Consider the following 144,179-nt stretch of genomic DNA (forward strand, 5'->3'; position numbering starts at 1 on the left):
TCATAAATATTCATATTCCTCTGAACTATATAAAAGTAACTATTGCTTCAGAGCCTTGCTTATTTTGAATGCATCCCAGGTACAAGTATTTATTTGAATTATTTTTGTTCTTTTGATTTTTTTTAAAATTCTTTAAGTATTTTCTATTAAGTTGCTCATCATCTGGGCAAAGCAATGCATTTTATAATTCTAGCATTCAGGAGGAGGAGTCAGGAGAATCATGAGTTCAAGGCTAGCCAGGGCTAAATAGCAATGCTGAGGACAGTCTGGGTTACAAATGTTTTCGTTATTAAGTAACTATTTTTGTTCTAATACTGTTTAAAGTGCTTCTGTGTAGAAGCTCTATCAGCTTAGTCAAAAAGATTGACATGAACTTTGAAAGCTTTCCCCACCTATTATCCAGCAAATAATATAACAATATTCATTTTGATAAAGAAATTTAGAGTGCATCAATACCAGAAATGGTATCCTATGACGAAATGACTGCTATGAATTTAGTCATGTCTCATCCAGATTCACGTGTTCAGCCTTACCCCTGATGTTGTGGTGTGTGGAAAAGAAACTTTGAAAGACAATATTTTAATAAGAAGGAGTTCGTCATCTTGGGATTAGTTCCTCTGTAAGAAGATTCTCATCTTGTTATGTGAAGATACAAGGAGTTGGCCATCTACATGCATGCCTAGAAAGCCATCCTCACTGCAAACCAACCATACGAGTACCTTAACATTGCATTTCCAGGCTTCAGAACAGTGAGGAAGCACATTTCTGTCTTTTAAGCATTCTAGTCTACAGTACTTGTTACAACATCTTGAACTGGCTAAGAGAGCGATAAACAAATTGAAAGAGTATGCTGCCTAAAAGAGCTAGCTAGTGGAGGGTGGTGGTACACTCTGGAAGCTGAGGCAGGAAGGTTACAGGAGGTTCCATCCTGGACTACATAATGAGACCCTGTCTCAGCAGGAAGAGGGGATGGGAAGACAAAGGCAGACAGAAAGGCACACAGAGACAGCAAGACACTCAGAGAGAGACTGAGACATCAAGATTGTTCAACTTTACTGGTTACTGATCACTGACACTTGGTCATTTCCTTTCATAACTATTGCTACGTTTTCCTATCCACGTGTTTGATGCCCGGGCTGGGATACCCCAAAAGCCAGGTGTAGCCAAAGCCATTGACTGTAGCTCCCACTCCTGTCTTCTTCAAGTGACAGAGTCTTTCTCATATCATTATAGCCTCTGGGAAGCTAAACTTTTACACAGTGGCTCAAGACTCCAGTTGAAAAAGTCTCAGTGAAGGAGGCAGAAACACAATGCCGCCTTCACCTCTGAGGTTAAACAGCATCACTTCCACCATGCTAAAGGGCGTGGATCCTACTAAACCCACACACATTGAAATGGAACAACATGCTCCCGCCTATCAATGGGAACAAAACTGAAGAATTTAGAGTAATATTTTAAAATTGGCACACTCCAATACATAAACAGAAGTAGATAGATATATGTATGTACGTGTGTGTGTGTATTAAATATGCCTTTAATTCCCTGTAATTATTACAGCAAACCAATCGCTAGGAAGCATGCTGTTAGGCAATTTTGGCTTGCCCAGGGTCACATAACTAGTAAGTAGCAGAGGCAGGATTCAAGTCCCTCGCAGCAACTCTCAGGCGACTCCTACTAAGCCACTTAAAAGGATACTCCATCTGTCTTGTTCTCATCACAATCATTTTGCGTTGTTATCAATATGTATGATTCCCTGGGGTGTGGAGAGACCCAGAAGAAATAGAATTGTGTTCCATTTAAATAAGCACGATTTATAAAACACCACCAGCCCAGGTAGAGTTCCAAATTGGAAGCAATCATGTTCAGGGATTGATCCATCCTGAGGCAGAGTTTGCTAGAAAAATAGGATGAAAACCCCTGGGTGGTTCTTTGTGGTTTTCTTCTGGGGCCACTTTTGTCACTGGCCTCGGCTGTCCAGCTCACTCTTCCTTCTCTGGAAGCAGCAGCTGATTCCAATTATCTGAGAAATTAGCTCTGTGTTCCGTGGCACACATAGAGACATGGTCAGACTAGGGCTTTTCGCTTCCCTCTCCTGTCTTCCAATCTGTACACATCACAACAGGCTTCTACCCCACACACAGCAACCCTCTCACGCCAAGGCTCATTTATGGAGAACACGGAAGAATAACTAATGCGCACCTTTGGACAAGTCAGCTTGAAAACACAACTTCCTGTCTGGTCTGTCAAGAGGTCATTTGAACCAGATCTCAAGGGTTGATAGCTGAATACAAATACAGAAGCATAATTACCAATTTAGGGAGAAAAATCTTATTAAAAGGCCATAAAAATCCATTACTATTTATAACTCCTATTTCACTTCTCCAAGTCACAAGGCCATCCCATTCATAAATGATAATGACCTTCTCAGGATGCCCTGCTAACCTACTTCACTGATATCCACTGAGTATGTCTGTAGGCAGCGCTTCTGAAAAGGAATGCAGCCAGCGATGTTTCTCAGGTATCTACCGACTAGAGTCACACACTGACAAAGTCTTACTGTAACTGTGTGAGGAGACAGAAATTGCAATAACAAGGAGGGTCAGATCCAGAAGGAGCCCCTCCAAAACAAATTTTCTTTCTTTCAAATAAACAACCTTTTTCAGATTCTAAATCCTTTCTGTGGTTTTAAAAGAGGGGCCAAAATAACTGCATAAATATGAAGTCCTGGAAAGCTGTAAACTTCATCATTAGCATCAGATCACTTATCACTGATATTCAAATGAGCAATTTCTAACAAACCGATTTGTCCCTTGGGCTACACATTATCACAAGAAAGACAGGATGTTATGTATTTGTGACAGGAGAAGCAATGTCATAAACATATTCTGTGCCACTTTATCAGAGAGAAAAGAATCAAAGAGAAAGAGAACAAGCAGAGAGGCACATGTGGGTGCCGGCGTGGGTGAGCTAGCAGGCCAAGGTAAGAAGCAAAGAACAGGACTGGGGAGAGGGTGCAACTTGAATCAGCCATTACAGTTCAACTAAGGAACATTTTATAATTCCATCTGAAAATGTTGTAGGCAATAGGGATAAATGAAAGCCAAATCTATTTAATGATCTAGCAAAACCCATAACCCTGTACAGAACATATATATGTATATATATGTATATGTGTATATACATATATACACATATATATACCATACAATTAATGGTATAACTACTATAATTAGATAGGATTTGGCAGCTCATATCGGTGAGCCAGCACTTGGGAGGCAGAGGCAGATAAGTTCTGGGTTAGCCGGGTTACATAATGAGATTTCCATCTCAAAATACAAGATAAATAAACTAAAACACCATGGGGTGAGTTTTAAGTTTAGATACTTCTTTTAAGGGTACCACTGATTTTGTAACCTTTCATCTGATAACTTTTTCTCCTGCAAAAGATCCAATTTGCTGAGCTGCTTGTGGTGATTCATACCTGTAATCCCAGTGCTCAGGAGGCTAAGGCAGGAGGATTGCTTTGAGTCTGAGGTCAGCCTGAGCTCACCCTCTCTTATCGAACAAAAATGAGCACAAACAAGATGTGCCAACGAGATGGCTCAGTGGATAGTGGCGCACACACTCATAAATATACACAATGTAAATATGTAAAATTGAAAATAAAACAAGACAAATACATTTGATAAAATGAAAGGGTTACAAGTTTGAAACAAAATATAATAAGAGATTTGTAGACGTACAGTCTCTAGTGGGTATTCCTAAACCCTGATTGCAGGCATCCCTATCACAGGGGCTAGAGCTTGTAGCTGAGTACCTCACATTGAAGAGGAATGTAAAATATTTCTTATGACCTATCTATTTGTATTCTTTTCTTCTGTGGGATATCAGTCCCTCAACAGATATTCTCCTACTATCGTGTCTGTCTTCCAGGCGCTCTAAGAAAACCACATTCTATTCAGAACTTAAATGTACCACGTGCCAACACTCTAAGTCTATAAGGAGTTTCTATATTATATTGGTCTTTATCTCCTGCTTGATTAAGACCAAAAGAATAGATTTATTGAGAGGTGTGCATTTGTGTGTGTGCGCGCTTGCGTACGTGCATTTTGTTTTGTTTTGTTTTGCGAATAGGGGAAAAACTCTTCACACATAATTTAACACTGACAGTTTCTTTACGAGGCAGGTAGGAAGGCATTTCATTATTATTATTCTATAGATGAGAAAATGAGATCAGCAGCTGAAGGAAGGTTGTCACACACACTCTGAATATATAATGGTGATCAGTATTGCATGGCTCCTTTATTTCTTATTTGGATTATAGTTTAAATAATGTCTGTAAGGAGACTAGACACACTGTAAAACACAAATGAGGAACTAGAGAGACGACTGGGTGAGTCAAGTGCCTGCCATGGGAGATGACCACCTGAGTCTGCATCCCCAGAATCCACAGAAAAAGCCAGGCACGATGTCATTATGGCTCATCTCAGGGCTGGAGAGGGAGAAACAGAAGTATGGGAGGTGGGTCTCTGGCTATCCAGACTAGCCAATTAGTGAGCTTCAGATTCAGTAAGAGACCCTGCTTCAAAAAGTAAGGTGAAAAAGCCAGCTGGTGGAACACACATTTAATCCCAGCCCTTTGGAGATCTTTTGTCTCTACAGCAAGCTCCAGCCAGCCAGGGTTACATGGTAAGATTCTACCACAAAATAATAATAATAAAACAAAACTGACAATGATGATATGGACAGAAACAAAGATGTGAGAGGTACATGTTGGGGTACTCTGGGATAGTGAGAGAGGGAGTTGGGGTAAATAATGATCAAGACACACTGTAGATATATATGAAATTGTCTAACAAAGTATTTCAACATCAATATTTAAGAAATAAGATAGACAATGACAGAAGAAGACAACTGAGGCCCGCCATCCCTGTGTGTACAGGCATACTCTACAGAGGGAATGGGGTGGGGGAGAGCAGACAGAATTTCTGATGTTCTCTGTAGTGCTGGGATAGTGCATTCGAAAGGAGAAAAAGTAGTGTCTTCGAGGCTTAAAGGAGATGTGATAAGAAAGGAGGGCCAGCATCTCTTATCAGATCTCAGAGCATAGGGTGTGATTGGAGTTGCTGCAATGGTTTCACGTGCTCAGAGGAATTTCACGATCCCGGCAATAGCCCCAGTGCCAGGTCACAGATGTTCGCTTTAGTTGTCTTCTTATTGAGCTTACGAAAAACCATTGCCTACCACACCCAGCCACTTCCACTGGGTGCTGAGGTAACGAGAATGAACAAGTGAGATTTTGTGATAAATAAAGGGAAGTGGGTTTATTAATTCAGCAAAACCAAGGATTATTTGTGCTATAAGAAATAGTCAGGGATATTTCCTTTCTGGAACCTCTTCTCTCTTTCTTACTCTTTCTTAATAAATCTATATTCTGTTTTGAGAAAGAAAAAAGGTAGGAAGGAAGGAAGGAAGGAAGGAAGGAAGGAAGGAAGGAAGGAAGGAAGGAAGAAGAGAGAGAAAGGGAGAAAGGGAGAGACAGAGAAACAGAGAGAGACAGAGTGTCTGGAATGATGGCTCGGTGGTTATGAGCACTTCTAGCAGACTCGAATTCAATTCCTGCATTGTGTGGCTCACAATCACATGTTGTTCCAGCTTCATGGGGGGGGGGGGAGAGAGAGCACAAAGAGATAAAAAGAAGAATTAAATATAAGTTGTCCCACCCTCAGGACAAGCAATGGCCCAACTGGCCTGTGCCAAGGGCAACCACCAACATCGTTCCTTTGAGGAAAACTTCTCTAGGCCTCACTTACCTCTTCCCCACCTTGCTCACCTGCAGATCAAAATGGAGCTAATGCTTATGTCCATATACGCAAACTGTCATAGCTACTGTCCTATTACTGTGAGAAGACACCACGACCAAGGCAAATCTTATAAAAGAGACATTTAATTGGGGGCTTGCTCATAGTTTCAGAGGGTGAGTCCACGGTCATCATGGCAGGAAATGTGGTGGGAGGTGGGCAGGTATGGCTCTGCGAAAGTAGCTGAGAGCTTTCCATCTTAATCCTCAAGCTGCGGACGGAGTGTGGGGGGGTGAGGAAGCAAGGGAGGGAAAGAGGGAAAGAGAGAATCTGGCATGGATTTTCGAAACCTCCAAGGCCACCCCCAGTGGCACACCTTCTCCAACAAGGTCGTAACTACTCCTACTCCAACAAGGTCACACCTTTTAATCCTTTCCAAGCAGTTCACCAACTCCCCAGGGAATAAGCATGCAACTGCACGAGCCTATGAAGATGATTCTCACTCAAACCACTAAATGTGCGCTTCTTGTGTGATGCAAAGCACGCGTCATTGCATTAGTAGAACCTTGCATAGGGCCCACAGTGACAGCATCTAGAGGTGACTTCTGGAGGACAGGGAGGATAGATTAGTCTTCACCTCCTTCCCTACAGTCTCTATGAGACATTCCTCTTCATCCCACGTCATTAGAGAGTCTACCAAAGACAAGCCTGTGTGGTAGAACAATAGGAAAGCAAAATGAGGGTCCCAGAACCTCCTTTTCCCTAGGTTGCTTAGAAAGTCCTTCCCATATATCACCCAGACTTGATAAATGTCTGTGAAAACACTTTTCGAGGAAGGGCAATGAAAGGACCATGAGAGAAGTTTGTGACCGACATTGAGATTCACTGAGGTAGAATTTACTATGAAAGCAATTATTTTTCTTTTCATAATGTATTTTAGTTCATGGTATGGTATGGTATGGTATGGTATGGTATGGTATGGTATGATATGGTATGGTAATCATTACCATAATCATGGTGCAGAATGTTTCTATCATCTCAAAATAATTCCCTTTGAACTCTCATGTTTTTAGAAGACCCTTTAAGGAAAACCATAGCCTGTTGATGCTGTAGATTACATAATGGATCCTTGGGTCTTGGCAACTTAATCCATATCTTATATCTCATAGATTTATATTCCAAAGAAATCCAGGCACCTCTCTGTCAATGAACTGGCATGTTTCCCTTTCCTTTAGAGACTGCCAGGTAAATGATCTAACAATGTGAGGGTTTTGTTGTTGCTGCTGTTGCTGCTGCTGTTTTGTTTTGATATTGTCTTGTGAATTCCAGGCTGCCCTCAAACTGTCTGAGGATGACCCTGAAGTTCTGATCTTCCTACCTCTTCCTTCCAACTGCTGGGATTCTAATCCCCTGTTGCCACCATGTCTGATTTATGTGGTGTTGACGATCAAACCTAGAGTGTCGTGCATGCTAGGCTAGCAGTCTATTAACAGTATTAAACCCTTAACCCTTAAAAGCATTTTACTAAGGCGGTGTCCGTTAGGTGCATCAAATTGGCACCGTGCCTTTCTCTTGTTATTAACGATATAGTTCCATTGTATTTCCTACTGGTGAGCACAATGCTGTATTTGGATTTGACCTTTGAAATTAATAGGATGAGACAGAAAACAAGTGACTGAGGAAATGAATGCGCAAATGAATGGTTATGTCCATCTCATAGACCAGGCAACATCTGGAAGGGGGATGTGAAGTGACTGAGGAAATGAATGCGCAAATGAATGGTTATGTCCATCTCATAGACCAGGCAACATCTGGGAGGGGGGTGTGAAGTGACTGAGGAAATGAATGCACAAATGAATGATTATGTCTATCTCATAGACCAGGCAACATCTGGAAGGGGGGGGGTGAAGTGACTGAAGCAATACCATACACTGATGGGGAAGCAGCCCCAAACCTATTTCTTCTGCTATAAACACACACACACACACACACACACACACACACACACATATATACACTCATAAACTATCAACATTAAAAAGTATAAGTGGAAATGAGCTACACATAATTAGATGTTTTGTTAAATGAATTTACTACGCAGAGGATAAAGTGTTTAAGAAAATAGATCTTCTTGCTTACCCCAACTTCCTTTGCATTAATAGATTCAGTCAGAATGTTTCCTAAAGATCTTTGTGAGGTTCTGCTTGTTTGTGGTGCTTACTTTGTTCCTGTTCATTGATTTTCTTTTATTGCCCGCTGTCTTTGACGAGAAGGACACAAATGCCTTCCCTGTCGTTCCCTATATTGTCACAGTGGAAGGAAAGATGTCAGAAAAGACCCTACAGACTAGGAGCCGGTCCATTGTTACACCTGTGCAGGCTCTTAACGATTTTATTTTTCGAGGTTTGCATAGGTCGGAAACGCGTTTGATGAGAATCCCAAGAACTTCATTGAGCATTACGTTATTGGGCCTGCGTTTTACAGGAAAGTCTGCTTGCCACGATCTTTGCAAAGAAAAACCTACTTGAGTGGCTCTTCCAAGGGAGTCAGCTGCTCTCCTGTGTTTTTTGTGTCTGCGGTCCCTTCCCTGTTCCGCTCACAGATGCCTGAATCCTTGTTTCTTCCAGCCTTGCTTTCTCTTTCCGTTTGCCTTTCTGCGAGGCTCTCCCTCCCTCTGGCTTCTGCTCTTTCTTACTCCTTTCCCTCAGCTGCTTAACTACACGGCTCCCACTGGAACCTACACAATCAAAAACAGCTCTGCTCCAGCAGCCTCCAGAAGCGCATCACCTGGAGCAGAGCGTCTCGCTCCCGGCACCGGACGCGCACTAGGTAGCTGGGGGCGGGGACGGTACCCTGATCCCGCCTAAGTGGCCGTCAGAACAGCTCCCCAGAGATTTGCTGTATCCGCCATCCGGTCCCCGGGGTCCTGTTGCGGTGATGCTTGTGTTTCGGAGCAATGATGGAAAGAGAAAAGCCACTGCCGGTGACATCTGAAAGTGGGGCGAGTTACTGCAGTAGCTGCTGCAGCAGAATGAGCGAGTGAAGAACTGAGCCCCGTTAGCCTCTCCATCCCGCTCTTCTTCATTCACCATCTCCGGGAAGGTGAACCGGGAACAGATGCAGTAACCAGGCGGGTGCCACTCCGGATCTATAGCTGTGAAGTCCCTACTGTGGAAGATGGTAAACAAAGACATGAATGGATTCCCAGTCAAGAAATGCTCAGCCTTCCAATTTTTTAAGAAGCGGGTAAGGACAGGTTATGTTTGCTGCTTTTGTTTTCTACGCGTCTCTCTGAAAAGCTTCTGCATGTTTGCCTAGGGTAAGCCTTGGGTTTTGTTACTCAGTCCTCTGTGAAAACAGAGTTACTGGTTATCAGTGGTCAAGGTGAACCCTGACCCTGCCTTGCCTCAGATTTATTTCGGGGGAGGGGGTGCTGATGGAAAGGAAGGGGCTCAGAGGAGTTACATTGGGAGGAGGGGGTTGGGATGAGATATCTTCAAATGGGTTAGACGCGAACTGAGATTTCTCAATCAAAGCCATGCCCAAGATTACAAGGCAGTTTCAAAGAAAGCTGGCCTGAGTTAATGGCAAGCAATTTAGTCTGGGCTAATTAAGTAGCTCCTTCTCTCTTATCTTTGAAGGGTTCAACTTTTCCACACCTTTCCTCTGAAGGGCTGCTGCTTTATCATTGTCGATTGTTCAAAGCAGCCTTGACTCCTCAAATTCATTCCGCCAATCATTTACTGTGTTTTTATCTCTGGTATGAATAGCAAAGGACCAGTGTGACCTTTTTTGCAGAAATGACGGATTCCAACGTTTCAAACCCTTGATTTCAAGTTTGTGCTTACCACATGTGCCCCCACCCTAAAGAACAGGAACTAGCCTGTTTTATAGCCTGAGTTATAATTCTGGGTTATGCCGCTGTATACATTTGTTTAAATTCCTTGTTCTTCCATTCATAGTATTAGTAATGTCACGGGACTGTAAATGAATAGACCTTTTGCTATGCTTCGCAAGATAAACGCAATTCATTGCAGTGGCCACACTGGAGGTCTGTGGTTCTGCAATTGTGTACATGAGTGGGGGGTAAGGAATGAATGGGTTGTTGGAAGACTGATGACTGACATTCTTAGGGAGAGTATTTCTTAAGCAATGGAAGGCTTCTCCAGCCCCCAATGGTCCCATGCTATTTAATACCCTAGGGAAGTTCTATCAAAATGCTTCTCTCCATTCATTGATCCTTCCCTTCATTCAGGCCTTTTTTGTGTGCCTTGCTTGGAATGGCAACAGAATGTAATGAATTGCAGGCTGGGCTGTATTGCCTCATAGCCCTGAAGGGTCGGGGTGGAAAGCCAGGTCTACAAGCAAGCGGTCTGTAAGGCCAGCCACGGTACCAGCAGAAGCTCCCACACATCCTGGCTTAGATCTCCATCAGTGGAGCAAATAGCTCCCAAAGTCCATAGCTAAAGGGAAAGCTCAGTAAAGCGAAACTCCTGGAGAGCCAGAAGAGGTCCTTCTCTAGTAAAGGCCGCAACAGAAGAAAGCAAGTCAGTAAGGCTTCATGCCCCTCCAAGTGCTACTTAGGTCTCCCCTACAAATAAAAGATGTCTTTTCAATGGAAGAGCTCTTCTATTCAGTACTTAAATTCTCCACTCCCTTCTAACTAACTAGACAAAGTTTGTTGTTTGTTTGTTTGCTTGCTTGCTTTTTTTTTTTTTTTTTTTTTTTTTTTTACGTTAGCTACATTGTCTTGGAAGCCTGGGTTGAAATGATCCTCCTTCCTCCTGACTATTGGAACAATAGGCATACGCCATCACATCTATCTTAATTAATTCATTTGGTGGTATCAAGGGCATCTTGTTTTACTTCTTTCTTTTACAATCCTGGGTCTCAAGCATGCAAATGTCCCGATGAGCTATATAGACTCCCAGCCATGGGTAGTTCAGAACCCTTTGAATCAGGTATTCTTAATCAACCAACTGTCTATGGCATACCTTTTTTTTAGTTTTAACTTTTATTTTGTAATAGTTTCTTATTTTCTTTGCCATCAAAATATACTACGAGAAGTACTAGTTTGCCATCTGGTTGCATTTTGCTTAAAAGCACAATCCACCAATGTGCTTCAGCGAGAGCTTCGGCAGACCTTGGATTTTGAAAGAGTGAGACAAAGTACAGATGTCTTCTCAAGTACTTGCAGAGAGAAAGAAAATTATACCACAAAATCCAGCAGGCAGTTTCCTGGGCTCATCCGAACTCTTGTCGGAGATCCAGTCAGAGGTTCCTCCTGCCATCCCTGGTCGTCCCGCTCCTCAAGGACAGCTAGCTGAGTAGAAGGTGACTTTGCACCAAGTCATTGGCAGCCTGGAGAAGAAATCCCTTGATTCCTGTCTACTTTGTTTTATTACACATCTGATTTATTCTGCATTCTAAAGGCCCACTGCTTATACTGTGATCTTTCTTGCCTTTGCCTTTCTTTACTTCGTGTTTTTGTTTGATTGATTGGAGACAGGGTCTCTCTCTTCTAACCCAGTTTGGACTCTAACAACTCTTTACATAGCTGAGGAGGACCTAGAAATCCCGGTCCTCCTGTCTCTGATACCTGTGTGTTGAGATCATAATCGTGCCTCATCATACCTAGTTTATTATTAATGTCATTATAATTATTCTTATTACCATTACATGGGTAATAAGAAAATAAATATGCAAAATTTGAAAACAGTAGAGAGAATTATCTCACATTTTCAGGAATCTTTCCTTCCCTCCTCAGGAATAACTGCTACCATATTGGTGTTGATGCTTGGCCGAGCTTTTCTATGTTCTGTACTTACAAATTCATAGTCTATAAAGTCTTTGTTTTCGGCCAAGAGGAATCCATTTCCTTATGCTCTATTGTTGAAGTTCCACACATTTCTGCATATTTTAGTTTTAGTCCAACTAGACAGTCCTACAAAGTAAACCTTTGTCTGGTGCCCACACTGAACTGTGAACAGAACTGGGTTCTTGTGGGTGGGGGTGGGGGACTCGTGCATTCGTTAAAAAAGAACAACTGAGTCTCCAAGCCAGTTTTTTGATTGCAAAACGCTAAAAGGCTGCTTCTTGCACCGCTCAGCCATCCGGAGGGAATCTAGGGAGCTGCTAGCAGGGAATATAGATGCTGTGACCCCCACCCCTGTGCTTACCTTCCAGTGGTCATGGGTCAGTTCTGACTGTGCTCTGAATTCTGTGGAACAAGTGTCTCCCATCGATTAGATCATTAATCCTCATAGCGACCCAACAGAAGAAAAATTCTTAACCATACAGTGTCATTTAGATTGAGCAGTTGCCCAAGGTCACACATGCTGTAAACAGTAGAGCTAAAATGTATGCCTTGTATGTGCAAAGATCAAGTCTGGTTGGTGTTCCTTGTTGCTGCTGCTGCTGAGACATGGTCAAATTCAGGCTGGCTGGCCCTCAAACACCAAGAGGCTGAGGCTGGCCTCCACTCACCACGAGGCTGAGGCTGACCTCCCCTCACCACAAGGCTGAGGCTGGCCTCCACTCACCACCAGGCCGAGGCTGGCCTGAAACTCCTGTCGTCAAGACTCCCACTCTCAAGTACTGAGATGATGGAGGGAGGGGGTACCTCCATGCCTGGTTTTAAGTCTGATACATTTTTAATCTCATACCATCCCCCCATCATCTTTCTTTCTTTTTTTTTTTTTTGTTTCATATCAGACTCCCTCCACCCCCAGGTGAAATAAGTTTGTCAGTACCCAATGTCCAAAGCCCAGCCTCAGGAGACTTTTCTCTTAGCTCCCCTGTCTCCCCGCAGTAGCAACAGTCACTAGAGACAGCTCGGCCGAGAGAAGGAGGAGCATCTGAGCTAAGTCAGGTCCCATGCTTTTCACCCTGGCGCTTAAAAAACTTGACTAAATCAGCTCCATTTCACTTGACTGACAATTGCTAAGCCAAATTAGGTAAGGCCTTCATTCTATGTGTTAATGACAAGTTAGGACTGGATGTGGGCAGGTTATATTTTATTCCGAGAACCTCCGAAATTTCAGTTAAGATGAATGGAAAAATACTCTTTTCAGTTTTCATGAGGAAATCCAAGAGCTCTAGGAGATATCAATTCTGATAAAGGTAATCCCTTCCCTCCAGCTTAAAGATTCCTCTCTGACATGGATTCCTGCAGAAATGACCCAGAAAACACAAATAAATGATATTGCCTTGAATTTGATAATCCTTAGTGGAAAAACACCAGGTATGTGGAAAAAAAAAAAAAAACCTGATATCAACCATGCTGCCGTTGCCTTTTGTCAAATTTCAAAGGCATTGCACAGATAGAATTTCAAATTTGCAGCTAGGAGCCACAGGGACAGTAGCTATACACCTAGTGTGTGCGGGGCTGAAGTGGTAGAATTGCCTTGGGTTATAAGAAAGCCCCGGCTATCAGAGTAAGACCCTGCCTCAAAGAAATTATACACACATACACAGACACACAGACACACACCAAGCTAAGCATGGGCCTCAGGCATTCTTTCACAAAAATTCCTGTATTAAAGATGAGAAAAGCAGCTGGGAGGACGTTAACTAACTACTCAGACTAGAATGGGGTTACACTAGCTTCACATTCAAAGCTTTCACTTGCAGACCTAGAAGACTTTCTTCTTCTTCTTCTTCTTCTTCTTCTTCTTCTTCTTCTTCTTCTTCTTCTTCTTCTTCTTCTTCTTCTTCTTCTTCTTCTTCTTCTTCTTCATTATGCTACAAAACTAGTCGTGTTTCATTCATCCCTTCTGCGACAGAGTAGGGACGAACATGGTTGTTGTTCCGCTGTTTTGTCTTTGCGGAGTCGGTTGCAGGCTGCTCATCAACTTTGGTGTTTTATGATTATGTGAGTTTGAGCAATTCCTCCTATTGTTTTGTAGTAACAATAGCTTCTGGAAAAGTTGCCTCTTAGGTGACACTGATCTTGTCAGAAGCAGTAGAAGAGGCTGGATGGTGCCTCCTCAGAAAGCAGCCTGAGGAGCTCTGGGCTGAGGCCTGTCTACAAGGGTGAGCCCCAGATTCCTGACTAAAAGGAGAAAAATGTGGAAAGGGGGTACCTTCAACAGGTCCTGCCAAGGTTTGCCCCCAAGAGAACGTGCCACACGCAACAGAATTAATGTGAGAGGTTATTGGGCAGAGAGGGAAAATGAGTAAAAGGCCATCTCAGAGTGGGGACATGAGAGAGGCAGACAGACAGACAGACAGACCAAGAGCAAGCGCAAGAGAGCAAGAGAAGACTGGTAGATGGTACTTTTTTGGGGGGTGGAGGCGTGTCACTCCGGCAGGAACTAACTTGACAACACAACAAAATGTAATTTTTTGATAAATCAGTGTGAAGCGAAGTTAAAGCTTATTTTTGTTAGTTTATTTTGTTTTTTTTTTTTTTTTTTTGGAGGGGTGTGTTTGTTTCTTTGCCTTGTTGAGATAAGATCTCACTGTAACCCCAGGATAAGCTGGGATTCACTGTGAAGCCCAGACTGGCTCAAACCACTTACCACAGCCTCCCAAACACTGAGAGCAAAGAGGTGACGTCACCATGGCTGAAAAAACTTTTTGTTTCTGCCGTCAAGGTACTAACCAGGTTCAACCCTGTTTATCATCCTATTAGACTGGGCACCTTCAGCGTGGTATGGCCGTAGTCTGAAGTTTCTTCAAAAGGCCCATCAGCAGAGCGTAATGGTAGATACCCTTGAGATCTCCATGGGTTTGAGGCCAGCATGTTCTGGATAGTTTCAGGCCAGCCAGAGCTTCAAAGTAGACTGTCTCCAGAAAGAAGAAGGAGGGAGAGAGAGAGAGAGAGAGAGAGAGAGAGAGAGAGAGAGAGAGAGAGAGAGAGAGAGAGAGAGTTTGTGGGGCATGGTGGGTGGCAGTGGGAAGATCTGGAAATCAGAGGCAGTTTGGGCTACATGGGACCATCTCTCAGAAACACAAACAAAGGAAAAGAAATTTAATGCAGATTGAAACACGAATGTTAAAAGAGGAAAACGAGCTTAGGAGATGCCCAGTTGTACACACATGAGAGGGGATATGGACGTCTCTAGGGGTCCCTTTTAAGTGGACCAGCAACAGCTCTAGAAACAATTTTGGTGACTTTTGAAGTTACTCTAAGGGGTTAAAGAATTAAGTAAAAATGTTGGGGTTACTTAGTTTTTTTCTGGAAAACATTTCTTTAGAAAATGAAATCATGAGGCCGCTTATGAGATACTTTCTGCAGTTCACTGCGGATGACAAACAGAGCCCAACACACAATAATACTGTTGCTCTAAGCCTCCATGCCAGGTTCATTTTTCTTGTCCTATCCCACCTCAGTCTTGCCGGGCACTGTTTCAAGAGTTCCGACCATTCCACATTTTTAAATTCTTACCTAAAAAAGCCCCAAGGAGGCTTATCTCGGTTTCTCAGGTTGAGAAAGTTGTTCCTTTACCCTGAGAAGTTCACGGCTACTTAATGAGAACGTCAAGATTTGAGACCAAGTTCTACTTTCCAGAGTCCAGGTCCTTCCCTTAAGACTTCAAACTGACTTCCTCTTTCCTCCAGGCTCCTGCTGGGAACAGGAACAAAGGAAAGGCCTAGCTAACTGGAGCTGGGCTGTCAAGAAGTGAAAATCAGCTCCTCTGAAATGGAAATATTTTACAATGGTCCCATAAAGGGCACCTTCTTATGTGTGATTTCCTTTCTCTAGTCTATTTCTCTATTCTGTTTGGAGACTTGAATCTTCCAAATCAAAACAACAAAGGTGCTCCCCTAACGGGAACCCTCAAAGTCCCCTTAAAGAGATAAGCTCTGCAGAGCCCTTACTGTGGGATGGGGCATATACAGAACACTTCAGACTCATTTTGCTGCCCAGGAAAGAATTGAGATGCACCCAGAGCTGGGAAGAGGTGTGGCTGGAATTGAGATTGAGCTGTCAGCTTTAACCCCGGCAAAAATCCTGAAGGGCATAGGTTAGAAGCTGGCACTGCCCTTATATCTGTCTCGTTGTAGCACCAGGCTTGCAACTAAGAGCCAACGATTTCCACCCCCTAGCTACGAAGAGGTATGTTTTCCATGGGGGTGGGGCGAGCAGGAGCGTGTTTCAGCCTGTCGCAAATCTGCCTGAGGTATTTGATCTTAGAGACCCTAATGGATTCCACTGAGCCTCTTCTAAAGTAGCTGAAGTGGGCATGGTGACACTTGCGTTTCATCGCAACACTGACCGATCTCCTGTAGAGGCAGGCAGAGCTCTACATGGATGAGACAGTCCACGCTACTTAGTGAGATTGTCCCATCCCCACCCTAACCCCCAAACACATGTATCTAAAACTTGAGCTGCTAGAAAACCTTCATTCCTACCTAGGACCCTCCTACAGCCCCATACAAGTCCTTGGCCCGGCCACCTGCTTAGCGTCTGAAGATGCTGCTCAGCAAGAAGGCATTTTACAAGGTGTGCTATCCCGCTGCGTGCATTGATCTAAGCACACGCATTGAGTGAATGGCTGAAGTGAATGAGTGAATTGCTGGTCCCTGACACTGGCTCTTTTTCTTCTGTACAGAAGTGAGTGACTTGGGATCCTAACACACCTTAGTTTCATGCTTGGCTATAGATTAGATGCAGTGGAACTGAAAAATAACTTAAACCGGCCCCAAAGCAAATTAGTGCCTCCCCTTAGCAGTCACTTGGGGAAATCTGACATCAGTCTCCTGGCCGACCCCATCTGCAGACTACAACTTCTATTCTGTGGTGTTTCCCGTCACTAAGACAAAGGCAGTCAAAACTGCCGCTCAGTAAAAAAGCGCTTGCCTAGCGTGAATCAACCTCTGGATGTGACCTCCGGCCTGACAGAAAAACAAAATCAGACACTGTAGTCTCTTCCATTTTACATTAATATAAATCACTGCCTTCAGCACTACAAAGTATGGACACTATGCAGTCTTCCACCTAGAACAGAAAAATAGTTTTCCGATTGTTACGGGAAATTATTTTCAAGCTGGGGATGGAACTCGAGTCCTCTGGTACATGTTTAATGCCCTGTCCTACCCGTCAGTGACTCTTCGAGACCTATTCCTCTCATGTTTTAATGTATCAGGAGCCTTGCTGTTTAGAAACGATTGAGCGCAAAGTGCGTTTTTCACAGCGACCACTAAGGCTTATAGTTTGGGCCTGGAAGTAGGCAGAGCAGAACTGACGGGTTTGGCTACGCCAGGCAATTAGCCCCGAGTACTCAGGCAGAATGTGGACAGTGAGTTGTGTTGATGACCTAGGGGTTCTCTCTTCCCACTAACTCTCAAGAAAGTCCCGAGACAGGCTTGTCCTATGCTGGGGAGCTTTAGGAATGCGGAGTGGCAGGCAGCTGAGCTCTATGGGACTCTACTACTGTATAACTGTGTTTCACACTTGGGGGGGGGGGAGACCTGAGCTCACTCCCTTTCTAAGTGCTTTTCAAGGTCAGAGAGTGGGAAGAGGAAGGGTGGAGGCAGGTTGTGAAAATTGAAAGTTCAAGGTCATCCTGGCTAGTAGTGAGACCGGCACAGATGAAAGTCTATCTGAAAAAATAAAATAAAATAAAATAAAATAAAGAAGTGATTACTACCAATTCCTTTGCACAATGATCAAAGTGTCCCAGGATTCAGAGAGAGTGAAAAAAAAGATATCAAATGGCAGCAATCTTGATCACGGACTATTATTCGTTTAGTCAGAAGATCTGGAGAGACGCTAGCTAAGCTAAACCTTTGTCCTGTATCATTTATTTTTTTTAAGATCTATTTTTATTATTTTAATTGTCTTTGTGTGCACATGCCCCAATATGTGGCCACAGAGTCCTGAGATGTCAAATCCCCTGGAGTTGGAGTTACAGTTGTGTGTGAGCTGCCTGACACGGGCACTGGGAGTCACAGCCTTCACTGCAGTCCACTCTGTCCCGTCTTTATACTTGACGGATTATTTTCCTATCACCCGTATAATTTCAAACAACAAAAAGGAGTCTGGAGAGATGGCTCAGCAGCTAAGCGCATACAGGACTTTTGCAGAGGGCCCAGGTTTCTTTCCTAACAACCACCTAGAACTTTAGCACCAGGGAATAATTTTTGCCTCCTTGAGAAACTGTGCTTGTGTGCACATACCTACACACACATACACACACAAGTAAGTAAATTTTTGTTTATTTTTGTTTTTAAGCTGGATATATAATTCCAGTACTCAGAAAGAACAGAAACTCAAGACTTATCTTCAGCTATCTAACAAGGAGGAGATCAGCCTGGTCTACCTGAGCCCCTGTTTTAAGAAAAGCTTAATTAACAACTTAGGATAAACCAAATTGTTAATTACTAATGAAATAGCTCATTAAAGCATATTTCGGTATGGTATTTTAAAGCACATATGAGTTAAACGCTCAAAACTTAGGCTGTAGATAACACTCATAACACCAGCAAAAGATTCTCCTGAATTTGAGTGGGATGTTATTTCCTGCCTGCTGGCAAAAGCCAGAATCCCTCACTTGTCAACATCCCTAGGTGTGGAGTCCTGGATTGCTTATGAGGATGACAGTGGCCTATTCCATGGGGTCTCATGAGATAATCAGTTTTCTGGCAGTGAAGTCATAGGTTCTGTGTCTCTAGAGATCCAATTCCCTCCAGTGTGGAATGCAGCCTGCTCAAACCTCAGGCCCAGTGTCCCCCTTCAGTCTAGAAATAAGGACACGGTGACCTTATTTGGGGGCCTGGGAGCAGGTGTAGTCAATAAGTGGCCAGGGCTGGCGGCAGACTGCACACACTCCATGACGCTGGCAAGTTCCTAAAGCATTACTTGTGGCAGGAGGAGGAGGAGAGAGAAAAGAGGAGGAAGGGATGGGGAAAGGAAAGGAGGAAGAACACAGAAGCAGCAGGCAGAAAGGCCCACGGGCTGCGTCTGGGTCTCCCGTGACTGGATATACAGTTGGAGAACTGATTGCCATGGAGTTTGTTTACTCACACCTATTTCTTTGCAGCATCCTAAAATGACTTCGGAAGTATTCAGTGGATGAATGAACTCAAGGGTGCAGAGAGCAGTAGGAGAGCCTAACGTTTCCTATTGCAAGCTGCCAAATATTCTAACCTCTGTCTGGAGCCTCCAGGGACATTGTTTCTGGGAAGAGCCCACTTCTGAGGTCACCTTGGTCTTTTTTCCCTATCTAGGTCAGGACATTCACAAATGGTTTTTAAAAAATGATTGCTCGCTTTCTCTCTCTTCCTCTCCCTCTCTGTCTGTCTCCCTTTCTCTCTCCTCCCACCCTCCTTTCCCCCCCCCTTCTTCTCCATCTCTCTCCCATCGCCTCTCCCCCAGCTCTCTCTCCCACCCCAATAGGATTAGCTTATAGCAAGGAAAGGGAGAGAAATCACAGAAGCGATGCTCCTAAACCAGGGCTCCAGAGAAACAGACAACAAGAATTTCTGAGCGAGGTCAGCAAGCATCGATGACCTTGATAACCAGAAGACTTTCGATTCTGGAAACAGCAAGATCACCAAATCAATTAAAATATGTCTAGAATCTAGTGTCTATACAGGACAGAAATTTGAAAGTGACTGGGGTCGGGGTGGGAGGAGGGGCTTAGGCGAAATTTAGCTGGGTGTGGTGGTGGTGGTGCATTCCTTTAACGTCAGCCCCAGGAAGGCAGAGGCAGAGACCAGACTGGTCTACATAGAGAATTCCAGGCCAGCCCAGGGCTACACAGTGAGATCCTGCTTCGCCCATAGACCTCCTAAATAACTGGGAGGGGAGGGGTTAAATGTGATACAATAAAGCTCATGGGTTGGATGGCTCAGAGGGTGCCTAACACTATGGCGGTTGAAAGCTTATAGTGAAATTAATTAGACCAAATGGTAAATGAAACAATATGATTGTTTTCCCTCGCAAGCACTTGACCTCAAAGATTAAATATTAGGCGGTAACAACTTCGGCCTGGCACTCACTGTACCCAGGGCTGTAGTTATCAGCTTCAACAAAGTGGCCATATCTAATTGACTGTCTGTTCAGTCCGCGTTGGTGCAAAAGGGCCCACCCCTTCTCTCCACTGATGAGGAAACCATGCCCAATAATCAGGCGTCAGGCACAAAATGACTGCGTTAAATTCAGTCACTTGAAGTTCAGAACTAATTTCAATGAGGTATAATTTGGGGCTGTAATTTTTTTCATGCTATACCCTTGCACTTACCTCTGATAATATATATTTTACTCATTCCACAAGTCAGAAGAATGGAAATTTCTTCTCTTCTTTCTCTCATCTAAGGATCAGACCTAGGCCTCCACACGCTAGCTGAATGCTAAGTTGTAGCCCTGGCCCAGAAATACACATTTATTTCTACCTGCTTTCCTTCCTCGGCTGGTGCCTCCCAAGATGCAGAATTTACTCAGGAAGTAAGGTTCAAATTTCCTCTCCTTTAAAAAATATTCTTAAATTTGACTTTTCTTCTTTCTGACATTCTCAGCAGCAGCCAACAGGAACACTGAATTTGTCAAGCATTCTAATAGGAGTAAAGATATAAGGAACTCCTAAGTGTCCTTCCTGTTCTTCCCCCAGTCCTCCCGCAACGCAGACTGTCTCCTCCTGTTGTATGTTCCTCAGAGCTCTGTGTATTTTTTATGGCACCTGCGTTTTATAATTACTATTGTTGAACATTTTATTTAAAAAATTTAAACGTATTTACTTTTTTGTGTTTGGCCTGAATCTATATAAATGCATCACACGTGTGTCTGGTGCCCATGGAACTGGAATCACAGAGGATTGTGAGCCACTCTGGGAGTGCTGAGAACCAAACCTGCGTCCTCCTCTGTAGGAACAAGCAAGTGCTCTTAGCCACCAAGCCCTGTCTCCTATCCCTGTGGTAGCTTTTTAACTGATGACCTCATCAGGAATTAACACCCTCCCCCCAAGACCGTAAATGTATCAGAGCAGGGATCTTGTTTCTCTTTCAATGATCACTATACCTTCGGGTTATATAGCTCTAGAAGATTTATCAATAAACATTTGTTGAAACAAAAAGAATAAGAAATGATGAAATTCTGTCATTAAGAAAGAAGAGAGTAGATCTAAAACCAATACAGAAATTAAAACTGGCTTGTGCTAAATTCTGTTTGTGGCACGTTTGCATCCTAAATAGCATCTCTTGGGAAGCCATGCTCCCAGAATTCAGCAGTAGCATAGCGGGCTTTCTTTTTTTGAAGAGAAGCACATTTAGCATGAAATCATCCCTTAGGCTTGCCCCAGTTGCCAGGAAACTCAAGACTGCCTGTAAAGGTTAAATCTCAGTGAACAAATTCGATGACTCTTTCCAAATAACTTTACAGTTGCTGATTTGATTGAACCTCAATTTTAAATTTTCATTCTCCAGTTACAGTCTCTCACTGTAGAACTTCCTCAGGGGCTACTGCAAGTAAAGGAGGGCGCATTTGATAAAAATACAAAAGCAATTATCAACCTTATTTCTTCTCACCTATCACCATAATGATAACTGACAACTGGCACGCACAGGTAAAACTTTAATATTTTTTCCCTTTTCCATTTTTACTTGAACTTGATCTTGTCTCTGATGAAGGCTGTTTGTTTCCACTGAGTCAGGGAGTGGAGTTGGCCTTGGCTGGGAAGGTTTATGAACTAGGGCCTGGCTATGGCAGTGGTCACATCTTGGTTGACTTGGGAGGAGAGAAAGAAGAAAGTCAAAGCTCAGAGATGCTGTTCTCTATTTTATTGTTCTGTTTTTTCTGTTGTTCTATTTTATTACTGGTTGTTGTTGTCCATCTTTTACTATGCCTAATGAATGGGTTAAACTTTATGGTGAGGGTGAATGTATAGGTAAAAACAGTGTCTAGGATTCACTACAATTCGTGACACTGAGCATCATTTGGAGATTGTAAGATAGATACTCTGCAGGTGTTGAAAGACTATTATACACAATACTTTTATCAAATTATAATAAACAAAAAATTAGGGCTATCCCAGAGTTGAAAGTGGGGGGAAATCCATATCTCGGTAAGAACAGTGGCACAGGAAAACTAGACAAAACTTCCTAGTTGGTCCACAAAAGAGAACAGCATTCACCACATTGCTATTCAACACTACTGAATGTATCTATGTTTTTAAATCCAAATATTTTATCTCCTTTCAAAAAGTTGAAGAAATACCCAAATATTTAAGGGGAATGGCTACCAAGAACTCCAGACATTAAACTCTTCACCTCAGCCTCCTAAGTGCTAGAATTAGGGAAATGTGCCAACATACCCTTTGAAATGTTTTCAAAGTCCCTCACTCCACTCTAGTGTGACTGCACCTGTGCCATCACTGGGGTACACGTGGACCTCCAACTCCTTCTCCCATGTTCTCATTTCTTTTTTTTCTTTTAACCTAAAAGCTATTGTTTTGCCTGTCACTTCTCCTCACCCCTGACTTAGCTACATTCTCCCCATTTTTCAGAGCCAGCTGTGATCCATTTCCCCAAGTGTGAGTGGTATAGACAGCCATTTAATTCCTCCTCAATGCTAAGTACTCATTCTCAGCGACAGCCACCCTCAGCTGATTAACTGTGGCATATTGGCACAGGGAGCATTTCCTCAGCCTTTAATTCATGAAGTCTTCAATGCATCTCCTTCCTTATGTTTCACAACCCAGAGCACAGGTTCCCTTAACTTTGCTCCAGCGGCAGAGAGGTTGAGCATCAGAACACTTGGTCACTTCCCCACGGTCACTAGATTCGTCATTAGACTCAAGTCGACTGACAACGGGGAGACATTTCATACATCAACAAAGCTGTTGTTGGCTTTGTTTTTAAGAAAGAGTATCACCTTGTAGTGCAGACTAGCCTCGAACTCACCGTGTGATGTAGGCTGGCCTCAAACTTGAAGCGATTTTCCTGACTCAGCTTCCTGACTGAGGGATTGGAGGGATGAGTCATGTGCCTTGCTTGGACATCTTTTACCTTAGGAACCTGAGAAAATTGAAATTGAAGTCTTTATTCTCTTGTCTGTATCATTAGATTCTTCTATCTAGGAGCAGAAATACAACCACTTCCGTCAGTCCTCCCTTCTAAGCAGCGTCTGGTCCTCCCTGTCACTTCTTGACAGCCTATACGGCCATTTCCCTGGATTATGACGCATGCGGTACATAAATGTACACGCAGGTAAAAACACTCATACACATAAAATAACAAAAATAATCTAAGAATAATTAAGAAGAAAGAAAAAGGAAAGACAGAGAGGGGGATACAGGTGGGGATAGGGATAGAGCCGAGGAGGTGCTATTTGACAAATGCAGTTTCAGTATGGGAAGGAGTGAGCAGTAAAAATGTTCACAGGATGATGTGCAGGTACTGAGTGCCATCCAACAGCACACTTTTAAAATGTTTAAAATGGTGGGGGGTGGGGATGGCACATGCCTTTAATCACAGCACAGAGGCAGGTGGATCTCTATGAGTGCAAGGTCAGCCTGGTCTACAAAGTGAGTTCCGGGACAGCCAGAACTGTTACACAGAGCAACCCTGTCTTGAAAAACAAACAAACAAACAAACAAACCAAAAAATGTTTAAAATATTGAGTTTTGGAGAGGTGTGCTGGTTTACATTTATAATCCCAGCACTTGAGAGGTGGAGACAGGAAAATCAGGGATTCAAAATCATCCTTGCCTGTGTTATATCCCATCTAAAACAAAAAAAAAAAATTAAATATTGTATATTAGAGTGAAATAAAAGGAAAATAAAAGCTGGAAGGAGGAGGAAGGAGGATGGAAATCTTAGAAGCCAGAGTAGATATTGCTGTTACCAGGTTTCTCAGCACTCCCATTGCTCAGGGGCGGAGCTACAGTAAATACAACCACATCCTCCAAAGAACCGGCAGGACATGAATCGGCATGGGATCATCGGTAGACAGCACAGCTTTTCTAACATGTTGTGTTCAACTGCTGGGACCCAGTTGCTGTTCATGTCCCTAGTCCTCCTAGACACACAGGGGAAAAACTCAAGAGAAACAATGGGGTTCTTCAAACTCGTACCCAGGCCTCGTTTTATCTTTCCATGGCCACATTTGGTTGAAGCATTTTTCTGTCATCCGGGAATTATGAGGCTGTGTGAGGAGGTACAATGGCCAGATTTTTATCAGATATCAGACCACGATAACTAATTTTATTTTCAGTGTCTCCAAGAATCACTTTAATATCTCTGTTTCCTCAAGCTCGGCTTTATTTAGTTTCTATTCATTCACAAAAGATAACTTATGTCGATTCCAAGACCAACGGCCGTATTTCATAAGTGATTTGGCTCCTGTTTTCTTTCGCAAGTTGAGTAGGAATTTTTGATTAAAGTGAACATTCTCGTGTCCACAGATTTTAAGGTTGGATATGCACAATAGCAAAATGGCTGACTCGGCTTGACAAGGTCAGCCACACGTGCAGCCCAATTGAATTTGGTTTTCAATACTTTGCCCAATAAGTAGAGATCTTATGGTCCTCCTGTTTGGCTCTAGCTCAAAGGTTTCACCATGCTGAGATACTGGCCTTCAGCAAAGCCACATGGAGCATCCATCCAGTCTAAAGGCCTTCTGCAGTGTCGTCTCAATTCAAGTAACATGGAAGGGGGTTTGGATGCTTAATTCCTCTTCAGTATAATAGTAAGACTTCTATAGCTCACTTGAAGCTGCCAAATTCTGAGCCATCTTCCACGTCTACCATGCTAAATATAGATTACCAGTCTAATTTTTCCGAATTAAAAACATTCTCTTCTGCTTAAATTCTTCTGAGGCACCCAGACAAAAACATGGTGCTTGGATAAAACCACAGCTGAGAAACGAGAGAATGATCCAACACTGAGGGTGAAGTGTGACTTGGAGACCATGCTCTCCCCACCCCCACGCTCCCCCCTCACGTCCCCCTACCCCGTCCCTGGTCCCCAGCTCTCCTGTCAAGTGGGAACCCTTTGACATCTTACCATTGTCAAGAGGTATTGGTAGCACTCCCCCCCCATTTTCTTTTTTTTTTTTTTTTTTTTAGGGGGAAAGAGTGGATCCAGGAATCACATGTAGCCAGAACTTGCAGTTATTAGCACTTCTAATTAAAAATAAAATTAAATTTTAATTAAAATATTTAAATAAATGCTTAACGCACAACACTTGAATGCATAAATAACCACCTTATGAATTTTAATGTTGGTCATATCCAGTGTCCAAACGTTTTACAGTCATTTTAAGATAATTATTTTTACATTTATTGTTTTTTTAGTGTGTGTGTGTGTGTGTGTGTGAGAGAGAGAGAGAGAGAGAGAGAGAGAGAGAGAGAGAGAGAGAGACAGAGAGGTTAGACAATCACTTACAGGAGCCTGTCCTCTCCTTCCACTGTGTGTGTCACAGAGATCAAACTCAGGTCTTTAGCCTTGGCAGCAAGCCCCTTTTACCCACTGAACTATCTCAATAGCCCTTTACAACCATTTAAAAAAATTCAAATACAATTTTTAAAAAAAATTTTGTTTAAAAATCTTCCTCTCACTTTTCTAAATTTACTTAATTTGACATTTGTGGAATTAGAACATGTAATTACCACCCCTCCCCCGAGGGGGCTTAATTTTCGTGGTGACATCCATTTGTGCAGAGTAACAAACTCACAAACTCTTTAAGGTTTTATTATTATTATATTATTATTATTGTTGCCATTATTATAATTATTAAAAGCAACTTTTCTGGGTCTCTGTCTACAAAGTGGCAAAAAGTCACCACTAAGACTGTATACTTTTTTTTTTTAATTTTCATTTTATTTTATTTATTTATTTTGTTAATTTTCTGAGACAGGTCTCCTGTATCTCCTGTATCTCAGGCTGGCCTGGAACCCACTCTGTAACATGACCTGATCCACTCCCTGGGACTGCAGGCTGGGCTTCAACACTCTGTTTTAAGTGGCACTGCAGATCAGGCCCAGGATTTCATGCACACTAGGTACGTGTCTAGCAACAGAGCCCCAAAGACTGCATAATTTCCACATAATTCTAACTGATGCCTGATTTATTCTCACCTGGACTTCCTCACGGGACTTATAGAAGAAGTCTGCTGCCTGCTTCAGTGACGCTCGCATGTAAGCTGCAGGCCAATATTTAATATGGAAGATGTAAATGTAGACTTGGCTCAGGATTCATTACAGATCCTTATCAGATACCCAGGATCCTCAGCAATGGGCTCACTGTCAGCTTTCTCCTCTTCTTCTTCCTCCCTGTAATAAATCATTCATTCATTCATTCATTCATTCATTCATTCATTCATTCAGACATACTCTATGTGTGGAGAACTACACATTCATTATCTGCTAGACGTTAGAACTAATAATGGCCAACCCAGATGGGTTCTTAGCAGGGTATGCTGTGTTCAGCCCCCGGTTGGGATGACATGAATAATGACCAGAAGGTGACCTAGAGATCTATGTAGCAGAAGCAGAGAGACCAAAAGTAGAGGCTACATTTGGAAAGCGAAGCAGAATGTAAACTGGATGTGATTTTGTAGGCTTCTGTACGAGATTCCGTATCTCTAGCACGGCGGGACACTTCATTGCCGGGCAGATCCATCACTCTGCATTCTGCCCAGCTGGCTGCTTGACTCTCACAACTCCTCGTTTGATTTGTAATGCTGAGGGTTGGACAGTGACTTGCTCATGGTGCACGTGTGTGTGTGTGTGTGTGTGTGTGTGTGTGTGTGTGTGTGTGTGTGTGTGTGTGGAGGGGGTGGGGGGGATAATGGGGGGTGGGGGGGATGGGAGGGTAGGCTGTATTAAAGGGTGCTCCACCACTGAGCTATGTCCATTTCCGGTGCTTTCTCTTTCATGGAAAATGCCCTCCTCTCCCTAAAACATGTGGAGCTGGTATTTGAGTCTATTACGTCATTTTCTCGTCTGCATACTAGAGCCATAAAGTCCGGGGTGACAGCCTCTAGCCATGTGTGGCCACTGAGCCCCTAAAGAGTAGCTAGTCTGACCTGGGGTGTGCTTTAATCCTAATATGGAAATCAGGCTTCAAAGATGCAGAACAAATAAAGTGAATAATGTATTTAGTACTATACTCTAAACTAGTAAAAAATAAATTAACATAAAATATCCATTAATAATTTTATCTGGGGTATATTTTAGAATGTTAATTTGGGGGGTATATTGGATTGAGTCAATTATTTTATTGAAATACATTACCTGTTGACCCTGATAGCCCACACCTTTATCCCGGTGCTCAGGAGGCAGGGACCGGCAGATCTCTGTGAATCTGAGGCCAGCCTGGTCTACACATCAAATTCTAGGCCACTGATTTTTAATTAATTATTTTGATTTTCCCTTTGGCTTTATTGGGGGAGAAATGTCTAAGATGACTTGAGAGCTTCGCATGTTATCTCCCTGAGAAGCATGCTTCTAGCTAGACTGTGCGCTTTCCAGTGGCCAAGGTGTGTGTGTTCCACTACCGTCCACGCGGCCCTCCAGACTGACTCCTCCTCTGTCTGTGGTAAAGACTGAGTGCTATTTGAATTCATTGACATTTTCTGAATGACCTTTGCAATTTTAATATGCTGCCCTCTTTCCCCCTCAAACACTGAAAATAAGACACAGAGACTAGTGGACTCCTCCCCAGGCCTGGGAAGGCTGAGGGACCGGGACATGTGGAGTGGTCAGACAGACGACAGGCAGGGTGTCTGTTTCCAAAACAAGAGCTCTTACTGCAGTGTGTTAAAGCAACCCCAGGACAAGAGGATCTTTGTGGCTTCCCAGGGGGTCTGTGGGAAGATTCAGAGGTTAAAGTTTAAATGACACTGACATTCAAAGGGCCTTTGTAGTCATTGTGGGTTCTGCTTCTTTAGCTAAGCTAACACTGACAGCAGGGTCTATGCGTGAGGAAGTAAAAGGTGGTTTTCTGACTAATTGAAACTTCATAGTGTTGGCTCGGTCTGCTTTCAGGATGAGACACCAAGACCAATGATTAAGAGTACAGAAAACAGGCTGGAGAGGTGGCTCAGAGGTTAAGAACACTAACTTCTCTTCTGGAAGATCTGGGTTCAATTCCCAGCACCCCACATGGCGGCTAATAACTGTCACTCCAAGACCTAACACCCTCACACAGACACATGCAGACAAAACATCAATGCACATAAAATAAATTATATTTGTATATACACACACACACACATATATACATTACATATAATGTGTATGTGTGTATACATTACAGAAAACAGGGCCAGAAAGATGGCTGAATGGGAAAAGCACTTGTACATTTGATGACCATAGCTCAGTCTCTCAATCTCACATGGGAAAGGAGAGAACCAACCCCTACGAGCTGTCTTCTGAACTCCACATGCACACTGTGTGTGTGTATGTGTGTGTGTACATACACACATGCATACGTGTGCATAAAATAAATAAACGAAAAAAATCAAGAATACAGAAAAAGACAAGATCTCCTGAGTAAATTAGGAGCATGGGGACCTTGGGAGAGGGTTGAAGGGGAGGGGAGCAGAGAAAAATGTAGAGCTCAATAAAAATAAAAAAAAAAACAATTAAAAAAAGAATACAGACATCATAGCTTAGAAAACAAAATTGGGTCCTGTGGACAGTGCCCAGTGCACCAAGCTTTTATGGTAGGAGAGAAAAAAAGATGCCTAGTGTCCCCAACAACCCCTCTGTCTTGTTGTGAGTTCCTTCCCTTTGAGTCTGGTGACGCCCTCGTGGTCCATTCAGCTACTCCCTCCCCCCTTTTTGGTAAGGGACTTTGAAGATGAACTTCCAAAGTTCTTACCACAAATGTTACCTGCATCTCTTTACCACTTGCAGAGCCTAATTTCAAGGCTCATAAGTTTTCCTCTGGAAAGAGTTGGGGTCTGGTTTTAGATGACTTTTCTCTCCAGGCCCATTTTCCACTCCTTTCTCACATGGCAACCTCTGCTTTCCCCAGTCCTGCTTGTCCCTGTCAGCCTCAGGGCTAACTACCAGCAGAGGGACCAGCTGAATGTCCGTTAGCCAAAATCCTCCCAAAGGGTCCTCAGAGGGCCCAAATTCCCTATCACATTACCTGATAACCAATAGACTTGGAGATTGCGCCTTTGAGAACAGCTGGACGGGTGGCTCTCAACCTCTCTAATTCTGTGACCCTTTAATACAGCCCCTCATGTTGTGCTGACACCAACCATAAAACTATTTCCTTGCTACTTCACAACTGTCCTTTTGTTACTGTTTTGTGTCCTGACGTAAATATCCTGTGTGCAGCCCGAGGGGTCATGACCCACAGGTTGAGAACCACCACGCTAGCGTATCCAAGAATGTCAAGCAGTCACCAGAAAGTCGGTTTGCACAGCAAGACAACAGGGGTGATGTTAGAGACCCAGAAGGGGTTAACTGGTGCCGCGTATGCATACACACCCATCTGGCATCTCTGGGGACAACAGGCAGGCAGGATTTGAACTGACCTTTCACCAGGTGGCATCTTAGTTCTGGGACACAGTCAGAGGAGTTAATCAGATTAGCACATAGTCATCTGACAAGGTAGCCCTGTGGGAAAGAAAGAAAAGAAGTTCAGCTGGAGAAAAGGATTATCAGAACTGAACAACAAAACAAAACAAAACAAAACTGGGTTTCAGTTGAGCAGGGAAGGGCCAAGACACAGACCGCCACAGGAACCAAGGAAAGACTACTTGTTGGCTTTCAAAGGTGTGGTCCCTTCCCCCAGGAAGTATCACAGAAATGAAGTTCTGAACTCTGACCCCACCTACCGAACTGGAGATTCTGGTGATGTGTCCAGCCCCAATTCAGCATGCTTGCCCCACAATTATGATGCAGGCTTAGCTGTTTCATTTTTCTACTAACCACGGTATTTTTAGAGAAGGCTTAATTTTGAGAAACAGTGACCTTGTAGATATTGAGAGCACTAAAGATGGTCTAGGAAGTGGTAAAAAGTCTGTCAGGGCTCTGTCCCTAGGACCAGGGCCACCAGTGTTTCTCTAGACTCTCTTTATATAATGCCTCCTTCTCTTTCCTCCTTATCCGTGTATGGCAGCATCTACCAATCTTATAAATCTTATATGAGGAGCCAAGACCATGCCACCCCAGCCATGGCCCCAGTAGATCATGTCTCCCCAAAGGTCGTTCTCCCAGTGTCCTTTGGGATTTCCCATTGTAACTGCCACAAGCCAGTTCCCAAGGCTATCATGCTAACCACGGATGCCATTTTGGGAGAGAGCTGGTGTGACAGATTGGGCCTTTGGCAATAGGTTGGAGCTGTGTGGCCATTAGGGGTCTCTATTGGTACTCCTGAATTTACCTGCAATATCATGGGCAAGTTAGGGTCCCACTTCCAATAGCTTCTGATTTGTCAAGGAAGAAGTACATTGCTTTTCTGATGTCTCCTAGTCTTTGAGTCTGGCTCTGTGGCCCATGCATTTATGTAATCTTAACGCTCTGGAGGTGGAGGCAGGAGGATTTGAGTTAGAGACTAATCTAGGCTACCTATCAAGACCCTGTCTCAAGAACAAATTCTATGAAAATTGACACCGCTACTCTGTAGAAAGAACAACTTGTATTTCCCTGCTTGCCTATTTGTATGTTCTAACATAGGTTGATCATTTTAGGGAAGAATCTTAAGATATGAAATCTTTTGTTTTAGACAAGAATCTTAAGATAGAAAACATTTTGTAGGCTATTCCATAGAAGATTATGGAACAAGGCCTGAAAACCCATGTTAACTAGATTAATGCCAGTGAGCTTATATTTTAGAATAAACACAACTTCTAAACCAATAAGCTTACCCTCTAATCAGCAGCTAAAAATATTTATACAACACCAGAGCTCAAGAAAATACTAAATAAGTTTGTTAAGAATGCCTTTATCTCCAGGCAGGTGGGAAAGAGCAGATAACTAAGAACGTTATGAAGATTTTTAAGAGCTGAGAAATGAAGAAAATATATTCAAACCCTGGCTTTATTAGCTCTCTTCAGAGGGATGCAAAATAGCACCTTTCCCTTTTTAGAAATCCATTTAAAAAACATTTAAAAGTCTGCACCTCACTGAGTTAATATAATTGTATATAATTTAATGAAATAAAAGAAAGTAGAACAAAATTATGTTAACTAGCACCAGAACACACACAATATATTTCAAGGTGACTAGACCTAGGGAGTTAAAACAGGCCTAATTTCCATCTAAGCTTTAATGATTCGAGTTAAAAGGTGTCTCATTTCAAATAAGGAAATCCATTATTTTCATCTCCAGTGGCAAGGGATTATTATTATGTTGTAATTATGTTTTATATTGGCTCCATATTTCACTCAGAGTTGCTGGAGAGGAGGAAAAAAACTGCAGCGAGTGGTCCTATGAAACTGTCACTCCAGAACACAAAGCTCAAAGGAGAGAAAAGCTCCTCCCCCAATCAAGCTGGGGTATAGGCTGCAGTATGCACAATATGCATTTTACAGAAATTCATCTCTCAGCTTTGAGGTTATTTTTCCTAAAATTCACTCAATGGTTTCCTAAGAGGAGAAGACAGTTAATACTCTTTTTAGATTTCACAGATGTTTAAATAAAATCTATTTTTCAAGATAGGGGTGATGGCCCTACAAACACATCAGCCAGTACTCAGAAGGCTGAGGCAAAGGATGACATATTCAAGGCCAGCGTGGAATGAGATTCCATCTCAGATAAAATTTCACACTGAACTTGATGGGCCAGGCCTGCAAACTCAGCACTAGGGAGGTGGGAGAAGGAGGGTCTTTCTCTGCTATACATCAATCAATTCCAACACCAGTTTTTGATACCAGAATCTCTGGGGCAGAGATCTCCCCATGTGATAAAGAATTTTCTTTTCTGGGTATCATTCTATAGGAAAAATCGTGAAACTGGTTCAGAACTAAAGGCATTCTCCTGAGTAAGACTGTGTCCGGTTTGGAAAGAAAAACATTGACAGAGGACTAAGGAGAGGGCTCAGTAGTTGAGAGCATATGATGCTCTCCCAGAGGACCCAGGTTCTATCCCCACCCCCACCGCATCAGTCCACAGCCATCTGTAATAGAGGAGTTGATGTCTTCTTCTGGCCTCTACAAGCACCCAGCACGCACGTGGTACACAGACATGCATGCAAGCAAAACATTAATACGCGTAAGCTTTTTTTTTAATTTTAAGAAAGAAAAACACTGGCAGAAAGTTTACAAACTTCTAACCATATCAAAGTCCTGATCTGCTATGGTGTGGCCAGACCCATACAGAAAAGCCTCAGCTTTATAGTTTATAGGATGAGAGCCCTGTGAGCAGCTGTACTGGCTGCACATGTGTCTAAGAACTTCCACAGACCATATTGGGTTATTATATTTTATCTTTATATAGGCCACAACAAAGTTTTGGGGAAAGGGTTATAAGAGCAAATAAAATCGAAAGAGCTATTAAAGGACTATAAGGAAGGGATTCAGTTAATGCCTGGAATCAAAACTGCATGACTTTGACACTTCAGAGAGCTGAGGATCGTCAGCAGTCCTCTTTGATGTGGGTTCTGCAAGGCAACTGCCTTTTTTACAAGAAGGCTCCCTTTAGCTTAGATATATGAAAAGATGACATATGTCTCCCTGTGCCCTCCATCCTCCACATCCTCCCCCTGTGTCCTCCATCCTCCACATCCTCCCCTGTGTCCTCCATCCTCCACATCCTCCCCGTGTGTCCTCCATCCTCCACATCCTCCCCCTGTATCCTCCATCCTCTACATCCCCCCCCTGTGTCCTCCATCCTCCACATCCTCCCCTGTGTTCTTCATCCTCCACATCCTCCCCCTGTATCCTCCATCCTCTACATCCCCCCCCTGTGTCCTCCATCCTCCACATCCTCCCCTGTGTTCTTCATCCTCCACATCCTCCCCCTGTATCCTCCATCCTCTACATCCCCCCCTGTGTCCTCCATCCTCCACATCCTCCCCTGTGTTCTTCATCCTCCACATCCTCCCCCTGTATCCTCCATCTTCCACATCCTCCCCCTGTGTCCTCCATCCTCCACATCCTCCCCTGTGTTCTTCATCCTCCACATCCTCCCCTGTGTCCTCCATCCTCTACATCCCCCCCCACCCCCGGTGCTCTCCATCCTCCACATCATTTTCAGAGCATGACTGATTAATACTGGAAAACTGTGGCCCTAGTCATTGTGACTTCCTTCTTACCTTTGCCCTTGTTTGATCTCTGTGTCCCTAGGGATTCTCTAGAGAAATGTAACTCTTAGGAGGTAGATATAAAGAGGGAATCTGGTCATGCCACTGGCAGAACATCAAATCTGGTATCTACAGGGCAGACTGGGTATTGATGCTCTGATATTGAGGAAGAATTCTTTCTCAAGGATATTCCAGTTTTAATTTTCAGCTCTTTCAAATGATAAAATGAACCCCACCCCGACAATTAAAGATAAGTGTGTCTAACATAAAATGGTTATAGATATTAAATACACCACAGAGCCCTTCTGTCTTAGTTATTGTTTGAATGCTATGAAGCAACACTGTGACAAAGGCAACTCTTATAAAAGAAAACATTTAACTGGGGATTGCTTACAGTGCCGGGGGTTAGACCATTATCATCATGGTGGGGAGCATAATGGCAGGCAGGTGGGCACTGGAACAGTAACTGAGAGCTGCATCATGATCCACATGCAGCTGCAGAGACAGACAGAAACTGGGCTGGTGCTGGCCTTTAAACTTTCAGAGCCCACCTCCAGTGACACATCTTCTCCAACAAAGCCACACCTTTTCCACTAAGGCCACACCCCCTAATCCTTCCCAAACAGTTCACTAATGGGGACTCAGCATGCAAAATTAGGAGTCTATGGAGCCATTCTCTCTTTTTTTTTTTTTTTTTTTTTTTTTTTTTGGTTTTTCGAGACAGGGTTTCTCTGTGGTTTTGGAGCCTGTCCTGGAACTAGCTCTTGTAGACCAGGCTGGTCTCGAACTCACAGAGATCCGCCTGCCTCTGCCTCCCGAGTGCTGGGATTAAAGGCTTGCGCCACCACCGCCCGGCTATGGAGCCATTCTCATTCAAACTACTACACCTTCCCAGCAATCCATAATCTTGGGAAATTACTACCCATTATAATCTTTCTTTAAGATGGGCATGGTGGTACACACCTGTGATTCCCATCACTCAGGATGTGGAGGCAGGAAGATCATGAGTTTGAGTCCAACTTGGGTTATATAGAGAGTTGGACACTAACCTGGACTTAGCACTCAGATATATCCCCTCAAAAATGTCAAGGACAAGGGCATATAGCTCACTGATAAAATATTTTCCTTACAAGTGCAAGGCCCTGAGTTCCACCTCCCCACTGCCAGTACTACCAAAATGACCAAATACATACATAAATACAATGGATCTGATTTACATTCAAGGAACATGGAAAACAGACCGCGACAAAATGAAATGCTAACCATGGATTATTTAGTAGACTAGGCAGTCTCTGAAGGTAAGAAGTCTTTGAAGTAAGAAGCAAGGAAGAAGTAACAGGATCAAAACTGTGTCCCGGGAAGGAAGATCTGGGAGCAGCATAGATTGTGGATTGGAAAGGGACAAAAGAAAAAGTGATCATGAAGGTCGCTGTCAAAGTGTTCAGCCATCACTTCGGATGATGCCCTTGAGCTCCCAAAGGCACATCTCCATGGGACTGAGGGAGGCACTCCTACGCCCATCATTGCTGACCAATAGACTTGTTTGTTCCGTTGTGAGACAAGGTCTCATGTTTCCCAGGCCGGCCTCAAACTCACTATATAGCTGAGACTAACCTTAAATTCCCAATCCTGCTGCTTCTATTTTGCTTCTATTTTCTCAAGTACTAGGATTGCAGATAGGTCCCTGCAGCCTGACTAAGTGTAGTAGCATTTCTTTAAGCATGCCGGCATTTCCAGTCTCTGGCTTTCATTAATATTTTAATTTTTATTCTATTACTGATTAGCGACATTACTAGACAAAGTGTTTACAGGTAAAAATCTACTCCACCCAAGAACTTTGATGTCACATTTCCAAAGTATCCTTCCTTATCTTTCCACTAGTTAATACTAACTTTCTTTGTACTCAGATCATTAGCTCTTTGACAAAGCTTTGGTTCCCACACATGCTTATTTTATGAACACTGGATATTGGCGAATGATTTAAAACAAAACAACCCTTTGTCCTTTGTCCACGCAAAGTCACATATGCCTATAATCTCGGCCCTTGGGAGGGGAGGTAGAAACAGAAGGGCCAGAAGTTCAATGTCATCTTCCACTACTTATGGAACTTGAGGCCAGCCTGGGTAATAGGAGTTTCTGTTAAAATAATAATAATAGTAATAATAATAATAATAATAAATAAAAAGTCAACTCACAAATAAACCTTTAGTTATCTTTTGGTACTTAGCAGCACACAGCTGGGCAACAACACTAGGGAAGAGAAATTAAGCCACAGATGTATGTGATCAACTGAGGATACACTCAAGACCACAAGGACTGAATCGTGCAGTGAGTTCAAACAGCAATGCATGTGACACTGTGGACACTGTCATTCCCACAGAAGACAGTCTCAGTTCTATCCCTTTCCTTGGCTGATGCATGGTTGGTGTTCACTGGGATATCACGCTGGTTTCAGAATATTGAAATATTTCCATAATGGTTAGCAAGTTGCCACTACTATGTGCTTCTAAGTACCTGCCTGCAACAGACCCAGCTGATCCTGCCTGTCCCAGAGCACACCTCACTAACTCGCCACACTTCAGCCCCCAAAGGGATGAATCATGGCACATCAGGAGCCCTAAAACAATACCACCCCCCCCAAAAAAAAAGCCAGGAACCATGCCTGGGTCATGTAGCTGGCATGTGTGTTCAGGCTTCCTGTCACTGACCTAGTAAAGTCTTTGGAAAAGCACCTTTCTTCCCATGTGATTTCATTTCCATTCCTAGCAACACCGAAGTCAGGGTTTTAAAGTACACACCCTAGATCTGGGTACAGTGGGATTCTGTCTCTCATTGCTTCCCATTAGGTATGCCTTTATCTGAAGCCTTTCCACTTGCCCAAGGATATGGCTGCTACTTCGGGGTAGGGCACTTCTTCTTACTCTAAGTGGTGCACATGTGCAATGTGAGGGGTGGAAAAGATGGAGAATTGCTGTGAATTCCAGGCCAAACAACACTGTTTAGTGAATATGCTAAGTTCAGTGGTAGTCTAGGACACAGGGAAAGTCTAACTCAAAAAAAAAAAAACAAAGAAACAGAAAGAGAGAGAGAATTCATTACTTACTCATCTCACAATCTAACTTCAGTGTGTGTATGTGTGTGTATAAATACATATATATGAATACATATGTGTATGTATATTTATACATACATGTGTGTACATATATACACATGTGTGTTCATATACATATACACATACACACACATATATCACAGAGGACTTGTCTGGTTCTGTTTGATCTACATACTGGTACTAGAACTGACCAACCTGACCAGTGCCCCAGTAGAGTTTCATGAATGTTTTTATTTGATTCATATAGTCATCCCAATGGTCAGGTATCCTAAGTCCTGACCTTGACCAAGTTATCATATTAGGAAGAGCAGGTCCCAAGTAAGAAAGGAGGAGATAGGGGTGGGCTTGTTCTTATCAAGCTGAGTGTGGTAGAGCTTGCCTGTAATCTCAGCACTGGGGATGCTGAGGGAGGTCACCCTGAGCTTCAGAATGAGACCTTGTTTTTATTAAGAAAGAAATGTATAACTATGAAAGTGTGTGTGTGTGTGTGTGTGTGTGTGTGTGTGTGTGTGTGTGTGTGTGTGTGAAAGTGAGTGGGGGGACTGGAGGAGGTACCAAGAGGCTAAAAAGCAAAATAATGCATTTTCCCAATGCTAGGTTTCCCCAACAAAGCTAAGCAAGTGTTTACATTTCCCTTGCCAGACTGCCATACAGTGATGACAGCATCTGCTAATACACATTTGTGTGTAGCCTCGTAGTGGATTTATTTCATTTTATAGAGGAAGATGGGCGATGAGCATTAACGGTCAGAAGTAGACACAAATCCCTTTTCCCTGCCACATTTTCTATCAACTTCTGACCTATTGGGAGTCTCACTGTTTCCTTCTTGGGTTTAATAGAGTTGTGTAAAAGTAACCTGTTAAATGTGTGCTCAGGGATGATAGGCCCATTTCTTCTCTTCTTCTTCTTCTTCTTCTTCTTCTTCTTCTTCTTCTTCTTCTTCTTCTTCTTCTTCTTCTTCTTCTTCTTCTTCTTCTTCTCCTCCTCCTCCTCCTCCTCCTCCTCCTCCTCCTTCTCCTCCTCCTCCTTCTCTTTCTCCTCCTCCTCCTCCTTCTTCTCCTTCTTCTCCTCCTCCTCCTTCTTCTTCTTTTTTTCTTCCTCTTTTTCTATAAGTCGGGTTCTGCTGCCCAGAATGGATATCCACTAACAGAATGAGCCAGATCTTGAAAGGTGGGCTATCCTGGGAAATGGGATCTTTGATTCTGGCCTCTTGACTCTACAATTATTACAATAATTTAGATGCCTCTGACTTGAAAAACCCTTCCTTTTGTCTCTTTCCCTTTCCATTCTCACAGACCTGTGTTAAAATACACATCCTTCTGTTTCAGTTGTCCTGAGAGCACAGTGGACTTTCCTTTTTTTTTTTATTTTGTTGTAGAACTTTGTTTGTTTTTGTAGTTGGTTTTTGTTTTGTTTTATGTTGTACTGTGTTGTTTTAATCATGTATCGCAGGCTAACCTCGAAGTCACTACATATCAGACGATGACATTTTATTTTATTGTTTTTTTTTCTCCTAGCCAGTTTCAACTGTCAATCTAACATAGCCCAAAGTTATCTGAGGTAGTCTCAGTTAGGGGATTGTTTCCATCAGATTGGTCTGTGAGCATGTTCATGGAGCATATTCTTGATTGGTAATTGATATAAGAAGACTCAGCCCAGCCGGGCGGTGGTGGCGCATGCCTTTAATCCCAGCACTAGGGAAGCAGAGACAGGCGGATCTCTGTGAATTCGAGGCCAGCCTGGTCTATAAAAGGAGTTCCAGGACAGGCTTCAAAGCTACAGAGAAACTCTGTCTCGAAAAAACCAAGAAAAAAAAAAGAAGAAGACTCAGCCCACTATGGGTAGTGTTATACCTGCACATGTGAGTCTGGACTGTATAAGAAATGTTGCTGTGTCCACAGTTACTGCCTTAAAACCAGTTTTAGGAGGGTGGTGGTGGTGCATGCCTTTAATCCCAGCATTCAGGAGGGAGAAGCAGTTGGATCTATATGAGTTTGAGACAAGCCTGGTCTACAGAGTGAGTTCTAGGACTGGTTCCATAGCTACTAAGAAACCCTGTCTCCAAAAACAAAAAACAAAAAAACAGTTTTAGTATCTCTGAGTTAAACCACACTGTGGGTTCTAGAGGAGGACTTTTAACTCTTTCTGATCTTCAAACTTCTCGTTCCCATGTCTAATGTATGTGGTATAGGGGTATTAAACCCAGGACATTGTGGATGCTGGGCAAGCATTTTACCCAGCAAGTTATAACCCCGACCCTGGCCTTGAACTTCTGATCATTCCAATCATTGGAGATAACAGGCCCGTGCAACCATTAAGCATAGTGAATTTTCCAATTTCAGACAATTCCATAGTACCTTTGAGCAGCCGTGCCGTTTGGATCGCAGGCTCCTATCTTCTGCCTCCACTACTGAGCACAGCTCTTGGACATAGTAGGTGTTCAGCCACTGTTGGTTCTTCCAGTTTTGACTCTTCTTCTTGCTTTCAGGGAACAATTAAGTCTCATCATTTCTTCATTTATAAAACACGAAGCGAGGGGGGAAATAGAATACAGAAATAGAAACCATTACCAAGACAGCGCAGGGATAATTTGGAGAAAGCTGTTTTGTGTAGAAGCGAAACTGAGTGCAGTGCGCATGCAGTTTGTCTAAGAGGACGCCGTAAATGAGCAGAGCTGTCAGGGTGGCGGGGCCTCTAGATGCTAATCTTCTTTCCTCCTAGTTACCACTTTCAATTTAATTAAGCAGTGTACACAGTTCTAATAATGAGACTTTCATTTGGTCTTTATCTTGGCAATTGAAATGGCATTTCTAACAACTTCCCTTAAGATCATGAGATGATTTTTAAAACCTTTTGGATTTTTTTTTTTTAAAGTAAGCTTAATGGAAAAAATTTGGAGTTGTGGAAGAAGTTGATGGGAAAGATAGGTGGGGAGAAAATGTCCTGGGCAGGCAAATGGCCTTTGATCACGCATTCACTCAACAAATTTGGGCTGAGTGTCCTGTACCCTAGACACAGGGAGATCCAAATCGTATGAGCATCACTTCAGTGAACAGTCTGGAATCTGTGACAGGGCCAGGAGGACCTACAAGGGCTTCCCTGCTCTGTGACCACAGTGTTATGAGTAATTGCACTGAAACCATTTCAAAAGCAGCAGGTGTCTGGCTCAAGGCCATTGCAAAGGTAGAACTAGAATTGATCCTCTTTTAATTCTTAATTTACATATATGTTGCTTAACCGGGAAGTATGTTCCTGTACCATGTGCATGCCTAAGCGTTCAAAAAGGCTAGAAGAGGGAGAGTTGCAGATGATTGTGAGCTGCTATGTGGGTGCTGGGACTTGAACTTGGGTCCTCTCTGTGGAAGGGCAGCGAATGCTCTGAACCACAGTGTGGTATCTCCAGCCTCCAGGCCCTAGAATTCAATTCAGTTTGTTGCTGTAGACAATCTTGTTTGTTTGTTTTCTTTCCTGTGGCTATTTCATTGTTTTTGTTGTGTTTTGGTTTTGTTTTACTTTGGGTGTGTGTGTGGGGGGGGAGTGGTGTTTGTTTGCTTGTTTTTCTGACAGAGTTTCTCTGTGTACCCCTGGTTGCCCTGAAACTTGTTCTATAGAACAGGCTAGTTCTGAATTCAGAGATCTGCCTGCCTCTGCTTTCTTACTTTTGTGATTAAAGGTGTGTACCACCACACCCAGCTCAAAGTTTCATTGTTATTTTAAGACCACGCCTTAGTCCAGCCTTATCTCAAATGTTCAGACTAGCCTTGAACTTCTATTCCTCCCAGTGCTGCCTTCCAAGTGCCAGGATTACAGGTATTCGTCACCAGGGCTGGTTTCTGTCATACTGCGAGTCCAACCTGGGGCATTACGTATGCCGGGCAAGCGCTCTGCCAACCGCATTTTATCCCCCAATGCAAATATACCTGAAGTTTTCAAGGCCTTCCCTTAGAATGCCCAGGTTTGGAATTGCCTAAGGAGAAGTCTAAAACTCTCTCCATAGAAATGCTCATTCCCAGGTCTAGATAGGATGCACTCTAATTTTTTCAGAGCATAGTATAAAACCAGCTGAGGTTAGCAGCCAAGCATGTCAGTGCTCAAGCCTCGTTGCCAACTTGACCATCCTACCTCTGTTTTCTCCCAAGTGCCCTCCTCCAAGGTCAGTTCTGGCTAGCAAGACTTTATCCAGGAAACAGTGTACCCTATCTAGAATCTCAATTAAGCTCTGGGTCAGATGGTGACTGTAAAGATCTGCACTGTCCCTTTAAGAGACAAGCCACACCCACTCCTCCCTTCTTCAGCTTCCAGTGACTCTCTCCTTGTGAGTATCAACACTACTTGAAGGTAAACAAGAAGCAGGCTCGAAAGAGGGCAAGAGGAACTTTGTAAATGTCCTGCCAGTGGCCACTTGAGGGGCAGCCGTGTCACCATCCTCACAGAACCCACCCACTCGAAGGGCAGATAGACAAAGCGGTAGGAGTGGTTTGTTTCATCTCAACAAATAAACAGTCAAGCGGGAACAATGATGGGAAGCTGGACAGTGGATGGCTGTCCTAAGTGTATGATGAGCAGAGTTCCCAGGCGGACAGGAGGGTGGGAAGGAGGACACAGAACTGAAAATCACCGGACATGGGGAGAGTGCACCAGGGAGTCTAGACCCTAGTGGGATTGGTATCCTAAACCACCATATATCCAGGTTTTACCATTGGCATGGGTGTTTCTATTTGTGTGACATCTGTTAGTGAGTCATGATATGAATTTAGCTGACTGTAATCGATATTTTACAAGAGTGGCTTGAGCAGGGAATGGCAATGTATTTCATACTAAAAAAAAAGTTATTTGGCTTGGTAGATAGCAACTGTTTCAGTTACAACTGCATGAGCTTTCTTAGGTGCATCATTCCCTAAAAAATGGGCTGAGAGGCTGAGCCGTGGAAAAGCGCTTGTCACACAAGGACCTAAATTCAGATCCTCGGGACTCACTTAACCCTGAACACAGCCCTGTACGTCTGTAATCCCAGCACTCCAACCGAGAGGTTGGAGTCTGAGACAGGAGACTCGCCTTCCCGGAAGTTGGCAGGCCAACCAGTCTTGTGTAGGCAGTAGTGAGGTGAAAGGTGAGCAAGCACCAGGTGAGACTGTCCTTTGACCTCTACACACGCACATCGTGCATGCGTACACTCAGATAGATTTGAAATGAAACGAAACACAGTGTAAAAGCTAATAACGCCAATACCAGCTAGTGGCAAGATAACCTTTTGCATTTGGATAGATGCTATGGTTACAATGAGCAGAACAGAGTCAAGCTACCATGTCAGGATAGCGTTAGGAACCCAGAAGACGGACAGACAGTACTACAGTGTGGCTGGCTGGGAGGGGGCAGAGACTTGAGAAGCAAATGATAGCGTTGATGACTCACTCTGCGTTGCATTGCTGTCTTCGGACTCTTGGACCCTTGTTTGGACCTTATCTCTTTTTTAGCTTTTCTGACTCAGCTGCCCGCATTCTCCCTAAGCCTGTCCTTCCTATCACATCAAAAGTCGTCGAATAATCCCATCCTCCTGCTGCAGACACTTCAGAGGCACCCAGCTGCCCCGTGACTCCTGTTTCCTATCTACCTTCAGTTCCTATCTCTCCTTTTAAAAAAGCAAAACAACATAAAACAGAGTCTGGGCAGGTAAAGGCATTTGCAACCGAAGCCTGACAGCCTGAATTCAGTCCCCAGAACCCACACGGTAAAAGGAGGCAACCAACTCCTCCAACCTTCATAGAACAAGCCTTGACATGAGCACACCCACACATAAACAAAATAAATAGATGTAATACAAAAAACAAGAAAAATAAAGAAAACAAAATTTATTTGTTTTGATCGTCCTTTCTTGGACTTATTTTTCAAACACCCCATACGGATCCCTGCCTCTGCTGACCCCTGTACCGGAAATACTTTTCCATTCTTTGTTTTACTTAAAGTTCTAGTTTAATCATCACTTCTTTTAAGAGGGCCTTCCCTGATTTCTGCCAACCAGAGCGAGTTACCTACCAGCGTTTCTCTTATGATACCATATAAAACTCTCTCATGGAATAAAGCTATAATCATAATGAGAGTATCAACCACATACCATGTTCATCAGGGCAAAGTGCCAGGCTGACCAGGTCATATCATGAACCCTTATAAAGCCCTATGAGATGAGTGCAGTTCATTTTCTTAGTCTTCCAAAGGTGGAAACTGAGTTCTAGGGATGGCGTTGGGCTTTTAGACTGATAGACTCTTCTGGAGTTTGTGTTTTTAAATGTTTGCTGCTTGAGAACACACAGACTCACACTCAGTCTGACACGCAGCCAAGCATCCTTTTTTAAAGGTCAGCACGTGTTTAGGTCAAGTCAGTCAAGTCCTGTAACACGAGAAAAGCCTTCCCTGACTTTTGTTGAAAAGCCCCACCCCTTAAAAAAAAGTCCTAGGAGCTTTTCCTTCTCTGTTTTTGTGCTAATGGCGACAGGTTTGAACTCCTCACACTTCTACTTCAGCCTCCTTAGTGTTGGCATAACAAAGGAGCAACGACATCAATTGTTGAATTCTTTAAGGGTTGCAAGAGAAAGGCGGCCCCAATCAGAAGTGGCTAGATGTTGGATTTGCAAATTTACCATGCTACAGAATCAATGTGCAGTCCAGACAAACTTAGATGCTTTCAGCTTTGTTTTTGCTTTTTATATCTTTGGTTTGCTTTGTTTTGTGTCTCTCTGTGTGTGTATGTGTGTGTGTGCGCGCGCGCATGTGCGTAAGCGTGTGTGTGTGTGTGTGTGTGTGTGTGTGTGAGAGAGAGAGAGAGAGAAAGAGAGAGAGAGAGAGTGAGAGAGAGAGATGGGAGGGCTTGGTTTGTTTTTCAGGCTGACCTCCAACCTTGCCTCTACTTCCCAAATGCTAAGGTCACAGGCACGTGCTACTGCACCCACCCAGCTGCACTGAAATCTTTGCATACCGCAGAGGATAGACTGTCCTGATTCAGGACGGATAGAGCAGATTTTCCTGCTTACTGTCATGCAAAGTCCATGTACATTTGGTAGAAACTTGAGCACTTTAAAGTTCTGTGTCTTTTGGGCTTCTCTGTTGCCGTTGATTTGGGGGACAGTGTCTCACTGTGAAGCTCAGGCTGGCCTAGAACTTGCTATGTACACCTGGCTAGCCCGAGAACTCATAATCAATAGGCCTCAGCCTCCCAAGTACTGGCCTTAAAGAAATGAAGCACTCCTGGCAGGATATGTCTAAGTTACCCTTTGGGCCTTTTCCTGGGCCTGCACACACCGTAAGTCATTCTCTGATGATGCCGAAGGGCTGAAGCCACAACTCTTTCCCGTAATCACAAAAGGAGTGACCGATGCAACACAGCGACCTCCATCACCGAGCCCTGGGTGTTTTAAGTGCATTGTCTATGAAGATTTTTCTCCACCTGAGACATGGCTGTGGAAGGCGGCTCTCTTTGGGAGTTGAAACATGTCTGTGTGTACAAATGAGGCAAGCACAGAGATGTACCCATTAGACTTGGCAATGGGAACTGTTAGTATTTTGGTGAAAGATTGTTTCATAGACTGGAGCTCTTTTTTTCATGTTTTTCACCTTAGTCTCAGCTTAAGTGGTTAAGTGATTCATCAATATTACTTAATGAATACATTGCAGTGGGGCTAGGGATATAGCAAAGTTGGCAGTGTGCTTGCCTTCACCTCACTTCTGCATGAGACCAGGGGTGGCAGCACGTGTTTGTAAAACTATTACTAGGGCGGTATAAACAAGATGTTGAGAAGTTCAAGATCATCCTCAGCTACATAGAAAATTCAAGAGACTTTGTCTAAGAAAGAACGGATGGAAGGAAGGAAGGGAGGGAGGAAGGGAAGTAAGGAGAGAGGGAGGGAGAAAGGAAGGGAGGGAGGGAGAGAGGGAAGGAGGAAGGAAGGAAGGGAGGGAGGAAGGGAAGGAGGGAGAGAGGGAAGGAGAAAGGAAAGGAGGGAGGAAGGGAAAGAAGGGAGGAAGAAGATGTTCTGGCATGAGAGCATGAGATTAGGAAATGGAGATTGTTTTTCCCTAAAACTTGGCTAGAAAGAGATAAGATCCTAGTGGTGAAGGAAAGGGATGTTGGAACAGGGTAGAGTCTGTGGGTGTACAGGGGCTGTTTTTAGTTTGTTAGCTTTTAGAGACATTGCAAGGACAGCATGTTTAATATGTTAAGAGGCAATAGCCTAGAGGGAAAGAGAGGTTAAAAACACTGGGAGATGGATTTTTTGGAGGTAACAGGAGAGCAAGTTTCAAAAGTTTGTATCTAGATTACTAGAGACCAGAATCCCAGGTTGTTACCCTGGGATTATCTACTGTCTCTTCCTTCTTGAGCCTTGGCTTTCCAATTCCACACTGATCCTTAAAGATAGTACTCAAAATCACTTTCTTTTCTTTCTCTTCCCTTCCTCCTCTACCTTCTCCTCCTCTTCCTCTTCTTCCTCATTTCCCGACCAAAACAGGCTGCCTCAAAGAAAAGGGTCATCCCTACCATTTTAAGAAACAAGAAAAACTTTATCTCCATTTCAAAAGACTCATTGGTGAGGCCCTGAGCTCTGCCTACTATGGCTCAGGGAGGTGATAATTTAGTGGAGGGGGAAGAAACTTTAAGTTCAAGGCTAAGGCTGTGTTTGGTGTCTAACACTCTGACATGCTGTGGTGACGTGGAGGGTGGGTAGTGTCTGCTACCCGCAAGAGGGCACAGAGATGTGTCCCTCCCTTTAAACCTTCCCCCCTCACAGTCCCTCCCCCGCCCCCATCCCCACCCATCCACCAGACCAGGCCTGGTGAAATTCAAGGTTAGACCTTGAGAATCAGAACAGGGTGTGTGAAAAGGACTGGGAAATCCCAAAGGCCCCGGGAAGCGGGGGAATTCCAGAGGCCACTCAGTCTCCTCGAGGGGCCTGCTCAGGGCAGGTATGGCTACAGAAGAGAGGAATGGAATGTGGCATATTTCTTCCCTTGCTCAGCAGTCTTAGCAAAGCTCGTGGAAATCCACAAACAAACATAATTTTCATTAAAAAATCAGCAGAGTAACTACTGTCCTATTTATAAGTCCTTATTGCTTGTGCTTTGAAAGACCCTAAGCATTTAATTTTATCCTTACGGTTCACGGACACAGCAGAAATAGAAAAATCAAACTCTGTGGTTTCATATAAACAATAAGCAATGCAGAAGAGAAAAATACAAAGTTGTGTTATCGGCAGCTGTAGATGAGGTAAGGAAATCAAGTTGATGTCACTGTATCATCGGAGTCTGGAAGACTGGAGTAATTCTGGGCGCCGAGGTAGGAGACCATAGTTTCGCCATAACCTGTCTGCCATCAGGTACCCAGTCAGCAAGGAGTAGAATTGGGGGGCAGGGTGTCCTCTTTTTATAACTGCCTGAATATTTCCACTAAAAAACTGGCTTGTGTCAGGATTAAAAGGCTTTATTCATTTTTTATTTTATTTATTTCTTTGCTTTGTTTTGTTTGTTATTAGGTGTGATTAGGTTTTGTTTGTTGGTGCAGACTCTCTCCCTGTAGTCCTGAGCCGGCACTATCCCAGGGTGGCCTTACTCAATCCTTGCAATCCTCCAGCCTTTACCTCCCAAGTGTTGGGACACCAGGTACTACCCAGCCTGGGAAAATTAAGAATTGCTATGGTGTTATATAAACGGTAGATTTTCCGGGATAAAACGATGCCTTTCTGAATCGCAGTTATTTCTATCTCTGGGTCCCATGGCTTTTGAGAAAGAGGCAGCTCTCCCTCCGGAAATCAAAGGAAACCCTGAGACGGGTTTCCTGCTGGGTCTGCCAGCTGGGTTCACCAGAAGGGCCGAGGAGCTATCGTTTTTCCGAATCAGTTGATATCATTATCAACTAAGCCATTTTATATTAAGAGTAATATCTGTTTACTATTACATAATAGGAAAAGGAACCACAAAGTGGAAAATCCCTAAAAGCTCGCCAGTCTCATTAATCACACCTGGCAGCCATCTAGTCCAGGGGATTATGGCTTCTGGATAGATTCTGTTTTCCAGATAAATTAATAAAACCAAGGCAGTCTAGATTTAGCAAAGAATTCCGCTTAGCGTTTTACCTAGGCAGCCCAGAATACCTAGTCAGAAGTACGGTCTTCCTCTTTAACTCCAGGCTCCAAGATAACTGCTCCCAGTCTGGTTCAGTTTGGAAATAGACTCCTCCAAGCCCCTAGTAAGAAAACTCTAGCTTTGTTTGAGACTGGAGGGGAGGGGGGTTATCTCTCCGCCCCCCTCCCGCCCTCTCCCTGCCCCCCCCCCCCCAGTCCATGTTTGTTTACAATGCTCTTCACGACGGGTGTGGAGCATTGAATAAAACTAGGCCCAGGTGGCCGCGGAGCCAGGGCTGCTTCTGTACCCGGGCATTCACGTCTCTCACACAGGCCTGGAGCTCAGGGCCTTGGGGGCTGTTCTTTGAGGGTTCCCAAAGCCCTTCACAGGCCTCCCTCCGCCCAAGCAATTCAGCTCCCGACCTGAAGGAGCACAAGGAATGGGCTCTAGCTTGAGTTCCCTAAGGGGCTGAGGGAAGCTCTCTCTACTCAGCAGTTTTAGAGGGCACCTTGCCCGGGCTGGAGAGGGAACCTTTGCAGCGTGCTCGGCATCTCACACCCAGCCGCTCTCCCGGGATTTCTGAGGCTCAAGCAAATACCATAAACCCTGTCCTTAATTAAGGCCCTATATAAACCGCTCGTGAAGCCACAAAGCTGTGAAAATTGTCAGCAAGTAACAGGGAAGGGACATACTGAAGCCAGAGTGACGACTAAACCAAGACGAAGCATGCGGTCATCCCCAGTCCTGTAAGAAAACGTCCCGCTATGTCCACTTTTGTGATGTTTTTTCCTCTGATTCTTCTGAGGGAATGGATTGCTTCCCTCCCTAGCTACATTCTCTGCACAGAGTTGATCACCATATTTTCATTAACGTTCAGAATGGGTTAATCTGCCAAGGGTGTCCTGGCCCTTTTGAAAAGTAACTCGCACCTGCATCCTTACTGTGCCCCCAGCAGAATGATTCGGAACACCAGACACATCCCCTCTTGTCACATGTGCAAAACCAAAGCCTCAGAGAAACATGTGCACGGGATTCAAAGAACCAAAGCGCAGAAATGCAGGGTTCACATCTCGGCATGCACTCCCCAATCCACAAAAAGCCGGCGCTCCCGGAAGCCTTCAGGAAAGTTCTGTGATTGGTTTTCCATCTCAAGTCTGTGTGCTGCCTGGATTTCCTCCCTGAAATGCAGACCGGGGGATGTGCCCGTTCTCAGGATATCTTTCAGCCACACTTTGGCCCACAGTGCTCAGTGTTTTCCTTCGTTGAAGGAAATAGAGGCCTTCAGTCATCAAAGAGCCCGCTCACATCTCCCTGCTTCACATTCCGCCTTCTATAGCAGACTTCACTTATTTTATACGAGAAGTAGCACGTCCTCTAGCAAATAAATGTCTGCCTCAAGTTACATTCCGGTGTCCACAGGGACTAGAAGGGTGATTTACACTTTCAGATACCAAGATTGATCTTGGTCAGGCCTCACAACTTGTGGATAAAATGGAAGCTAGGTTTGCTCACATCCTGCCCCTACTCACTCCCAAGTTAAATCTACTTGGCAGAAGAGATGGAAAGAAAGCCAGAGTAAAAAGATTAATTTTAAATTGAAGTTTGGAAATAAAGCAGCAACCATTACCAGCTTCAAGCCCCAAACTCTCTGAATAAGAATAATAATAAAAAAATATTTTCCATCTGAAATAAAGCTTAGCTCTTTCTAGGTTGATCAGAAACACATTTGGAGGGCTGGGGATGTAACTGAGTGACAGAGCATTTGCCTGACATTCAAGGGGCTACAGGTTCAATCTACAATCTAATCTCTACCACTGCCTAAAACTCCAAATGCAAACAAACAAACAAACTTTAGTTTAGCATCAAAAAGAGAGATTCTGTTCTAGCCTTGGAATCTCAGATTAATTTAAACTGCCATTCATGACCCAGACAAACATTTTCCTTTTCTAATTCTGGGGACTAAACCTCACACAAGATAAGCAAGGATTCCACTACTAATCAGCACCCATAAACCCTAAGTAAACACTTCTGCTTTCTCTCCCTGTGTGTGTGTGCATGTATAATGTGTGTGACTCTGCCTGTGTGGGTGTGCGTGTCTGAGTGTGCCTGTATACTCATACGCCTGTGAGTGTGGGCACGTGTGTAGCAAAGCACCCCGTTAGAGGACATCTTCAGATGTAGGGTGCTCTCCTTCCACCTTGATTGAGACAGGGGCTCTTTTTGTTGTTTGCTGTTGTTTCTGGGGATTCTCGTGTTTTGACTTCTCATCAAGCTGGGTTCCCTGGGAGCACTGACACATACCACCCACCCAGGTTTACACGAGGCCTGGGCAATCAAATTCTTTGTGCCTTCAAAGAAAGCATTGCCCACTGAGCCTCTTTCTGAACACATAGTGAATGTTTTGAATACACTTACTTATAAGCTTATAGTGCCCTGAAGTTAAGAAATACCGATGGAAAAATCCATTTTTTAACATTATGATAGTAAATTCAAAATGATATTTATTTATTTTTATGTTTTTAAAACCGTTTGAGAAATGATCTTATGTAGCCAAGAGTGACCTTACTGAACCCTGATCCTCCGACCTCCACCTCCTAATACTGAGATTATAGGTATGGACATACTGCTAAGGCTCCACAAAAGTTATTTTAAACAGATACTAAAAATACAGGGGTTGCGGATATAGCTCAGTGCTGGAGTACTAGCTTATGAAAGGTGATGAGCTTTGTCCCCCAGCACAAGGAGCAGAGTGAGGAGGTGGGTGTTTGGGGAGGGGCATAAGAGAGACAAGGGGGAGGACAGAAGGGGAGAGGAAAACGGGGATGAGTAAAACAGGGACAAAGGGAGAAAAAGAGGAGAGAGATACTATTTCTTTTAGCCATATGTGGTGATTTCAGATATGCTACAATTCCAGTACTTGGACAACTAAAGCAGGATAGTCACAAGTTTGAGACCAACTTGGCTCATACAGTAAGGTCTCTATCAGAGAGAGGGGCAGGGCAAAGAAAGAGGGGGGAGGAAGAGAAGAGAGAAGAGACACACAAATAAGGCAAATAAAATGTAAACACACATATGTAACCAAATAAAGAAATATGGTTTTAATTGCTTAAGATCTTTGTAAATAGTAAATGAAATTGTTCCCTAAGCCTTGAGAGTACAGCCCAGAGCAGCAATTATGATGCAGTCTAACACTTATGGGGGGAAATGTACAGGGCTGCATGTTGTGAAAAGGGAAAAAGAAAACACTCTTAGCTGGGCGGTGGTGGCACACACCTTTAGTCCCAACATTCAACAGGCAGAGGCAGGCGGATCTCTGTGAGTTCGAGGCCAGCCTGGTCTACAAGAGCTAGTTCCAGGATAGGATTCAAAGCTACAAAGAAACCCTGTCTCAGGAAAAAAAAAAAAGATAGGAAGAAAGGAAAAAAGGAAGAAAACACTCATGATTCTAAAAGTGAATACAACTGTATTTATTTTAGTCTAAACATTTTACTGATAGAATTTCACTGTTATAGACGTTTGATGGGGAAACAAGGTGGGCTCTCAAGCAACCCAGGCTGGCCTTGAACTGCCTATAAAACCGAGACAGGCCTTGAACTTGTTCCCTTGTCTGTATCTTCTCCTGTGTTAGAATTGCACACATGAACCCTTGCTGGGCTTCATCACCCTCCCAGCTTTTGAGACAGAATTTTACTTCATAGCTCAGGCTGGCCTTAAACTCGGTGTTGGCCATGGCTCAGCCTCCCAAACTGGGACTGCACACCCAGCTGAGATGCTTATTTGGAAGCAAGGTCTCACTAAGCTGTCCATCCTGGACTGGAACATTCTCTGTAGCATAGTCTGGCTTTGAACTTTTGATCTTCCTGCCTCACTTTCCCAAGTAACAAGAAAAACAGGGTTGTACCACCAGCTCGGGCTGCAACTCTTTTTCCCTCCTTTCTTATTTTTAAAGGCAAGGTCTTACTCCGACCTTGTCTGGCCGAGAACTGAACTCTATAGAATAGGAGAGCCTTGAACTGTGAGCAATTCTCTGAATTCTGCCTCATGAGCACTGGGATTGCGGGTCTATTCCACTACCCATGTCTTCAACTTCACTGGGAAAAAAAATATGAGGTTTAAAAATTTAGTGAAATACATGCTTCATTCTTGTCTTTCCCAAGAGCTGAAATTAAAAGCGTATTACCATTGTGCCCAGTAACTTTAAGTTCTTAAAGATTTATTTTTATTTATTTATTTTTTTTGTGTGTGTGTACGTGGGAGGTGGAGAGCACGCGTATGTTAGTGAGGTGCTGGTGGAGACCCAAGAACCGCTGGCGTTGGAGATACAGGCGCTTGTGAGCCGCTCAATGTGGGAGCTGGGGATTGAACTCAGGTCTTCTGCAAGATGAGTGCAACCTCTTACCTTGGGAGCTATCTTTCCAGCACCTTGTGGGTTCTGTGACCCAGTTCCCTTTCCCATTTGTTCTCTGCTTCCTGTCTGTCGATCCCTAGGGAGGCATAGAGAGCTAGCTGCATAGGTACCATGAAGCCCCTTGTCAGGATGCCTTCCTGCCATGCTGGCCTGAATCTGCTGACACTGTAAGCCAAATAAGCAGGTCCCCTTCAGAATGTTAATTAAATGAAAACATTGTTGTCCTGAGGTGGTGTTCCGTTTTCTTAGCCTGTACAAGGTCTTGCGTTCAATTCCCGGTGCTGCAAATAATAATAATAGAGTAACGATGAAAATGTAAATGCTGCAGCATGAGAGAAAATATCATTATCTTAATTATATAATTGAAGAGATACTTGAGGAGATGAAATGAAGGGCTCCAACCCTCCCACTGCTGGGAAGCCGCTGTCCAGCACTGGCCGGTTTAGAATGTGTGCCGGCTGGAGATGGAGAAGCTGTAAAATGGAACTTTGCTTCCATAAGTCTCTACCTCACCAAATCCCCACCCTCGCGCTGTAAATGACAACCACCGCGAATGTGACTCTCTTCTCTTTCCTCCCGTGCTCCTCAGGTACGAAGATGGATCAAGAGCCCCATGGTCAGTGTGGACAAACACCAGAGCCCCAGTTTGAAGTACTCTGGTCCTTCTGGGCTGCACCTCCCTCCCGCGGACCCAGACTTTGAGCCTGCCCTGTGTCAGTCATGCCTAGGTGACCATGCTTTCCAAAGGGGACTGCTTCCTCCCGAGGAGACCTGTTCCTGGGAAATCCAGCCTGGCTGTGAAGTAAGTTCTCCATCTTGCTGAGGGCCTGTTCTTCTGAAAAGACTGGAAACTTTTTCCTTGTACTTGCTCCAGATGTGCCATTTTTTTTAAGTATATTCATAATGCTTGTGAAGGGAGAACTAGAATGGTAGCTTTTGTTTGGCAGTTCTCTTTCTCTCTCTCCTTCCTGTCTTCATTTCCTCCTTCCTTTTCTTGAATTTAGTTCCCAATATGTAACCCTGGCTGGTCTGGAAATTGTTGGCCACAAATGTACACGTTCTCCTTCCTCTGCCTCCTGAGTGCTAGGAGTGCAGGTCTGCGCCTTCCACCTGCTGTGTGTTCTCCTTTACAACGTACCCTTACTCATTGTGTGTGTGCCCGTGCACATGTGTGTTTGTGTGTGTTTGCCCACAGGTATGTGTGTGTACGCATGCAAAGGCACCGTGGCACCCATGTGGAAATGAGAGGGACGTTTCATTCTCTCCTCCATTATGAGAAAAGATTGAATTCAGGTCATTGGGCTTGACTGGAAGAGCCGTTACCCACAGAGCCATCTCACCAGCCCCATGTTGAGTTATAGAATAATAATAATAATAAATAGATTAACCTTTTAGTGTGGTCTGGATTTCCTATACTACGCATTTCCCTGCCCGTGCATAGCCTCCTCCATTATCAGCATCCCCCAACAGATTCATCATCATAGCTCAGCTTTGTAGTTTATATTGGGATGGATTCAGTTTGTTGTCATTGTTGTTGGTCAGAGACAGGGTCACCATCCTCCGTCCTCAGCCCCGAGTGTTAGGATCATATGCATGTGTCACCATAGCCGGCTTCAATTCATTCTTGGTGCTTTGGCAAGTGTGCAATGCTGCGCAGTCAGCCATGTGTCATCCTGTGGAGTGCCGTCACTATAGTAAAATCCCCTGTTCTCCACTTTGTAATCATCTTCCCGACTCCTCTGCCTGAAAGCTGCTGATCTTTCTACTGTCTCCGGGGCTCTGCCCTTCCCTGAGGGCTAGGGAGTTGAATCTTCCGGTGTGTGATGCTCAACTACTGGTCCATCAAAGATTCATCATCTAGAAATATGTCTGTTGTTTAGTCACATAGAAGATCAGTTTTTAAATGATGCACAAACCAGACTATAGCCATCACTGACAAGCCCTTGTTCTAGATGTTAAAAGATTGAAAGTACAGACTTTCGGTTCTTGACACTGAGATATCATGCAATGCTTTTCTACCTGAAAAGGCCATGCAGACCACTTACAGGGAGGGATGGGAAGATGCAGCGTATATGAGCCACGCTGCAACCTGTAATGATGTAAAGTCCATGCAAAGGACTTTGTTCATGCTGCCCTCAGCTGATTCACAGGGTTGCTGACCATGGGGCTCAAACCTGGCTCAGCTCCAGGTTGGCCATGAAGGGCAGTAAGTAAATGGTAAATGCAAAGTTTGGCAATTTTTTTTTTCTGATGCTGAATGTTTTAGGTGGGAGACTCTTCTCTCCATAGGGCACACAGTCATTGGTGACACCAGAAACAATGGGCCTGGCTCTGTTCTGACAAATCTCAGAGCCAGCCCACTGGCCAGAGTTTGCAGGTTCCAAGAGTCCGAAACAGCTTAGCAATTCCCTGGCACCTAAAGAGATGGCTCTCCATATCCTACTGAGAACTCAAAGGCTTCTTCTAAGTACTTCCTTTAAAACCTGCTCCAGGCCAGCGATGGTGGCGCACGCCTTTAATCCCAGCACTTGGGAGGCAGAGGCAGGCGGATCTCTGTGAGTTCGAGACCAGCCTGGTCTACAGAGCTAGTTCCAGGACAGGCTCCAAAGCCACAGAGAAACCCTGTCTCGGAAAACCAAAAAAAAAAAAAAAAAAAAACCTGCTCCATCCCCATGGGACTGATAGAGCTAGAGAGACATTGACCGATCTGTGGTCTTCCACAAGAGACAATAAACAAAGGACTGTAAGGAATTTAAGTCAATGTTATACTCCATTCCTTTATTCTATTTCATAGGAAAGTAGATCAGTTTTTTAATTTGCAATACATTGTCTGGTTCTCAGACCCTGTTGACTTTTCCTTAAGGTCACTGGCAATCAGGAAGATACTTGTAAAAGTTAAAATACCGAGTTATGCTTTGAATCCCTTCTGAGATAAAATGGTGAAATAGTTTCTTGAAGAAGCAACTCTGTTCTTTAAGTTTTTTTTTGTTGTACTTTCACTTGTTCACTGGATGTATAGATGTGTGTATGTCTCTGTGTGCGCATACACCATCAAGCATATTGGCAGGTCAGAGGTCAACCTGCTACTTCCACCAATGGGCCCTAGGGATCTGGTGCAGAGCATCAGGCTTTGTGGTGAGCACCTTTACCTGACAGCCCTCTTGCCTGCCCCACTGTGTTTTTTTTTCTGATGACGTTGTAGATGAGGGGTGGTGCATGCACTCCCAGCGCTTAGGAGGCAGAGGCAGGCAAATCTCTTTGAGTTCGAGGCCAGCTTGGTCTACACAGAGAGTTCAGCCAGGACTACACAAAGAACCACTGTCTTGAAAAACAAAACTAAGTAAGGGAAGTGAAGCTGTGTGGTAGGAAGACAGAAACTTTGAGGATTACAATGGAGGAGGTGTTGCTTGGTGGAAAAGTGGGCAAGTCGTTCTCCTCACGTCTCCTGAGCGGATTGTTTTAAATGAAGCGCTAATTTACCAGCGCACCACGCACCTGTGAGAATTAAGGTAGTGCATGCTTGTCCTTGAACTTCTTTCCTGAGCCAGCCTGTCCGCCTACCTCTGCCTGCTGGTGCCGAGAAGTAAAGGCGTGCGTCCCCACACCCAGCTGGGGTAGGATTTTATTGTTTTAATCCTTTGTAAATATAAATTTATCTGTGCATACTTTGTAGAGATCTGTATTCTGGCGCCTGCTCTGACCTAGGTCAGTTGGTCAACTCAGTCTGATGACAGTCATACAAATGTCATGTGACAGGCCTAAGATAAGCCCTTGAAAGTCTCAAATCCCAGAGTGGTAATTTAACGGCCTACAAATGAAAATAAACTCCCTTTGATGTGCTAAAAGATGAAAAAGGAAGTGAGAATGTTTTAAATAAAGTAAGAAAGCAAAAAAAATATTTTAAATTTCTTTATGAATAATGATTTGGGTGTGTTTTTTTTTTCCTGAGCTTAAAAAGAAAGAATACATTCTGAACACTAGCTTTAATGGCCAACCACGAAGAGTCGTAACGTACTTTGTGCCAAGTCTTCCCACAGCCTAGTTGGTGGCCTTTGCATGTATTTTCCCATGGAAGAAACTGGAGTATTTGCATTGCTAGTAAATCATCTGAGAACAGCATTAATGTGAGGTCATTGGAAACGATACCTAAAGGGGACTGTTTATAAATTAAACAGACCTTTCTGAAGATGAAGCCGGGAAAGACGATAACGGTGCTGGGGAAGCTGACCTGACTAATTAATGGACACTGGCGGAATAAGGCTACAGAATCAGCCTTATGGCTATCTACAGGCACGAAACAATGGAGACCCAAGCTGGTTTGTGTGGTGGTGGTGGTGGTAGGGTGGTAGGGGTGTGTGTGTGTGTGTGTGTGTGTGTTGAAACAGAGTCTCTCCATCTCTCTATGTAGCCCTGACTCTGTGTGTGTGTGTATTGAAACAGAGTCTCTCTATCTCTCTATGTAGCCCTGACTCTGTGTTTGTGTGTGTTGAAACAGGGTCTCTCTATGTAGCCCTGACTCTGTGTTTGTGTGTGTTGAAACAGGGTCTCTCTATGTAGCCCTGACTCTGTGTTTGTGTGTGTTGAAACAGGGTCTCTCTATGTAGCCCTGACTGTCCTAGATCTCACTATGTAGAATAGGCTGATTTACAGAGATTCACCTGCCTTTGCATGGCCAGAACAGGCGTCAAAGGCCACAGCTGACATCCAAGTGTTTTCTTTTCAATGAAGGCATGCTACTAGACATATTTGTTACCTGTGCTTTACACTGTATCTCTCAAGTCACCTTCAATTTCCATGGCATCGTCACTGAAGAGGGAGAAAAGAATGCTTTGAAGGAAATATGATGTTTATGAACATGGAATTATTTAAAACAGCAGTTGGTAGAAATTCAAAAAACAAACAAGTAGCTGGCAAAGTCAGGTTATGTAGGGGACACCTGCTTCAAGAAGATGACTGGGGAGGGCCACTCAGGGATAGAGTGCTTGCCTAGCGTGTGTAAGGCCTTGGGTTCAATCCCCCCAAAAACATAAATACTGAAAATATGTATAGAAAATGTATATAAAACAAATTTGAGGTGGTGGCAGTGCAGACCTCTTATTACCTAGCACCTAAGAGGTTACAGGAGGATCATAAGTTCAAAGTCATCTTGCATGATAGTGCAATACCTGTTTAAAAATAAATATATAATAAAACAATTAACTTTGACTTTGTAGATGTTTGCATATAATAAAAACAAATAGTATAAATCATTGGAGGCATGCGTGGAACACTTACAAAATAAGGCCAAACATTACATCATGAAGCATAGCTCATCAAGTCCCCCAAACACAAGCCCTGCAATTTGATAAAATTAGAAACTGGGAACAATATGAAAGCCAGGCACCTCCTCCAGCCAGTTCACCCACCTGCAGTTCACAATCACACTTCCTATCAGCTCTCGTGTATAGGAAGCAAGGGAAACTAACGCAAAACTATTTTAAGCAATTATAACACCACCAAGAAAATATGCATTGAAACCCCCGATTTTTTTCTTTAAAAATAAATTATTTTTGGCAGTATTAGGGATTGGACCTATGCTGTCAAGCTTGCCAGGTTAAGTGCTCTATACTGAGCTGTAGCCCCATTTTACTGTAACCCACCATATGGTCGAAAGTTCAATGATAAGATCGTGCTGGGAAAAGTATTATTAGAAGAAATAAACAATTGAGAGTGGAAGAGGTTGTGCTTGTGTTCTTCTGTTTAAAATGGTAATGTTTTGATTTGACTGTGTCTCCCCACTAACCCTAAATATTTGCTTGTGAGATGGTGGTGTCAGACACAATAGTGGAAATGATGAAAAAAATGGAAATACAAGTGGCTAGCAAGCCTACCTGTGAACCTAAAATCAAAACAGTTATTAAATATAAACGTGTCAGAAAGTTCATGAAGAGTTTTGACATCATTTTGAACTGGAATTACTCAGAAACAGGGTGGAGATGACTAGGAGAGCTGATGATAAAAGCTGCACCAGAGAGGATTGTAGGGAAGGTAGACAGGAAAGGTAGCCTTGACAGGGTTGCTGTAGACCTCCTTGAAGTTATTCCTCTTACAGAGTATTTTTTAGTTTTGGAAGCAAGAATGATGATACACCACATGCAGAGGAAAGTAAGAGATGTGGCTGTTTAACTGGCTAAAATAGACATCTTGGTTAGTTTTGTCAAATTGTTGTAACCTGTGGTCAAGTGGGAAGAGGGAATGTCGGATGAAGAATTGCCTCAGTCAGATTAGCCTATGAGAGATTGTCTTGATTGGTTGATTGATGATTGATTGATGTGGGAGGGCATAGCCCTCTGTGTAGCACCACCCCTAGGTAAGAGGGTTTAAGAAAATGCCAGGTGTGATGGCGCACGCCTTTAATCCCAGTACTGGGGAGGCAGAGGTGAATGACTCAGTGTGAGTTCGAAGCCAGCCTGGTCTACAAAACTTTCTAGAACAGCCAGGGCTGTTATATAAGGAAACTCTGAGTAGAAGATAAAGCAAAATAAAGAAGCAAAAGTATGTATAAACAAAAACCGGAATCCCAAGTCAATAAACAGCGGTCCTCCATGGGTTCTGCTCGGGTTTCCTACCCTGACCTCGGTCAGGACTTTTAACTGGAAATGTAAACTGAAGTAAATCCTTTCCTTCCCGAAGCTGTTGCTGGTCATGTTGTTTACCATGGTAACAGGCAAGCACACGAGGGACAATCCCTCACTGTGGCTTTGGTTTGTCACATTTTAACTCTTCCTAAGTTAATGGTTTTGGGGACATGGTCACGTCTGGACCAGATGGGCTTTGAACTGAATATGTAGCTAAGGGTGGCCTTAAGTCCTCGTCCTCTTGTCTCTACCTCCCCAGTGCTGAGATTAAAGTCAGCACGCAGGCTACTGTGGTGTTTACAGATAGAAGAACAGGAAATGCAAACACGCATCAGACTGCTACAGTGGTAACAGCCTCCTTGGGATGAAAATGCATCAAGAGATCAGTGAAGAAGGAATTCGACTTTATCTATATCTGGTTTCAAGATATCTGCTATTGTCTGGTATCTGGTTTCAAGATCAGAGCAATAAGTTACTTGTGAGTTTATCTTAAACATCATAGCTACAGGGAAGCCAACGTGTAGGAGAAAACACTTTGGACTCTATCTGGCTAAGGAGCCAGGCACCACCATGACAAAGATGGCCTCCCACCATGAGGCCAATCTATCGCTGTAAAGAAAGAAAGTGGGGAAGAAAAAAATCAAAAGCAGGGCACCTTGGCTGCCTCTTTGTTCTCAGTTTATCAGTTTGTCCCGGTCCTGGGTGAAGCTTATTTGGGTGTCCCTAAGGTCCTAGAAATCATGAAACCCAAAGTATTCGTTTTCTTGTGCCCTTGTCTCTCCCAGGACATTGCAAACTTGCAGTAAAGTAGTTGGTAAGCTCCTTTTTTTTCTTTGCTTTTATTAGCTGAAGCTGAAATGAAATGAAATTTTGTTCATGCAAACTTTTGTAATACAGAATGAAGAGGCTAAGACGGGGGGGGGGGGGGGGGGGACCACGACCTCAGCAGCCCAGGCTGGCTGTAAATCCCGTACATTCCTGCAGCTGCCTGCCAAAGGCTCCGGGCTGATTCTCATTAAGTCTCTCCCCTCATATGGGATAGATTTGGCTGAGTGAGGATTTCCTCAGACTCTGAGTCCTCTGTCTGTCTTTCCACTGAGTCGGCTTAGAAAGTGCTGAGTCAGCAGGCAAGTGGTGTATGCACTATTTTCTTTCGTTTGTTTTTTTTTCTTATGGCCTAATGAATTCAAAGTCCACTGGAAGGAGCTGTGACCTGTCTCCAGAAATAGAACGTTGAGGTTTAGACTTGATTAAGTGTCAGGTGATTGCCTCTTCTGCCTCAACAGTTTATGAGAGATACTTATAGAAGCCCCTCTTTAATTAGTCAATTAATGAATCAATCGGACTTCACCCAGTTCCGGGCTGGAGTCTAAGGACCGCTTTCTGCTCAGTTTCCTCTCCATCCTCCAGGATACCTGTGCTCACGGATGCCTTTGTCCCTGAATGACTGAGCTTTAAAGCCCAGGAAGAGAAGAAGAACTGTTGGGGAAATTTTCATCCACCCTCAGTTACTTTTATAACATTGTGAGTTTTTCTGATCTTTCTTCAAAAAAAAAAAAAATACTATAAAAAATACACTAAAGTCAGCCAGATGGCTTTAAATGTTTTTGGTTTCCCTTAATCTAAATCATATTTTTATGAAGGTTTAGATGGATTTAAAACAAACTCATTTCAAATTTCCCTCTTCCCTAGTTTACTTGATCTGACATAACATAGTCTCCAAGAAAATGGGGTTCAGGGGATTCTATGTTTGTCATCTACGGTTGTCACAGATTTCTGGTACTTAGTTTTCTTGAGAAAGCCCTTACTGCAGAAAACAAAGGGTTTGATTACTACTGGAAGAACAAGCAGAATTTCTTTGTTCTTTATAGTTAGTCTATGGACAAATAAATAATACCATTCCTGAGAGATAGCTCCAGAAAACCTAGTTTTTACACCAGACTGAGTCACTGGCAGGCCATACGACCTAGCGCATGGTGCCTGGCCTACTAAGGGTAGGGTTTCTTGGAAGTTGAGAAGAATGAGCATTGATGTCGGTGTCCCAGGGCTGCCGAGGTGGGCGTCGTCCATGCGTGTTCACAACACCCAGCTTTTGTTTCTGGTGTTCATTTGCTTGTTTGTTCACTTTGAAGCAGTGCTCATGTAGCTCAGTCAGGTCTTGAACTCCCAGATGTAGTTGAGGTTGACTTTCATCTGCCAGTCCTCCTTGCTCCGCCTTCTTAATTCTGGAATCAACAGGCATGACCACCAAACTAAGTTTGTATGGTGCTGAAAACAGAACCCAGGGCTTCGTGAATGCTGGCCAGGCAGCCTGCTGTCTACGGCACACCACCCCCTGGCTCTCTTAACTTAAAATCCTAACAATATCATAAGAAATAGTTTTTGGAAAAGTCGTGATAAATATTAAAAAGTGGTTTGTCCTCTTAGAACATGAAAATCTACTTGCTTATTCTTGAAACTGTTTATTTGTGAATAATTATTGTAAACAAAATTGAAGAAACAAAATTTAGCTCTAAATACTTACAATTCTTTTCTCTAGAAAAACAGCATTTTAAAAACATTTATTTAATAAGAGGTATGTGAAAATAGGAAATTCTTTCTGAGGCCTTCAGTATTTTTCCCCTTTGGTTTACAGTAGCCTGAAACGTCCTGAGTACCCTTCAATTCAAACATTTCTTTCTGGATAAGAACCAGAAAAATATTACCTTGCATCTGGAGCTCCTGCTATGAGCTGGTGGGGGCTACAGTTTCCACTGTCAGATTTCATATTTCATTTGCTATAAATCCACCTGATTTATATTAAAATCCGTTCTTCTTGACCTTTTCCGTGATTAAAAAATTATGTAAGTTTTTTTTACAGCTATATTATTGAAAACTTTAAAAACAAAGAATTTTCTTTGTGTATCAATTGCTTTTTGTGTGTGTGTATTTGTTCCATATCTCACATGAATATTCATTTTGCTCATAACTGTTGCTGTTATGTACAGATAATGGTAAACTTATCCCTTTCTTCACTTAACATTTGGTACATTCCTACAGCGCAATATAAATTTGATGACTAACATTATGGGTAATAATGCACCCGACTGTGATGTTATCTAACCGAAGACCTAGGATTAGCACTCTCTTTTTTTTTCGTTTTTGAATAAGGCTGAAAATTATGGGGTGTTTCTCCCTTGGAATAATCTTAGGATAAATTGAACCTTTGTATAAATTCCCAGGAATCTAGTGGTTTGAAGATAATAATGGTGGTGTCAAAATCCTTTCCAGACCAATTTAGAAAGAGTTGAATCAATAAAAAAAAAAAAAAAAAAAGCTAAACAAAACTACCCACACTGTAGAAATAAACCTCTTCTGCCAATGTTTCACCTCTTTCTTGAAGGGCATGTTTTATTTACTCATTTTTTTTTTTTGGCAGTTGAGTTCAGTGATACATCACTGATTTGATTTGATCTTTTTTTATAATTTATTAAGCTTTATTTCATGTGCGTTGGTGTGATGGTGTCAGATTCCCTGGGACTGGAGTTACAGACAGTTGTGAACTGCCATGTGGGTGCTGGGAATTGAACCCAGATCCTCTGAAAGAGGAGCTGGTGCTCTTAACCTCTGAGTCATCGCTCCAGCCCCTGATTTGATCTTTTTAAAACACAGAATATTATTCAATCCTCAGTCTGGCATAGCCTAAACTGGCCTTCTCATGGCAATCCTCCTGCCTCAGCCTCCTAAGTGTGTTGGAGTTACAGGTGTGAACCACATACATGACCTTGCATTTTTTGATTATCAAAAATGCTAAACAAGTTTTACATTTTAAATTTGTAGTGATTTGTTGTAGATATTTTTTATAACTCTTCATTCATTTGAACTTTGTATTCACGTTCAACAATTTAAAATTATTTTCGCATAGATATAAATGCTCTTTCAATCTTTTTAATGGCAATTTCTTTCCTTGGTTATTCACCTCACAAGATGAACCATGTCTGTTTTCTTTTCTCTTTCTAACAGAGAAGGAACATCTATTAGTGGGAAGCTAGATTAAGCAAAACATGCTTCTTACATAGATATACCAAGCAATGCCCTGCTCCCAACACAAGAGATGCATGTAAAAGCATTCCAGTCTAACTGGTTTTCTGTCTGCCCCTACAGGCACACTTTGTGACCAGCCAGAGAACAGGACACTGGGTCCTCTTTTCTTAGTATCCCAGATTGCCCCTCCTTTGTCCCTAATGTCATCTCTTTCAGACCCAGCTCTGCCCTTCCTCAGAGGTCATTCTAGACAGTCCTAGAATGGAGAAAAGGGAGCAGGAACCAGACCACTTCTATCCTCTTTAGCCACCAAAAAACCCTCTGTTTTACCAACCAAGCAGGCAGAGTCTGATCAGTCTAGAACAACAGTTCCTAACTTGTGGGGTACACTACCTTTGGGGTAGTTCAATGACCCTTTCACAGATGTCACCCAAGATCATCAGAAATATCAGATATTCACATTACAATTCATAACAGTAGCAATTGCAGTTATGAAGTAGCAACAAAAATAATTTTACCATTGGAGGTCATCATTACATGAGGAACTGGTAGAGAACCACTGTCCTAGAGGGGTGACTGAAGTTATAAAAAATAAATGTTAGAAGTTCAGGACATTGGGGTAAAACATATTCAGGCTTGCCCTATTGGATCTCTTCAACTTTGTACAAAAACTATCCTATGAGTTCTTCGCAACTATCTGATCCATGGCTGCTCTCAGCAATGAGTCTGGAGATGGGTTAGAGCCTGCATCTAGGCTGCTCAGCCCATTAGACACTCTAGCTGCTCCTCACCCTCCCTGCACACCATCAGACAGCCATTAACCTTGGGCTGAGATTGTGCTGCCTTTGGTCGTGTCCAACCAAGTTCTTCTTACTTGTAATTGCATTTATTCATCTTAGGATAGTCCTTCCCCGGAGCTACATGGCTTTTCCCCATTATAATATTAAGCTTTTAAGTAATTTTGAGATCATTAAAATTGGAAAAGAAGACATTTTACAAATGACAAAAAGAAATGTACAAGAATTTAAGGGATAGAGCTGAATGTAATTGACTTTTTATGCTTTTTTTTTTTTTTTTTTGGTATTGTTTCTCATTTTCCCCAAAGCTTATAGTTTTTGCTTGGATTGTTTACCAAGGTGACAGAATTTGATTTGTCAGCTAGCATCTGTAGAAATCATTCTATAGAGAACAAGAGAAACGAAAGAGTTTGTGAAGAGATATAGCTTATATAGCTTTTATAGCTCCAGCTGGGAGCCTGAAACTCACATTCTATCCCAGGCTCTCTTGCCTCAGCTTCCTTGGCGCTAGAACTACAGGTGTGAGCAGCCACACCCAGCTGCAGTAATTTATTAAATTAATATTTTTGTCAAATCGTTAATTCTGCAATTCATTTTTGGGAACCTGGTGAGATTCTTCCTCAGATTTTTTATTTTTTATTTTTATTTTATTTTTTTTGGTTTTTCGAGGCAGGGTTTCTCTGTGGCTTTGGAGCCTGTCCTGGAACTAGCTCTTGTAGACCAGGCTGGTCTCGAACTCACAGAGATCCACCTGCCTCTGCCTCCCAAGTCACCATCGCCCGGCTTTCCTCAGATTTTTTTTTTGAGTATAATCTTTTTTTATTATTATTATTAATTAATTTATTTAATTATTAAAGATTTCTGCCTCTTCCCCGCCACCACCTCCCATTCCCTCCCCCTCCCCCAATCAAGTCTTCCTTCCTCCTCAGCCCAAAGAGCAAGCAGGTTTCTCTGCCCTGTGGGAGGTCCAAGGACCACCCACCTCCATCCAGGTCTATTAAGGTGAGCATCCAAACTACCTGGGCTCCCACAAAGCCATTACGTGCAATAGGATCAAGAACCCATTGCCATTGTTCTTCAGTTCTCAGTAGTCCTCATTGTCCATTATGTTCAGCGAGACCGGTTTTGTCCCATGCTTTTTCAGTCCCCGGCCAGCTGGCCTTGGTGAGTTCCCGATGGAACATCCCCATTGCCTCAGTGTGTGGGTGCACCCCAACCTACCTCTCGACCCAGCAATACCACTATTGGGAATATACCCAAGAGATGCCCAAACATACAACAAAAGTATATGCTCAACTATGTTCATAGCAGCATTGTTTGTAATAGCCAGAACCTGGAAACAACCTAGATGTCCTTCAATGGAAGAATGGATGAAGAAAGTATGGAATATATACATATTAGAGTACTCCTCAGATTTTTTTAAAGGAAAAGCAAGTCAAACATTAAGTACCGGCAATGCCTGGCCGCATCTAAGTCACGAGAAGTCAGTTGCTCTTTATTCACTGTGCTTCTACAGAAAGTCTTGGATAACCCCTGAATTTTCTGAAGCACATATTGGCCAATGGTGTCCAGAGTAAAACAGTCACCCAGTTTTCATTTGTCACCAATATCAGATAGCTTTGTCTTTGTGAGCTGGTAGATGAATTGAAATGTGTCTAGGCAAGATTCTAGGAAGTCCCCACCAGTGTGACTCCTCCTAGAAGAACCATCAGGACCCACAGAAATGCGCTGATCCCATGGAAAGGGCTGGCTCTCTTCAATGAGAAGGTCCAGTTTCTTCATTAAACTAGACTTTCAGCCATCCGTGTAAGAATCTATGACAATGCTCTTTGAAGTCCAGCCAAATCCCATGACCTGTTATCTATAATTTTAGTTTACTTTTCCGATGCCCATCAACCCTGATAGCTATAAATACCCAAGTTAGTCTCAATAAACATGGACCCTTTTTTTCCCCAATGGGCATTTCCTGTTGTTTTCCTTCAGGTTGATGTTCAAGCAACTGTCTCAGGAGGTTCAAGTAGATTTCTGTCTGCGGAAGAATGCAAGAACTCAGCACCTTTGACAGGGATAGATAAGCAGAAACTAGGTGGCTCTCTGTTTGAGTAATACAGGTTACAGGTCTTTGCAGATTAGAAAATGCTCAATGTATTAGCTTGGGAGGACCAGAGTCAAAAAAAAAAAAGCAGGAAAGAAATTGATGACAGTTGGTTTGTTGGTTTGCTTCTTGGCTTAGAATTGCGTGAATCAGCAGCCCTGAGTTATTTTTAAAACAAGCAAATCTGATCCCAGTATGAAGCCAAGGCTTTCAGGTATAGATCCCCTTTACACACATACACACATTGTGACCAGGACGCTGAATCTCCCCCTAGCCTTGACAGTTCTTAATAGTTCACAGTTTTTGTTGTGGGCTTGGAGGCACAGTACCTCTGAGCAGGGCTCCCTAGACAGAAGGGGTATACTGACGAGTAACCAAGTGACCACACAGCCACATTCTTGGTGATAGTGGTCCTAGGGGAAGGTGCAGGCGACACAGAAGAGCATCCCACAGTTTATTCTTTTTAATTTTTTTTTTTTAATTTTATTCCACAGAGCCTTCCCAGAAGAATAGGAATCTAAGCTAAGAATTTGGGGGGTGGGTTAGTAAGCTAGAGAAGGGTGAGGAAAAACACCCCATAAGAATACTTATGGAGCACTTACACCAGGGCCTGGGGATATGGACCCATGTAGGAACTGGAGAATAAGCAAGGTGTATCTTGGTATTCTGATCACTAAGGGTTTTCAGAAGGTATCTTAAATAACTCCTCCATCCTCAGGAAATGCGGATCAATTTAGTGAATCTATCACAGGAGCCATTGTCTACTTATTCCGATTTATTCCTACATGTCTTGTAGGAATAAGGAATAGACAAGAAGAATTGAATTCCTGAAATTCTAGAGATTGATGACTTTGGATTGAGGTTTATGGCTCTAACCATAAGGATAAAAAATGCTGGAGATTTATTACAGTAAGCTGGCTTCTTGCTTTGCAAAGAGAGACAAAGATTATAGCCTTAAGAGAGGAGATTTTGTTCGTTTGTTTGTACAGACATATTTAAATGGTCTTTGATTTTTAAATTGCATTCATTTTTTCTGTGTGAGGGGTAGGGTCTGTCTGTGCCAGGGCCCTTGTATGGAAGCCAGAGGACAATTTTTTGGGAGTCTGTTCTCTTTGTTGACTTAGGCTTTCAGGGTTGGCATTTTTTTTTTTTTTTCCGAGACAGGGTTTCTCCGTAGCTTTTTTGGTTCCTGTCCTGGAACTAGCTCTTGTAGACCAGGTTGGTCTCGAACTCACAGAGATCCGTCTGACTCCGCCTCCCAAGTGCTGGGACTAAAGGCGTGTGCCACCACTGTCCGGCATGGCTGGCACTTTTAACAATGACTAGAGTTCTCAGTTTTAAAATAGAACAAGGGATTACAAAGATGAGTGTGAAATGGGAACATACTTTATTTACCAAAAGTGTTCCTGTGTAGTTACTCATGGGAGCAGGTAAAATCAAGAGATGGGAGAGTTGCAAGCCTCAAAAGTAACGGTGGGTGAAGAGAAAGGTGGACAGACAGAGCAGGAGAAGCCTTTGGATGTGAGTCAGCTACAATCCACTTTGCCTTCTGCTCCAGAACTCCTCCTGGTCTCTTTGAGAGGCAAGGCCCACTTTGACCAGAGCTTCTAAATTCTCTATGCTGAAGTTAATTATCTACACGTGAACAAGAAGATATACAAAAGCAAAGGACAATAGATGTTCCCAAGATGCTTCTATTTTTACTGGGTCTTTTTTTTTTTTTTTTTTTTTTTTTTGGTTTTTCGAGACAGGGTTTCTCTGTGGTTTTGGAGCCTGTCCTGGAACTAGCTCTTGTAGACCAGGCTGGTCTCGAACTCACAGAGATCCGCCTGCCTCTGCCTCCCGAGTGCTGGGATTAAAGGCGTGCGCCACCACCGCCCGGCTGATGCTTCTATTTTTAATTGTAGTTACTATTTAAGATTTTGTTTTTAAGTGTGTGTGGGGGGGGAGAGGGTGTGGGAGGCATACCTGTGGAAGCCAGAGACATTGGATCCCCCAGGAAAAGGAGTTCCAAATAATTGTGTGGGGGCTACCTGGCACGGGTGTTGGAAACCGAACTTGAGTTCTTTGGAAGAGCAGTGCTTTCTTGTACTTGCTCAGCTACCTCTCCAGCCCACATCTGTTTGTTTTTGAGACAAGGTCTCATATATCCTAGGCTGGCCTCCAACTTACTGTATAGCCACGGCTGTGCTGATCCTTCTGGGAAATTTGTGTGTTGCTCGGATCAAATCCAGGTCTTTGCTCATGGTAGTCAGGCAAGTACTCCTATAGACTGAGCCGTGTCTTCAGTCCTGATAATGATGGTATGGACTCTTTATCAGTGTTGAGAATGCCCGAGTGCATGGTTCATGTCTGTAATCCTAGCATTTGGGAAACTGGAAGGGGATGATTGCCACAAGTATGAGTCCCAGGTCCTAGACTACAAAGCCAAAACTTGTCTAAAAAAATTCTAAACTGAGTCAGTAATATGGCAATATGGCTTAGTGGTAAGGATACTGATGCCAAGTCAAAACCTGAGTTCAATTCTTTGTTCAATCCCTGTTGACAGGAGAGATTGACTTCCAAAAGTTGTTCTCCTACACTCACACACGCTCATGTATATACACACACACACACACACAATGTAAAGAAAAACAATACAAACAACAGCCAAATACTTGAATGTACTAGCATTGAAGACTGGACCTGGACACATCTGAGTGTACCCTCTTGGTTACTCTTACTGGAGATGAACAGGAGTTATTTCTAATAGGTTTGGAAGGTAAACGGAATCAGCCTTCCCTTGTGCTAATCAGACCGTGGTTCCTGAGACACACAAAGGAAAAAACCAAAGCAGCGCTGGACGAAGTGGGTCATTTTTTTTGTTTGCTTGCTTGTTTGTTTATCAGCAACTTATATAAAATTTGCGTTCCCATTTTCCTCACAGTTGAAATCCTAGCAGTTCTGAGGTCTAAGTTGTTTATCAAAGATGCCCGCAAAGTCACTGGTCGATTTCACAGATTGGGTCTGAGCTGTATGTTTGTCATGAAGTCCTGTAATGGATGGGTCATGGTTATTACAGATAACAATATTAAGTCAGAAATACCAATGAGTAGTGTATTAAAAACAAAAATTCCTGGGTCTATTTTACAAGCGTATGGGCTGAAAAGATACGTAGCCTTAATCCTGGAGTGAATTGTATGGCACAAAGTTGGCTTTGACTTCTGTGCTCACAGTAAGGATGGCTGCTGTCACTCAGGGACTTTTTCCATACAAGTATATATTGTACTTAGACATTTTTATTTAAAAGATTATAGGATAAATTGGGAAGTCATTGAACACACAGGAATCTAGTGCTCACAAGGTTCAGAGAGGGAATGTGAGCTTGAGGCTAGCCTGAGCTGCACAATGAGACCTTGTGTCAAAAAAAAAAAAAGAAAGAAAGAAAGAAAGAAAGAAAGAAAGAAAGAAAGAAAGAAAGAAAGAAAAGACAAAAGACATAAAAATCATTTTATGTTCATGTATGTTCATGTGTGTGTACAAGCATTGGAAGCCAATGGTCAAGTGTGACTGACCTTCCTTAGGTGCTGGCTACCTTGGGGATTTTGTTTGGTTGATTTTGTTTCTTGAGACAGAGTGTCTTATTGGCTTAGAATTCACAAGTACAATAGGCTGGCCATTGAACCCCAAAGATCTGCCTGTCTCTGTCTATCTCTGCAATTACAAGCAGCCGTCAGCTCACCTAGCTTTTTATGTGGGTTCTGGAGGGACTGAACAAGAATCCTCATCCTTACAAGGCAAGCACTTTCATACTTAGCTGTCATTCAATCCTCAAAATATTTTCTGTAAACTTTCAAAACGTTGAGCTGTTAGGACTAAAAAGGGCCCAAGCTTTTCAAGTTATCCAGCTTCATTTTAGATTAAAAACCAACCAGACCCCAGAGTTGAGGAGGGGCGCAAAGGCAACAGGAATTATTTTTAAAAAGCCAATAACGGCAGCAGGATATTCCCAGGCTCTTTTGGAAAGCGACTGATTCCATGTTTCTTATCTGCAGGCCGGTGGTGGGTTTGGAGCCAGGTCAGCGAGTGAACATTTTCGCACATGTATTTTTCCGCATCATTTGGCCGCTGGGAAGCTGGGGTATTATCGGAGGGAAGTGTGGGGGCTGCTTTTCATAGCAGCACAATACGGTGCTTTCTGCTGGGTGGGACTCTCTGCCCAGATTTCCTTTGTACCAGATGGCGGTCCCCCAAAGCCCAAAGCTCCTGGGATCATTCAGATTCCAGATGTGCTGGCTCCTGTAATTCAGCCGTTAGGGAGGGCAGCGCTCTCTGAGCCAAGCCAGCCGTTAAGACTCTTCAAAATTATGGGAGACGCACTTCTAATATATCTGGTCACCTTTCATTTCTGATTTTAATCGGCAAAAGAAGCACTGCGCGGGATTTTAAAATATTCGGATTTTAAGCAGAAGCACCCCTGCTCTGAGGATAATGCAGAGATGAACACCAGACAGGATCTTGTTCCCGGGTCCCTGGCTTCACAGCTTCTCTTTCTTAATTCATCAAACTTGTCCTGAGTCCAATTATGCTTTTTCCATTTGGCCAAATAATTCATTTTGTCCACTACTAAGTACAATGCACTTTGATATTAGCAAAAAAAAAAAAAGAAAGTATTCACTTTAATGTGTTCCAGATTAGAGATGCTTATTAAGGCTGCTCTGCCTTATTTCCCTGTTGTACCAATTAAAAGTACTAATTATTCCAGTGCTTGTATCCCAGGACCATCATTCCACACATTAAAGTTTTTGAAGGAATCAAATTAAAAAAAAAAAAAAAGACTGATTTGGGGAATTAGTCTCATTTTAAAGTGTTTTATGTGAGTTTACTAGGCTGAAACTCTATGGTTCCTAGTCTGTTTTGGGAGATGGCCTTGTAGGAAGGAGTCATCAGAGTCCCCAACTTTATTATAGCATGACTGTAACGGTGTCTGAAAAGGGATGTACCTTGATGGAGCCAATAGGGTTTCAAATGATGTTTCCATATGTACTCCTTCTCATCTCTACCAGAGAGTTCAAACTATTCTCGAGACCCATTATTCTCTAAGATGGTGGCCACTTTCAGGAATTCGTAAATCAACCCCATCTTTTGTTCTCATGGGGAGGATAGTCCAGGTCTGTGTGGGCAGGAAGTGGGCTATTTTCTTTTCTGATGTAAAATGGGGCAGAATGTAAGAAGATGATCTTCCCAGCTGGAAGGCAATCTTTTCCCAGAGATGTGGTAAAAAATCTTTGCTAAAACTTTACAGAAAAAATTATCACTCAGTCAGGGCAGCTAAAGGGAAGATCATATTGGGGGAAAATGTGGATACATTGTTATTACTATTAACTTTTGTAGTATGTGGGTTATTCATGGCAAGTTTGTTCTCATTTAAACATGTATGAGGCTACACGCACATACTTCATTTGCTCCCTCTGATATCCTATTGCTTGAGAGAAGAGAATATTTTGGTAGAAAGCTGTTTCAGTGGGGTCAGACAATGCGCCAAGGCTCAGAAAACAAAGCTACAATAAGAAGCCACTTTCCTTTAAAAACTGTGTATAAATGGAATTTAATTTATGGAAGTGAATCCAGGGACATTGGATTCCAAAACTGTAAAGCATTCATTCAACCAAGAGTTCATTCGTAAATAATACAGCAGCAGCTTCTGGAAGGTTTATGGTGGACGCCTTGTGGTCCAAATGTCACTAACAAAAGTCCGCCTGATGGCTTCCACCTGCACCCATGAGCACGCGGGCATTAGCAGCCTTCTGAGTTGTGATGAGAGCCCGAGTCCAACATGCGGAAAACTATGATTGGCGTAATTATCTAAAATAAGGAATCTCTTTAAACTTCAATATTTAGAATAAGGCTATTTTAGAAACCTGAATTTCTGGCAAGACACCTCAACAATCCATTCCTTAATGAATTTTTAAAATTGTTTATCTCAGGCTGTTGATGGAAACAGAAAATGAAGAAGCTGCATTTCTGGGAGAAGAAATTACTTCCTATTATGTAAGATGTGCTGGAACAGAATTATATGTTTCTTTTTTTCCCTTAAGATACAAGGTATCATGGCAATCCTGGCTAACCTGAAACTTGTAGCAATCCTCCTGCCTCTGCATGCAGAGAGCTAAGGTCATAGATAAATACTATTATACCCAGCTGATAATTTGTTTGTTTGTTTTTTCGAGACAAGTTTTCTCCGTAGTTTTGGTGCTTTGGTTCCTGTCCTGGAACTGGCTCTTGTAGACCAGGCTGGCCTCGAACTCACAGAGATCTGCCTGCCTCTGCCTCCCGAGTGCTGGCATTAAAGGCGTGTGCCACCACCACCCAGCTCAAACCCTCATGTTTTAAAGTTCTGTAGCTATGTTTGGGGAAAAAATTGATTAAAAATAATTCAAGGCTGAAGAGATGGCTGTTTTTTCAGAGGACCCAGGTTTGGCTCTCAGAATCCACATAACAGCCCACAACTGAAACACCAGTCCCCAAGGGTCCAACATCTTCCGGCCTCCTCAGACACCAGGCGTGCACATGGCGCACAAGCATACATGCAGGCAAACACCTATAAAATGATATAGTAAATTTCAATAAAGAAATAACCTAACTCATTAAATGAAACACTTGATCTTGTGTTTTTATATACACATATACTTTTTATAGTTAAGTCTTCTCGAAGGTTTTTATGCAGAGTTCCATTATTTGAAAGCAATCCCCTGGTTTTTCTGCGTGTTTTGGTCTTTCATCTTGTCCCTCGCTCTTCTCATCCCCCTTCCTTTGCAATGCTGGGTTCATTTGTTCCAGAGCTGTTCTTAACTCCTAGACTTCAGCAAGTTCTTCAGGGACCTTAACCTTAGCCCTGGAGGGCACGTGAGAGTTTCCATGACACATCCCTCAGTCTTGAAGAGTCTCGTGAGGAAGATGTTATCTTGTTTTTCCGTGGCTCAAGAGAACATTCCAGAATCCAAACCTGCACTTCATTGTGTCATCTTGCTAGTCTGACTCTGTTTACCCTCTGCTTCAGGTCTAGCCTGTTTTGTGTTAGACTCTGTGAAGATAACCAGGCGTTTCTCGCTAAAAAAAAAAAAAAAAAGAAATTCTCTAAAATCAGGGCGTGGTGGCACACACCTTTAATCCTAGCACTTGGGAGGCAGAAGCAGGCAAGGTTCATGGCTATATAGATCCCCCAGCACTACATTTATGAATGGCTTTGATTCTTTACGGTTCTTACTAAGTCAGTAATTTGTTTAAATTTAGAATTGTTTTTAGTATAAATGATAATATAAATGATAAGGGCATTTATAAAGCATGGAAGCTATATAGAAATTATGCCTACGTCAGAAAACCCTGGGTTTTGTTTCTCTATTTTTTTTTTTTTTGACATTTTTCCTTTACTCCTTATTGGGTGAATTCCTAATTTTGTGTTTTCCCAGAAAATTTCTGGTCAAAATAATCTTTTTGTTGTTTTGATTTTTTTTTTTTTTTTTTTTTTTTTTTTTTTTTTGGTTTTTCGAGACAGGGTTTCTCTGTGGTTTTGGAGCCTGTCCTGGAACTAGCTCTTGTAGACCAGGCTGGATCTCACAGAGATCCGCCTGCCTCTGCCTGCCGAGTGCTGGGATTAAAGGCGTGCACCACTACCACCTGACCAAAATATTATTTTAAAATCAGAAATTATCTGCATAATACTGATAAGACAACAATGCCAATTTCACTTGCCATTCTGTGGGATTATAATAAAAAAATTTTAAGGATGTTTGCAGTCATTTAAATCCAATGTCTATTGTTTTCTCCCTTTCATCTTCCTCTTCTTTTGGGGGGAAAGCTGTCTGAAAGTGGTGGCAACATAGTAAGTGTGCCATTTGGCATTCATTCATCCCCCTGGGAACAGTAGCCAACGGTAACCTTGTCTGGCACCCTGTGTTAAAACGTGCTTCCCTGGCATGTGGGTTGACTTTGGGGAAGAATTCATGGGAAAATTAGTCAACAAAAGTTGTAAGTAAAGCCCGTGGGGACTTCCAGGAAATTGTCATAGTGGAACATTGACACTCTCTGTCTCCTTTCTCCTGATGACACAGAATGAACTGGGGAATAAATGTCACACAGCCCCATTTTTGTACAAGTCCAGAGAAAGTGGTGCTCCAAGTCGGAATTAAAGACTGGGAGGGTGATGGATCTGTATGCAAGGTCCCCCAACACTTGCTGCTGGGAGGAGTATAAGGTCATCATTTCCATCACACAACAGTTATTTCTTTAGATTGCTGCCTTACATTATAGATTTTTCCAAAGAAAAAGCTCCTCTCCTAAATATCAACAGACCTGACCTTCGCTTTATTTTTGTTTAAATTGCTGAGATAGGTTCTCATTTAACTCAAGCTAACCTGGAATTTGTTCTGATCCTCTCTCCACTCTAGGTATGCCCGAACTGTATGTCATTCTGAATGTTTAATCTGGTGCCCAAGGATTTATGTTTGCTAGACAGGCACTCAACCAAACTCAGATATCTCCCCAGTCCAAATAGCTGTTCTGTTTGCAATAAAATATGAAAGACAAATAGACAAGTCAGGCGTAAGGGAGAGGGTGAGAGATTGGCTCATGAATATAGATAATAGATAATTTTGAAATTAGAAAGAGAGCACATATTAAATATTTGTAATTGTGTGCATGTGAGCAGGTGTGTGTGTGTGTATATATATATATATATATATATATATATATATATATATAGAGAGAGAGAGAGAGAGAGAGAGAGAGAGAGAGAGAGAGAGAGAGAGGCCAGAGTGTAATTTTGCAGTCGGTTCTCTCTTTCTACCCTGACATGGGTTCTGGGGATCAAACTCAGGTTTCCAGGATTCCTTTAGTGCAGAGCCATCTAGCTCATAGGCCTCTGATTTCTTATTTGTTTGTTTGTTTTTAAATTGTCGTGCAAGCGCTTGGAGGTGCATGCTTGTAATCCCAGAACTTGGGATGTGGAACCAGGGAAATCAAAAGTTGAAGGGCTCATAATGAGTTTGAGATCAGTGCTGGCTCCGGGGAATTCTGTCTTAATAGAAAAATAATTTGAGAAACTTGGATATAAAAGAAAAACATTCTAAGGATCTCAGTAAGCATTGATTCTTATAGTCATCTTCAAAACAGTTTTATGTCATGATTCCTTTTACTAAACATGCTATGGATAATACTTCTCCATATTATTAAAACCTCTCCATAGCAGGTAGATGGTCCCATAACTGTGATTTCAGGGTGTAAGAGGCTGAGGCAGGTGGATACCGAGTCTCCGAAGGCCAGCTGGGTTACAAAGAGACACAGTGTCTCAAAACAAACGAACAAAGACCAGGAGCTGTGGTAATGTTGACCTTCAATTCCAGTACTCAGGAGGCAGAGGCATTTGGATCTGTGTGTGTTCCAGATCAACCTGGTCTACAGTGAGTTCCAGGACAGCCAGGGATACACACAGAGACCCTGTCTCAAAACAAAAACAAATACTAACAAATAGTTTGTAAGGAGCATGTTAATTCTTACATACCATATTTACTCAGTCATTTTTTATTTGAGTAGTAGGTTAAGTTGCTTACAGCAATCTGTTGTTACTGTCGTTTTTGTTCTGATTGTTATTTATTTTTGGTAAGGGGCTGGCCTTGAACCTTTGAACCTTCTGCCTCAACTTTCTGAGTACTGGGATTATAGGTTTGCCACTTAGCCCAGCCAGGTTTATAAATTACATTTTTAGATTCATGAATTGTTTATTAGGACACATCACCCAAATTGAGATACATGGGGTAAGATTATTGAACATCTTAAAGCTCTCGGAACATAATGGCTTTCAAAAATGTTTTAAAAATTAATGTTAAACAGTCTGTGAGAATGTTTGCTTTTACCAAACCTGCATTGAAATGTTGCTATTTTAAAACTTAGGTTTGTATAAATCTAGATGCCATTTTCTTTTCTAAATATAGACAGTCTAATTAAATACCATTATCAATAGCCCATGTCTTTACGTGGAAAAGAAAGACAATTGTGCAATATTTGAACTCTATGGATTAAACGTTTCCCTCTCCCCTCCCCTGGCTTTGCTGTGTATTTCCTAGTGGTTTGGGGGGCTGTGCTGACGAACTGCCAGTTCATCAGCAATCTTAGAGGCAGGTTTTCCACAGTATCCAGGGCTAAAGCCTCACTCATCTGCAGGAGAATTGCATAAATTGCAGCATGCTGAGCTGTGGTCCTCCAGTCTTTCTCTCAGCATCTAATTATTGCAAGGTCAGATCCTATTAATCATCACCCAGATGGGCAGCATGCTCATATCCTGAACAAATTTTTTTTCATAAAGATATTTCAGTGGTTTAAGCTGAGAGAACCAAGCATTGAAACGTGAAGTGCCTAGCTCAAGAAAGAAATTCCAAATATTTGTTTAAACTGCATTTTTATTTACCTATTGTGTGCGCATCTCTGTGGATATGTGTGGAGGTCAGTAAAGAATTTAAAGTTCTCTCCTTCTACCATATGGGGGACTTGAACTCAGGTTTTCAGCTTGGCAGCAAGTGCCTTAACCTGTTGAGCCATCTTTTTGGCCTCAAAGATTTTGATGAAGTTTTTTTTTTCTTTTCTTCTTAACAGCTAATTTCCCCCTCCTGAACTTGAGACCTCATTCTTGCTATTTTCCGCAGAGAGCAAAGCCCCAATCTGTACGTGCTAACACACACCCATACATAGAAACCACGTGGAATAACTGCCCACGTATATGTGCGTGTATACATGCATGGGCATATTCCTGAAAGAACCCACCAGAATCTTGCTATCGTGGTCAGTAAGCATGAAGACACATCTTCTCTTCCCTGACTGTGCATGTTGTCTGATGGGAGGACCTTTCAAAATCATGTTAGTCTGAAACTAGATTGCTTTCATGAATGTTCCAAAGAGAGATTCGTCCATTTCCTGTAAGAAACTCAGCAGTTGTGAGACATCTCAACGAAATCAAGACTTTTGTGTGGTTATACAATGGAGGCAACGGAACAGAATGACTTTAGCAGATGTGTAGGTGGGAGGCTCCTCTGACTTATTTTCCTTTGTGCCCTCGAAAGCTATCTACTGGAGTCAACGGGAAGGGTAAGGCAGGTTTGCCCAACAAGATGAGGCAACTTGAGCAGAGCAGATGGGAGACAAGGGGCCACACATCCCTCTTTTATCTCTCTTCTGTAGCCCCCACCATGTGTAACACCAGCCAGCAAAGGACTTCTTTTCTTCCCATTGCAAATGGCACTAAAATTGGGGGGGGGGGAACCTTGAGGTGTGCTGAAAATAAGGTAGTGTAAACATTCTCTGTGTCTCTCTACGCAGGAGCGACTTCTGGTCTAGAGCAGAGGCCCCTCATAATACATACACACAAGTAAGACAGATGCTTCTCAGCTACACCTTACTTATTTGCTTATTTTGGCTTTTTGAGACAAGGCTTCTCTCTGCCCCCCGCTGACCCCATCCTCTTGAGGCAGCTACAATCTTCCCCTCTCAACCTCTTGAGTGCTCAGGTGGACAGATGGATGCAGCCATGCCCAGTGTATCATTCATCCATTTAGCAGCTATCCATTTAGCAGCTATTCTGTTCTGTGTTTGTATGCGGCTGTGCTAAGACACTAGGGCTGGTTTCTGAATAATGCAAGGAGCAGTCTCTCTGGCAACATCCAAATGACAAATAATAAGCCATAACACTTATTCTTTTTATTCAAGAAGCACAGTTTTTGCTCTCTCTCCCTCTACTGTTTTTATTTCTATGTCTTAAAAGTAAAGACTTGCCCTTAATTGCTCTTCAAGCATAGCTTTTTGATGGGGTTGAATTCTGTTTTGTCATCATTATTTTCCCAAAAGAAACTGATCATTCAAACAATTGATTTTGTACCATTTAGGAAAAAAGCAAATACTTTTTTATATATATTTATTTATTCTTATTTTATGTACATTGGTGTTTTGCCTGCATGTGTCTGTGTGAGGGTGTTAGATCTTGGAGTTAGAGACAGTTGTCAGCTGCCATGTGGGTGCTGGGAACTGAGCCCTGGTTCTCTGGAAGAACAGTCAGTGCTCTTAACTGCTGAGCCATCTCTCCCATCCCCGCAAATGCTTTTTTTAAACAAGAGTGAATTCCAGCCAGGCCTGGTGGCACACATTTTTAACTTTGGTGTGTAAGAGTTAAAGGTATGAAGATCAAGAAGTCGAAGCTATCTTTACCAGCCTCGACTGCAAGAGAACTTTGTGTTTAAAAACACACACACACACAAAGAAAGAAATGATAAAAAACACTTCAATAGACAAATAATGTAGGCTTGTCAATCCCCATAAACTGCAAAATAATAGTAATAATAATAACAATAATAATGAATCTTGGGGCTGGAGAGTTGGCTCAGTGGTTAAGAGCAGTATCTGCTCTTCCAAAAGGTCCTGAGTTCAATTCCCGGCAACCACATGGTAGCTCACAACCATCTGTAATGAGGTCTGGTGCCCTCTTCTGGCCTGCAGACATACATGCAGACAGACTATTGTATACATAATAAATAAATAAATATTAAAAAAAAATAATAGTGAATCTTTCTTGTTTTGATTGGGGGGGTTGTTTGTTTGTTTTTTGCTGTGTTTGTTTGTTTTTGGTTTTGTTTTAGTTTTTTGAGACAGTTCTGGCTGTCCTGGAACTCACTATATAGACCAAGTTGGCCTCGAACTCACAGAGATCCACCTGCCGCTGCCCCGACCCCTGCCCCCCAGTTCAGGGATTAATGACGTGAGCCACCATTTCCCCTGCTAGTAGTGAATCTTAAAGAAGAAAGAGAAAGAAGAAGAGAGAAACACAGTCTGTGGGGGAGGGGAGGACGAAAGAAAAGAAAGCAAAGGAAGAAATAAATGCATTTACTTCTAGCACATTACTTGCTTCCCTGGGGCAGCAAGAATAATCTAACCATCATGGAATCAGCGTCGATATAAAAGGACTCTATGTGAAGCACAGCGAAGAGCATACTTTCCCTCCTTGACTTGCAGTACGGTTTTGCAGCCACAGATTGCCTTTCAAAGTTTTCTAGAAGAGCCCTTCACCTTTCTAGCCTTCCTCAGCAGCATGTGCCTTCACCCATTCCTCGGATAGTTTCCAGGCAGGTTGGGAAACTCAGCCCAGATGGGGGATGGGTAATGCGGGCTGCCTCCTGAAGAAGGCCATTGAACTGGGGAGAGGCGTGCCCAACGGAACATGCTAGAAAATGCAGGGGAGCATTCCTACCATATCTAGGATGCTTCTTTTGGGCAGGGCTTGTCTGCACAGTGGTTATAAACCTTTGACTGTTTCCTAGAACTGTAACAGATTTGGTCCCAACAGGTTCTACCCTCACCCTCTCTTTCTTGTTTCCTAGGAGGGATGGGGGTTTGGAGCCATTTACTCTGCCATCTTGGTCATACCACTTTTCAGGAGAAGGTGTGTGTGTGTGTGTGTGTGTGTGTGTGTGTGTGTGTGTGTGTGTGTGTTTGTAGGCCAGAAGTCTACTTCTGTGTCTGTGTTGGGGTATGTCCTCACGAGTGTAGTGCCCATGGAGGCCAGAGGCCTAGGATCTCCCAGATCTGGAATTATAGGTATTTATGAGCCATGGGTGCTGGGAGTTGAACTCTGTTATGGCAGTATGTGCTCTTAAGCACTGAGCCTGAGTCTCTTAAGCCTGTACCTTCTATGTTTGTTTGTTTTTTGTTTGTTTGTTTTGAGACAAGCCTCTCACTGGCCTAGAGCTCACCAAGTAGGCTAGGCTGGCTGGCCCACTGAGTCACAGGGATCTATCAGCCTGGAATTATAAGGTGTGTCACCACGCCTGGCTTCTGTGGGTCCTAGGACCAAACTCAGGTCTTCATGCTTGCAGCACAAGCACTTTATCCACTTTGCTATCTCAGACTCCTCAGTAAGGTTTTAAAGGTTAACTTGTCCCATAAGAAATGCAGACAAAAAGTCAGAATAAAGCTGCCCGTGATCCCATGCCAGACTCATGAATAAAACACCTGGAAAAGTCATGGAAAACAATGTGCAAGGGGAAGCAGATTCCTTTCAGACTGTTCATAAGCTCACATTGTTCTTCTTAACTTCCCAGAAGCACGCGTTGAAGTGGTCCAACTGGAATCAGTACCTGCGCCGCTTAAACTTGAAGTTCGGGGCTCAGGATCACATTCCACCTCTCCATGTGTTGTAGAGATGGAAAATCTTCCCTCGACTTTCTCCCACTCCTTTCTCCACGGGCTTAATGACCTACCCACTGAATACCAAAGGGATGTCGGATAAAGAACCCTTGTGGAGACCGATGACTAACTTGGCTCACTGCTAACCCAGTTTCGAAATGAAGCACTCACAGCCCTGTTGCTCAAAACTTTGTAAAAGACACATGCATGGCATGTCTACTTAAGCAGAAATGTTCCTTCTGTGTTTTTGTTTGTTTGTGTATTTTTCAGGTGTTGCCTTAAGCATGTATTTCATTATCAAATACAAGAAAGGTCAAAGGAAATCTTAAAAAAAAAAAAAGACAAACAAACAAACAAAAGCTGGCAGGCTCCTCTATGAACAACTCTGCCCGAACATCTGGGAGTCACTGTGAAAAATGAACTGAACATTCTAGACTCTTGGGACGGCAAGATTGTTAGCCAGTTTTGCAGAAGCGTTTTCCATGCAAGCTAAGGCATATCAGAAATATTTCAGGTCCACAGACGATCAAGTACTGTATAGTTAGACGAATACAGGAAAAAACCAGCAAATCTTTAGTTCCATTTATCACAGGAAGGAAAAATCCCCACCCATTCGTTGACAATTGCATTTGGCAAGCCAGCCCCTATGGCTAAAATCTGAATGGAAGACTGAGTATCAGGCTTTTCTTTTCTATAAGAAAATCAAGCATGACAAATTATAGCACAGAACAAATAGGAGAATCACATTGGTTTTAAACCTGATACCACTCCCCTTGAGCATAAACAGTCTCACCTACGATAGCTTCGCATAAACCTCAGACCTGCACTCTTACACACACTCTCACACCCCTTTATTAGCTGTCTTTTTGGAAGAAAGCTCATGGAGAAAAACACTAAGGAATACAGTATTGTTTGCAATGAGAGATACTTAAAATAGTTCTCTTCTCAGAGGCTGAGAAGGGGACACTTGTTTCTGGTCCCACCCAGGACTGGGACTCATTCCTTGCGGTATGATTTTGTAGCAGTGACTCAGGCATCACCCCTAGCGCCTAGTCCACACCAGTGGGCACACACTGCTCAATCTGTGCCATTTCCTTTTGGCAGAAATGGGCCAAAGTCAGGTGGGGTGCCTAAAACTATGTCAGTACCTTCAACCCAGCACTCCTTTTGAATGGAGCCCTGGCATGGTTGTCCATCCTTGCTGAAGCCAGAAACCAATCAGTTAGAAAGAAAGATGCCTTAGCAGGGGCAGAGGAAATCTTGCTGCAGTTTTTTTGTTTGTTTGTTTGGTTGGTTGGTTTTAGATAAATGCTAATAATTTACTGAATTGCATTTGAACTTCTGCAAAGAGTTTTGAAGGATTTTGTTGTTGCTTGTGTTTTCAGACACATAGTACGCTGTGGTCATAGAAAACAATACAGACGATGCACTGGTCGGATGCTTTAATGGGTCTAGTAGTAAAATAAGGCCTAATAATTTTTGTTTTGGGTTTTTTGTTTGTTTTGGGGTGTTTTGGTTCTTATTTTTGCAAAGAAGAAAAAGAAACAAACAAACAAATAAAAAACAGAATTGCAGTATCAGAGACAAAAAACAGGTCAAGCCTCAGCCCTACCTCGAAGGTAGGGAGTCTCTTCTGTCATTCATGGAGGCATCAGCTTCTCCAAATCAGTCACGCCCTGTAACATTCAATGTTATAAATTCAGAAGGCTTGGTACCCCAGAAGAAACAAAAACACATATGTTAAACCCCATCTTGGTGTAATTGGTATGCCTTTCAATTCCGAGAGCTCGAGTTGAATGGGAATTTGGTTCTCAGTTGATTCATCTTTACTTTGAATCTTGAGCCAGGATCACACACTGGAGACTTGAGTGGTTTTGAACTCTGAGTAATCCTCCTGTCTCAGACTCCCAAGTGTTGAGATTACAGGTGTTGCACCACAGTGCCTGGCTCTGATTCTCTTTTAATGGTGTTGGGACTAATCATTCATTCATTCAACAAATACTTAAGAGATGTCTACTGTGTACCTAGTACCCATTTTAAGTACTCAGTGTTCATAAGATTCCACAAAGAAAACAAATGAGAAAGTTACTGTTTCAGGAGACAGTCACTACCATGGATAAAAGATAAACAGGAGAAGCAAAGGAAGTTCCCATCAGGGCACTGAGGAAAGATGGACTGAAGGGTGACATTTGACCCGTACTTCGAGATGAGTGTTGTGTGCATGTCTGAGTGCAGACTTCTAGGCTCAGGACTTGGCACGTGCAATGCCTATGAAGGAATCTTTTTATTTTCACTGCCTTGTTTGCATAGAGGTTATTCTATAAACAGCAAAGTTTATTCTTCCTTTTTTGTAAAAAAAAGTGTCTCGACCCGGCGGTGGTGGCACACACCTTTAATCCCAGCACTTAGGAGGCAGAGGCAAGTGTATCTCTGTAAGTTCGAGGCCAGCCTGGTCTACAAGAGCAAGTTCCAGGACAGGCACCAAAGCTACAGAGAAACCTTGTCTTGAAAAAAATAAAACAAAACCCCCGCCAAAAAACAAAAAAACTGTCTCACATTGTAGCTCAAGGAAGCCTAGAACTTGCTATACCCCCATGCTGGGCTCCAAACACTCACGCCAATCCTCTTGCCTCAGTCTCCTGAGTGCTGAAATGAATGTAGACATGAGCCATGCCTGGCTTTTGAAAGCAAAGTTCTTTTTTTTTGTTGTTTTGTTTTTGTTTTTGTTTTTTAAACTTTTAATGACGTAAACAAAAATATACCTAAAAGCGAAGCTTCTGGAAAAACCATTTGTTCTTCCCTGTCTTGTATCGTTCCTCAAATTTGACCTTGGCTTCCCGCCTTGCCTTGCGTTTCAGGGCTGGGTCCCTAAAGACATCCTTGTTGACAACAGTTTTGTCCAGGGGGATGTCCACAGAGTACCTAGTGGGCATCAGGTGGTTGTAGTTATAAACCTTCACAAAGGACTTGATCTTGGATCTCTTGGCGACTTTCTTCTTGCCCATGGCAGCTGTCACTTTTCGGGGATAGCGGTCAATTCCAGCCACCAGGGCATGGCTGTAAGGGCGGTCTGAGGTGCCATCATCAATGTTCTTCACGATGACGGCTTTGCGTCCCGAGTAGCGTCCAGCCAGGACGAGCACCACTTTCCCGGGTTTCATGAACTTGCCCATTTCGACAGCGAGCAGCTGGTTCCCAGCAGAAAGGAGATAGCAAAGTTCTTTGATCAAAAGTTTCTACCTCGGGCTGGAGAGATGGCTCAGCGGTTAAGGGGCATTGCCTGCTCTTCCAAAGGTCCTGAGTTCAATTCCCAGCAACCACATGGTGGCTCACAACCATCTGTAATAAAGTCTGGTGCCTTCTTCTTCTGTCCCACAGGCTGATACACACAGACAGAGTATTGTATACATAATAAATAAAAAATATTAAAAAAAAGTTTCTACCTGCTCATATCCCCATTCCCCCACCCCTGCCCTCTCCCTGTCATCACAATCCTGTAGAGCAGTGGGTTCTCAACCTTCCTAGTGCTGTGACCCTTTTTTTAGTACAGTTCCTCCCATGGTAGTGACCTCCAACCATAAAATTATTTCCGTTGTTGCCTCATAACTGTAATTCTGCTACTGCTATGAATTATAAAATAAATATCAGGGTTTTTTGATGGTCTTAGGAGACCCCTGTGAAAGGGTCCCAGAATGGTCACAACCAGTAGGCCAAAAACTCCTGCTGTAGACACATCTGACAGACTAAACATGGATGAGATAGTAGCACCGCTAATCACTGAAACTTGCAATTTGACACTACCCTTAATCCTAACTCTTGGTTTTGCTGCCCTTTCCAATGAGGAGAGTAAGGCTAGGATTAAGTCCCATTCATATCATTTGTGACTACATGGTTAACAGTAGGCCAGTCCTAATTTTTTTTTTTTTTTTTGGTTTTTCGAGACAGGGTTTCTCTGTAGCTTTGGAGCCTGTCCTGGAACTCCCTTTGTAGACCAGGCTGGCCTCGAACTCACAGAGATCCGCCTGCCTCTGCCTCCCGAGTGCTGGGATTAAAGGTGTGCGCCACCACTGCCCAGTTTAGCCAGTCTTAATTTTAACTGGCTACATATAATTCTAAAGCCCATGTTCCAGTTGTATGAACTTTTACCCACCGTGCTATAAGACAGATACACAGAGTTGTTTCTCTTACCCACTGAACGGCATGGCCAACACCACGAACCTCCCACCTACCAGCATCTCCAGTGGAAAGTCACTTCATTCCCTTCAGGGTCCTTCCTCGTCTATTGATTAGGAAGATTGAACTAAATCATCCGCCCGATACTTTCTAGACACAGACACTGCGATTCTCTGAGAGCATTCACTTTAGCGACTTTAATGCACTTTGAGTCCCACCAAATCAATGATGTGGTCGATAAACACACATTGATTGCTGTCTCTCCGAGTCGGGCACAGTCTGCAAACACCCTGCCACAAGGAAATTTTACTTAAGAATTTAATCAAGTGCTTTGGAGTCGAATACACAGAGGTTTGGTTTAGATGTCTTGGTCTCCTGTAGACCCTCAAGCGGAAGAGCAAATGCCTGCGTGTTTGGGCAGGGAATTTAAGAAGGTGAAACGGAATGGATGTATAGATTTGGCTTAGTGCCAGGCATTTTAAATATCTTGAATGCCCTCTTCCAGTCTCTGCTATGATTGACACTTACAGATGCAGATATGAGAAGTGCAATCATTGATTCTGGTAATACTATTGAAATCAGTATGTAAGAATATGAGCTATGGAATTGTCGATTCTGGTGGTACCATTGAAGTCAGTATGTAAGAATATGAGATACACAGTTGTTGATTCCGGTGATATGACTGAAAATGATATGTAAGAAGCTAAGCTTTCTTAGGGACTCAGAAATGACTGGACATCAGTCTACCACCTAACCCTGCCACCTGATTTGTGTTTCAGCCAACAGAATCAGGGAAGAATTTCCTGAAAGGGAGGAATTGTCCCTCTCCCCACCCAAGTACTGTACTCATGTCCCACCAGTTAGTCACAGTGATGGATTCCTAAACAAATGAATTAATTTGGGTATATACCTGGGTCTTGCGAAACTAAAGTCAATTCTCGGATGACAGCCCTGTTTTCTTAACCGTAAAGTAAGAAGGTTGTGAGGAAAGCCCCATTCTGGCTCCTTAAGTCTAATCCTAAAACTCTCTTTATTAGTGTCCAACACAGATACATTTGATTGGGGCTGGGGGTGAAACTCAGGAGTAGAGCTCTTGCCTGGCTTACTGAAACCCTGTGTCGTATCCTCGGCACTGCCCCTCCACCCCGATGTTTGTTTTTTGTTTTTTTCTTAACAGAAATCCAAGCTGAATGTCTTGACCTTAATTAGTCCAGAGCTGAATAGAGGTCTGGGTAGCATTCACAGGGGCCAAATTGAAAGATATCAAAACCAGGACGAATGCAAATGAAACACAACCGCAAAGGAAGAAGTTGTGCCTAGTTGCTTGGTATCAGTCTCTTCCAGGGTCACAAATAATCATGTGTCTCACACTATATAGCTGTAATTAGTGTTAGGCAACTGAACGGGAAATAAATCACTTGTTCATGAGAGCAAAACCCTTGCTGACCCTACACCAATCTCCAGACCTGCTGTCCCTATCCAAACGCCATCTCTGTTCCGGTGGAGGTTGGTAGCGACAAATGCGCATACTCTGGGCATGTTTGCTGTAGAGACACAGTATGGGTAGTCACACCCTGTTGTTGTGTCTGACAGGAAAACTTAATTGCCCAAGGCAGAGGCTTGGGAAACCCAGTCAACTGTGAGTGAAGTCCCAATGCTAAGTGCCAAAGTGTTGAGACCCAGTAGCCCAGAACTAGGGTGAGTGTTCCCCGACCATAGCTGCAACTGGGCACAAAATCAGAGTTCTCACAAGGCGAGCTCATAACGGCTTGTTTCCTCTAGCAGCCATAGACTGGGAACTACTTTGACCCCGCGTGACCATCCTCCTGCTCACTAACTTCCAAAGGTCAGGCTATCAGACATTCCCATCTTCTGTTTACTGTCCTTCATGGTGCCGACAAATCCTTCTGGTCGGCCTTCACACCCGGTCTATCCTTTTTGTCTTCACAGTCTCCCTCTGGTCCATAGTCTCATCCGGTCTTTTCTGGGGTTACAGTAACTCTATCAGCTCAGCTCCTGTATTTTCTGCCTCAGGTCTTTCACACAGACAAGGATCCAGAATTCCCACAGCGTGCCGAACACACTGATATTTAAAACCTTCAACCCAGTTTCCAATCCTTTTTCCCATGAGTCTTCAGTTCCCTGGTGGGTTTTCTCCCTACCGTTGGCCAGATGTGCCTGGTTCAGCTTGACTCTCATACCTTTGTTTGTGCTGTCCCGCCCACCTGGGACACCGCCCGCCCACCTGGGACACCGCAACTACAGGCTGCCTTCTCTCTGCTCCAACACTGCCAGAGGTCTGAAAACTGTTTTAGACCACTTCTTCCTTGACCTCTTGACCAGCAGCTTTTCCCATTTGGTTACTTCCACCTTCAAACTCTGTTGAAACTTAAAAGCCATGTAACACATTTCTCTCTTAGGGGAACTTAAAGGGATCCGTATCTGTACTGTGGGTGCCTATGGCCGACTCCTTAGTCAGAACATAACCAACTAGGTCAATGAATTTTGAATTTTCTTTGCACCTTTTGTTTGTTTGTTTTTTGAGACAGGGTTTCTCTGTAGCTATGGAACCTGTCCTGGAACTCACTACTTTTTTTTTTGGTTTTTCGAGACAGGATTTCTCTGTGGTTTTGGAGCCTGTCCTGGAACTAGCTCTTGTGACCAGGCTGGTCTCGAACTCACAGAGATCCGCCTGCCTCTGCCTCCCAAGTGCTGGGATTAAAGGCGTGCACCACCACCGCCCGGCTGGAACTCTCTCTTGTAGACCAGGCTGGCCTTGAACTCAGAGTCTGCCGGCCTCTGCTGGGATTAAAGGCGTGTGCCATTACCAACTTTATAGAAAGCAGAAAGCAAGATAGTAGTATCCTGGGCTAAATATGTATTGAACGCAATAATCCCATCAAAAGAAGGTAATGGAGGAAGATCTGTTGTCCTCCTGGCCGTAAAGAACTGGGCCTACAATTAGCAACTTTGTTTTGTTTGTATAGGACAGCTTTGCCCAAATTGGCCTTGAGTTTAACATCTGAGCTTCCTGCCTCTGCCTCCTGAGAGCTAGAATCACAGGTACACATTTTCACACTTGGATTGTGTTCCTGGGGATTGAACCCAGCACGTCATTAACACTAGGCATGCACCCTACCAAGTGAACTGCAGTATTTCTGTAAAGCAGGATTACATGGTACCAGTCAGGACACCTTCCTGAAAGCTGTGCCCAGCACTGTTAGACGCCTGCTCACTCCCCAGCTATATACATTTTACAGCACCTTGAAGTGGAAGGAAAACAACTTCTCTAGCTAAATAGAGAAGCATTTCGAAATTCTGTCATAGATTAAGGAGAAATAATGATTTTAGCACAAACTGCTTGATTGAATGAATCATGGAAAGTTTTGCGAAAATTATTATGAATAAGTCACGAATAAATTTGGGACAAATTCAAACAATCTTTTTTGTTTGTTTGTTTGGAGACAGAGTTTCTCTGTATAACAGCCCTGACTGTTCTGGAACTCACTGTGTAGACCAGGCTGACCTTGAACTCACAGAGATCCCCCTGCCTCCTGAGTGTAGAATTAAAGGCATTTGCCACCACTGCCCAGCTATTTAAATTCATATAATCTTACCTAGCTTCTTTTATATCAACACTATGAATCCGTGAATGACTTATAACATCTCTCTTTCTATCTCTCCCCCTCTCTTTCTCTTTTTCTCTCTCTTTCTCACGCCTGTGTGCGCGCACACACACACACGCACACACACACCATTTTGGACCAGTGTTCTTCAAATAAAGAGGAGTGGAGAAAAATGACCATATGGCTTCCTTTCGAGCATTTTCTCCACCACTGCACTTTCTGTTGACTTGAGACATTTTACAGAATTGACCTTTTGTCTCTCCTGTCAGTAGATCCACTAATGATTTATTTCCAGGTTTACTTCTTAGAGTCTTTTGAAGAAATTTGGACACTGACATCTCGTGAAATAGTATATTCTGATGCCCTTTGTCTTCTAATGTATAAACACCAAACTGATACATAGAGTTCTCAAAACTGTAGTATTAAACATTAGAAAATCTACCCTGCCTGAACTACAGGGCCATTTCAAGGCCATTGTAGTCCTCTTACAAAGAATATGTCCTAAAACAAAATGTGTGATTTAGAAAGGGGCTGTGGTAGCGCACGGAAGGGAGACGGGAAGTCGGGAATGTAGCTCAGGTGGTAGAGCACCTTCCTAGCATGCTAGCATTCATGAGGTCCTTGGTTTGGTCCCCAGCACCACATCTGCAATTATAGCACTTGAGAAGAGGATCAGGAGTTCAAGGTCAGCCTGGGCTATGTAAAAACTAACTAACTGACTAGATAAACAAATGGTGGCCGAGATGAAATAGATTGGTTATGTTGATAACTGTTCCAACTAGATGGTGGGTGAATACAGGTTAGAAAACTAAGGCAGGGGTATGTTTGGAATTTTCCATAGTAGCATAGTTAGCCATTTAAGAGTTCCATATTGCAGTTGTATTCTCTTCTTTGTTACTCTCTGTCACACCCTCAGAGTGGAAATCCTATTAGAGAAATCTTCTTAAACATCTACCCAAAAGAATCAAATTGCACTGGACATTTCTTTGGTTTTGACCTGACTTCAGAGACAGGTGTCCTGTGAAGATTCAGCAGGATCCACAGAAATGAATTTTCTCTCTTCTGTGCAGTACCTACAGATTTAGTTATACAGCCAATTAACACAGCAGTGGAGATAATGATTCATGGATTCATACTTGGGCAGCTCTGTATAGGAATCAGGAAGAATGGCCTGTTATACTCCCATGCCAACACAGGGAACAAGGAATTCTTGATGGCTTTGACGTGATCAGGAACCGCTCCCACATAAAAGACATTTCAAAAGTAAATAGTGATGCAGAATCATTCATAAGCAAATAAGTTCCAAAGGTCACAAGGCCAGAGGTAGCTACAGGCTTTAGCATAGAAAGAAAGAGTGTATATGGCAATTTTCCATAATGGTATGACTTTGTGTTTATTGTTTTATCTGTTTCTTTGTTTTGTGTTTCTCCAGACAGGGTTTCTCTGTGTAGCCCTGGCTGTCCTGAAACTCACGCTGCAAACCAGGCTGGCCTTGAACACAGGGCTCCACCTGCCTCTGCCTTCCAAGGGCTGGGATTATATGCAGGCACCACCACAATCTAGCTTTTAAAGCAATGGGGAAACCTTTTGTAATTAGAAAATGTAAAACGTGGCAATAATCACAGACTATTCTTTGCAGTTGCTAAGTTGATACATGTGTCAGAATATTTTAATTAGTCACAGAAGGCTAGAATGCGGGTGGACCTACGTGGGAGCTGTCAACTAATCAGCTCATTTCAGTGACAGCTTGGCACTAACCCAAGAGCTCCCAAGTACTAGTTCACACTGCAGAGATGGTGTCTTCTAGGACAGGGACTTCAGTAAAGAGAGTTAACGCCGTTTAGTGGGAACTATGGGAACGATGAGGGCCTATCAACATGGAAACAATAGGCTGCCAGGAGACAGAATAATCATTTTCAAATATTCGAGGTGTTTGCTACACAGCAGAGAGAGAGAGAGAGGTAGAGAGTGCTGTGTAACTCAAGACTCTGGCATGGGTGATGTGCACCTGTAACCCCAGTGCTTTAGAGAGGTAGAGGTAGTAGTTCAAGGCCAGCCTGAGCAAAATAGCAAGAACCTCTCCCAAACAAAGCAAACTGGAGCCAGTGACCAAAGATTCAAAGATTTAGATCACAATTCATCCTGTAAAGAGCTTTCTAATGGGATCGGAAACCTCCCATAAGGAACTGTTTGCTCTATACGAAGGGTGGTTTATGATGCTGCTCAAAATGTGGGCATGGGAAGGTTCTAGTCTGTGCTTCTTTTCTTTTCTCCCCCTTGAAATTGTTCTCCCAAACACCCAGTGTTGAAGCTTGATCCCAAAGTCTCACACAGCATTTTAATGAAGCACTGGACCTCTGAGCATTCTGTTTACTGTGCATTCTGTTTACACTTTAGTGACATTTTCACATCAAAGATCACATTTCATACCAATGAAAACTCATGTTACAATTACCCAGAAATTCTATTCCTTTATTTAGAATAATTACATACTTAGGTATCAAATAGTTTTCATACCTGCCTGATATATTTGGCATACAACTTTATCCCAGCAGTTGGGAGGTAAAGGCAGGCAGATCTCTGTGAGTTCAAGGCCAGCCTGGTCTACAAGAGTTACTTCCAAGATAGGCACCAAAGCTACAGAGATACTCTGTTTCAACAAACAACAACAAAGCACTTAACCTGAGCTTTGTCTTCTTCACAATATTTAGGTGTAGTGTGTACAATAACACAGCTATATTAACTATGGGCATAGTATGGCACAGAAGTTCTCCACAGCCTCGCCACCTTGAAATGACTGAAGCTTCACAATCCGTCATTTCCCAGTCTCCCCAGAAACCAGCATCCCACTCCCTGCTTCTGGGCATTCAACTATTAATATGTTCCCTTTGTAGAAGCGGGATTATGAACAGTTGGCCCTTCTGAGTCCTGTTTCGCTTAGCATAAAGCCCCAAGGGCTCCTTCGTGTTGTTGCATGTGACAGGATTTCCTTCTTTTCAAAGGCCAAATAATATTCCATTGTAAGTCTACACTGTGTGGACTTTATCCAGTCACCCATTCATAGGCCTTGGGTTTGTTCTGTCATCTTGACTGTCGCGAATAGCGCTGAATGATGAATATCAGTGCACCAAGACCTCCACACCCTGATTCCCGTGTGTTCCTTACGGCGGTTCCTTGAGGGAAGGAACACGGTCTCCATTATAAATTCAAACACCACTTCCTCCGTCACGGACGTCTTCTGTTTTTAAGTTTTTTGTTTATGATGATGATGTGTGAGTGTGTGTGCACATGCCCCAGCATGTGATTAGAGATCAGAGAACAGCTTCCAGGAATCAGCTCTCCTTCACACTGTGGGATCATATTGTGCAGCCAGGGCTTCTACCTATGGACCCCTATTGCTGCCCTAAGGAAAGCTTCTGAGAGGGAGAAATTCAGAAGAACTGAACGGTATCCTTAGAGACGCTGCTGAGAACTTTATGACTACATTGGAAATAATTTACCCACTGAGTGCTTCATGAGGCTAGAGACTTTTCACAGTAATGAGGTGATCGCACTACAAAATGCGTAGAAATGGAAAGTCCATTTTGCCCTTAAGATATATTTCATTAACTAAAGCACATTTGAAATCTTCGCATCATGATGGTATGAAGTGGCTTCCCCAAATGTATCAGTGTTATTCTTTGGATAATATTATAAACAATGTAGGCCAGAGGCAGGGGGATGACTGCAATGGTGAGGCAAGCCTGGGCTACATCGTGAGTCATTTCCTCCACAAATGAGAATTTGAAAAACTTAAGACTATATTAATCAAATCTTTGCTAGAGTCTCTCAATTATATAGCAAGTATTATATATGTGTATATAAATTTCCTAAGAGTCTACTGTAACTATTTTATGGTTACTTTTTCGTTATTATAAGAAAGCATCTGACAAAAGCTGTTTGGGAAGAGAAAGTGGGTATTTAGGCTTGGAAGTTGGAGGGTATAGTTCATCATGGTGGGAAAGTCTCAGCAGCTGATTTGAGGCAGCTGGTCATGTTGTATCCAGTCCAGAAGCTGAGACAAAGAATTCCTGTGCTCAGCTCACTTCTTCATTTTCAGAAATCCATGATCGCAGCCTTGGGAATGGTGCCACCCACAGTGGGTAGGTCTTCCCACTTCAGTGAACTAATCAAGATATCCCCTCACAGGTGTGCTCAGAGATGCCTCTCCTGGGTGATTCTAGACAAGTTGATGGCTAAGCTCAGACTACACAAATCATAAAAGAAGAATTCTTTCATCGTCCTTTGGTTTACTATTGATTATTTTTAAAGACGGCGTCTCACCATATACTCCTAAACAGCCTGAAACTCACTACATAGACCAGGCTGCTCAAAGTCACAGAGATCCTCCTACCTCTGCCTCCTAAATGAAAGGCATGTGCCACCATGCCAGGTTAGAAGAACTCCTTTTGAAGTTCTCTTCATTAATATGCATTTTCACAAGCAGTAGTTACTCAAATGATAATTTCTGCTATGTGCAGCACTAAACGTCAAGTCATCATTATGGTCCTTTGCACTGTATCGTTTGTGCATTGTACATAGTACTGACAGAGGGAGAGGGAAAGTTCAGCTCCAGGCCCAGTTGCTTATCCAGCTATCCGCCTGATGGCAAAACTACCCCAGGCCTGGTGACCAACAGTCCCAATTCACATTGGATTAAAGGGCTTCCCATATATGGTACTTCAGTGCTACAATCGGCAGAGTCCGAAACACCCCAGTACATGTACAAGCCTCAACTCTAGAATCCTTACTACAGACAGTATGCCTGGGACCAATGACGTGGTGACCGGCTTTTCACATCAGTTCTCTTCCCCTTATGTTTTCAAGGTGAAAGAATCAGGCAGTCACACCAGCATCCTGACGAAGCCAGATCCAAGAACCTTCTGGACTAATGATGATTCAGGTATTATTAGATCCATGTAACCAGATCCCGGGATGTGCTAGGTGCATTCTGTATTGTTTATTTGCATGGTTGTGCCTCTCATATAAATTCGGTTTGCTATCAATTTTATTCTCATAAGCATCTTTTCATTACGTTCCTCTACTTTGGTGTCTGAGGTATATACACCATCTGGTATAGTTTTGTGGATTGCAAAATATAGCCCCGTGCTGGGGAACTGAAGCATGGGTCTGTTTCCTAGAATGATGGGGAGGACGGTGGAGTAACACAGGCAAGTACATTACCTCAGATTTCTTAGTAGACACGATGGCTCACGCTTCTAATCTCACTACTCAGGAGGCTGAGTCAGGAGGATCAAGGTCAACTTGGGATATATAGGAAGGAAAGGTACTCAAAGAGCCAAAATTAAATCATTTATTATTAAATTCATTGTGGAATAACAGGCCATGACTGTGCCTGTTATGACTCAATGACCTGAATTCTGTAAGAATAAGATGAACACGGCTCTGTGAGATGAGCCACTATGCCTCGGCTTATACAAGATCAGCAGGGCACAGAACTCACAGGAAGAGCGAGGACCTAGACTGCAGAAGGCCTAGCTTTTCTCCCCAGCACCACCAATAGAACAGAAACTAAGCAAAACAAAAGAGGCCTTGGATTTGGCCAGGGATTGAAGCTCTATGGTAAAGACCTTAACTAGCATGTATCAGGCCTAGGTTCAAGTGTAGGACTGAAAAGAAATCAGACAGTGTTCTAGGAGCAGAAAGACTGTTTTCTGTGAGCCATGGGCTGAAACGCACTGGGTAGATGCTAGAAAGGAAAGGGGGCGGGGCTGAAGCCCAAAGGGGCTTAAACAGCTGAGAGGGTGAGAGAATCTGGCTTTCGCCTTTTCTAATTAAGTAGGGTCTAATGAAATAGAAAACCCATGCTGATCCTTAATATTTATTTATGTTACTCCTCACACATTTATGAAGTGTGTTCACGAGCCTTTAATTTAGTGCCTGCAGCAGGCCTGTGAAATAGGAGGAGCCATCGAACCCCAGGATACTGGAAAGGAGGCGACAGACTAGCACGGTTGTCTGATACTATCCACAACCCAAGGCCGGAACAGCCAATGGCTGGGAGCAGGGCAGAGCCCAGCGCCAGCTTCTATGCTCCACTTCCTGGAGAGAGCCAGCTGTCCTTTGAGGAGCAGCGAGGCTAACTGCGTGCTTTAATCTTTTCTTCCTAAAACAGAGTCAAAGACTGTGTCTATCAGCTGCAGCGAGGGACTTGGGGTGGGGGTAGGGTGAAAAAGCTCTCTCGATGAGTTTCTTCTCTTTGAAAGACCAAGTTGACAGTCTAAAGTTAACCAATTTTATCATTTTTTTTTTCTGTTTTGTATTATGTGCGTCTTTTGAGGAAAGATGAAAAAACATGAAAGTGCCATGGCCTATTTATGTCATCATTTCAGTCCATTAGCTGAACAAAAAAGCAATAAACAAGCCTGCTGGCGAAGACTGTTGAGATCGCAAGCTCGTAGCGTAAAGGAACAAAGCAGAAGGAAGCCTTAGCATGAATGACCCGATGTGATGGGAAGGGAATGGAAAGAGAGGGGACTTGATCTGGGACAGGCTCGAAGACCTTGGGCACTTTTAGAAGGCAGAGAAATTAAAGTATAAGAACTCCGAATGCAAAGCATGGCTGAGGCAGAGGGATTGTGAGTTGGAGCCCAGCCTGGGGTCTACGGGGTAAAATTCTGTTGCAAAAATTAACTTTAGAGAAATAAAAATAGAAGCCTATAATATCTACTAACTTTGAAAACTTGTATGTGACTATGGGGTCTGTCTTACACCTCCTTCCTAACAACAATAGGAGCCATGTCTAGTGGGATTGTCTCTTTTTATGTAGTTATTCATGTATGTACTGAGACAGGAGCGTTGGAGTCTTCATGTATGGTGATAGAATATCCAATGAATGTTTCATTTAGTCAGTTTTGCTACACACATACACACACACACTTATGCACACATGTAGGTTGTGTGTGCATGCGTCTGTGTTTATGTGTGTCCACCCGCCTCTGTGTTTGGTATTTTCAGAGGTCAGAGGACAAATTCAGGGTCATTTTTCAGACATTATCCAACTTTTCTTCAGATAAGGTCTCTCTATCGCCTGGAGTTCATTGAGTATGCTAGGCTGCGTAACCAGCTGGCCCCAGGAATCCCTCTACCTGTCTCTGAGTCCCTAACAGTGGGGTGACAAGGGCATCGACACCACACAGGAGTCTTTGCAGAGTCCAAGGGATTGAAAGTGTGTCCTTACCACCAGCTGAGCTGTCTCCCCTGATTATCTCCCCTGACTCTCTGCCACATGTATCTTTAAGTTTTGCTGTTAGGCACATGTATTTTTATGATTTTTGTGATTTATTATTTATTTATTTTGAGAGATAGATAGATAGAGGAAGAGAGAAAGAAAGAAAGAAAGAAAGAAAGAAAGAAAGAAAGAAAGAAAGAAAGAAAGAGGAGAGAATGAAAATACTCTGTAGCCCAGGCCAGCTTTGAACTCCATATAAAGTCCAGCTTCCAGTTGGTAGAAATCCCCCTGCCTTTGCTTCCAGGATGCTGAGATTACAGATATGAGATACCATGCTTGACTTTTATTTCTTTCTATTTTCTTTACTCTCTCTCTCTCTCCCTTTCTCTCCCTCCCTCACTCCCTCTCAGTACTAGGGACTGAATTTAGAAATTTGTGTATATTAATCAAGTGCTCTTACACAGAGCCCTATCCCTAGTAACATTTATTTATCCACCTACTTTCTTTTAGTTAGATTAATTAGATTTTTTTCCAATTTGAGTACTATATTAGTCAGGGTTCTCTAGAGAAACAGAACTTATAGAATGAATCTCTCCTTATATATAGAAAGATTAGAATGACTTACAGGCTATGGTCCAACTAATCCAACAATGGGTAGCTATGAATGGGAAGTCCAAGAATTGAGAAGTTGCTCAGTCCACAAGACTGGGTGCTTCAGCTTGTCTTCAGTGGTCGCTGGAATCCTCAAGAAGCAGGCTCTAATGCCAATCAAGGAATGGACTTGTTAGCAAGGCCAGAGCAGATAGGCAAAGAACAAAATCTTCCTTTTTCCTTCTAAAGGCTTCCAGCAGAAGACGTGGCCCAGATTAAAGGCATGTGTCTTCCTGCCTCAAGATCCCAATGAAAGGTATATGTCTTCCTACCTCAAAGGTCCAGAGAAGAAGTAGATCTATCTACTAGACATCAAGTGAAAATTATCTCACAGGCTTGCCCTCCATTTCTGGATTGTAGCTCATTCCTGAAGTAGTCAAGTTGATAACTGAGAATAGCCATCACAAGGATAATATGCCTAAGTAGGTTAGGTAGTCTTGCTTGTTTGTTTATTTATAAGACAGGGTTTTCCCTGTGTATCCTTGGTAGTCCTGGAGCTCACTCTGTAGACCAGTCTGGCCTCGAACACAGAGATCTGCTTGTCTTTCTACCTCCCCAGTGTTGGGATTAAAGGTATGAGCTACCACCACCCAGCAGTATTGTCTTTTAAGTAGACTCAGATCTAGGACATTAAATAGTCTAGTTTAAAGTTGTTTCTTGCAGGGCATGGTGGTGCACACCTTTAATCCCAGCTCTCAGGAGACAGAGGCAGGCCTCTGCCTCTGTGTCCAAGGCAACCTGGTCTACAGAGCAAGTTCCCGGACAGCCAGGGATACATAGAGAAGACCTGTTCTGAAAAGAAACAAAGAACAAGGAATTTCTGAAGATCAGCTCACCCTGAAGTCTGGTAAGAAGATTTTCACGCCCAGTGTCCTTTGTGTTCAGAAGAGAGGCATGCTCATCTACCATATGCAGATGCTGACAGAGACGCAAAACTTACAATTAAGTCTTGTTTTCACATTTATGATTTGTAAGTCTTCCTTAACCTGGGGTGTGAGGAAGGAGCCAGATGTTGAGGGCCATGCAGGTAATTCTAACAAGCAGGAGTATCAATCACTACAAGTTTGAGACCAGCCTGACTACATGGTAAGACCAAACCATCCCAGGAAGAAAGAAAGGAGGTAGGGAGGGAGGGAGGGAGGGAGGGAGGGAGGGAGGGAGGGAGGGAGGGAGGGAGGGAGGATTCAGGGAAGAAGGAGAGAGGGCAAAAACAAAGGAAGAAAGCGAAACTGCCTCTTTTAAAGGTCACCCTTTTTTGCTGGGGTGAGAGTCCCTCATGCACTTCCTGCATTCACTTGGACATAAGCAAGCAGGGCACACAAATATAAGTTCCTTCCTGCTGTCGTTTTAGACTGAAACCTGAGCTGTTTGGTTTTTGGTACACCTTTGTTTGAAGTTGCTGGCTCTCTGTTGGGCTGAAATAGTCTTTAAGTTGGGATTTCCATGCAGAGCAAGCTTCCTCTCACTTTCACAGTGTGCTCTTCCTAGCGCTGTCCTGGGCACTGGTAGAGCCTTTCAGCTAGGAGCGGTGGCTGATGAAGTGAAGAATAGCTCCTAGATGTTCTTCCTGGATTTTCACATCTGCTCATCACAAGACTCTACTCAACCCTTACATTTGTCAAAACGTCTAGGTTTAGTTTTGTTGGTTCATTTGTTGTTTGTTTACCTTTTTCTTTTTCTCCTCCTCCTCCTCCTCCTCCTCCTCCTCCTCCTCCTCTTCTTCTTCTTCTTCTTCTTCTTCTTCTTCTTCTTCTACTTTTTCTAAGACCGGGTTTCTCTGCATTTATCCCTGGTTGTCTGGCTGTCCTGGAACTCACTCTGTAGACTAGGCTAGCCTTAAACTCACAGAGATCCACCTGCCTATGCTGGAACAAAAGGTGTGTGCTACTAAGGCCTGGCTTGTTTACCTTTTGAAACAGAGTTGTGCTGTGCAATCCAGGCTAGATTCAAACTCCAAGCAATTCTTCTGCTTTAGTTTCTCAATCTCTGGAATCATAGACATACATGATAAGGAACAAATAGATTTCTTTGAAGTAAAGACCCATGATCATAACTAAAGACATCCCCTACCCAGAAGACAAGTCAAATTTTGTGTGCATTTCTGTTTGTGTGTCTGTATGTGATTGTATATGTGTGTTTATATGTGTGGTGGTGTGTATGTATGTGTGTGTGCATTTGTGTGGTTGTGTGTGTGTGTGCTGTAGAATAAAAGTGATGTGAAAGTGGAGGGAGGAATACTTGGGTAGAAGAGCTTTCATGGGGAAGTGGAGTGAGATGGGAATGAGGGATGAAGAAGGTCAAGCCACAGTCACAATATGTGAAAAAGCCATAAAGAAATATGCTTGGTAAGCTAACCAAATGGTAAAAATTTTAAAAAGAGTGAATTGAGTTACTATGGGTAGATAAAACGTCATTCATTATTAAATGAAAATCTCAGTCCCTGTCTCAGCGTCAGCCATGGGCTGCCTCCCTCTGAGGAGTCGCTAGTCATGAAGGACCGTGCAGAGCCCACAATAACACAGGCAACGGTCCACGATGTTATTTGCCCACCAGAACTAGATGGTAAGACCCTATTGATGAGAGCGCCACATGCCTTGGTCACAGGACAGAGAAAGTTCAAGCTGGAACTGGACTGGAAGTTTCCTCCCTGCTGGCCAGCCCTCAGAATTCCAGAAGGTGCTATGCAGGCTGCTGAGGCAGAGTTGTCTCATTAAGTCTTACTCAGCTGTGGACCCCTTATTCAAGGTGAGCTTACTGGTGCAGTGTGCCAGGTTTGGTTTGGGGGTAATCAATCACTCTCTGATTTGGATTTGGTGCTGGATCCCTAAGAGAAAACTCACCTCTGGTGCTGTAGACCCAGTCAAAAGTCTGTGGTTGGTGAGGGCATTTGAGAAAGTTCCTACAGGTCTTTTTTTTTTCTTCTAAATGGACATGATGCGCCCACCTAGTTGCCTTCTAGGTATCTATGCTTGTGCCCATAGAATGTGACAGCTACCAACTCTGACCAGAGAGTCTTCATCTGGCAGTGGCTAGCAGAGACTGCGAAAACTCCTAACAGGTCAAAGTTCAGATGATAAATGATTGTTGGATGCCCAGCTATAACTCTACCATCCCCTTTAGAGTACAGGGAACATTGTGGAAGAGGGGGTGGGGAGAATGTACAATCTACAGGAAGGTAGGGGGTAGCCAAGTAGGACTTGGCTGTGGTACTCTGGAGTTCACAGCAGATGTGACTTCCTGTACAAGCGCCACACACTGGGGACCTGTCAACACCCTGTCAGAGAAGGTGAAGCGGCTCGGCCCTGCAATCAGTTCTGCTAACAACACTGATTCATACTATTTGGCTTTTCAGAAGTTGAAATTTGACCACTAGTGACCTCACTATAACAATAGCTGCTGATATTCTTGATTGATTAACCCAATGAGTCACAATCAAAATTTTTTACCCAGACAAATGGAAGGTTCTTTTGCAAAACTTGGTTTTTCACAAGACAAGTACAATAGAACATAGCATCATCTTGAAAAGAGAGGAGAGGAAAAATGGACATCTTAAGTTAGAATAACCAAGGCCTCAGTCATCTCCCACTGCTCGTTAGAGTAATTCCCAGGACACTCCGCTCCTAAAAGACCTTTGCATAGGGTACAGGCACAATTAATCATGTGTTGGACAAATGCATGTATAATTAGCTTTCACCAAAATCTAAGGTGGAGTGTGTCCCATTTTAAAGGCTGTATTGAAGAAAACCCATCGGGAGTCCAGAGGATCATCTGATCATACATATGCTGCCTCCTACACTGTCTATTTCTATGTTCAAACTTTGCAAAATAGAGCTCGACATCCATTGCCTGCATCTTTGAGTGCGTGTGTGTGTGTGTATGTGTGTGTGTATGTGTGTCTGGTGTACTTAAGACATGGTTTCACTGTGACCAAAGCAAGGTCTTCTATTGACCCAAACTATTGGCAATCTTCCTGCCTCAGCCTTCCAAGTGCTGGGGTTTTAGGCATGAACGACCATGTTTAGATAACACCTCCACTTAGAAACCGGTGGCCACAAGCACTCTGTTTCCCGAGCCATGGCTCTTTCCGTGGGTCATGCCTGGAGGAGCAGAAAGCTGCCCAGTTCTGCACACCATGCTGGGCTTAGTGCGGCAAACTTGAGAACAAGGCCTCCTGAGTCTGCCACAGGTGCTGGGAACTTTGCCTGTGTGGCTTCCTGCAAATGATTTATTCCACCACCACCCCCTCCCCAACCCCTGGGTGATTTCATTTCTTCCACCAGCAAAAATGGAACCGTAATAATAGATCATGAGCTCTGTGGGAGTTTAAGGAGATAATGCAACCAAGTTATTGGTGTAACATGTTGTTAGTGGGCAGTGTGTGTTAGCTCTCTCTGCAGAAAGAATTCTGTTTTTATAGGACATTTTACACATTTGCATTTGCTGTGGGTTACAAGAACAGAATGTTTTGTTTTATTAATACTTTTACTATTTTGTGCCTTACTGGACCTTTAGTGGTTTTTGTTTTCCCTGAAATTTAAAGCATCATCATTTATTGAACCTTATTATCTAGGGCCCCAGACGCAAGATTGATAAGCTTCCTGGAAATACACACACACTGGCCCCAAAGTCCTGAAGCTGGAGATAACACTAGACATCGCCTGCTCATTTAGATAAAAGAGCTCACTTTAGTTCTTGTCTTGGTTTTTAACTGCTTTTAATCTTTAAGCTGAGAAGCGCGTCATTGACAAGGTGAGGCTGTAAACTCAGAATTTAGGGTTTTCTTCGGGCTGGACCAGCCTCTTCCACATTACTCTTTATAAGCGCTGTCTTGTATTCTTTTGCTTAGTCTCAGCTACTGCAGAAATTCTGGAACACATTTTTTTCTTTCATCTATAGAATCCTTAACAGAAAGTGATAGATTCTGTGCTAGATGTTGTCGTGTATACATGATTTTTATAGCACTGGGGAAGTGAAGGCAATAAGATCAAAGCTATCCTAACCTCTACTGTGATTTGAGACCCGCCTGTGCTCTGTGAGACACTATCAAAAAAACGTGTTGGGGGCGGGGAGGGGGAGAAACCAGTGCAATTTGAAAGGCAGGACTGGGAACACAAGAAAGAATTCTGCTCTGTTTCAGCGGCGTCCACGGCAATTTAGAGAGTTCCAGGCTGAGGGTGGGTTATTCATTCCAGGCAATGGTGATTGGCCTTTCAGATTCCTGTGCTGGAAGGCGCCGAGCGTCATGCTCACGCTGCATATGAGCTACGCTTGACATTAAAGTTTGTCAGATCCCCAGCCTCCTGCCTGTCCCCCTGCCAAATCCATGTGTGACTACAGACCCAATTTAGCTCATCACAGAGGAGCCCCCTCACGTTCCCTCAGGTTGAGTAAACTAAGGGCTCAGCCTTCTGTGGCTTTTCAAACGGAGCGAAAATCTGTTCCTGCCTCTGTGGAGCTCAGAAATGTGTCTTTCTCTTTGTCCCGATGAAAATGACTTGTTCTTTCTGCTGTCTGAGTAGAAGAGAAGCTAATAGTATTTTTTTTTTTTTTTTGGTTTTTCGAGACAGGGTTTCTCTGTGGTTTTGGAGCCTGTCCTGGAACTAGCTCTTATAGACCAGGCTGATCTCAAACTCACAGAGATCTGCCTGCCTCTGCCTCCCAAGTGCTGGGATTAAAGGCGTGCGCCACCACCGCCCAGCAGCTAATAGTATTTTTAAATGGCTGACTTTTCTAGTTCCCAAAAGTCTCTGAAAATATTTTCCCCCAGCACAGATGATCTTCCATTTACAATGAAGTTATAGCTCTCCCAATGAACTCACGGCAAATTGAACATACACAGCCAGGAAGTATTTAACAGACACAGCCTCCCAAACATTACAGCTTAAGGCAACAGTTATGTCAGCTACATTAGATCATCATGAGGAAGTAGCTTCCCATACATCACTGACCAGCAAAACACTAAAAGTTTTAGAAAGTGTCATGTGTATTCTTGACACAACTTTAGCACAATCACATAAAATAATAATAATAAACAAAGCTATTCTAATCGTGACCTGTAAGGTGGTTCAAGTGATCAAAGGTACCTGTCACCAATCTGAGGTCCAGGCTCTGTCCCCTCATGGTGGAAGGAGAAAATGAAGCTCCTCAAGATGTCCTCTGAGCTCCACAGTAACACTATGACATGCCCATGTGCTTGCACACACATGTAAAACAAATTAAATTTAAAAAAAAACCACTGAATAATTTTTAAAAATGTGTAAGTTGAACAATTATAAATCAGTGACCTTCTCTACCCCCCCTGCACCTATTTTATTCAAATTATTCATTTCATACCTAAGAGCTTTGATTTTCAGTCTTTTCTGTCTGTCTAGCAATCTGCTTGAAACGGGGTCTGGCTATGTCATTGTCCCTGTATTTGACTGACCTGGGACTCACTGTGTAAACCAGGCTGTCCTGAACTTGTGAAGATCTTCCTGCTTCTGCCTTTTGCCTGTGTTCCTGTCTCTGATGAGCTAGTATAAGACTTCTTTTTCATAGACTCTTGGTTTTTAGAGACAGAGTTTCTCTGCGTATCCTTGGCTATCCTGGAACTCACTCTGTAGACCAGGCTGGCCTCAAGCTCACAGAGATCCACCAGCCTCACCTCCCAAGTGCTGGGATTAAAGGCAGATACCACCACCACCCAGGTTTTTTTTTTTCATAGTCTTAAAAGAGTTTTTTACTCACTGCTAAAATTATGCCAGGAAATTGAGTAAGATGGGTATTCTTTGTTGTCATCTTGCCTACATCTAGAACTCAAAGCTAAAAGTGGAAGGATGCATCTTTAACCCCAGAAATTTTTGCAAAATTTGAGGTAGGAACATCAATTCTCATCCAGATCTTGAGGTAGGAAGACACACCTTTAATCAAGATTATTTGAGATGGAAAAAGATACACCTTAATCCAGACCTTGAGTGGGAAGACACACCTTAAATTGGGCCACCCTCTGCTGAAAGCCTAAAACAGAAGGAAGCTTGCTCTCTTTGCCTGCTGGTCCATGCCCAACTAGCAAATCCATTCCTTCACTGGCACTAGAGCCTACTTCTTCTGGATTCTAGTATATACTGAAGACCAACTGAGACATCCAGACTTATGGGCGGGTCGAGCAACTACTGGATTCCTGAACTTTCCATTCACACAGCCAGCCATTGTTGGATTAGCTGGACCTCCAGCCTGTAAGTCACTCTAGTAAATTTCCTTTCTCTCTATATAGACTGATTCATCTTATAAATTCTGTTACTCAAGAGCAGCGCTTCTCAGCCTTCCTAATGCTGTGGCCCTTTGGTATACAGTTCTTCATGTAGTGACCCCCCCCCCCAACCATAAAATTACATCCTTGCTACTGCAATTTTATATGTAATTTTTAGGTATAACTGTGATTTTCCTATTGTTAGGAATCATGTAAGTATTTGATACGCAGGATATCTGATATTTGACCCCCAAAGGGTTGACTCAAGCAAAAGATTACAAAATCTGACAGCTTTTAGAATTAAAGGAGACTCAGGACCAGGAATGGTGGGCATGCCTATAAATTCAGTACTTGGGAGGCAAAGGAAAAGGTTCAAGACCACTCTGAGCTACATAATGAGAGAAACCAGGTCTCGAAGAAACAAAATGACAATGATAATTAGAAAAGAGATTTGGGGTCAGACGTGGTGACTCACACCTTTAATTCTAGCACTCAGGAGGCAGAACAGATAGATCTCTGAGTTTGAGGCCAGCCTGGTCTACAAAGTGAGTACCAGGACAGCCAGGACTAGAGAGAAACCTTGTCTAAAAGGAAAAGATGAAGAAGAAAAAGAAGGAGGAGGAGGAGGAGGAGGAGGAGGAGGAGGAGGAGGAGCAGGAGGAGTGGAAGGAGAAGAGGAAGAGGAGGAAGAAGGGGAAGCATGGTCGTCAGTTGTTTCCACTGCTGAGGGTCTTGTTTCTTTGAGGAACATTTTGTGCTAACAGCTAGGTTGTATTGTCCTTGTGGTGTCAAATTATGTAACCTACTCGAGTTCTCTAACTGTTCACACACCTAATCTCGTCCACGTTTCCAATCATCCCTTGAGGTTAGCGAAGCAGGCGTTAACTGTGCGGAAAGCCTGGTCACTCTCCGTAACTGCTTCAACAATGCCAATGCAGCGATAGTAACTTGAATGTGCACACAGGTGTTTGGGGAAAGGACAACTCAAACTGAGACGCACGCTTGCCAGTCGGTAAACCCAAGGAACTGGGGACAGAAGACCAAAATGCAAGATGAAACCTGTGGTGTCCCTTTAAGCTCAGCACTGCGAAGTTCTGAGGAGAAATTGGCAACCGTAATTTCAGCCTGAGATGAGACAGATTGGGAAAATATGGGTAGAAAGATAGAAAAATACTGTAAATGCATTTAAAAATAGTAATAGTTATCTACACACTGTCTTTCAGTCATCTAAGATTACAGACACTCTCTGTTTTTTATTGGATGGGTAGGTGGGTATTGAGACAGGGTTTCTCTATATAACGAGTCCTGGCTGTCCTGGAACTAGCTCTTGTAAACCAGGCTGGCCTCGAACTCACAGAGATCTGCCTGCCTCTGCTTCCCAAGTGCTGAGATTAAAGGCGTGCATCACCACTGCCAGGTATAAGCTCTGATTTATAAAGGCCAAATTGAACATTTTGTTTACTTTACTTAAAAAACAAACAAACCAACAAACAAAACCCTCTAATGTCTTGGCCACTGCTTTAAAACAGGACAGAGGGAACTCTTAAAAGCAAAAGAACATGCAGGAGAAATGCTGCTTTGTACTCTGTCTTCATGAGCAGGGATATAATGGGCTATAAGTTGCTACCATGATGCTTCACTGTGCACAGGGTGATGTTGAGTCTGTTTAAAGCAGCATGGACTCAGCAAGGATGTTCCCTAGGTTAGATGTGTTCAACGGTTTTGTGCTTCCTTACCTTCTGTTGAGTCAGGGTGGTCTCACTAGCATTCCTGGGCTGTCTTGTCCCTCTGCCTTACCCCTCCCATCCCATCATGAGGACCAGGATTACAGACCTACACTGCCAGCATCACCACCAAACCTGACTATTATTTTTCCAATTGGTTTTACACTTGTGGTGTGCTGACTAGGCTGTAAGTATTGACTGGTTCAGACCTGGGCCTTGAACATCAGAAGCACCTAGATTCCCCTTCTCACTCTGTCATTCCATGTCGCATCAGACAGAGATACCTTCTGATGTAGTTGCTCTTAAGAAACTGGAGATGTGAGAGCAGTAAATAGTTTTTCACAGTCATGGGGATTGGGCGAGGAGTTACATAAGGAGTGTTATGCATAGGGTCTGGTGGTTGTTAAAACGTCATTCAACAAATGCTAACCATTATAATAGATGGGCGAAACCACAGCAGAAGCTACGGCAGGGATCATGTCATTCCTGCTTCAATACGTTCTTAGCATCCATGAAGCCCCTGGCTTCAGATCGTGCAAAAGAGCAACTCCTAACACCTAAATAAGGATATTAGAGCCTCGCCTAAGAAAGAGCTTTTGGTGATAGCTGACTATGGCGGACGCAGGCTTTGGGAATGAAGGTGACTCCATGGGAAATCTGACAAGCTGGGGCTGGAAAGATGGCTTAGTGGTTCGGGGAACTGACTGCTCTGGGATTGGGGTCCAGAACCCACATGGTGGCTCACAACCATCTGTAACTCCAGTTCTAGGAGATTTGACACTTGGCTTCCTTGGGCCCCAGGCATGGACATGGTTCACAGGCATACATGCAGGCAACACACTCACACACTAAAAATAAATCTTATAAAGGAGAAAAATTAGACAAGACCTCTACAAGCAACTATTATTATAGAGAACCCCTCCTTCCTGAAGGGCCTTTGGACACGAATATGATCTGTCTCTGATTCTATAAATACCATGAAAATTGAGACTGGTGGTGTTGTTAAAATAAGCCCCCAACTTTCTTTCCTGTGTTTAGTAGCTTAGAAATGTTAAGACAGGAAAACAGAAGCCTTCAGTGTACTAGCTATCAGCTGCATTCACCACTCGCATGTCCGGTGCTAAGGCAGGCAATGCATGCAGGGGAAGTCGCTGCATTATTGATAGGAGCTGCAGCGTTCTGTGAGGGTCTAGCGGCATGCCTTCACCAAGGCTCTCTGTGAGACAAAAGAGAAGGAAGCGGCCTGTGGAGATCAGAAAGGACGGTTTCTAAAGAAAGAGCTTACTTCCGGCAGAGTGAGGCAGCCTTGGAGTCAGGGCAGCAGGTGGGGAGGCACACACCTGTAATCCTAGAAGGCTTGACTGAGAAATGAACCAAAACAAGCTTAAAAGAGGAAATCTCCATAAAAGCCACACACACACATACACACACACACAAAAAAAAAACAAAAAAAAAAAACAGAAAAACACTCTTCTCAGACAGTTTAAAGAGATAAAAAAAAAAGGAGAAAAAGACAAGAGTTGCATTCAGTAGGAGGGATTGGGGAAACACAAGACTGCATACAGTTAATATATTAACACATACAATGAATTTTGAAGGGAGCAGTTGAGACAGGGTCTCACTAAGTCATCTAGGCTGGCCTAGATCCACCTGCCTCTGCTTCCTGTTTTCTGGGATTGAACAATGATTTTTTTGTTGTTTTGGTTTTTCGAGATGGGGTTTGGAACCTGTCCTGGAACTCTGTAGACCAGACTGGCCTCAAACGCACAGAGATCTTCTTGCCTCTGTCTCCAGAGTGCTGGGAATAAAGGCGTGTCTTACAAAAAGAGAACTGATTAAAAGTGTTGTTGCATATCGTATTTTTCTCTAAGAAAAATATGGAAGTTTAAAAATCGTTATACTGTTAGTATTAGGTTGTCAGAAGGCTGCTGTAGCCATTTGTAATGTTAATTATAATTTTATAATGCTGTTTTTTAAAAAGATGCAAAGAAATAACTGTCCAGAGGAATTTATAAGGTTCCTTTCAAACTTCTGGAAACCTGTACTCTCCAAGAATAGGAGGTGGGAGATGGAGGAAGGAGGGAGGGGAGCGTCAAGTAGGAGTTACTTAAAAACTGTGTTTGTCTCGTTTTTTTTTTTTTTTTTTTTGCCCTTCAGTTATTTATCATTATAATAACAAGGCCAGGTGTCAAGCTTATCTTTCAGGAATTGGGTGGTTGGGTGGTGCCTGTAGAAATGGGAGGCCCTCAAGGCGACCTCAGCCTATGCTATGTGGGTTGGTTTTTTTTTTTTTTTTTTTGACAGGGTTTCTCTGGCTGTCCTGGAACTTCATAGACCAGGCTGGCCTTGAACTTAGGGATCTGCCTGCCTCTGCCTCCCAAGTGCTGACAACCTATCTTAAAAAGCCGAATCAAACAAAATAAAACCCAAGATATTTAAACCGCTGATGTTATGACGATGAAGGTTCACCATGGAGATTCTGGTAACTATAAACCTTATGCTGATATAAAGACGAAAACAACAATTTACCCCCATGAACTCTTCTATAAGGAATAATTCCCATCGAAATTGGTCTTGGAATTTTAAAACTGAGAAATATAGATACGTAGAAGAAATTGAGGTGTGCTCAGGAGAGATTTAGTCATGACACCTCCAGTATTTACTGAGCATCCCTTGGTGTAAGGCATACGAAGGTGGGAGGAAATGATTGACAAGACAATCCTACTCTTTGCATGCTTCAACCTGCTCGAAAAAAATGTAAACATGTGTATTCACCTAAATTCTCTGCTGAACCGACTCGGAGGCAAGGTGAGCAACGCTTATTGGTAATCCTTAGAGTTAAGGATGGGTTTCAAAACTCTGAAAAACAAAACTGAGAAACGGGCAGTCTGATGTGCCTTCTGTGACTACAGGATAGCCAATTCTGGAAGTACTGTTGAACATTTCCTAGAAAGGATGAAGAAGCAGCAGCTTTTCGGAGCCTTCTGGTCAAAGGGCAAGCAGCACTGTGTCCTGGCATCCTGCGAACTTTAGTCTTCACTTTTCTATACCATGGCAGTGCTGTGTGGGGCACGAGGCTGGTGTGAGAGGATGTGCTTTTGTAGTTTCACCGATGTTTTCAAACATCTCGACTGGACGGGTAGACAGTTTCATTTGAACGTCAAAGCAATTCTTTTCTTTTTTCTTCCTTTTGAACTCTTGCTTGGTAAATTGTAGTGCCCATCTTGCCTAGGTTTGTGAAGAATGTTGCCGATATTTGGCTACAAAGGATGGGAGGACAACAGCAAACCCTATATCAAAGCCCACTAGGAAAAGTTCTGAAAACACTGAACTACAGTATATGCCTATCATATGCTAAGAAAGATGTCCAAGCCTCAGGATAAGACCTCTTGTTTTTAATTGCTTCGTGTGAAACTGGGGCTATATTGCAATTTCATATTCGTGATGTGAAGCCTGTGTTGTGGGCAACTTCATCATGTTACTAATACCGTCATGTGTGCATATATAACCACAGAAATGGATATATTGCCGACAGCACTATAGCCTAAAGGACAGTGGTAAAGAGACATGTTCTCAGTGGTTAAAGCTTTAGAAAGCTCATCTGTATGCACATGCGAACTGAAAGCCATAGGCTCTTATGTTTGAAGGCTTGGTCCCTAGTTTAAAGAAGGTATGTCACTGGCAATGGGCTTCAAAAACCCATGCCAGGCCCAAGTTTGTTCTCTCTCTCTCTTGTGGTGATATCTTGTTTGTACAAATAAAGTTTGCCTGAAGATCAGAGGATGGAGCTAGCCACTAGCTAACCATAGAGGTCTGGAGGTCTGTACAGATGGATAGGAAGTGATATGGCTGGGCAGGGAGAGGAAGTGATAAGGCAGGAAGAGACAGGAGCTCAGTCTCTTTTCACTTGGGAAGTTGAGTAGCTAAGGTGGCTGTGGTTTGGCTCCTTCATCTCTCTGATCTGTTAGCGTTTTCCCCAATATCTGACTCTGTCTCCGGGCTTTTATTTTTAAGACCTACTAGAACTCGTGCTACATACACACACTCTCTCTTCTCTCTCCTTTCTCCTTTCTCTCCACCCCTTCTCTCAGTCTTTCTCTCTCTCCACCTGCTGCCTGCAGGTCAGAATGGAAAGCTCTCAGCTTCTGCCTCAGCATCAGACCTGATGCTCATGGTCTTGGCCATGGTGTCTGCTCACAGCATTGGAATAGTAAGTAAGACACTGTGAGTGTTCTGTGTGGCACTGTTTCTCCTGTAGCTAGGGATCATGGTCAGCAGCCCTGGGAAAGAAGGGTTGAAAATGGAAATAACCCAGCTCATTATCCCTCTACTGACTCACTAGCAAAAGTTGACTTCCTATTTCAGTAACTTCAGGTGCTGTTGGCCTGGATCTCTTTAGTTCCAGAGGGAAAATGTTTCCACCAAGAGACAAAATGAAAATTCCATTGACCTAGGAGTTAAAACAGCTGGCTAGCCAATGTGGACCCCTCATGTCTCAACTCAACAGGGTAAGAAGGGGGCTACAGCATTGAAGGGGGTGACTGATCTGGCCCACAGAGGGGAACGTGGAATGGTGCTTCTGTAGAGCAAAGAAGTGTGTATCTGAAGTACAGGAGCACCTCCAGGAGCCTCTCAGTGTTGTATTCCCAGATTATCGTCAATGGGAAATTACAAGATCCCAGTCTGGGAGGAAATATGAACTGCCCAGACCCCTTCAGCAATGAAGGTTATCTTACCCTCCCGGTTCACAAAATAAAACAATGAACACAGTTTAAAGTTTACTGAGGAAAGGGAGATTATATAACACTGTATCGAAAGCAGTTGTAAGCACCAGCTATACAGAAAGAGCCGTCACTGTCACCAATTGATCTTCACTTTATGAAGATTACCATTGTGTTACTATACTGCAGATATGTTGATCAAATGTTTCCATTCCTCCTTATTCCCTTTTTATACATAACCTGAGCTATACTGACTTAGTGTTTTATTTAAGACATGGACTGTCAGGAAGTTCAAAGATCCCCCCTTTTGGAAAAGAGATTATTACAGTTTTGATTGTACACAGGATGGGTGTATCTCATTAGGTACAGTCATTACCTTGTTCTTGTCTATAACTTGGAAGTTAAGCATGATTTAAAGAGCTTGGTGTAGGTTTTAGATTGACAACAGATTGATTTCTGACGGTAGGTATCACTGTCACTGAATTAAGGGGTGTGTAAAGAATTGGGGTGTATCTGTGAGAGGTGGCATGTGAGTGGGTGGATAGGGTGGGGAGTGTGTCTACCTGCCGTTGGCTGGATGCCTGAATAAAACAAAAAAGAGAAAAGATGATTGTCTTTTCTATCTCCCACCCCGTATACATCCTTCCTCTCTCATCTTCAGATGTCAGGACTCCAGAACACTTGGGTTTAGTTCCCAGCACCAGACATGATGATACATGTTTACAGTCTCGGAATTTAGGAGGTAGAAGCATGGCAATCAGGAATTGAGGGTTATCCTTAGCTAACCCTAAGTTCAAGGCCAGTATTAGCTACAATGAGACCCTGTCCCAGGTTGTATTTCAGTGACATGAGTGCATGGCTAGACCTTAGAAAAAAATAGCTTGATCTGGAAATTCTCCTGAACTTTTGAATAAGTGCTATTCGACTTAAACAACAGCCTGTGACTTCCTCGTGTGCAACGATGGCACACCCATCAGTCTTCTTGTAAGAACCCTGAACTGAGTGCCGCTGGAGATGTGCTCCTCCAAGATCCGACAGAGGAAAGATGTGAGACCAGGGGCAGCTAGGATGACCTAGAAAACATCGGGAATGTACAGGCCTTCCTTGACCTTACAGACGCAGCCCCCCATCAACAGGTCCCTGTTGACGTTCATTCAATTCCAACAACGAACCGATTAAAAGCCCCTATGATTCATGTTTCACTTACTCTGCATCTCAACTCTCAAGAGCAACCTTTACTTCAAACACTTGGTAAATTCGTATTTACTCAGTTACCATGGTATTCAGTTCCTTGATATGACATCTTTGGGAGCATTGTGTGGGTGGGACAATGGGGAAAGGGGAAACTGGAGAACAAAATTGGGAGAATCTTCCTTTCAGCCTGTTATCATGGCATTTCTGCCACCCAGGCCGATCTGGGGCCCAGATGAAGGGGCTCATACTGTGCAAATGGTTTAACCACAGTACACCCATGTATTATTTGGATTTTGACTGTGTGAGGCCTTGTATATGACGCTGTAACGTGTATAGAGGGTGTGTATAGCCAACAAAGTCATAGTTTCCTTTTGAAAGTCTCCCTTGAAAGAGGCACGTGCTAAGCTCTTTATATTTTCATTATGTTTCAGTTGATGGGATGGAAGTGTTAGCAGCCCCACACTACAGATGACGGGGTTAAGGTGTGGAGAGCACCTGGTGTAGATTCTTGCAGACAGTAGGCCTCAAGCAGAGCCCAGTCTGCGATCAAGTACTCTCGTGGGCGTACACTGTCACTGCTGAGCTTGGGCAAGTGACAAAACTGTGGAGGGTTGAGATGAAAAGGAAGTTAGTGTATGTGGAAAGACACCAGCCACTTCTCTAGCGGTTCCTGCTAGGGCTTTCCCCGGTGCTAATATGTTTTTTTTCCTTTCTTTCTTCCTTTCTTCCTTTCTTCCTTTCTTCCTTTCTTCCTTTCTTCCTTTCTTCCTTTCTTCCTTTCTTCCTTTCTTCCTTTCTTTCTTTCTTTCTTTCTTTCTTTCTTTCCTTCTTTCTTTCTTTTTTTGGATTTTTCGAGGCAGGGTTTCTCCGTAGCTTTTGGAGCCTGTCCTGGAACTAGCTCTTCTAGACCAGGCTGGGCTCGAACGCACAGAGATCCTCCTGCCTCTGCCTCCCGAGTGCTGGGATTACAGGTGTGTGCCACCACCACCCGGCTCGCTCTTTCTTTCTTTCTTTCTTTCTTTCTTTCTTTCTTTCTTTCTTTCTTTCTTTCTCTCTCTCTCTCTCTCTCTCTCTCTCTCTCTCTCTTTCTTTCTTTCTTTCTTTCTTTCTGCTATCTGTGGGCAGGATTTGTAGGACGCTGTCCTTAGGGGTGGCCTCAACTGCTCTAGCTTCTTGCTAGAGCAATTACAGGGTCAGGATGGAAAACATTTCAGGAGAGACTCATGCTGAGCCAATTAAAGCTTTTAGGTTTCACGTTAGTTTGGCAGATGTATCTGTCAGATATCCAGGGGTGTTCTTTTCCCTGGGTTCTTTGTAAATTGAGAGGTGAACAAAGAACCCCTATTACCATCTCTATATTGGTTCCAACTTACATATGCATGTTTCAAGGACTGGCTCTGCCTGGTGCCCAAGACCAGGCTTTGCGAGCATGTGAATCTGTACAAGGGCATTCACCCTGGAGCAAGTGAAGCCAGAGGAGGCAGAGAGTATGGGCACCACACACTCCAGTTCATTTAACTTAGTTTGTCTGAGATGATAAATGGCCTTTTGAAATGCAAATGCCTAGTCATAAAGCTATGTCGATAATACATTAGGACTTTAGTGAGACCACAGTTTTCTTGGTGTTAGGTCATACAAACATATATAAGGACTTTAGTGAGACCACAGTTCTCTTTGTGTTAGGTCATACATACGTAGCATTTCATTTTAAAGCGTTCCCCAGTTTCCTTTTCTAGTTAGACTATTGTATCATATTTCATGATCATATAGGAACTTCCTCAAACATATTTTTCCAGGTACGTATATCTTAAGAGTTAAACAGCAGGACAGCGGCGGTGTACACCTTTAATCCCAGCATGTGGGAGACAGAGGCAAGAGGATGTTTGTGAGTTTGAGGCCAGCCTGGTCTACAGAGCTAGTTTCAGGACAGCCAGGGCTACCAAAAAATTAAGCATAACGCTGACAAATATGTAGGGTTCTAATGTGTGTTCTGGCTGCTACAGTGGTTCTTGATTTTTTTTTTTAAAAAAAAACCCTTTTTATTTTGTTGTTTATTGTATGGTGTGACATTAGTCCCTGGCAACATTCCCAAGATGGAATGAGGCTGTAATTTCAGCCAGTCACAAACCTATCTGCTTGCTGTTTCCTAGATTTTCATTCTTCCATGAGTGCCCACTGGCTTCTTCCATTGTCTTCCCTAATTAGCATTAAAACCTTTTCTTTCTGGAAAGAGTGTGTATAGAACATTGGTGCTATCATTTGGGCATGGGGAGGAAGGGAGCAGTGGTGGGAGCTTCATAATAAAGCATGGAGTAATGTGGGTTTTAATAACTCTTAACTACATTGTTATGGATAATGTATACTTCTTAGTCTTCTACCATATCACTCTCATCTTTATGCATATCACTTTTGACAGTTACAAATATGGATGATAATAATTATGATAGAAACTGCTCCATAATTAGATGCTTAGCTACCACTTGTCCATAATAGCTGTCATGAATCAACTCATGTGTCATCATTTTCCCTTGGGGGATTACTGTTTTCACGAAAAGACATGCTCTTGGTGACCGCCTCCCACAAAAATGCATCTCTTCACTTGCTCACTATAGTAGGAATCGTGGTTTCCGGTATTTCTGTGAGTTTTGAGGATGCCCCAAGGAAACATTGCTACATACATCAGCCAACGGGTTAAAAAAAGGGGGGGGGAGCCTGGGGGAGTCTGAACTGTGCACATGTCTCTTCTGGAATCTGTAGCATCCTGAGTAATACAAAATGGTATTGTCTTGTTATCAATAAAATATCTAGGTAGTCAAGAGTAACAGAGTAAGGAGTGCCCTGTAGCTGAGTTCTTAGACAACGCACTTCAAACCATTCCCTCTAACAGATGGAAAAATTGACATTTGTGAGGCTTTGAATTAAACAGTAAGTTATTTCAAACTGTCTTGTCTCCATTTTTCAACAGCAACAGAAACAAAGAGCAATTTTCTATAGTAGTAACAGACACTTGCACTGGGAAGGGTTTTGCTTCCGTTTACGTCTTGGCAAACCATTTCCACGAGAGTGTTGGTTGTCGTTTTACCTACGCTGAGGCATACTTTTGAGACCCCTGGCTTGGGGGAGTGGAGATCAGTTAGCTAGCCATTCTCACAGCAAAGCTCTGTCCTTTCTGGCTGTGGGAGGTTTGCAGGGCAATGCTCTCTGGACAGAACAAAACGCCAGGGCAAGTGAAGCAATCTGACCTTCTAGAGTTCTCCCAGAGAACTCTAGCGCCCTCTAGGTTGTATTCATCAGCTGAGTGTGTCAGGCAAGTCTGGCTACTTCACCCACGGGGAGGAACTGGGCCAGGCTAGGCCCGATAACCTCCTGGTAGGAGGACTATCTGAACCAAGGAAGGAAGAATAGATCAAGTGGTTGAATAGTTGCCACAGGACAGCCTCGACTCTATGCATGGTTAACAGAAGCATCACATAGCCCAGCAACCTCCCTCCTCCCTCTGCTGCCGTGTGTCACCTTCCTGTTCGGAAGTCCTAGTAGGTTGCTGGGACAGAACTGGGGGCGCCTGCTCCACCCTTCAGGTATCCGGTTGGAAGGAAAGCCAGTCTCAACAACTTGATTCCCTCTCTGTTAAATGATAAGGTTAGCAGACCATCCGTCTCCAATCGCTGACCATTCCGGGCAGGGAGAGAAAAGGACACATCCAAATAGATCCTTTTCTGTTCCAACCACAAATATATGGTTGTGCCTTCTCATTATTGCACTTGGAGGCCTCTAACTTGAATTCCATGTTCCTTCTGGAATGCATTCCAGAGAGCTTCCCTGAGAGGACAAACCCTGTGCATGTGTTTTGAATTTTTTTTTTTTCTGGACTGGTGTGGTGATAATCAGTTAAGTTACATTTCTTGTGTATCTTGCTGGTGAAACAAGCCTAGGACGCTGATGACTGTAATTTTCTGGATGATGTTGCAACGGCTGGATAAATAGCCCAGTGTTTTGAACTTTGCAGCTTGCTCCCTTCCTGTATGTAAATTCCCTTTAGATATAAAGTAGGGCTCAGAACAGAACAGCCACCGCAGCCTCTGGCTGGTTCTCCCTTGTCATCTGCGACTTCCAGCCTCCTCAGAGGCGCACAGCCTGGAGGTCAAGTCCACATAGTAATCCCGGGCTTCACATCCCCAGCTTTGTGAAGAATGAAAGAGGAGGCTTTCAGATCCCCCTGGAAAGGTTCGTGGTTTGAGTAGCACAGTTTGGATGGGATGGGGAAAGCAAAGATACCTGGGAGAAGCGTGGGGGAAGCACTGAATGTTGGTTGATTTTCTAGGGAGGGTCTCTGATGGAACACATCTTGATTTCAGATTTTAAAACAAAAAAGCAATCATTGCTGAGAACGACATTTCAGACCAAACGTTGTTTTTTGGAGGGGAAGGAACCAGGCTGGGGCGGGGGGGGGGGGGTTTACGGTGGGACTAGGCTAAATAAATGACCCGTGCCACGTGGTTTGTAGAGGCACTCACTGGCACGAATATTCGAGTGCGGACAAAGCAGCTTGGGCTAGTTGCTGGGATTTGGAACCGCCTGCACCTTGTTTTAGGCTGGAGTGCCAATTTCAGACACCCTAGGTACGTTTTGAAGGACGTCTGCTAAACAAAATCTTGTCTGCAGAGAGAGGATGGGCGCCTCCTTCTCAGGGTCTCTGGCTGTCTGAAGTGAGCAAATCTAGCAAGCAGCAGCTGAGACTAGAGATCGCATTAGGGCGTGTGAGGTGGCTGTGGTTGTAAAAAAAAAAAAAAAAACTCCTGCCCAAGACGGAGGGAAAGGAGCTTCTCATGCTTTTTCTGGCTTTGACAACTGGTATTTTGGAGTGTGTCAGCTCTAAAATGCTAGGCTCGTCTCAGCAAGCGGGTCATGGCAGGGCAGTGGCCGCAGACAGCACCATCCAGCGCCAGGTACTGGCTCTGAGAGTCTTGCTTACTTGCAGCCAGCCGCCTTCCCGCCCCTGGCCCAGACCGGGTGCTCCTGGCTTCCTAGCCAGCTCTGGCGCCTGTCCCCGCGTTGGCGGTCAGGCTACAGCGCCAGGCATCCCCCAGCGGCGGGGTTACTGCAAGGTACATCACTCCTTCGGCCAGTTCAGGCTACCTCCTGCAGCTTCTTTCTGTACCCTGCTTTCTGAGTCAAACCTCTTAATAATCTTTAAAGAGTTAAGGGGTTTCAGTTATGTATGAACTTGCAAGAAAAAGCAAGGTTATAAAATTAAGACTCCTTGGATCCGCCGTGAGGTAACTCGGAGGGTAAGGAGGATGCGAAATAACGGAGTTTAAGGCAATGCAACGCGATTTTGCAGTTTTCTTGAGAGAGGAGCAGGTCCCCCGGCAGGGACATCGACGCCCCAAGGGTCACTCCAGGTTGGCCCCTGGAGCGAAGCCTCTGCTCCCCCTAACTTGCCACCTCTTCACGTGTTCTTGGCATGGCTAGGATTAAAATTTGCAAGGCACAAAAATTATATGCAGAACGGACAGAATGTTCTCGGAGATTAGTTGAAAAAAAGTGAAATGAAGATTGTACTTTTTTCTTGTAGTGCAGAGACTTATTTCCGCCCCCTCCCCTACACATTCCTGACCCCCCTCCCCCCGCTCTTTCCTTCCTTCCTTCCTTCTCTTCCAAGTTCTGGGATTTTTCAGCCTTGCTTGGTTTTGGCCAAAAGCACAAAAAAGGCGTTTTCGGAAGCGACTCGGCCATGCACAAGGGACATTTGTTTGTTTTGGGACTGGGGCAGGAAATCTTGCCGGCCTGAGTCACGGCGGCTCCTTCAAGGAAACGTCAGTGTTCGCCGGTCGCTGTCGCCCGCTGAGCGCCCCTCAGTCTGCGGCCATGGGGGAGATGCAGGGTGCGCTAGCTCGGGCTCGGCTCGAATCGCTGCTCCGGCCCCGCCACAAAAAGCGGGCGGAGGCGCAGAAAAGGAGCGAGTCGGTCTTGCTGAGCGGACTGGGTAAGCACTGCGGTCCGGCCCGCGGGGGACTCAGCTCCGGAGGGGTACGGGTGGGTGGAGGTCGGATGGAAACGGGAGGAAGGCGCCGGACAGAAACCGGCGGGTGCGAGTCGGGCACCGAATCGGGAGACCGAGGAGAGGGAGAGGTCGGTGCCGAGGCGTGCACAGTGGTGCTCCGCTCGGGAGTACTCGAGAGGAAATGGAAAATCACCGGGACTCCCCACCCCTCCAGTTCCCTCCGTCTGCCCGAGCGGAGGGAGGCCGAGTGCCGCCCTACGCCGGGGTCCTGCTCGCACAGCCGGTGGGAACCCTCACCCCTGCCAGGGCGGCTAGCACAGCCCACCCAGGATCAGGCGGCCAGCCACCCGCATCCGCCCGCCCGGGTCTCGGTCAGCAGCCAGAGCGGCGGCCGGGGGTGGAGCCTAGTGATGGGAGGGGCCCAGAGCGCCGCTTCCTCATTGTTCCTCCGGCTCCGCCCCCGCGGCGGCGCAGGGTATATAAAGGCGGCCGCAGCCCCGTGCGCACGGTTGGCTGAGCCGGTCTCACAGCTCCGTGTTGTCTCTTAACTCTTGGGGCGATGACTGTTAAAACCGAGGCTGCTCGAGGCACCCTCACCTACTCCAAGATGAGGGGAATGGTAGCGATTCTCATCGGTGAGTGCTGGAAGAGCACCGGACTTGTGTAGGAGACGGCGTGGAAATGTTGGAGGGTTTTGAAGGTTCAGGATCAGATTAGCGTGTGGCGTTGGACGTTACCGAGCCGCCTAAACCTGTTTTTCTTTTTTCTTTTTAATTCACAGCTTTCATGAAACAGAGAAGGATGGGCCTGAACGACTTTATTCAGAAGATCGCCAACAACTCCTATGCATGCAAACAGTAAGTTTGGGGTAATTGAAGAAAATAAAAAAGGTCGTTTAAATTTACCAGCGGGCAAGACTTATTCTTAACCACTTTGTTCATCGGGAGAAGCCGAAGTCTTTTCTCCGGGGTAGATATCTCTTTGGGGCTTTTGGCTTACTTGAAACATTTTAAACATTAATATTAGTTTATGGGTCGAGCTTCCCCTGGAGATGTAAGATTAATTCTCTTGCGTGTTTATCAAACCCACGTCCTTTATCGATGAACAAACCTTAAATTTTATATTTAGCCGGGTTATTTTCTCTTACCTACGTTTTTGTAAGTAATTCATTTGGATGTTTTCGGTTTAAATACTGAACGGTTGAGTCAGAAATTGAGCTTATGTCGGTGTGCCCTCTGGTGGCAATTTAAGAGATTTACTCTTAAATCTCTCCACAGCCCTGAAGTTCAGTCCATTTTGAAAATCTCCCAACCTCAGGAGCCCGAGCTTATGAACGCCAATCCCTCCCCTCCAGTAAGTACTCTTCTGTCTGCCGAGTAAAACTGTAAATGAATCTGTATTTCTGTAGTGGTCAGTTAAGACAACATTTGTAAAAAATTATTACGAGGGTAGGGATGTCTTCACAACATAACAAGTGTCATGAGTGTTTAAGTATTGAGTCATTGGAATGTTTTGAAAGGCATATTTCGTAAACTTATCTGTTAGCAGTAGGCTGTGTGCACAGCTTATGTACTCAGGGATATTAAAGGGTGATTTTTCTTTGTTTGTTTTCTAGCCAAGTCCTTCTCAACAAATCAACCTTGGTCCGTCCTCCAATCCTCACGCTAAACCCTCTGACTTTCATTTCCTGAAAGTGATCGGAAAGGGCAGTTTTGGGAAGGTAAGTTCAAACCTGAAAACTTTAAAGTTATGTTCTTTTGTGTATTTTCACATTCTCCCTGAACGAGGATGGAAAAAGAACTGACGGTTTGATTGGCATTTCAGGTTCTTCTAGCGAGACACAAGGCCGAAGAAGCCTTCTATGCGGTCAAAGTTTTACAGAAGAAAGCGATCCTGAAAAAGAAGGAGGTACGAGTGGCACCCGACGGCCTAGTGAATACCCTTTACCTTGTGGTTTGGTGGCAAGCTGAAATCTGAATTGGCCTCTGAATCTCATCTTTTTCCTAGGAGAAGCATATTATGTCAGAGCGGAACGTCCTACTAAAGAATGTGAAGCACCCCTTCCTGGTGGGCCTCCACTTCTCTTTCCAGACTGCTGACAAACTCTACTTTGTCCTGGACTACATCAATGGTGGAGAGGTGAGCTGAGGGAGAGGGGTTTCTCTGCTTACCTTGCTTATTTTTGATTTGAGATGAGGTTTAAGATACTTAGGGATGGGCGATTACCAGAATTAGTATTTCCGCAAACTTATCAATTATTAAGGCTTGGTTAAACGACCCCACTCAGCCTTCCTTGTCCTGTCCCTTGCAGCTGTTCTACCATCTCCAGAGGGAACGCTGCTTCCTAGAACCACGAGCTCGCTTCTATGCTGCTGAAATAGCAAGTGCCTTGGGCTATCTACACTCCCTGAACATCGTTTATAGGTAAGTCGGAGGCAAAGCTACCTTGCTGGGAAGGAGGGAGGCCTGGCTGAGCCTTTGGAGTCTTAAAATATGTGATTCTGTGCAGTTTGGCCACTTGTAAAACTTCCCCAGCCTGTGAGCCAGCCAGGAGGGTGGTGGCAAATCCAGACCTGCAGAGCAAACTCCTTTCTCTGATTGTCTGTGGAGCAACAACAGATTAAATCCTAATACCCTTAGCAGTCTTTCCAGAGGATTTGTCAGGATGTGAAATTGACCTGGGCAACCACTTTTCATGTTCCCGTAGAGACCTAAAACCAGAGAATATTCTCCTGGACTCACAGGGACACATTGTCCTTACTGACTTTGGGCTCTGCAAGGAGAACATTGAACACAACGGCACAACTTCCACCTTCTGTGGCACGCCTGAGGTAGGTGCTCTTGACTCTGACTCATCTGCCTCCCCTTTCCAAGAGAGACATGCGCAGTAATGCTTTTAAATACGAAAAGAGTAAACTCCTAAGCATTTCCCTAGTACAATTCAGTACAAGCAAAATACATTTATCGTTTTACCCTGAGGATCTCCAAGGCCTTCTATGTAAAATCCGTGTCCTAAGAGATCCTCCTAGTACCACTAGGTCTTAAGTTGGTCCCTAAATACACCAGTATATGCACGGGGGCGGCCGGGGGGCGGGGGTGGCATTTAACTTCAAAGAGTATAGAGGTTTTAACCAGAAAGCCTTTTCTGGGATCTGCTTGCTGCCAGGACTGGCTGATTTGGAGGGCCACCTAACCTCTTTTCCTGCTGTGTCTTTCCAGTATCTCGCACCAGAGGTGCTCCACAAGCAGCCGTACGACAGGACAGTGGACTGGTGGTGCCTTGGGGCTGTCTTGTATGAGATGCTCTACGGCCTGGTGAGTAACACACCAAATCATCTCCATGACAACATGTGTGGGTTTACTTGAGTGCAGGTTTAGCTGCCATGGCTTGCCCTTATCCGTAATCTTATCAAAAGCTAATAAAGGAGACACTGGCTATTTTTTTAAGTACTTTTTATAAACCATGTCTTCTGGATTCTCTTCAGTAGTCTTGTTTGAATCTTAGGGCAGGCACTGAGCAACATCCCCAAATCTCTAGTGGTTTTCTTCTACACAGTTTACTACAGAGGACCACACCTAACCTGTGCAGTAGCAGCCCGTGCCCCTACAAACACACGCTCCAATAGGGGTTGTAAAATAGACACCAAAAAATTATGGACATTTCAACACCCAGGGAAGGGATAATATCACGTCCAGCTTAATACATTAACTTTGGCACTTTCTTGATACCTAATATGTTAGACAAAACTTCAGTTGAATCTGAAGGAATTCCCTTCTTTTTCCAGCCTCCATTTTATAGCCGGAATACAGCTGAGATGTATGATAACATTCTGAACAAGCCTCTCCAGTTGAAACCAAATATTACCAACTCAGCAAGGCACCTCCTGGAGGGCCTCCTGCAGAAGGACCGGACAAAGAGGCTGGGTGCCAAGGAAGACTTTGTAAGTACTGCTGTCCTGCTATCGTGGGACCTTGGAGAGGGACACTGACCTCATGCCCTTTATTGAGTCCTGCCATCTAAATGAATCTCTGTTTCTTTCCAACAGCTGGAGATTAAGAATCATATTTTCTTCTCGCTAATTAACTGGGATGATCTCATTAATAAGAAGATTACACCCCCATTTAACCCAAACGTAGTGAGTATCTGTGGTTTTTGATCTAAGATTTGTGAGACCCAGAAGTAAACAGCACAGTATCAGGAGACTCATTGTCCCAGGGCGGGGGAGGGTTTTTTTGTTTTGTTTTAATCCCAGAAAAGATCACTAAATATGTATACATTTATTAATTAAGGACATTACCCGGCCTGGTGACACATACCTGTAATGCCTTTATCTCAAAAGACTGAAGCAGGGTCACTTTGAGGCCAGCCTAGGTCACGTAGTTAGATCTTATCAGTGATACTTAAGACAGTGGAGGATTATAGGACTTGGGGGGTTCCCCATCCTTTGCCCTGTGTGTTCTTTTTGATGCTGAGCATGTTTCTTTCTCCTTCCTGTAACAGAGTGGACCCAGTGACCTTCGGCATTTTGATCCCGAGTTTACTGAAGAGCCAGTCCCCAACTCCATCGGCAGGTCCCCCGACAGCATTCTCGTCACGGCCAGCGTCAAGGAAGCTGCAGAAGCCTTCCTTGGCTTCTCCTACGCACCGCCCATGGACTCTTTCCTCTGAACACTCGGGATGGTTGTGAAGGACTTCCTGCGTGTTTTCCAAGTGTTTTAGTTAGCCTTTGGAGTTGCCAGCTGACAGAACGAACATCTTAAAAGATAATTTGCACACCTGGAAGCTAGGCACTCCCCTTCGCACACTGCTTGATGGAAGCGTTTTGAAGAGCACACCCTCCTCTCAGTGAGCTTGTGAGGTCTTCATTTTTATCCTTCCGACGTGGTGCTAGCTCCAAGGGAGCATGAGAGTGCCGCCTTAGACAGACACCTTGGTCTCGTTCGAAGGAAGTTGCCGGTCTGAGAGGGTCCTCCCGCAGGTCTGTCTGAGCTGTGATTACGAATATTCTGCAATGTGCCTTTTCTTGAGATCTTGTTAGCTCCAAAGCTTTTCCTATCGCAGAGTGTTCAGTTGTTGTTGTTGTTGTTGTTTTTTAAAACCTCGTGGATTCTCCGTGTGAAAACGGCGGTGTGAGTGTGCTCTGCCTGACGGGACGGTTTTGTTGTGAGCATCAATGCGACACTTGCAAGGCTCTACAACGTGGGACATTGTTTGTTTCTTCCATATTTGGAAGATGAATTTATGTGTAGACTGTTTTTGTAAGATATAGTTAATAACTAAAATCTATTGAAACGGTCTTGCAACGATGTGAGCGCCCAGATGCTTCACGCAAGCATTGCTGCCACAGACATTTCTATTTTTAGAAAGGGTTTTTATGGACCAATGCCCCAGTTGTCAGTCAAAGCCCAGCGTTGGTGTTTTCATTCTTTAAAATGTCACCTATAAAATGGGCATTATTTATGGTTTTTTTTTTTTTTGCATTCCTGATTATTGTGTGTATGGTGTAAAGAAAGTCTGTACATTGGGTTATAACACTAGTATATTTAAACTTACAGACTTATTTGTAAACCCTCATCTTAATGTACTGTAATTAACATGGTTATAATATGTACGATTCCTCCCTGCCACACAACTTTTTTTGTGTGCAATAAACCAATTTTGGTTTGCAATAAAATCTTGAAAAATATTTGCATAAATTGTGTCACGTGTTGCTTTGTATATTTTGATAAACTGGGCTTGGTAGATGGGGAACAAATAATGGGTCGATTTAAAGATTTGAAAATACCTGGATCAGGGTAGTAACACACCCCAGTCTCTAGCACTTGACAAGAAAAAATAAAAAGAGCAAGACAGTTTGCTTCCAAAAGCATCAGCTTCTTAGTGAAGGAGGGTAAGATCTTCAGGGCCCTCTGCTTCCACTGAGACTTAGGAAGTATTTATTGAGGCTGTTTTTGTAACTTCAAGATGGAGGACTAGGGGCTGGATAGATGGCTCAGTGATTAAGAGCATTGGCTGCTCTTCCAGAGGTCCTGAGTTCAATTCCCAGCAACCACATGGTTGCTCACAACCATCTGAAATGAGATCTGGCGCCCTCCTCTGGTGTGGGGGCAGACATGGAGGCAAAATGTTGTATACATAATAAATAAATAAATCTTTTAAAAAGAAAAGAAAAGAAAGATGGAGGACTTCCTAGCTGGTGAAGTGATGGGTTGGATCTCCAGCACTAAAAACCTATATTCCATTTTCTTTGCAGAAGTATTTGGTACTGTTAGTCATTAATCCATCCAAACAAATCCTTTTCAGCCTGCCCATCTTGTAAAGCTATAAAATATGTCACCTGTGTTTGTTGACTGTCCTGCGAAGTCCTCTGGACAGCTTGTCCTGACCTTTGGCTTATCTTAAGTGACAGGTAATTCTTTTAACCACTGAGTCTACTCAGGGCTGGGCTCCGGCCTGAGTGCTGGAGAAACTGTTAAATGAGCAAGACAGGTAGGTCATTGCCCTCAGGCCCTATGGCTTTGTGACCAGTCTCCTGAAAGGGTAGTCAGGTGGTTCTGAGAGTACAGAGTGCCACCCAGAGGGTGACCATTTGTGTCACAGATGCCTGTGTTCCTAGCAAGCTTTCTCAGGAGCACCCAGAGCAGGTCCAGGAGAAAGGAAGGAGTTCCTGATGAAATCAGTGTGAACTAATATCTCAGGGACCACCAGACTGGGTCTGGCCTGCAGAGCCCTCCTCCAAGATCTGCCCACTGGGAATTACAAACCCCAATCCTCTGGGATTTTCAAAGCCTTCCACGAAAATGCCTAGCAAACCAGGCACCCGCAGTCCTGCGGCCTCCTGTACCTTTCATTAAGCCATCTCCTCTCTCCTTGTCCTCTCAGTTTGCATCGGTTCCCCCAGGGGGCGCTGTGACCTTTTCTCTCTTCTGACTCCTTGAAGGCTTCTGCTTGGCCCCAGTCAGCTCCCACATCTCCAAAGCTTATAGAGTCAAGCATGGGTTTGACTTGGCTTACCATGTTTCGTGGGGTGCCCTGGAGGCGGGAATAAAGTGAGAAGAGGGTGTTGAGCTCACAGTGGTTACCGATTACGTTATGCAGTTGAAATACTAGGCATTAGCATCACGTTAAATCTCCCACCAAACCAAACTACAGGAATCTAGACTGTTTTCTAGAAAACCTGTGCTGCCAGCTCTTGGTGGGCTGGCGACTTGCTCATTCCCCCTCTTTCTCATTGGCAACAACAGTTAGGAACCGTTTCCTTGACTAAAAGTGATTGCACTGGGGGCTGGAGAGATGGCTCAGCGGAAGACCTGAGGACCCAGGTTTCATTCCCAGCACCCACATGGCCACTCACAACTGTCTGTAAATCTGGTTCCAGGGGATGATACCTTCACACCAATGCACATAAAATAAAATTAAATAATTTTAAAAAATGATTAGTGTCCTTACAGGCCAAGGCCAAGCACATTATGGATTTCCCAGAGGGCCAAGGTATGAATTAGGAAGTGTTTTTTGTTGAGGTTTTTATTTATTTATTTATTTTTGGCATTTGCTTTTTATTTTTTTGTTTTGGAGATAAAAGTCTCACTGTGTAACCCTGGATGTTCTTGAACTTGCTACATAGACCAAGGTGCCTTGAAACTTAAAGAGATCCATACATGTCCTGAGTACTGGGATTAAAGGTCTGCTCTACTTACTCCTGACCCACCTTTGCTTTTTGAAAGATGAGATTTCATACAAAACAGGTTTGCCTCAAATGTACCAGGGAGCTGAAGATGACCTTGAACTCTTGATCCCTCTGCCTCTACTCAAGTGTTGGCATTACAGGCATGCACCATCAGGCCTGACTGGAAGGTTTTTTTGTTTGTTTTGTTTGTTTGTTTAGTTGGTTTTTTCTTTTTCTTTAGTTGGAAATGTGATTTATTGGGATGTAGTCAGTCACTACACATGAATGATATGATATGAATTTATCTGGATCCGAATGCGCCAGAGAAGTCCCAAGCTCTATCAAACAAACGAGAGCTCAGATCAGCACGACGGTGTGGAAAGGGAACAAGACAGGACAGGGAAGTCAAGAAAGAACAAGAGATCAATAGACAAATGGCAAATATTTGCTGAGTATCATGATGCCAAATAACACGTGTGCCAAGGTATCGCTTATCTAAGGGAGTGGGGCATGTCCCTGCCAACATGTTCCCAGAGGCTTAGCTTCTGAGGTACGAGAGGGGACAACCAGTTCAGGGTGTGACTGAGCACCTAGCAGGAGAGGCAGGAGAACAGAGTCTGGGAAGGAAGGGAGGGAGGGAGGGGAGGAGAGGAGGTAGGGAAGAAGGAAGGAAAGAGAAAAAGGGCAGTTCAGGTCACAGCTGCCCGGCTATGTGTGTGCTCAGCTATGAATTTGGGGCAACTTATTCAGCTGATCCCCTAAGCCTGGATGTGAGTTGATCCTCTGCTACCATGAAGAGTAAATTGTTCTTGAATGATGTGCTGTCTCCTTGGGGAGACGATACTCACTCCTAAATACATACATACGGTGGGTGGTAAGTGTGGTGTCAGGGAAACTGTGGAAGATCAGAGGCTCCCTGTAGGCTCTGGTACAGGGGGCTCCCTAAGAGTCTCACTAACTAATACTAACTAGTTCTGGAAACTTTCTCGAGATGCGAGTTTGGGGGTGATACAGTACTAGCCATAAGCTCATCCTCCTGAGCTCTGACTCCATTCCAGCTTTTTGCTTGATTTGTTCATCCATCATAATAACACAGTGACATCAAAAGTCAGAAAACGGTTTAAGATGGTAACCTGCCAGTTTGTCAGTACTGGGCTAGAAGTTAAATCATGGCAGTTTGTCCACAAAGCCTGTCCATGATGCCTAAAAGATAAAACAAGGAGATACATGCTTGTTGGCTGTTTGCACAAGAATTCACCAAATTAATTAACCCAGCAAAGAGGCCATTTTGTATTATACCAGCCAAGGAGAGGGAGAGGGAAATTCTGCAGTTATAGATCCTATTGGTGGTTGGTGAAAAATGGCTGTAAAAGCACATCGTGAGGATAAATTAGACTACTGTCTGGGATACTTGTTCGGCAGTGTGAACAAGGTGAACATATATGTGACCCATGGTTTCACCGCATCACAACACTCCAAAGAGACAGCATACACTCAATAAAAGTTCTCAATAATATTCACAGTCATGTTAATACATTGGATCCATGATAGAACACTTCAAGATGACCACCAATAGTGAGATGGATAGATTGATGTGCTGTCATATAATGGAATACAATACAGCAAAGAAGGATTGCTGCTCACAGCATCAGGAAAGATATCGCACAGACAAAGATGAAACTGTGTGACATGGTTTATATAAAATTTACAAGCAGGAAAGCAAGGTGAGTAGACTTAAAATTGAAGATAAGATTGCTCTTAAAGACGGTATTTAATGACTGGGAGAATGCATGCTACAGGCAGTCTTTGACTAACACTAATTTCTGAATTTGATGGGTGGTTTTGCTTTTTGATATTTCCTTCAGGCTGTGTGCTTAGAGCAATCGTCTTTTTGTTGTTATTTTATGTGTACAGGATTTTTATCTGCATATATGCTTGTGTACCTACCATGTACATGCCTGGTGCCTCTGAAGGCCAGAGGAAGGTTCAGATCCCCTGGAGCTGGAGTTAGAGACAGTTATAAGCTACCTTGTGGATGCTGGGGATTGAACCTGGGTCCTCTGGAAGAACAACCAACGTTCTTAACCACTGTGCCATCTTTCTAGCCCTGGTATCATGTTTGTTGTTTGTTTGTTTGTTCGTTTGTCTAAGACAGGGTCCCAATCTGCATCCCAGGCTGGACTGGAACTCTCTTCTGTAAATGAGGCTGGCTTCGAACTCATAGCAATTCTCCTGTCTCAGCCTCCCTCCCAAGTTCTGGAGTTACAGGTGCACCACCATACACTTTTCTCTACATCTGTTTTATAACAATGAAGATGTTAATAAAACATGAGCTGTCATGGAAACAGGCTATTAAGGGAGCACACAGAAGGGATATCTTACCCAACTTAGGGGTCAGGTATTGGTGCTAAATTCAGACACTTTAGGAAAGTAATGCTGGGGAAGCTACTTGGATGTCTAGGCTGAGGGGGCTTATGAGACTTGTGACGACGTAAACGAATGCAGACAGATTATAAAAATATATACAGCTTTAATAGGGAAATAGACTTACAGGACCACAGGTTCCCACGGAGAACAGGAAAAACAGAGAAAAGGGGCTGCTGGGATCATGCCCGGCAGATTTATCAGTAAACATTAGCCTGAGGCGAACACGCCCCCAATGGGTGGGGCTATATCCCTACAGAGACTGAGGCAGAAAGAAGGGCATACATGTGCAGGTTGGCAGTGACAATGGGGGAGTGTTGGTAGTGATGGTGGTGATGGTGGTAGTGGTGGTGACAGTGGCTATGGTGGTGATGGGAATGGTGGTGATGGTGGTGGTGACAGTACAGTGGCTATGGTGGTGATGGGAATGATGGTGGTGACGGAGGTGATGATCATGGTGGTGGTGATGACAGTGGTGTTGGTGGTGATGGGAATGGTGGTGGTGGGGTAGTGGTGATGATGATGGTGGTGGTGGTGAGGTGGTGATGGTGGTGGTGACAGTGGTGACGGTGGTGGTGGGGGTAGTGGTGATGATGATGGTGGTGGTCGTGATGGTGGTGGTGAGGGTAGTGGTGATGATGGTGATGATGGTGGTGGTGGTGGTGGTGGTAGTGGTGAGGGTAGTGGTGATGATGGTGGTGATGGTGGTGGTGACGGTGGTGACGGTGGTGGTGGGGGTAGTGGAGATGATGATGGTGGTAGTGGTGATGGTGGTGGTGAGGGTAGTGGTGATGATGGTGGTGGTGACCGTGGTGATGGTGGTAGTAGGGGGTAGTGGTGATGATGGTGGTGATGGTGGTGGTGGTGGTGATGATGGTGGATGGAATCAATGGGACCTCTGCCAGAGGAAGACTCTGGCACGACTGGATCCTAATCTAGTTTTACTGACCAACTTTCTAGCTGAGGCAAGCAGTTACTGGGGTGAGCCTCCCCTAAGTCATTTCTCTAAAAGGGGAAATGCAATCAGTGCTCTCCCAGAAGAACATGCCAGGAGGAATCAAGATTTTGAAAACTCCTCTCCACCACTGTCTTTTCTAATTTTCCCTCTTTCCTAGAAGTTAGAAGATCTAAAAGTTATGGAGAATAAATTCCCATCAGGATGAGGACTGTATTGTATGTGTGCTTGGGCAGTGCATGCAGGAGAAGCTGAGATTCCGAAGGGAGCAAAGAAAAGAATTCTTCCATGAGGAAAGCGGCCAAAACGAGGGGAAGGTGGTTCCTGCTAAAAGAGGGGCGGGTGAAGAGAGCCATGAGACACTACCATTTAACAGGAGCCACGGGGAGCTTCGACACAGCCATCCTCATGATGGAAAACAAAGAGAGTGGACCTTTCCAAGGTCTCCAAATCAATGGGAGCCTTTGAGACAGGGGAAGAAGGATGACTCCAAAGCAAACATATTTATTACTTCCTTAATGAAATGTGCTCCACTAATTAAAGTGTTTATCACAGCTGCAATAGTTTCTAGGACAAAGGCCAGCCACCCAGCTGATCAATAGCCAATCAAGTTAATTGGCAAAAAGCAAAGGTTAAGGTGCAGTCCATCTTAGCCTGTTGAGGAATCCTTGCCTTCACCCATCCAATGTCTAAAATTCTACTGTGCTCACCAAGAGTTTTTTTTGGGTTTTGTTTGTTTGTTTGTTTGTTTTCTGGAACATAATGATGGTAACATATTTTCAGCTGCTAATCAGAACAATAACAAACGTGTGTTAATTGAAACCAGTTAAATCCAATTGGATCAATTAGTTAAGTGTTTTTCTCACTTCAAGGAAACTGTTAACTAATTACCTAAACCAAAAACTGAACAATTGCTCAGACTCCACTGTGGCTTCCCTGCGTCCTATGCTTGGCTAATGTGGTCATGACAAAACATTTGGATTGCAACACGGCCAGCTTACATACACTACCCTGTTTTCCACTCATCCCCATGAAGGACTCTAGCACAAGGCTGGGAGTGATGTCAGTATTTTCCAGGAGTTTATCTGTTACACTGAGTTTAGGCAGATGTCTGTGTGTGTGTGTGTGTGTGTGTGTGTGTGTGTGTGCGTGCGTGTGTGTATATACACCCTGGAAGCCACAGAGTCCGATGGGCAGGGTTCTCGGCTTCCTTTCTTCTGTGTCCTATGTCCAGGGCCCCACCTGGTTTGTTCTGGCAGGCATGTTGATGTATCGTGACAATATGCAAGTACAGCCTGTTCACGAGAAGACATAAATGCAGACAGGCACTTTCTGTGACAGCAGAGCAAGGGTCATCAGCATGAAGGTGGAGCACTTCGTGCATGGATTTTTATAGAAATGGTGAGTGATTGCCAGTTGATTCATCTGGGTTTTAACATGATTTCTGATAAGTGTTATATCCTGCTTTTTATTTATTATTACTGTGTTTGTGTGTGTATGCGCATGCGTGTGCGTATGTGTTTGAGACAGGATTTCTCTGACAGCCTTGGCTGTCCTGGAACTCCCTTTGTAGATCAGGCTGGCCTCAATTCCCAGAGATCTACCTGCCTCTGCCTCCCAAGGGCTGAAATTAAAGGCATGCATCACCATGTTCAGCCATTTTTATGCATTTTAAACAATATTTTTAATTCTTTCAAAATCTTCTGCGTGTGCATCATGTATATGATCTTGTCCATCCACTACCACCTCTCCCCACCTTCCCCAAGTGCACCCATCTCTTCTCTTCCCCCTCCCAATTGCATCTCCTCTTTCTTCCTATTATTAATAAACCTCTAAGTCCAGTGCCTGCTGCCCACGTGAGTGTGGTTGTGTGACCAATCTCTGGAACATAAGCCTCCTACAGTGGTCGTGACCCTTAAGGAGAGTAAACTTCTGCAGCCATCAGCCCCCAATTCTTCCTCAGACAGGGATTGGTCGTCCTGCTAATTTTTAAATCATTCTTGACTCTTAGCGTAGAATTCTGGAGGCCAAGTTCATGAACTAACCTGAAGGATGGCACTGGATTCCAGAGTGTGTTGAAGTGTTGCCAGCACGCCTCACCACCAACCTATCACGTGATCAAGAATCAAATTACAGTTGATTGAATTAAACAAACTAAAACAAAGCTCAAAACAATTTCAGATCCAAATCGAAGAACAAGGATTGTGTTTTCTTCTGAAAGATCATCGAAAAGGAGAGAAACAGAAGTTATCTTCTCCTTAAACTAAATTATAAGCTTCCTAATAATGGACACTTTGGGGGAAGTTAGAACAAATGTATTTCTTCAGATCAAAACTGTGTGTTATGGGCTTGAGAGATGGCTCAGAGGTTAGGAATGTTGCCTGCTCTTCCAGAGGATCCGGGTTCAATCCTCAGCCCCCACAGAGCAGCTCACAACTGTCTGTAACTCCTTCAGGAGTTCCTGTCGCTTGTCTGGGACAGAGGGACATACCTGAATGTTGTTCCAATGGAGTTCTGATTAAGGAACACTTTCCCTTCTAAACCATTTCTACATCCTGTGAGTCACTATCCAAATTATTTTGTCCTTCTCAATTACATAGAACTATAAAATGTCAAAATGAGAGATCGGAGGCCCAGGGATCACAAATCATGCCCACGGGAGCCAGACTTTCAAATCATATCAGAATAAGACAATGAGATTCACAGGGACTGCATTTTCTGACAGACAAATTTCAAATAAAAGTATAATGAAAATTTAAAATTATTTTTCTTTTCTTTCTCTCTTTCTTTTTCCAAATAAAATGAGTCTGGGCAGAAACATCTGCAGTTTTTTTTTTAGTCTAATTATACAATTATGTAAAATTCCACAAATTGTCCCTTCTCTGCATTCCTGTCCATTTGTTATCTATGAGAAATAACAATCAACAAAAACTCCAAACACCAAGGACTGAGAACCCTTCTTCCAATTTACAACAGGAGTAAGGAATGGGCTTCTTTTTTGTATTTTCTAAAAACTATGAGTGGGGGCATAGTGGGGCACGGATATATGCATATGAGTCCTGCTGTCCTGGGAGTCCAGAGGCACTAGAGAGTCCTCTGAAGCAGGAGTTTTATGCAGTTGTGAGCCACCCAATGTGGGTGCTGGGAACTGGATTCAGATTCTCTGGAAGAGTAGTGCTTGCTTTGAACTATCTATATATCTATATAGTATCTATCTATATATTTATACAGTATATAGCTATCTATATATCTATATAGTAGTGCATAGTATTGAACTATCTCTTCAGCCCCTAGGATGGGCTTCTAAGAGAAACAATAATTTGGGATCTAATAACACAAAGATGCTTTTCCTAGCTCTAAGCATGTTCACACCCATGGCCCTAACTTGCATTGGGATTCTATTACCAGTTTGGGAAAGGAAGCCGGTGTATTGTTGAACAACCCTCAATAGCAGACCAGGGAGGAATATGATGCTCTCTCCTGCAGTACTCATTAACAGTGATTAGCTCTTCAGTGAGGGCTGGGGCCCTCCCTGTGAGCTCCTTTCCCCATCCAGTATTGAGTATTGATGGGTCCAGACCCGTGCAGTAGCTGCTACTGCTGAGTTCCTAGGCGCGACAGCCACGTCCTTCTCAGAAACCTGTCATAGCACCTCTTCCTACCCTCTGTCTCTTCCATTCGTTCTTCTCTCTCCTCTACAGTGTTCATTATAAATCCCCTCCCCGACACCCTTAGGGCTTAGGGTTGAACTCCAGCCATCATTCGTAGGGTTTCTCTGTAGCTTTAAAGCCTGTCCTGGAACTAGCTCTTGTAGACCAGGGTGGCCTGAAACTCACAGAGATCCGCTTGCCTCTGCCTCCCGAGTGATGAGATTAAAGGTGTGCGCCACCACCGCCCAGTTTCAACACCATTTCATTAGAGAGTCAGATTAGGACAGCGTTTCCATGTTCTGAGAATCAGAAGTGACGAGGCAGCTCTGAAGGATGAGGGACGTCAGGCTTGAAGCCCCCTCTTCTTAGCCCTTGTCTTGGCAAGGCATTCTTGAAGCATTGCTGAGCAGTGAGCGGGGGCTGTTTTCAGCTCCTCACCTGGGAGTCTTGAGACAGGCAGAATGAGAGAGGCAGAAGCTTGAAACTGGAGACGTGAACCAAAGGTCGGCAGTTAATAACTTTAGAACATGTAGCTCAAGCATGAATGGGCCATTTCAAAGTGAATAGCACCATTAAAGTCTGTTGCAAAACTCCACAGGCTTAGCTTCTCCTGTTTAATGGTGTCCAAGGTCTGTGTTTAAGGGCGAGTAGCACACACAGCATTTCACACAGAGCTGCTGTAAGATCAAATAAGGTTGGCAAGGTGGCACTTGCCTGTAATCCTAGCACTCAGGAGGCAGAGGTGGGAGGACGGTGGCAAGGTTGAAGCCAGCCTGGTCTACACATCATGAATTTCTGGACATCATCTTACCTCCTTGACAGCCTCCTCTAATCTCTATAAGATTCTTCCCACCATGCAATGCTCCAACCGTGGGACTCACCCGGGATGTTCTCTGTTCCTGATGTGCTTGGATATACACAAAAGCCCCTCCACTTGTTGTACGCACCTGCCTAACAATTAGTTGATCATATGACTCTTGTCAAGTCCATACTGAGATCCTGCGCCAAAGAAACAAAAGAGAGCACCAGGCGGTGGTGGCACATGCCTTTAATCCTAGCATTCGGGAGACAGATCTCTGTGAGTTTGAGATCAGCTTGGTCTACAGGAGTTAGTTCCAGAACAGGCTCCAAAGGTATGGAGAAACCCTGTCTCAAAAAACCAAAACCAAACAAACAAACAGAAAAGAAACAAAACAGAATCAAATGAAATAACAATTTTTTAGAATAGAAGAATAGGTGTTTAATTAAATCTTCTAATAGCAATTCAAAGGAATGAATGAATAACTAAAAAGAACTATTTTAACTTATTTGATAACACTGGGGCATTGAATTAGTTATCAGTCTTCAGCGCCACCTACTGAACAAAAGAGCATAATCTTAGGTTCATTTTGGGCCTAAACATGGACAATATTCTATATATTTCTGTCAGCATTTTTATGTACAAAACTTGTCAGCACATTTTTTTTCTTTTTCTTTTCCTTTTTTTTTCTCAGATCATTGTCATGACCAAAAGACAAAAGTCAATTTTGGAGCAAGAATCCATATTCTACCTGGAATGCTTCACCCTAGACAGCTGTCCTAGCCTGAATTTCAATTCGGGGCTTTAATGTTGCTGTAGCTCATCTGACATTTACCATGTGGAAGATCTTTGTTTCTCTCTTGATCTTCTTCTAGGGTACTCAGGTCATCATGCCCGTACTTGAAGCTTCTCCCGCTGTGGTTGAGCCTCTCTTAGCCTCCCACACTCTTCCCAGATCAATACAAAATAAATCTGGCGAGTGTTTTTTGAAGGTCGGATCCTGCGCTGTTGCTGGGAACATAATAATAAATTAAATGGAATGTGGGCCTCACCTTCAGGGACCCTTCAGTCCAGTCAGGGAGAAGTGGGGCAATCGAGTGACCACACAAACGGCCTTGCCTCACTCTGGAAACGAGAATGTTTTATTTTCTTCAACAAAGCAAAAGTCTAACTTCCCCCTTGAGTGAGGTGTGTGTGTGTGTGTGTGTGTGTGTGTGTGTGTGGTCTGTCTGTCTGTCCGTCTGTCTGCGGGCAGCTGATGCTGTCGAAGCAGGAAGGACTTCTGCTGACATCAGCACCTTGAGGACAGAGGTCACTCCCAGTGCTTTTATACGCGGGAAGAGTGAGGTTCAAAGCCCAGAACCCAGGTCTGAAGCCCGTGGCACTTACTGTGTTATGAGAACAAGAATGTCCTCAATCGCACTGCTTTCTGTAAAGTGTGAATACTATCACTATTTTCAAGAGGAGCAGCCATGATTACTATACCACATTATGTCTACTAACTGATCAGTAAATATTTTTCCTAAATGATCCAAGACACCATGATAGTCAGTTTACCTCTCCAACGGTATGTCCTTAAAAGTGGAAAATGATTATAAAAATTTTAAAATGGATCAAAAACTTAAACAACTAAAATTGACATAGCACAATATCTGGAGATCCTAGTGTATATTTGGGGTTTTCTTGTATATGTGTACGTGTATCTGTTTATGTGTACGTGGAAATATATGCATATGAACATGTATGGAGGTGTTTGTAAAGGCCTAACCTTGACACTGGAGGTCTTTCTAATGCTCTCCACCTTATTCTTTGAGGCAGGAGCTGTCAATTGCATACAGAGTTCATTCTCATTGACTTACCCAGTTATACTGAGACCCTTCTCTGTGCTAGAACTATAGGAAGCCCCCCATGCTCACCCAACATTCATGTGTATTCTGGAGCTCGAATTCTGGTCCTCAGACTTGTGTACAAACACTTTATTCATGGAGCTATCCCCAGAGCTGAGGCTTGCCTTTGAATACAAACAGGTTATTCCATTTTAAAAGGCACCTCATGACTACTAAGTTCTCAGTAGCCCCGGCAGTTGGGCTAAGGCAGATGTTATAAATCTAATTGTTCAGATGAAGGAAGACATGTGGGTTAGTGTTCTTGTGGGCCTCATAACTATTAGGAGACATGGAACTCAACTTGAGTTCATCTAGACTTCAGACTCATGCGCGTTGCCGTCCATCTTGCTATGTAGACTTTCAGATCATTTCCCTGTCTTCATACGGACAGAGGAACTGCTTTGAGTGTTGCTCCAGTTATGAGCGCATGTGCACGCACATGTGTATGTGTGTGTATTGTTTGAGTGTGCAGATGAGTGTTTGAGTATGGGTGTATGGATGTGTATGAGTGTGTATGAGCTAGTAGGAGTGTGAGCAATGTATGTGAGTAGGTGTAGGTGGGGGGTGAGAATTTCTATGAGTGTGATTTGAACGTGTCTGTGTGTGACTGAGTATGTGAGTGTTTGTTTAAGTATGTGTGTGAGTGTATGTGCATAATACACATTTATACATACAGCCCAAAAATATCCCAGAAGGAAAGGCAAAGTTAGAGCTCCATGGCTTCAGCTGCACACAAGCCTCAGGTACTGAAGGATTAGGTTTGTGCTGCCATCTGGTGGTTGTTCAAGGAACGACACTGGATAAAGGTGCTTGTCACAATTGATTCTCACAAGCTGTCATCTGACTTTCACAAGTGTACAAGTGTGTGACATGGTGCCTGCGTGTGAATACACTGGATGGATAGATAGATGATAGATAGATAGATAGATAGATAGATAGATAGATAGATAGATAGATAGAAGATAGATAGATAGATAGATAGATAGATAGATAGATAGATGATAGATGTTAAGTAGATAGATGATAGATAGATAGATATAAATTTAGAAAACTGTAAAAAAATTACTGAAAGTTGAGAAACAGTCCATTAAAGACCACCTGTCCCCAAATATGCTAGTTGAGGGCAAGTGAGGATCAGACTCTAGAAGACTTCTCCCTGGGCTTTAGAAAGGAGCCCAATTTGTAATCCAAGGTCACTGAGCACAGAAAGACAGAAATTAGATCACACATCCTTGGGACTTAGACACACTGCTCAGACACTCTCCTGTCTCAGGGGATTCCCCAGTTTATTTCCTCTTCCTAAAAAAACTGCATTGGTTCCTTCTCACCTCCAAGGTAAACTGTGATCCCTCCTCCTTCTGAAGTAGCTGCCTATATGAGTTCTTCTCTTTCCCTGGCATGTTATTGTATACCCCACATCCAGCAGTTACAGTAGCTTCTCTCCCTGAATAGGAGCAGTGGTCTTGGCTGTCAGTTCTCCTTGGTTCTTCAAATCATGTGCCTGACATGCAGCAAGTGATTAGCAAATGGTGTTGAATGAACGAATTCCTCACTCATGCATTAGATGTTCTAGGCATCTCAAACCATCTGTGTTCTAGAACCGCAGCAGCAGTGGTGATTGTACTTGGCTGTGCAGTTCCTGATCCATCTGTCAAGATGAAAGAAACTCTCAACCGCCTTACATGACATCCCGACACTAAGAAGAGAACAAGGGCCCTAAAATGACATACAACAGAGTCAGAACTTAGAGATATTGACAGATACAAACTCATGAAAACTGATATTAAATATAAGACCCATGAAAACTATTAATAAAGTTTCAGATAAAAGTCTAGAGAATCAGTTTCATGACTGTAGTTGAGAAAGTTGAGTTATCACCACATAAGGAAATTAGACCAAAGAATTACCACCCCACTATGAGTGGAGAAAAAAAATGAAGTTTTCACTAATCACTCAAGACCAGCCCAGGCTACCTACTGAATAGAAGGTTAGCCTGGGCTACATGAGACTCTGTCTCAAATGAACTCAAACAGCAGCAACAAAAATTTTCCAAAAATCCTACATACTTTTAAGCTGACCACTCTGGTCCAAAGTGCACAGGACTATATTCACAAAGAGACAATGCCAGCAGAACAAGACTCAGTTACTGGTTGGCCACACAGGGAGTGTGGGTATATAATTCAAAGATAGAGGACTTATCCTTGATCCCCAGTGCCACACAAAAAATTACTTTCTTTTCCTTGTTTGATAGAGGTGGGTCTTGTATCTATCTGTTGCTTTTATTGGTTAATTAATAAAGAAAACTGCTTGGCATGATAGGACAAAAAATTAGATAGGTGGAGTAGACAGAACAGAATGCTGGGAAGAAGGCAGTGAAGTCAGTCGCCATGATTCTCCCACCTGACACAGACACAGGTTAAGATCTTTCCTGGTAAGCCACACCTCATGGGGCTACACAGATTATTAAAAATGGGTTAGTTGAGATATGAGAGTTAGCCAATAAGAGACTGAAACTAATGGGCCAGGCAGTGTTAAAAAAAAAATACAGTTTCTGTGTAATTATTCCGGGTAAAGCTGGCCGGGTGGCGGGATGCAGCGCCGCAGCTCCTCATTACACTTGTTTTTGGTTTTAGAGACAGGGTCTCACTGTGTAGTCCTGGATGCCCAGGGTTTCACAATATAAACCATACTGGCCTCGAACTCACAGAGATCCACCTGCCTCTGTCTTGGTAGTGCTGGAATTAAAGTATGCACCAGTACGCCTGGCAAAAAAAAATTAAAAGAAATTTATTCATCTATTTAATGTGTGTGAGGGTTTTTCCTGCATGTATGTCTGTAAACCACTTGCCTACAGTGCCTACAGGAGCCAGAACAGGGTGTGGGATCCCCTGGGACTGAGAGCTGCCAGTCTGTCACCATATGGGTGCTGGAAACCCAACTCAGGCCCTCTGCAAGAGTAACAAGTACTGTTAACCACTGAGCCGTCTTTCCAGTTCCTGCTAACACCCAATTCTTTATAAAAATCCATTTGCAGTAAAATGGGAAAAACTAGAAAGGTCCTGAAGCCACATTCCAAAGGCAGAAACTGTGGCTGTCCAGTCGTGGTGTGGGAGAATGGCTTGTATTCTGTCAATTATATTTTAAATAAATGCTGATTGGCCAGTAGCCAGGCAGGAAGTATAGGTGGGACAACCATACAGGAAGTAGAGGCGGGTCTATGAGAACAGGAGAATTCTGGAAAGGAGGAAGTTCATTCCTCTGTAGTTCTGACCCAGACACAGAAGAAGCAAGATGTGATTGCCCCCACTGAATAAGGTACTGAGCCACATGGCTAACATAGACAAGAATAATGGGCTAATAATGGGCTATATAAGTTACAAGAGTTAATAAGAAGCCTGAGCTAATGGGCCAATCAGCTTATAATTAATGTAGACCTCTGTGTGATTTCTTTGGGACTTAATGACTGTGGGAACTGGGCAGGACAGAAACCTCAGTCAACACAGTCTGGAGAAGGGAGGGAAGTTTGGGGTGATATTAGACAGAAAGTACCTGCTATGGGCTGTGAGTGAGATAATCCTACTATTTTAGTCTGGGGCGATGGTCCTCAATCAGTGGATCTTGACCCCTTAGCAAACCTCTACCTCCAAAATTATTTACATTATGATACTCAACAGGAACAGAATTACAACAACAATAATTTTATGGTTGGGGGGGCACCACAGCATGAGGAACTGTAATTAAAGATCATTCATTTGGAAGGTTGAGAACCACTGGCTTAGGGTTACTGTTGCTGAGAGATAAAATGCCATAACCAAAGCAAGCTGGGGAGGGGAGGGTTTATTTGACTTACACTTCCACATCACTGTTCATCACTGAAGGAAGTCAGGACAGGAGCTCAAGCAGGGCAGACACCTGGAGGCAGGAGCTGATGCAGAGAACGGAGGGACGCTGCTGATTGGCTTGCTCCTCAGCCTGCTTTCTTATAGAACCGAGGACCACCAGCTCAAGGACAGCACCACCCACCATGGGCTGAGACCTCCGCCATCAATCACTAATTAAGAAGACACCCTTCAGGGTTGCCTACAGCTTGACCTTGCAGAGGCATTTTCTCGACTGAAGCTCCTCCCTCTCTGATGACTCCAGTTGTGTCAGGTCGAACCAAAGCAATGAATGCAGTTTTGAAGCAGCTTGCCAAGAAATCAGCACTACCTGTGTTCACAGTGATTCTTTTGTGTGACAGGGTGACCCTAGGCTCTTGTGGCTTTTACATGTTAGCGAAAGGGGGTGCAGCAGCTGGGCTGAGCATGAACCAGTCATGGCAGCACCTTGGAGGAGTTTGCAATGGAAGTCCTTATAGCAGTTAAAGACCAAGGCAGGTATCCCGATTTTTTTCCCCAACTCTAAATATTCAATGTTTCTGTGAGCCTCTTGGGGATACTGCAAACACATCAAAACCATTTGGAAGTACATACAAGTGTTCCTCAGATATAACCTATTATTTTTTTACCTAATATTAGGATTTTATCGCCTATACTTTATCACTTAAATGTAATTATCTTTCCATCTCTACCCTTCCCAACACCCCCCTCCTGCCCCCTGCAGGGGTGGGGTATGGCAGTCTGAAGTTCAGGATGTTCTGGAACTTGGCACATCGCCTAGGCTGGCTTGGAACTCATGCTTCTTTAATGAAGCCTCTTTGCTTCATTCCAAGTGCATACCACCAGGCCTTGCTTAAGCTATTGAACTGACTTGGAGCGTAGATCTAAACTGGGATTGTAGCGAGCAAATGGAGAAACCATCCAGTTGATTGGCTGTAAAATGGAGGTACCCACCTGCCCATCACTTGCTTAGAGGCAACAAGAGCCAGCCTCACTTTCTTGAAGATTTGGAGGAATGTTATTTATTTTAACCATTGATATTTCATAGTAGAATCCTCAGGGTTATTAGGGTTAAGAAAGTTTTTGGAAAAGGCCTAGGAACCTTTGTTTTAGAGCAATAAGTCAGCCTGGAACATACTCTAGAAACAGACATTCTGTGGTCTTTCTCGCTCCTTCCCTCAGCCCCACTCAAATTCACAAGGACAAGAGGTATGCGTCTCAGTTCACAAAATGATTTCCGAACAGCATGGGTTTGTTTTAGAGAATTATGGGATGTGCCCTGTAGGATGGCCACAGATAACCTTTGAAAGTGTGATGGTATACCCCTGGAATTTTAGTTCATAGGGGGTGGGTGCAGGATGATCAGGGTTTAAGGTCACCCTTGGCTACATAGCTAGTTTGAGACCATTGCGGGTGCATATGAGAGCCTATGTCTAAACAAACAAATAATGTGGGCTCTCGTTGGTCAGGATGATACTCAGCAGGCCTTGAGAGTCGGACCTCTGCTATGCTATGTGGAGCAATCAGGGTACGTCTCCTGTTGGTACCCACAATATCCTATGTAGGACAATGACGGAGCCTGTTGCAATCCTTCAGTGATGAAAACCAACTTTCAGACTCAAACCTGGACCTCACTTCCAGAGAGAACCCCAAGGAGTCTAGAATTATTTACCCCGGGCAAGATAGGTCAGGGCCAGCAGCTCCTACATAGAGCTAAATTCAGAACTAAATTGTGTGTCATGCCCTATGCCCCCACCCCCAGCACAGCTAATTTGGAGAATGCTGTGGACAAATCTTGTCTTTTTTACATTGAAGCCTCTAGAGTTCTGGCTTTTCTATTTCATCACACAGTCTATCAGGAATTTTGACATCCCTAGTTTTCCGCCTGTTCTTTAACTTCATGTACATTAAGCCAGTCTTCCTTTAGGGTAATTGAGGGCCGAGTATGAGGGGGTGCATGTATGTGTTCAGGAGGGTGTGCATGTGTGTTGGAGAGGGAATGTCTGTGTGGCTGACGGAGGGGGAACTCATCTAAGCAGGTGACTGACATACAAATGTCCCCTCAGGTCACTCTCTACCTGATTTTTGAAGACAGGTCTCTCACTGAATCTGGAACATGCCATTCTCTCCAGGCTAGCTGGCCAGCAGCCCCATGATCCACCTGTCTCTCTCAGGCTGTGGCTGCAGATGCTCACTACTGTGTCTGGCTTTTTATATGGGTGCTGGGGCTTCAAACTGAAGTCCTTGTTCTTATGAGGTGAGCCCTTTATTCTCCGAGCCATCTCTCCAGCCCTCTCAACAACTGTTTTATGATTCTCTCTTCCATCTCCAAAAATAGGCAGTGGTTTGACTTTTGAAATAAAAGCATAAGCAGCATATAAAACTGAGCTTTTCCCATTACCCTTGGCACAGATTTGGAGGCCAAGTAACCAGTAAAAATGCTATTAAGTTTTTCAAAAGAAGCCAGTCCCATTATCTTGTGAGTAATGTAGAAACACTGTCTAAAGTGTCTTTCTTTCCTCTCTCACTGTGTCAGGGTGGTGTTGTGTTCTAGTTGCTGGCACTATCCTCATTCTTCTTTTGTTTTATTTTGTTTGTTTGTTTTGAGACAGGGTTTTTCTGTGTAGCCCTGGCTGTCCTGGAACTCACTCCATAAACCAGGCTAACCTTGAACTTACAGAGATCCACCTGTCTTTGCCTCTGGAGTGCTAGGATTAAAGGCATGCGCCACCACTGCCCGACTGTCCTCGTTCTTATTTCACAAGTGAGAGAAGAAAGTGGCAAGATAATTGTCTGAGAATAATGAGCAAGACATCTTTCAACCTGGACTACCTCTCTCCCACCATCAGATAGTGTGTTACTGTGTATAGCCAAGCTGACCTGGAATTTATGGCCATCCTCCAGTCTCAGCCTTCTGCTAGGCAGGACTACAGGCATCCACTACCATTCCTGGCTGTTCCAAGCTAGGATGTGAAGTCATCCCTGTTGGTTGCTTAGCTCTGTGTTCCCTACAGGATATGCTCGCCCTATCGCTAACTACATTCAATTCCTCCTGCCATGGAGGGACCTGCAAAAGGCCAACTGATGAGACAGGGCCTGAGGTTCCTGAGCACAGGGTTCCTCTGGCTCTAAGATGTGCTCTCATGACAAGGAGCAGAGGGGAGGGAAAGCCTAAAGAGTTCACTTCAAGTCAAACGGCTGAAAAAACAATGTAGAAGAGCAGAGACTGAAACTATCACCCATCAGTCGCATCTTACAGATAATTGGAGCACAGCTTGCTACCTCTAGACTGGAGTCGGATCCCATCGGGGCTTCTAGTTAGACAAGGAAGAAAATCTTACCCTTAGACTCTAAGCCACGTACTAACCAGGCCTGACTTTAGGACTAGACAAGTTCGGGCAGTGCCATAGTCTTTACAAGCATAAAGCAGATCATTAACTGAGAAAAATAATATTTATTGTCTTCCAAAATAAACTTGAATTTTCTCTCTAACTCAATATTTTGAAGTATTTTCTTCTCTTTCTTTTATGACACACGTCAAGAATTAATAGTGTTCTCAAATGTTTATATCAAAGCTGGGGAGCTGACTCAGTGATCAAAGGAATTTACTGCTCTTGCAAAAGACCCAGACTTGGTTCCCAGCACCCAAATGATGGCTCACAGTTTCCTGTAACTCCAGTTCCAAAAGATCTGGTGCCTTCTCTGAACTCTGAAGGCACCAGTCACACAGTGTACATGTCAACATGAAAACAAAACACATACATAAAATACAATAACCTTTTAAAAATTATATCGATAGCATGGACATACTTTAATATGGCCTTTACTACAAACCTTTCGTTGTAAAGATACCACAGAGGTGTGTAGAAAGTTATCAGGAGAAGCTGAGTTCCCTCTGACCCCATGTCTAGCCCATCCCTTCTTTCAAAGGTAACAAAAAAAATAGATCTGGATTTACAAAGGACCCTAGGTCACACCAAGTTTCTAGCTCACAATCAGGACCTCACAACCTGCTATAGCTCTGGCTCCAGGGAAACTAGTGCCCTCTTCTGGATTCCACTGGTACCTGCACTGACATGCCCGTGCTTACACATAGACACACACATACATAATTATAAAAAATAAGTAAAGATACATCTTACCAGCTGCATCACATTTCCCTATCCAACTGGGGAGACAAAGAGTAATCTTTATATTTCAAATGTGAAGCAGAAAAGCACAGTTGGCATACAAACTGTAATAGAATTTATTTAGACAAGTAAACTAAACAAAAAGGTACTGCACTTATTTTGATGGTTTCATAAAAATGCATGTTCCCAAATTACTTGAGAACAAATGACAGACATGTTTCTTCATCACCCTCAGTACATCTCTGTGTTTATGGCAAAGCTGTTCATTTACACATAACAATCAGCCATAAAAACCAAGAAGTTTGCATCCACATGACACTGTCGCCTAACCCTCAGATCTCAGTTATGCTTTTCCATATGTTTTAAGGTCTCTTGTAGCAAAGGAACCCAAGCAGAAGCCTTGTATAGGGTTCCATGCAAAAACCTTGAATAGGGTCCCTGGCAGAAGCCTTTCATATGGTCTCATGGAGAAGCCTTGCATAGTGTCCCATGTAGAAGTCTTGCATAGGGTTCCACGCAGAAGTATTGTTTAGGGTTCCATGGATTAATACTCTTCAGTTAACTAGAACAGTTGGCCAGAAGAGGAACTACAGAGGCCAAAAAAAAAAAAAAACAAGGTTAGTACATTTAGAGACGTTTCTAGAACTATAGACTTAGATGGATTAGGTCTTTGTTTTCATTTTGGCAGACTGTACTATCTGTGTGCTGACTTTTACAGTCTAAATGGTACTTCCATCATGGAGTCAGTTGTGCTAAGGGCTGGGACCTCTTACAACTGATACTAATGTTTTTGTGATGTTGAGAACTGAACCCAACATCTTTTGCATGCTAGGCAAATGTTCTACCTCTGAGCTATACTAACTGTGGTCCTTGTTAGGGGCTCCACTAGAATTCCTGGCTATAAAATCATTCTTTGTTCCTTATAATTGACACATATGGTAGAAGAGGTTGAGATTATGGGCTACCCATTCCTCTTCCAACTTCCAGGATGTTCATTCATTTATTTTAACTTATATTCATTATTCTGTTTCACTTGTTAAGTATCAATCTGTTATCATTAGTAATTCATTTGCTTGAATTACTCCCAAAATTGGTGTATAGGAACCCATTTGATGTATATATTTTTGAAATGCCTCCCTGGTCTTTAATCATTTCTTTACTTTCTGGTGAAAACATAAATAAATTAATAGAGCTAGACTTGAAATCTAATATTTTCTGCAAGAAGCTCTGGTTTTTTTCAGTGATGTACTGGCTGGTTTTGTGTGTCAGCTTGACACAAGGTAGAGTCATCAGAGGAAGAAGCATCAGCTGAGGAAATGCCTCAAGTAGATCCAGATACTACAAGGCATTTTCTCATTTAGCAACCAATAGGGGAGGACCCAGTCCATGTAAGAAGATCGGTTGGCAATCCTTCAGAAACAAGCCAGTAAGCAGCTACCCTCCATGGCCATTGCATCAGCTCCTGCCCTGTTTGAGTTCCTATCCTGACTTCCTTCAGTGATAACCAGCAGTGCTGAAGTAAAAGTCAAATATACCTTTTTCTCCCCAACTTGGTTTCCTCTCAGCTGTAGAAACCCTGACTAAGACAGTGGTGAATGGAATTTAGAAATCAAGATGGAGTCTAGGTGAAATCATTGCTTGTTAGGCACTATAGTGAGTGGCTCTAAAATTCTCTCTCTCTCTCTCTCTCTCTCTCTCTCTCTCTCTCTCTCTCTGCTTTTCTCTCTCTCCCTCCCTCCCTTTTCCTCTCCTTCTCTCATCCTCCCTCTCCCCTCCCCCATGAACTATACAAACCGTTTGTCTACTTCTAATTCAATTCATTCTTGCTTTCTCCCCGTCCATGACTTAAACTCTTTTTCCAACAATGAGAAACCTGCTGCTTCTTCTCACTCATGTCTGAGCTAACATCCTGTGTGCATCTTATGTCCTGTTAGTTACTCCTCTCCTCTGTGGGTGCACTCCCCACCCTACTCAAGCCCCATATACAAGCTGGGCTACCTCCTTACAAGAAGCACAATGCTGTGCCCGCACACAGGCTATGGTATCCACAAGCCAGTCACTTTCCCACAGTCATCCTTCTGGGCTCTGCCTTCTTTTACACTGCTGTTGTCTGTCTCTTTGCTTGCTTTGTTTGCTTGTGTTTGAGTTGGTCTGGAACCCACTATATATCTCAGGATGGTCTTGAACTCACTGCCTAGCCCAGACTGTCTTTGGAATTACTATGTAACCCAGGATAACCTTAAACTCTTGATTTTCCTGCCTTCACCTTTCAAATGCTGGGATTGCAGGCAGCTGCCACCACATTCAGATGGGTCTATCTATTCAGGAATAATTTTTAGTTTGTATATTCTGATTCTTCTATTAATATTCTCCTAAAGTCTGTTGCAATGGTTTCCGGGATGTCTGAGAAATGTAGGTCACTCATTTCCTGGATTCACTGGAGGAAATCAGTTAGATCCCATTGACAGGTGGAAGAAAGTCTCAGATACAGCGAAGTTAAGTATTAGCTCAGGCCAGTGTCTGCCCTGGATCCAGAACAGAACTAACTGCTACTCCTCACAAGGGGGCTCCCCTTGGAGCCATTCAGATTGTGTTTGAGTCATGCTGATGACCATTGTGAGCTACAAGCTTGAGACTTTGGGGAAATGGAGAATTGATTTTTTTCCCCCTCTGCACTGAAAATACTTTCCTCTGCAGAAGAACAGTAAACCAGACAGAAACGCAGAGGTTTTGACGTCACTTGCGGCTACTTTTCTTCAAACAAAGAGCGTGGAGAAAGACCTAGTCTAATGACCTAGTCTATTACAGTATCTGGAACCTACAAAACAGAGTGTCTCTTCTGGACTCCTAAGAAGTGCACAGGTTTTTCACGAGTGGGTTCTACGAGGCTCAGACACAGGGGTCTGTGTAGGGCCACGCTGTGCTGTTAAGGAGAACAGATATCTCAGGGTGGGGAGGGGACTCTTAGAAGAGTGTTATACTCTGGAAACATTTGTTTAGTTAGGGAAGCTCTTTCTCTATGAAGGGTTGGGAAGAGGTGTGTAGTTTTGTATGGAGGAGGGACAGAGAACGGAGAGGGGGTGAGCGGGTAAGAATGGAGAAGGCGCCCCCTGGAGGTGAGGAGAATGGCTGCTGCTCAGAGAAGGTGGAGGACAATCTGTGCGACCTTGTGTGCAGCCATTGGTGTGCTGCTAAAATCACCCGGTTTGTGTGCACACTTAAAATGCAGTTGTTCCCCCTCGTTCTGAGTAACTACCCCCGTTGGACTATTTCTTGGGTGCCGTTCTAACACGCAGGGGAATTTTCACACACACACACACCCTACTCCCAGCCTCGGCAGCGCCCTCGGCCCCTCTGGCAAGCTTTTAGATTCCTACAGTAACAAAGGTGGCAGTAACTTTCCCATGAGATGATTCAGCTGTTGTAAGAGGATTTGGCTCTTGCACTTGGAGAAATCCACATAATTCATCTAAATCCGCTTAGATTTCCCTTTTAGGCTATTGCCCTGTTCCACCAGGCAGAAAAGAATGTGACCTTTGTCTGCAGAAGAGCTGCAGCCAGAGATGCAGGGGAAGCTTTGCTGGCGAGTGGGCTCCTGTCTGCTCTAGGGGGAACAGAGCCAGTCCTCTAGCGATTTTAGCTTATTTATTGAGAAATGTTATTTTATTCTGACTTTAAAAAAATAGTATATTTGTATTTATTTTAAACTTTTTTATTGAAAATAAAGTTATTTTCATACAATATATTCTGATCATAGTTTCCTCTTTCTCATCTCCTTCCAAATCCTCCTCACCTCCCCAACCTTCCAACTCCAGGCCTTCTTTCTCTCTTAAGGAGACAAAAGGCAAATAAAAAAAGAAAAATCAGAATAAAACAAACAAATAGCAAAAAAAAAAAAAAACCCAAGAAGGAGCAAGTTCCTCACTTTCTTG

General features: G+C 43.5%; 2 protein-coding genes across 6 annotated transcripts; one reads left to right on the top strand and one right to left on the bottom strand.

Moving 5' to 3' along the window:
• Window positions 1-8,464: 8,464 nt before the first annotated feature.
• Window positions 8,465-120,549, top strand: Sgk1 (serum/glucocorticoid regulated kinase 1). Of its 5 annotated transcripts, XM_057759069.1 has the most exons (14): window positions 8,465-9,047; window positions 51,165-51,377; window positions 90,972-91,047; window positions 115,640-115,715; window positions 116,136-116,211; window positions 116,474-116,578; window positions 116,683-116,766; window positions 116,866-116,997; window positions 117,170-117,282; window positions 117,566-117,689; window positions 118,078-118,173; window positions 118,644-118,799; window positions 118,905-118,994; window positions 119,360-120,549. In XM_057759069.1, the coding sequence occupies exons 1-14, from the start codon at window positions 8,979-8,981 to the stop codon at window positions 119,525-119,527; spliced, it is 1,578 nt and encodes a 525-aa protein (XP_057615052.1). In that variant the 5' UTR covers window positions 8,465-8,978; the 3' UTR covers window positions 119,528-120,549. The 5 variants fall into 5 exon arrangements, with proteins under 5 accessions (XP_057615052.1, XP_057615078.1, XP_057615088.1 ...); XM_057759095.1 differs by lacking the exons at window positions 8,465-9,047; window positions 51,165-51,377; window positions 90,972-91,047 and adding an exon at window positions 112,976-113,078; XM_057759105.1 differs by lacking the exons at window positions 8,465-9,047; window positions 51,165-51,377; window positions 90,972-91,047 and adding an exon at window positions 113,451-113,473.
• LOC130867299 (60S ribosomal protein L27) lies at window positions 81,059-81,489 on the bottom strand. The gene has a single exon (XM_057759118.1). It carries the CDS (start codon window positions 81,477-81,479, stop codon window positions 81,069-81,071), a length of 411 nt encoding a protein of 136 aa, XP_057615101.1. The 5' UTR covers window positions 81,480-81,489; the 3' UTR covers window positions 81,059-81,068.
• Window positions 120,550-144,179: the final 23,630 nt, after the last annotated feature.

This window comes from Chionomys nivalis, chromosome 2, assembly GCF_950005125.1.
Source record: "Chionomys nivalis chromosome 2, mChiNiv1.1, whole genome shotgun sequence".
Classification (NCBI taxonomy): domain Eukaryota; kingdom Metazoa; phylum Chordata; class Mammalia; order Rodentia; family Cricetidae; genus Chionomys; species Chionomys nivalis.

Bases quoted from the DNA above. Each gene is read 5' to 3' on its own strand.
- Sgk1 (XM_057759069.1), top strand. From the start codon at position 8,979: ATGGTAAACAAAGACATGAATGGATTCCCAGTCAAGAAATGCTCAGCC. The intron at 116,767-116,865 runs GTACGAGTGGCA...TCTTTTTCCTAG, and splicing joins CGATCCTGAAAAAGAAGGAG to GAGAAGCATATTATGTCAGA. The intron at 118,174-118,643 runs GTGAGTAACACA...TTCTTTTTCCAG, and splicing joins ATGAGATGCTCTACGGCCTG to CCTCCATTTTATAGCCGGAA.
- LOC130867299 (XM_057759118.1), bottom strand. From the start codon at position 81,479: ATGGGCAAGTTCATGAAACCCGGGAAAGTGGTGCTCGTCCTGGCTGGA.